The sequence below is a fragment of the Pseudopodoces humilis genome, chromosome 3 (genome assembly GCF_049639895.1).
Source record: "Pseudopodoces humilis isolate 2021_Gansu_Grassland_sample_001 chromosome 3, ASM4963989v1, whole genome shotgun sequence".
Classification (NCBI taxonomy): Eukaryota; Metazoa; Chordata; class Aves; order Passeriformes; family Paridae; genus Pseudopodoces; species Pseudopodoces humilis.
Window position 1 is genome coordinate 110,659,725 of NC_142202.1, and position 116,543 is coordinate 110,776,267.

Below are 116,543 nucleotides of genomic sequence, written 5' to 3' on the forward strand. Positions count from 1 at the left end.
GAAATCTCTCAGTGCTACTGCAGCACAAACCCATTCTCTGTGTCTGTTGTCATTCTGAAATACCATGAAAAAGCTTTTTTTTTAAATAAAATATGATTTTTATTCAGCAGATAAGTTATTGAATAAATACAGATTAATTTTATCATTTTTTTTATACTCTGAGTACACACAGAGCGATAAATACAGCCATAAATAGAAGACATAAATAGAAATACAGATATCTGTTGGTTCTTTAACATTTAGCGCTCAACAAGTGGAATCAATTACCTCTCAAAATGTTTTGCAATAAATCAACTGCAGCAGTGACATAAACTCAGACTGTGGTGACAACCAGGCCTGGTGGCACCAATGTCTGACTGACACCAGTAATATCCCAGTGAGCAGGGATGGCCAGAGAAGGGAAATGGGATAGGGATGAGGAAGGGAGGGAGAAGGTGCAGGATGAGGAATTTTTTGTGGCAGTGCTGGTGGGCATGTATTCAATTAGAGCAATTTGCTGCCAAGGAGAGCTTTGGAAAATATAATTCATTTGATTCACCAAACTGATATAAACCACAATGAAAAATAAATTTTTAAAAAGCACTGCTTCCCCCTCTGACTGCTTGGGGGAGTCTTCCTCCCCTCCATCACCAGCTACTTATAATTCCCATCCTCAAATCCATAAATGAACAACAGCAAGAACCATGACCTTCAGGAGACAGTTTGCTCCGATTTGGAAGGGGAACAATGTGGAACCCCTGGGACGCGAGGCAGGCGGCTGTGGGATTTCACCAGAGGGATTTTTATGGGAATTAATTCCTCTCCCCAGTGCTGCCTGCCCTGATGGCTGCTGCTAGGACTGGTGCTGGATGACGGGAGTGACACAGGTGCAGCCCACGGTGATCACCCTCTTCTCCAGGCGGTAGGAGGGGACGCAGCCGCGCTGCTCCCGCCGCAGCACCAGGATCTCCTGCTTGATGGGCACCGAGTTGAGGCTGTGGTCCTCCTGCCCCAGGGGGCTCACACAGCCCGACAGGCGGCACTGGGCGTCGGCAATCACCCGTGGGAAGCGGTTGGGATCCTCATCCAGCCTGGGGATGGGGACACAAAACTGATTTATGCACTCGGACATCGTGGTTTGGCAGGATCTTCTTGTTTATATCTCCATCATCCGGTTCACCTGTGCATTCTCACTGTGAGATGCAAAGGATCTCCTTACCCTCAACGTTTTCACAGTGATTTCCTAGAAATGGAATCAGCATTGGGAGGGTAATATTGCTGCATCACTCTTTAGGAGCTGATGAATGGAGTGGAGCTGGGTTAAATAACACAGAACTCACAACTGGCCTATATTAATTTTTGTTTGGTTTTAATTTCAGCATTTGGATGTTTTTTCCTGTTAGGAAAATGTGAAATGTCAACGTGCTCATTCTTTTCCTAGAGGAATAATTAATTTCATCATTATTTCAACCCCATGCAGCACTACAGGCTTGTGGCAGAGGGGTCGGAAAGCTGCTCAGAGGAGCTGGGGAAGGGGCTGGAGCCCCAGGAGAGGCTGAGGGAGCTGGGAAAGGGGCTCAGCCTGGAGAAAAGGAGGCTCAGGGGGCCCTTCTGGCTCTGCACAACTCCCTGACAGGAGGGGACAGCCAGGTGGGATCAGGCTCTGCTCCCAGGGAACAGGGACAGGAGGAAATCACCTCCAATTGCTCCAGGGAAGGTTTAGATTGGATATTAAGAAAAATTTCTTCCCTGAAAGGGTTGTTAAGGCATGACACAGCTTCCCAGGGTAGCGGTGGAGTCCCCATCCCTGCAGGGATTTAAAAGCCATGTGCATGTGGCAACTGGGGACACGGGTCAGTGGTGGCCTTGGCAGTGCTGGGGGAATGGCTGGACTCAGTGATCTCAGAGGGCTTTTCCAGCCTAAATGGTTCTGTGACTGATAAAGACTGACAAGATGATTAGAAACCATTCCAGTGATACCCCCTTGCACTGCAAAGCTCCTCTCGAAGAAATCTCACCCAGCATCAAAACGTCAGGGTGTGTCAAGAAGCGTTTGCAATATTCATGGGACTCTGGACATATGCTGAGAATGATCCACAGTCACCACAAAAACCCATCTGTGACACAGCCCTCCCAGTTTAGAGAACAACTGAACGGTTACCTGTAATCCCAAGGAGCCAGAGAGCGGTTCCTGACATCGTGGACCATCCCAAAGGCGTGATCTGAGTTGCTGATCCGAATGTCAACTTTCACTGTTGTAGGGAATTTGGGATCCTTTTGGTTCAGGCAACCTTCCCTCAGCCTCGCAGAGGCTCCAGCCTTTCTGGGGGGTGAGCTCCTCACGGTGAGGGCTAAAACCAGCACCAAAACCAGTGATCTGAACTGGGAGAGAGAAAAGTGTCATTAATTCTGCCCTGTCAGGAAAGAGAGAGCACAAAGACCCAAGTCTTGGTTAGACTGGACCACCACTGGGCCATCTTCAACATTTGTGTGAAACGGGCCAAGATGAGCAAGCAGCAAAATAATGTTAATAAAACTCATCATAACTCATGCTAAACTCTGATTTAAATTCTGGTTCATGGCTGATTCTGCACCAAGAAGAGCATCTGTCCAACAAGCTATGGAGATCCTACTCTGCAGTCACACAGCACCATCTTTTCATCTATAAATTGGGGTAAGGACTCAGCTGACTCCTTGCCCTTAAAACCTTGCCCAGCCATGGCTTTCTCAGGACAGTAAAAGCTGGCCACAGCCATAAACCCAGAACAAAAAGCCACAGCCATCTGCTAGAAATACTCCTCTTCCCAAGAAAATCTGAGATTCTTGGGCCATTTCCAGTAGGGAGAGTTTTAGTAAATAATAGAATCACAGAATATCCTAAACTGAAAGGGAAACCACAAGGATCATGAAGTCCAGTTCCTAAAAAGAAGACAAAATAAATGCAAGGCTTTTAAGAAAATCAAAGGAGCTGACAGTGCTGCAAATTCCACCCAGACTGAAATTTAAATGCCTAGGTATCCACAGTGAAAATTTTGATAACTTTGCAAAAAGGACCCTGCCAATCCCACATGGGCAGTGCTGAGGGAGAGATAAATAAATAATGGCTAGAAAACCACACCCTTGTCACTCAATCACCAAGCAGCTGCATCAGACACACCAGCATCCCATTCAGCTCCCAGCAGGGCTAGAAGGGTTTTCTGCATAAATCAGGGGACCTGCACTCTGCTTTCTCTCTTGCAGCAAATATATCTTATCCTTTATTTTAAAATATGAGTACTTACCCCAGCAGAGCTGGTGAAAGCCATGGTAACTTTCCTGCTGTTTTGGGTGGATGTTAGGGCGACAGGACAAGAGAATTCTCCTTCTCTGAGACCCTTTCAACCCTGCTTGTGTCTCAAGGCGGGTTGTGCTCTCCATTTTATAGCAAAGCTGGGGCACTGCCACCCTTTCCATTGCAGCACAGCTGACTTACCTGACCCGAGGTTAGGAGCTGATATTGCAATTTTTAGCCCACTTCCTCCCATCTACCTCCAAAAAAGGGACAAGCAGATGCTACTACCAGCATCCCAAATCAGCCAGTATCATTTATTCAGGCAGATCAAGAGATAAGGAAAGAAAAAAAACAAAAACCAAAAAGCCCCAAACTGTTCAGGCAAGTGTTGTTTTTTTGGGGCTTTTTTTCACTCTTTCCCACCCCCCCCTTTCTAATAATAGCGTTCTTTCACCACAAACACGTGGGGATGCACTTCCACGTGCCTCAAACAAGCCCAGCAGCAGAGATCAGCAAGCCACAAAGTCAGGCACCCACCAGGGGTTTCAAAATGAGGGCAGGACATGGAACTTCACCATTTAATCTCCCTCCAAGTGCACAACCCACACCCACCTCGCCTGAGGGATCCCTGTGTCCTGCAGGGACTGGGCAGGGGAAGGAAGAGTGAGTGCCATGGGGAATTCCTGCTGGGGGATATCGGGGCAGCAGGAGCTGGGATACCATCCCCACTGTGGTGACACATTGTGAATTCTGAGAACTCATACATGCCCTGTTAGGGCCCTGACCACCTTCACTGGCCTTCACCACCACCACCAGGAGCCCCATCCTGGCTCAGCTTTGCCCCCAGTCCCTGCCTGAGCTGTGCTGTTGGAATACTGCTCTCCTTCTCTGGCCCTGTAACCTGGGTGGACCTTGGAGCAGCACATCTCCTGGAGGGGCTCCTTGGACAGACACGGTGGCAGATGGAGCTGGGGAAGGGGCTGGAGCACCAGGAGGAGCCCAGACTTACGGAATAATCCGGAGCTAATCCATCCTGTTATCTTTAGCACTCACACACAAACACCTTTATCCTTTTCTTTGCACAGTTTGCTCCTGCTCCTGTACATCCCATAAGTCTTGCACAATCCCAAAACACTCTAAATTTGTCTCGTGGCCCTGTAGCCAGCAAGGTGGTGTGAGGAAAGCCTCTCCTGACTTGTCTGGTGGGACTCACACGGGATGTGGTGGGACTTGGGTTGATCATTGTCCTTGAACAGCCCAGAAAGGGCTGGGTCAGAAGCTTGAATTCCTCCACCTGGTCCTGTTCCTTTGTGCTCATGGAAGATTTAATCCCTCTCCATCACACAATCTTCACTTAATAATTAATAGGAGAGGGAGGCATGAAAATAGAAGTGGAAACAGGATTCTGCATCCTGTGATCCAGAAAGGAGCAGTCACCAACTGGAAATCAGAAAGTGGGACTTCCCTGGAGCACCAGGGGGCCTCTTTGGGAGTAAAAGCTATTTTTATGGCAGAAGAAACCTTTACATAACAACTTTATGGAGTTTATTTGTGCAGAAAAGCCCTGAGAGAAACCTTTCCCAAAGCTGTGTAGCCAAGCTGGAAGGAAAGGACTTCACACAAATTCATCTTCAGTCATCCAGGAAATCAACAGATTCGTGGTATTTTCAGTCCTACAAAAAAAAAAAAAATCAGAAACTTCTTACAAATTCATTGAACTTTCCAACGAGAAGGGACTAATGGTCCCTGCTCTGTCACCTCTCTTGAATCACAGCAGCAGAAATCTCCATCGACTGATGCTTTACATCACTGCAGGATGTTGTCATGACTTTGTGGTCTGGTTCAACCGGCAGCTCTGAGCCCAGTGACTCTCCTCATGTACATCTGTCACATTTCAGGTTACCAAGTCCACCTGAGGCAACACCAGTGCTGTGACACACGTTCCCATTCTGACTGTCCCATATATTCACCAGCGCATCTACTGAGCTGCGACACAGAGTGAGGAAGAGCAGGAGAGGGTGGAATTACCAGAAATCCACTTTTTTAGCCCAGAAGCTGACCTCCTTTTTTTCCCCCTGAGGGCCTGCCGTGAAAGGAAAGGGCACTGCCATGAAAATGGGCTGGATTGTGCAGGCACAGGGTTGAGTGGAAATGGTTACGTGCGATGAAGCAATGACGCTATCACGCCAAGTACCGGGTTATGAACCCCCACCACCACTTTCCACTCACTTCTTGTGTCTTCAGCAGCTTGTTACTTCAGCAGGGATTCCCTCTTTGACCCAGAATTTCCTACAACTTCCTACAACTAAACTTGGCTTGAGCTGAAGTTCACTAAAAAAATTTAATCAAAAAGAGGCCACCAACCATGAATCATCTCAAGGGAGGAAAAATACTTTTATTCATAGAATCACAGAATGGCTCTGGTGGGAAGGGACTGTAAAGATCATACAGTTCCAATTGCCTGCCATGGTTAAGGACACCTTCCACTATCCCAGGTTGCTCCAAGCCCTGGCCTTGGATACTTCCAGGGATCCAGGGGCAGCCACAGCTTCCCTGGGCACCCTGTGCCAGGACCTTACCACCCTCACAGGGAAGATTTTTTCCCTTATATATAGGAATATAAAGTTATCTCAAAAAGATTTTCCCTCACACACATCAAGGGCTTCGAGCATGGATGAGGACTCAGAGATAAAAGACTATTTTAATTCCACTCACAAGAACTCTTTGACTCCCGAGTTCCTGTAAGGAAACAGCACTGTTTGCACTGCAGGGTATGTTACACACCTGGGTTCAGGTTTTCATGGATCACAGAATCACAAGGACCTCAAAGACCATCCAGTCCCACCCCTGCCATGGGAAGAGACACCTTCCACTAGACCAGGTGCTCAGAGCACCTTCCACAGCCTGCAGCAGCCAAAGGCTGAAACTGCAGCCTCCAAAATCTCCAGATGACAGGGTCAAATAAAAATTTCAGCGGCAGCACAGGACACGGCTTGTACTTCCAGCAGCTTGCTCCTGCCTCTCCAGACACCTTTGGCAGTTTTTCCCTTGTTGACAAAGGCAGTTTGTCTCCCAGTTGCCCAGGATGTACCGAGGTGGCCTCCAGCACACCCCAGAGTCACCCACAGCCTACAGCCCCGGGCTGTGACCCGATTTCTCTGCCCTGGAGCTCCTCCTGGTGTCCTCGCAAGGAAAATTCAGAATTGGCGGTTCTCCAGCTGTAAGGGCAGGGGAAGCTCAAAATCACGGAATTATGGAATTGGCAGGATCACCTTCCACGATCCCAGGCTGCTCTAAGCCCCGTCCAACCTGGCTTTGGACACTTCCAGGGATTCAGGGGCCTCCCCGCCCTCACAGCCAAGAATTCCTTCCCAATATCCCATCTATCCCTGCCCTCTGGCAGTGGGAAGCCATTCCCCGGGTCCTGTTCCTCCATCCCTTGTTCCAAGCCCGTCTCCAGCTCTCTTGGAGTTCCTTTAGACACTGTAAGAGGCTCTTAAGTCTCTCCAGAGCTTTCTCCAGGCTGAACAATCCCAGCTCTCCCATCCCATCTCCAGAGAAGAGGATCTGTGTTTAACTTTCTCCAGTCTTTGCAGGTTTGAGCCAGACCCCACCTGAAGGTCCAAGGTTGCTCTATACCAGCTCAATTCACCCACACCCAGAGATCTCTAGGAGGCTGCAAACATGCAAAATCCCCTCCAACCCTGCTGTCATGGCTGCGTTGGATGAGAGGAGCTCCAAAATCTGGCTCTTAGAGCCCACCAGGCAGCTGAAGTCCTTCCACAGCAGCACAAGTCCCATCCGGGTAACTGCAGCTGTATCCCCACAAGTGGGAATTCTACATCCCCCCCCAAACAGCTACTCATGGGACAGTACAGACATTTTTATATCCCAAATAAAGATTTATGGCACCCAGAAAGAAGGGAGCAGGAGCTGTGCACAGTGACAACAACAAACCTCTTCAGGAGTTTCTCCAAAGCTCAAACTCACCAGAACAAAAGAAAAAAGAAATTAAAGAAAAAAACAAACCTTCAGCAGCTCTGGACAAGCAGCCAGAACTGGTCTGATTGTGTGTTCAGCTTTTCTTGAAAGTTTGCCATCACCAGATGATCCCAGGTTAAAGGCAGGAGCAGGAGGAGATGGAATCCATTTGTGCCAGGAACACACTCCCTGGGCAGCTCTGAGACCTCCCAAGGCCCTTCCCTGGGGACAAAACCCCCATCAGGGGTGTGAAATCTGGAAATTCAAGCTTTTCATGGGCAGTGGATTAGGTCAGCCTACATCTGCCCCCCCCCCCATTGCCAAGAATCATCCTCCACAAGATGGGTGGGAAGTTCAGAGCCAAGAGGAGAGGCTTTAGGCACCTTTCCCTGTGAGACAAGCAGATCTAGGCTATGTCATAGGGGCAAAATGGGAAAAAAAAAGGGGGAAATAAAAGTTTCACTCACAGTGGAGCTCTCATATTGCTTCTCTTCACCAGCTCTGAATGTTGGATTTTTTTATTTAAAAGCTAGAACGCTTAACACCACCACTCTTAACACCAAAGCTAAAAACAATACATTAAAAACACTGACAATTTGCTCCTAGGTTTTTTCCTTTCATCTCCTTGCAGAAACCTCTTCCCAAATCCCGCACTTTGAAGACAGCAAGAACATGCAGAGCTCCAGGCTCTTTTTTTGGTGCCAGCAATGCACAGCAAGGAAGTGCAGAGATGAGCTCCCCAGAATCCAGCTCAGTCACATAAAGCACTCAAACACCAAGTCTCCAGGCTGAGAGTCCATGTAAAACTTGGGCTCCTCCGCCCAGAGGCTCAGATTAAGAAGATAATGTCATCAGACACCATGATCTGGTTGTCATCCTGCATGTGGGCCAGGGCCACCTTCACCTCGGCCGCCGAGAAGGGCTCGGGGTTGTCACGGTTGATGGATTCCATCACGTTCTTCAGGCCCACGGACTGGGCATGAGTAGCTTTGAACACCTCCAGGAGAGCAGCCTTGAATGCCTTCAACCTAATCAGGGGAAAGGGAATCACCCATGGAGAACACACACCAATCCTTCCCCTTATTCCCCCAGCCCAGGATGCCTCAGACCTTCTCCATTCCAGCAGCCTTGAATGCCTCCAACCTAATCAGGGGAAAGGGAATCACCCATGGAGAACACACACCAATCCTTCCCCTTATTCCCCCAGCCCAGGATGCCTCAGACCTTCTCCATTCCAGCAGCAGCATTCTGTAGGAAAGGCCAAAACCGGAGCTGGGAGCATCAGAGATGCATCTCCAGCATGGGACAACAGCCTTGAGCCACTGGAAGAGGTGGACACACAGGGACAGCCCCCACTCACCTTGGCTCAGCCAACTCCAGCTTCTTCCCTTCACCAGCTCCTGAGGCTTCGGGCGTTTTCGGAGGGTGTGCCTGAACTGGAGCAGAAGGAAGAGTTACCTTCACCCTGTGCCTGGTGACCAAGTACCCAGAGAGCAAAAATACTGGGTGGGGGGTGATGTCAAACTGCCTCCCAATACTGTTATTTATGCTGCAGTTTGGAGGTGGATGGAAAAAAAATTCATCAGCAATAGAGTCCCAGAATGGTTTGGGAAGGGACCTTAAAGATCCTCCAACCCTTGGCATGGGCAGGGACACGTTCCTCTATCCCAGATTGGTCCAAGGCCCATCCAACCTGGCCTTGGACACTTCCAAGGATCCAGGGGCAGCCACAGAGCCTTTGGGAACCTGTGCCAGGGCCTCACCACCCTCACACAGACAAGAATTCCTTCCCAATATCCCATCTAACCTTGTCCCATATGGATTTGTGGCTCTGGTACTGCACCATGCCAGGGACCACAGGTAACAGCAGCATTGCTGCTCCCCAGGCTCTGCAGACCCAGCAGCCCCCTCAAGGAGCCAGGTGTCACCAAACCCAGGAACTCACCCTGTGGCATCTCCTCCTCGGCGTCGCTGAAGTCGTACGGGTCGTAGGAGCCCTCCTCGCCTTCTGTGCGCGCCTTCTTCCGTCTGGAGGGGGAGGAGAGGTCACCCAAGGGTTTGGGTGGGAAAGGACCTTAAAGTCCATCCTGTTCCACCCCCTGCCATGGGCAGGAACACCTCCCACTATCCCAGGTTACTCCAAGCCCTGTCCAACCTGGCCTTGGACACTTCCAGGGGTCCAGGGGCAGCCACAGCTTCCCTGGGCACCCTGTGCCAGCGCTATCCAGCCAATTCCTTATCCAGGAAATTATGATGTCCCTCTACTACAAATGGGGTGGGACAAACCACCTGGCTGAGCAAAAGGTGGGGTATTTCCCCAAGGCCTGCAGCAATCTCAGAAGAGGCTGGGGCCCTTTGCACCAAGTCCCTCCCAGTCCCTTGCTGTGGCTCCTACCTCCTTGTCCTGCGCTCCTCCTTGTCCTTCGTCTCCTGATCATCCTCTTTCTCAGTCTCTGAGTCATCCTCTGCTGGCTTCCTGCGCTTTTTCTCCTTCTCCAGCACCTGGGTGGCAAAGGCAGGATGGGCTCAGACCTCATTTTCACTCAAGCTGCTTTTAGGGACCAACCCCAAGCACCCAAAATCCCAAAGTGGTGGCCTGATCCCACACTGTGTCCAGGAAAAGTTTGCACCAGCAACCCAGGGTGCTCAGCTTGCACCAAGTCCAATCCTTCCAATGACAATTCCAGGATCCCCTGGGGACAGAGGGACACCTTCTCCCCACCTTTTTGAAGTAGGCGAACTGCACCAGCTCCAGAGCTGCCTCAGCATCTTGCATATCTACTGTCTTGTTCATCCTGGCCTTGGCATGGGCTGTGGAGAGGCGGATCAGGGTCTCCAGGGTCCGGGCTGTGATGGGGGAGGTCTGGGGGGACAGAGAGGTGTCTGTGTGACCCTCACCGAGAGGTGTCACATCCAAGGTGGAAAACACCTGTAAGAAGAGAGGCCTGTGCCTCAGTTTCCCTCCTCCTGGCCCAAGAAGGAGCTGCCCCCAGGGCTCACCCTGGCCATGTCCGAGTCCATCTCGTTCTGGCTGCGCAGGCGGGAATACTCCTCGGCGATGTAGCTCGCCGACTCCTCGGTCAGCACGGGCTTGATCATCTTTGCCACGTGGATGTACTTCCTCATGAACTCCATGCTGACAACCTTCTCCCTGTGGGAACACACGTACACCCACATTAACCACAGTGGGGATGGGCTTCCCATCCATTTATACCCCTTGAGAGGCATCCAATTCAGCTCCAGATGTTCCCCACCTGCTTGGCACAAGAGATCAAGCAAGGCTCCCTTAGCATCCTACCCATGGATCAGCTGGAGCATCGCTGGCACTGTCTGGATGCTCAGGCCAAACCCATGAACCCCCAGTGCTGGACACCCTGAGGGAGCTCTAGGGGATGAAGGACTCACTTGCGGCGGTTGGGCCCGTGCAGGAGGTCATCGTGTTTCTCATAGACCTGCAGCTCCTGCTCCTCCTCCTGCACAAAGTCAGGGTCATCCGTAGCCAACATCTCCACAGCACTGCCCAGGGGCATGGCTGGAAAGGGGAACGTACAGAGAATAGGATTTTACCCTCTGGAGCAACTTCTAATAGTCCCCAGAAACAGTCCCCAAGAGCTGCCACCAAGGGGTGACACCTGGCTGAGGAGGGATGGGACTCACCATCCCCATCCTGCTCGTTGGGGTTGCGGTAGCGGTGCATCCGCAGGACGTGGTCCGAGATCTCCCTGTCCTGCTCGGGGTCCATCTGGTCCAGCACGATGAAGAGCAGATCAAAACGGGAGAGCAGGGAGTCCTGCAGGCCGATGTTCTCCATGGGCGTCTTGTACTGGTCATACTGGGGAAGGACAGCGTGAGGGTTACAGGAGACCCTCACAGGCCAGTCCTGGCTGCCAGGGAGGTTGGGGGGACCTTCTTGGGCCAGGCTGGATGGATGGATGGATGGATGGATGGATGGATGGATGTGCTGGCAGCTAGACACCACACCAAACCCAGCCTGCTGCAGCAGTACAGCCACTTTTCCTCATCCTGCAAGGCTCTTATTTCCAAGGAAAACAGGTATTTTTTGCAATCCCTGATCAGACACCAAGACTGAGGATTGCCATCAGCATGAGGGTCCACTGGGCTGCCTCAACATCCAAGAAGAACCAAAACAGGGTGAGAAACCCCAGGAGGTCCTCTCTCCTCCAGCAAAGCCATGACCACAACAGACACCAAACCAACAACAAGGTCTTTGCTGTGCCATGCATCCAAGTCACGGGTTTGGGGGATCTTTGGGAATTCACCAGCTGCCTCCCCCCAGCACCCTCCCTTCTCCAGGGCAGGGTAACACCAGCGCTCACCCGGCCGTAGACGGGGTTGGCGGCGGCCAGGACGCTGCAGCGGGAGTTGAGGCGGGCCTGGATGCCGGCCTTGGCGATGGTGACCCGTCCCTGCTCCATCACCTCGTGGATGGCCGTGCGGTCAATATCGGACATCTTGTCGAACTCGTCGATGCACACCACGCCCCGGTCGGCCAACACCATGGCTCCCGCTTCCAGGCGCCGGTCCCCTGGCACGGGACGGGGGAAAACAGGGTCACCCACCGGCCCTACACGTCTGCCCTGCCATTCCCATCACCCCTGGGATGAGGGTGAACCTCAAGGAGCAGCAGCATCCTTCTGGGTTGCTCTCTGACCCAACCCTACAGCAGAGAGAATGCTTAGGGAACACGATGCCTTAGGTTTCAGCTTTCATATTTTCCAGATTCTGTACTGCACGAGAATATAACTCTGAACTTCACACGAAGTGTTGGCAAGCTCCCCTCACAGTTTAGTTAAGACAAAACAATCCTTTTCCAGCTGGAGAACCAAGGACACCATTGCAGCTTTGGGCCCAAAAAGTATAAATAACAGCAAGTTGAGGAGAGCAGTCTGGGAGAATGGGATTTCATTAACTGAAGCTGTAATTGGACAATTAACCCCAGTATGTGAATGGACCAAAACTTATAAAACTGTGAAAACGTGTGATCCATCATCCATCTTGGGTGGAGCCTCGGCCAGGCTCTTGTACTGCCCAAGGTGCATCCTTTGAAGGCCTTTTTAATAAATACCTACTTTATTCCTTTAACACTGTCTAGCCTCTGCTCTAGGCAGCCTCTCAAGGCATCATAAGGACCAGGGTTAGGAATGTCTTCCCATGAGGAAGCCTGCTACTAGCCCTCAAATGTGGCACCAAGCGGAAGAAGAGTAAAGAAAACCAGCACCCAAGAGAAATGGAGAAAACACCCCAAAACACGGGATTCCATGATCCCAAATGATCACTACCATAAAGCTTCTGGTGGAGCAAGTCCTGCAAGTGTCACTGCAGAACAAAAATCATAAAAGCACTAAGGCTGGAAAAGACCTCCCAGATCATCGAGATCAGCAGCCTAGGATGTCACAGAGTCCCCCCCAGGAGTTAACAGTCCTCACCCCAATGCTCCTCACCTGTCTCTGGGTCCGTGGTGACAGCAGCGGTGAGGCCGACGCCGGAGGAGCCCCTGCCGGTGGTGGGGATGGCCCGGGGTGCCGTGCACAGCACGTACCTCAGCAGCTGGGATTTGGCCACAGAAGGGTCTCCTGGGATGGGGAATGGCACATTTAGGAATAACTCATCCCCCGGGTACCAACTGCACCATCAACCTGGGTCTGGTTTGGGGGTGTTCAGAGCAGGGGTGGGTGGAGGGGAAAGGGGACAGAAGGGTTTTGTTCAGGCTTCATAAAATAAGGTAAGCAGATGATCTTCCCAGTATCATCTATAATCCCATGGGAGGAAACTGATGGAGATAAGAGACTTGAGGCTATGGGGATGGGACAAGAGGCAATTCAGGGGACAGTTCAGAATACAGGAAAACCCAATGGGACAGCAGAAACAAAAAAAAGTCTCCTTGACCATGGGCAAACACCAGGATAACAGCTCACAGAGGTCATGGGATCCCCTAGAACCATGGAATGGTTTGGGTTGGAAAGGACATTGAAAGTCACCTTGTTCCAACCCCTGCCGTGGGCCAGGACACCTTCCACTATCCCAGGTTGCACCAAGCCCTGTCCAGCCTGGCCTTGGATGCTTCCAGGGGCAGCCACAGCTTCTCTGGGCACCCTGTGAGAGGGCCTCCCCATCCTCACAGGGAACAATTTCTTCCTAATATCCCCTCTAACCCTGCCCTGTGGTCATGGGAAGCCATTTCCTGTGTCCTGTCCCTCCAGGCCCTTGTCCCAAGTCTCTCTCCAGCTCTCCTGGAGCCCCTTTAGGCACTGGAAGGGTCTCCAAGGTGTCCCTGGAGACTTTTCCAGGCTGAACACCCCCAGCTCTCCCAGCCTGACTCCAGAGTAGGGCGGGTCCAGTGCACTCCAGTCCAAGATATCCTGTGCACTCACTCACAGCTTTCTTGTGCTGATGACTCCATATCTGGACACATCTCCATCCCTGGATATGTTCAAAACCAACTGGACAAGTTCCAAAGCAACCTGACCTACCAGTGACACCAGCTCAGCCCTGCACACATCCCTGGGCCAGGAACCTCCAGAACTGCCCTGTCTAACCTCAGCTACTGCACAAAACTCCAGAATCCTTCACCTCACCCTCAACAACACCACCCAAGGCTACCTCTCCCCAGCCCTCCCAGACCTATCAGCAAGATGTTGATGTCTCCTCGGATGCGGCTCCCGTTCTCCAGGATCTTCTCCACCCCTCCCAGCAGCATGCAGAGAATGGCCTTCTTGATGTACTCGTGGCCATGGATGCTGGGAGCCAGGGATCTGGCCAGCTGGTCAAAGATATCCTAAGGCAGAAGAGGCAGAGCACGGCCCGTCATGTGGGCTGGAGCAAGCAAGAACAAGCAATACTTTAAAACGCCCTTTCAGCCCAAATTTCAGCTTATTCCTATCAAAGAGCCACATGGATGAAAATTACCTGGAAAGGAGAAAACTATTGGCCAGAGTTTTCTTTCACAGTGGGATTTATCTGACAGGACCATCTTGTCACTGTCACCCAAACAAGCACTGGAAGCAGTGAGAGCAAGGCTTGCTCCTCGCTGTGCTACAAAGGAAAGCTCTGAGCATGAGAGGCTGGGGCAGAACCCCATTATCTCAGTCTGGGGTGAGAAAATTGGTGCTTCTCCTGCAGAGGAAACTCCCTGGAAACCTGCTGGTAGGGTCAAGACACAGCAGAGCTGCCAGCAGGAAGGATGCAAGCAGTACAGAAGCAGCAAGAAAAAACACAGGGCCTGATCACAGTCTAAGCAGAAAATTCCAAGAAAATTAATTAGAAAATCCAACAACCTGCTAAGAGGGTTGAAGTTACTTGCAACCCAACAAGAACCTCCTTAGCCACATGCCAAGCTGAAACTTCATGCCTGGACACAAGACTTAGATACCTTGGAGCGGCTCTTGCTGAATCTCTTGATCTTGGCCACATCTGAAGCAGAGTAGAGAGGCCGGACGTCTTTGCTCATCTGCTTCACATGGCAGGCAATGAGGATAGTCCTGGAGAATGGACACAGCTGTGGTCAGCTCGGAAAACCCCACAGAGACAGAGCAGAAGCTTCCACAGGGCCATCACTTACTCTAGGAAGCCCTGGAAGGGGTTGGGAAGCTTTGACAGCTGTAGCACTCTTAATCCAACTGTGCTGGACCATCAGTGGAGCATCCTTTAAAAGCATCCAAACCCTTCTGGGCACAGCTGGAAGTCACAGCTGCACAATGTGAGGGGAGACCTCACCACAGTCTACAGCTTCCTCACGAGGGGAAGCAGAGAAGTGGCACCAATCTCTCTCTGGTGACCAGTGACAGGACCCAAGGGAACAGCTGGAGGTTTGGGTTGGATACCAGGGAAGGTTCTTCCACCAGAGAGTGGTCGGGCATAGCCCAGGCTCCCCAAGGAATGGGCACAGTCCCAAGGCTGCCAGAGCTCCAGGAGAGTTTGGACAATGCTCTCAGGGCTGCATAGGGTGGGATTGTTGGGGTGACTGTGCAGTGCCAGGAATTGGACTCGATGGTCCTTGTGAGTCCTTTCCAACTCAGCATATCTGCTAAATAGGATGAAGGTGCAAACCACTTCCAAGTGATTTAAGCCACTGTTTGACCCAACTCTCTGATGGCCACCTGCTAGATCTCACCTTCCAGAGACTCAGCCAAGCAGGGTGAGAGGGCTGAAGCCCAAGGAAGACCCACCTGAAAGTGCCTGAAGTGTAGCCTCCCTTCTTCCCTGGCAGGCAGCGGTACGTCCCCACCACCTGGATGCGGTCCCCAGGCTTCACCCTGTCCACCAGGTCATCGTCCAGAACCACATCCACCGAGCGTGGCAGCTGCCCCGCCGGGGCCTTCTCAGGCATCTCCTGGATGGTGATGGTCTGGTGGTCCTTGTAGACCGAGAGGCCAAACTCTGTCTCCAGCGGGTTGTTCTCTTCATCCTAAAGCAGGAACCCAAATTAGACAATGAGCACCATTTCTCAGGAGAGCAGGGAGGAGAGCTGGGGTCAGCTGAGAGGGGGGAACACAGGCTGCATCACCCAACCTGCACAAGGCCGCTGGAAAGGGTTGTTTAGCAGGACTGGAGGCTGGGGCTTACCAGCTCCATACTGAAGCTGGCACATTCTCCCTAGAGGAACCTGCTGCTGCTTCACCTCACCTTGGTAGGGTAGACGGAGCTGGATGGGAAAGCATCCAGGGAGGTCATGTCTGTGTATCGGCGTTCTATTGTTTTCTTGGTGGCTGGGCAATAATGGACACTCCGGACGACTTTCGGACGCACCAGAGAGCCTGGGGTTGGAAAAGAGAGGACTTAGGGGTGGAATGTCCCACCCCTCTGTCAGCAGACAGCCCCCAAAAGGATCTCCAACACTAAAATGCACTTGGATCACAACTCCCTGTCAAATGTGGATAGGATTTGCTGATTTTAAAGACCACCCCAACACTCAAGACCTTCAGCTGAGCTCCCTATTCTGGCCCAGGCAAGCAGGGACACCTTCCACGATCCCAGGTTTCTCCAGGCCCTGTCCAACCTGACCCTGGACACTTCCAGGGATGGGAGCTTCTCTGGGCAACCTGTGCCAGGGCCCCCCCACTCTCATAGGGAACAATTCCTTCCCAATATCCCATCTATCCCTGCCCTCCGGCAGCAGGAAGCCATTCCCCCTGTCCCTCCAGGCCCTTGTCCCAGGTCCCTCTCCATGCCAGAGCTTCTGGAGGGCTCCAGCTCCTCCACAGCAAACCCCTGGCCCCTCCACAGCCGCAGCCCCTGGCAGTCCCTCAGTCTCACACTTTGTCACGATGCCCTCCACGCAGACGATGCAGCTGAGGAAACAGGCTGTCAGTGTCCGTGGGGACACGTGCTTGGAGCCAAAGCTACCCTCCAGCCCGATGTAGAAGTCCTCGTACTGCTTGGCATAGGTGGCGTCGACGGAGGCGACGAAATCCTTCAGGGCGCGCTGGAAGGCGATCAGCTCCTCAAAGGCATTGCTCAGGAGCCTGCAGCACAGGGAGGTGACAAAGCACACGGGTCAAACCCTTCCTCCTCAACACTCTTCCCACAGCCCAGCTTGCTCCACAAGTTTACCAGGAGCAGGAGGTGAAGAAAAGCAAAGTCCATCACAGCTCTGTGTGAGGTGTGCTGGCACCAACAGCCAGGAGCAGAACAATTCCAAGCATATCGAGGGAGCCTCACATGACCCTGGCCAGACTGGCAAGGCTGGCCCAGAATATCCCTGAGCATCCTCAAAAAGGCTGAGAGACGTGGGGTTGTCCAGCCTGGAGAAGATTCAGAGAAGACCTCACAGCCCCCTCCAGTGCCTAAAGGGGCTTTGAGACAGCTGGACAGGGACTTGGAACAAGGGGGAATGGCTTCCTGCTGCCAGAGGGAAGGGTTAGGCAGGATATTGGGAAGGAACTGTTCTCTGAGGTTGGGGAGGCCCTGGCTTTCACCAGAGGACAAGGTTTGGGGCTTTCTTGTGACAAATGATCTGCAGAACCAGGGCTGAACCTCTGAAACCCCTCTCAGGCCCAGTGCCCCAGGTGCTCCAGTGCCCCACACCCACCTGCTGGCTCTCTTCTCGTTCTTGCGCCGCAGGTCGTTGATGTTGACGATGAGCCGGTACTGGTTGTCACTGATCATGTCCCGGACCTTGCTCTGGTAAATCCCTTGGTCTTCCTGCAAGTGGGAGTGGGGGAAAGACACCCAAAAATCAACTCACTTTGCATGTCCGCCTGTGTGAAAAAGGAGCCCATTCCTGCAGAGCTGGATCCTCTTTATCCCACCGGCTAAGCAGGAAGGGGCAACACAGGGACCAGGTGCTCCCTAACTCCTGGTAGGAATGGGGGGGGACACAGGGACCAGGATATCCCAGCTCCCTGGGCTACACAGTGGGAAAGATCAGGTGGTTCCCAACTCCCGGGGGAATGGATATGGAGGGGGCGGATGGGCACAGGGCCCAGCTGTTCCCAAACTTCGGGAGCAGACATGGGGATGAGATGCTCCCGAATCCCTAAGGATACAGAGGGGAGGGGACATGGATTAGGTGTTTCCCAACCCCGAGGGACATGGAGGGGACGCAGCACCCGCACCTCCCGGCCCGTCTCACCTCATCGTCCAGGAAATCGAGGTAATCGCGCTGCGCCTCCCGCAGCTCCGCATCCTCCAGCCCGCCCGCCGGCGTCGCCATTCTACCGGGACGGCCTGGGAAGGATCCCTCCGCCGCTGCTGCCGCTCCCGCTGCTGCCGGGGAAGGCGGTGGGAGCCGAGGGGAGCCGGGCTGGTCCCGCGATCCGCTCAGGCCCCGCGATCCCCACAGGCCCCGGAATCCGCTCAGGCCCCGCGATCCGCCCCCGCCGCGCGCCCGTTTCGCGCCAAACGCAGCTCCTTTCCCGCCACCGGGCGGGAAATCCGCCCTCGGCCCGCCCCTCTACGCTGCTGATTGGTCAACACCGCCCAGCCACAGCCAATGGAGCGGGGACAGGTTGATTGACAAGAACGTCAGCCTATCAAAGTGCGGGGGCGGCGCAAGGGGCGGGGATAGGGGTACCGGGGATCGGCTCTGATGCCGGTTCCGGCTCTTGGAAGTCACCGAAGGGCCGAAAATGCCGCTTTGGGAAAAAATAATAATTTAAAAAGCAAACACGAAAGCAACAAGAACACCCAGAGACAATCCCAAACCAAGAAAAGCCCAACAAAAACTAATTAAAAACTAACTGAGGGTTATGTTTTTATACTGTATTTTGGGGAGCCCCGTTTCCGGGTGTTTTCACCCCGTACAGGATTTTTTCCCCAATATTCCACCTAACCCTGCCCTCCAGCAAGTTAAAAACCAGTCCCCCTTGTCCTATCGCTATTTGCTTGTGTAAAAACTCCCTTTCCCTCTTTTTTCCAAGCTTCCTTTAAGTCTCCTAAGAGGCTGCTGTAGGCAGGAATCAAAAGGCGCCGCTGCCTACAGGAAATCTGCTGCTCGCCCTTACAAAAAAAACCATCGTGGTATCCCTTAAAAATCTTTATCTAAACTGTGTTTAAAAATAGAATAAAAAGCATGAAAAAATAAATTTTGATCAGCAAGGCATACCTGGCACACAAACTTGGCCGTGTCCGCTGGATATTGTAGCTCACAGCAGTTTTTCCAGGGTAATCCTGGGAATAAATATTCACCCCGGGGTGTGCTGGGCTGTGCAAATGTTGAGGCACAGAATTCCCACTGCCTGATCTCTCCAGAGGGAGCAGCTGCGATTCTTTTTTCGGAAGAGGAGCAGGAAACAGCCTTTGCCCCGTTTCCCATTTTCTGTTTGTGTGCCTGGATCAAATCACTCACTGGAAATGCCTGATAACTCTGTGGCCAGTTTGGGATACGTGCAGCCCAAGGCCTGGGTATTTGTCCTGCTCCAGAGAGATTTTTTTCACACTGCTCCGTGTCAAAGTGAAAGTTCGAAGTTTCCTTTTGAGGTCTTTTAGCCCTCCTCTGGAATAATTTGATGGAGTATTCAGTTTGGCAGGTTGGCAGAAATAAAGGATTTTATGCTCTATTGCTGTTCTCTTCCTTTTTCTCTTTTTCTCTTTTTCCTTTTCCTTTTCTTTTTTTTTTTTCTTTTCATTTTTCTTCTTTTTTTTTTTTTTTAATTTTATTTTTATTTTTCCCTTTACTCTTCCAGGTTGCTCTGCTAGCTCCAGAGATGTTCCCTGAGCTGGAATACCCTCCCGTGGCTTCTGCACACTCAGCAGGACCCATTTCCCTCCATCTGCTCCTCAAATCCACCCCTTCCCTCTGATTTGATGGACATTTCTTGTTTTCATGAGTGGAGAAAGCACAAAGAATGAACAGAGAAAACCTTTGGCACTGGCACTTCTGTTTCTGGCAACTTTTTGTTTCCTGGCATTTCTGTTTCTATTTCTATTTCTATTTCTATTTCTATTTCTATTTCTATTTCTATTTCTATTTCTATTTCTATTTCTATTTCTATTTCTATTTCTATTTCTATTTCTATTTCTATTTCTATTTCTATTTTATATTTCTATTTCTATTTCTATTTTATATTTATATTTATATTTATATTTATATTTATATTTATATTTATATTTATATTTTATTTATATTTTATTTATATTTATTTTTTTATTTTAAATTTTTTTTTCAAGTGGTCACATTGAGGATCTAAACTGGCTGGAGGAATCTGTGCAAGTCCCCAAAAGAAATATGATTTATCCCATATAAATTGCCAGAACTTGATATGAGATTTCACCTCTGAGATGCTTTTTCTCCCTCTGCAGGAGGCAGAATATTAAATCCAGCAATTGACAGTCTGTGTGCTGCACTGCAGACAAAATATGGGTGGAAAAAGGTAAAATATGGGTCTAAAGCACCCCGTGAGTACAAGACAGAGCGGGTACCAGGGTGGGATTCAGGTACATCTATGCGGATTTCACAAGATGTCACCCACATTTGGGTGGTCAGGACGAATCCCAGCCCACGGAGATGTTGTGGATGGCTGTGGTTTTCATCCTGCCAGGACCTGGCAGGGCCCCACCGCTCCTGGCCGCAAGGTAACAGGAGTTCGGGATAAAAATAGCCGCTGTTGTTATTCATGACAGCTCCCTATAGCAACTGCTGCGTGCCTGAATAATTCATCGGAGCAGGGCAGGCCGAGGAGGACGGAGGGATGGAGGGCGGTGCAGAAGGATGAGAAGAAGGCAGAAGCCTTCCCTGCCTTTTGGGACTCCCCAGGATTGTGCCCAAGGTCTCCCTGAGTTCACCTCCCTGCCGCATTCCGGGTGGAAAGGCAGGACAAGCTCACAGGGACATTTAGTGCTTCCTATCCACTGGAAAAACCAGGAATTCAGCCCTTAGCACACAGAGCAGGTCTGCAGGGCTTGCAGAGAAACAGAAGGATCAAGGGTGGACGCAGGAGCAATTTCCATGGGTGAATTGCACACGAGGGGCTCTGGCCAGAGCACTTCAATAGCGCTCAGCCTGGATTTTCTCATCCCTTCCTCACACCTCTGTGTGTCAGCATCCACCCGTACTTGGTTTCTGAGGTTTAAGGGTACCCTGTGATCCTTCTAAGGTTCTGGGATGTTGTGGGGTTTTGTTGTTGTTGCTGTAGTTTTTGGTTTTTTGGGTTTTTTTTCTCTCTTAGTTCAACTAAATGTCAATTTTCAAGCCACAGTTCAATTATCTAGTTTCCATCTGTTTGCTTTCCTGGCTGCTGAGTAGCCTTGCCTCACCCATGAAGGGCAGGAGAGAGGCTTGTGGCTCATTCACAGCTCCAAAAATGGGGGGAGAGTATCCCAAATTCGATGGAGTGTCACCTGATCATCTAGCAACACACTGGAGTGGAGGTTTGGAATCTATTTGTAATAAAACAGAAGGATAATAACATGAAATATAATGTTTGGAATGAAAAAAAGTCACTTTTTAGAACTGAAAGTATGTGGAGAAGTGACACCACCTATGAGATGTTTTTATCAGGGCAAATTTTACATTTTCCAAGGGATTAAAGGGATTTATATTTACTGGGCTCTCCTGAAGCTGTATTTGCAGGAGCTGAACCATAACTAGGGGGTGAATTCACTCTCACAAGCAGACTGTTGTCCTGACTCTCATCACAAATAATTTAATGCTGATAATCCTCTCTCCTGACCTTTTCCCTAACACAGGCTGGAGAATTTCACCCCATCACATCTTCACCCAGTTCAGGCATTTCTGACATCATTTTCTTGAAGTATTTGCTATTCCCACGCACTCTGGTAAATCTTTAAACGGTTCTAGCTCCTGGTGTTTTTCCTGTTGTGGAGAAGAACAACATGGAAAACTACTATCAGGGTGTATAAATGGAATTTCTTTACTGAAAGGCATGGGGGAATGCTGGCATCTCACCAGGAGAGCACAGGAAAATGGGTAAGGAGTTAAAGCTCTGATCTTCAGTGTGTTTGGATGGGCTGTAAACACCTTCTCTCTTCCCAGAGTAGGAGCCCAGAGCATACAGATTTGTTTTTCCTCCAGCATGGCCCTAGCACAAGTGATGGGAACACAAAATCTTGTTGTGGTCCTGCTCCTGATGCACAACTACTCCAGATCCCGTGGGGATTCGTCCTGTTCTCCTGCTGTGCAGGAGGAAAATACAGCAATTAATAGAGAACCAAAACAAACCCACACAGGCTGTGCCTGCGGGCATAAGGAAAACTGAATTCCAAATGAAACCAGAGGAGTGGCTGAATCAACAATAAAGATCTGGAATGGGGCAACCAAACCACATTTGCAGGGAAGTCCGAAGGGCCTGGACACAGAGCTGAGGTTTAGTGTTGCTATTTTGGTCTCCTCATCTGCTCTCATGACTTCTGGCTGTTACTAAAGACAGTTACAGCTGGTTCCCCTTTTTCTTTTCCTATTCTCTCATTTTCTCCACCCTCAAGCCTGGAAATCACCCATCTGTATGCAGAACATCTTTGCCTATTCCTCAGAATCTCTGGGAGCTGCTTTTGGCCCTGGGGCAGGATCCACTGGTCACTTCAGCAAGTGATAGCCAGCTTTAGAATCACAGAACTGTTTGGGCTGGAAGGGACCTAAAAGAACATCCAGTTCCACCCTCTGCCACGGGCAGGAACATCTTCCATTGTCCCAGTTTGCTCCAAGTCCTGTCCAGCCTGGCCCTGGACACTTCCAGGGAAGTGTACATCACCTTATTATAATGAATTTATTCCAAGTATTTAATCTAACCCTGCCCTTTTCATCCATTCCCCCTTGTCCTTTCACTCCAGGCCCTTGTCTCAAAAAAACCCCTCTGCCCTCTATCACCCATTCCCCCTTGTCCTGTCCCTCCATCCCTTGTCCCCAGTCCCTCTCCAGCTCTCCTCGAGCTGCTTTAGACACTGGAACAGGCTCTGAGGATCCTGGATCCTTCTCCAGGTGAGCATTCCCAGTTCTCCCAGCCTGGCTCCAGAGCAGAGGGGCTTCAGCCCTTGGAACATCTCCATGGTCTCCTCTGGACTCTCTCCAGCAGCTCCAAATCCTTCTGCTGCTGGCCCCAGGGCTGGAGGCAGCTCTGCAGGTGGGGTCTCACCCGAACTGGGCAGAGGAGGAGAATCCCCCCTCCCCTGCTGCCCACACTGAAGAATCAAACCAGGACTTGGGGGGGGTTTCAGGGATGGGTCCAACTCTCCACCACCAGCACCCCCAAATCCTTCTCCCCAGGGCTGCTCTGGATCCATTCCCTGCCCTGATGGAAGCTGGGGTGCTGCAGCACTCCGTGTAAGGCACAGTAGTAACCCCATCAGACTGTCCCAATGGGCTGTCACTGCTGCGGGTGAGCCACGGAGAGACAGGAAAGTCCTGACCCCAAACTGCTACACAACCCTTGTGCAACACGTGGGGAACAGCTGATGGTGCCAAAATTAACTGTATCAAGTGCTTCTTTCTGATTGCAGAGGCTGAACTTGGTAACCCAAGGCTTTTATGGATTTTTTTTGTTTTTCTGAATTATTAGTTAAAGAAAGACCTAGTGTTCTTAGTGTTCTAATTCTGCATCTGCAGAATTTTTATTTAAAACTTGCCAAACAGATGATGAGCATCAATCCTTGCCCAGCGGGAAGGAGTTCCATACAGGCACAGACAGGGAAAAAAAAATTCTCTTTTAGCCAACAACAATAGCAATGAGTCAATATTCTTTATTACAGGCAAATACAGGGAAAAGGTAACTCATCCTACTTTCTGGATTACATTTGGTGCTTGGAATACCTCAGCTGTCTTTGGTGCAAAGCTGCTACGTTGCTCCTCAGCAGCACAGTGTGGACATGGTGTGTGTGGATGCTTCTTGCTGGATGGAGACCCTGATCCACAAAAGAAGATCCTTGTTTTGAGTAATAACTCTAAGCACCTGAAAAAACAGGACCTTTTGCAGGTCACTTCCAAGGTCTCTTCCAACCCAAGCCATTCTATGATGCATATTTGGGTGGGGAATCAAGGCATTCAGGACATGTTTGAGAGCACAAAGCATGTTTGAATCCTATCAGATGACTGTAGAGGGTAGGGAGAGCCCAGCCTGGTACAGCCCAGTCTTTACTCTGGGACTAATCTCCTGGGCAAACACAACCACACCTGGGTTTTGACTTGGAGAGAGCTGGGTGATTCATTTCAGGGTTTAAAATGCCATTGCTGGAGAGTAACAGGGACTGCAGCATAGCAGGGTAAGTTTGAGATGGACTACAGAGCATGGCTTGGTACCACTCACCTGAGAGCCAGCGATCAAAGAGATCTCACTGTGCAGCATCCACCAGGCTTGGGTTGCAAACAGGTTGTCAGTACCCACCCAGGAGAGCAGTTATCCCACACAGAGCTGCCCTTTGCCCTTCCCGTGGCTGCCCTAGGGCATGGCTTGAAGTTAAATGAGACAAAAACCTGAGGTAAAAATGGCCCAGCACCATTGCAATATTCCTGTTGCAGCAGGGATCTCAACCCCACCATCCCCATCTCCCTGGGTTGTGTTTTATGTCTCACCTCCTATGCCCTCTATCACCCATTCTCCCGTGTCCTGTCCCTCCATCCTTTGTCCCCAGTCCCTCTCCAGCTCTCCTGGAGCCCCTTTAGGCTCTGGAAGGGGCTCTGAGGTCTCCCTGGATCCTTCTCTTCCCCAGCTCTCCCAGCCTGGCTCCAGAGCAGAGGGGCTCCAGCCCTTGGAACATCTCCATGGCCTCCTCTGGACTCTCTCCAGCAGCTCCACATCCCTCTGATGTTGGGGGTCCGAGATCTGGAGGTAACTCTGAAGGTGGGGTCTCACCCGAATGAAGCAGAGGGGCAGAATCCCCTCCCAGTTTAAGGAATGGAGGAGAATGATGGTGCAGTACTATGGGTCTTACAGGAGATGTCTTAGAGGGACAGAAGATGAGTGCAAGAGGTCACTGAGGGAGTTGGGAGTTGCCAGTTGTATCCCATCCACATCCCTGAGTGCCATGACAGGGAAAAATTGAGGTTCCTTCCTGGCTTCTTCACCGTGGATGTTTTCCCTCCTCACTTTGGGGGCACTGGCTCTCCCACGTGCTGTGAGATTTGTGCTGGGACTTGCCGAACCTTCACCCACACTGCAGAGATCTTATCAGAGCTGAAAAGTCTCATTCCTGGGCTGCCTCTCTGTGGACCTTCTCCCTGCAGAGCAAGCAGTCCTTCTGTTTCCCTCATAAACCCATCAAAACCCAGCAGCTCTGACAGGCTGGAGCAGCAAAGCCCGCATGAACCAGCTGAGGCAGAGCCTGGAGAGGGCAAACTCTGTACTCATAAATTAACCTGTGCCTGGGGTCACGGTGACTCCACAGCTGAACCCACCACTGTGGCTTTGGCACAGCTCCATCCAGGATGCATCAGCCTCTCCCAGACATTTCCCAGGCACAGCTCAGGAGCCTATTTTCTGGAGCCCAAAGATTTTGGTGCTGGCAGTTGGCTTGAGGCCATACTGCCTTTAGCCTGGAAATCTTGTGGAAAATCATCATCTGTTCCTTCAGACTTGCACGTCCACAGCATCAAAATCAGGGGGCTCCCCCCCCACTCCATGGAAGTCATCTGGTCCAGCCCCCTTGCTTAGGGCCACACACAGAAGATTGCCCAGGTCCATGTCCAGATGGATTTTAAATATCTCCAAGGATGGAGGTATCTCTTGCTGAGGAACCTGTGCCAGTTCTTGGCCACCTTCACAATAAAGAAGTATTTCCTGGTGTTCAGAGGAATCTCCTTTGCTTCAGTGGGTGCCCATAGCTCCTGGTCCTGTGATTTTTACTTTAAATGTAGAATTTCCATCTTTGAGAGTAATCTCCGGGGCTGAACTAGGTGACATTGGGAGGTCCCTTCCCATCCCAAACCACCTTGCAGTGACTTGTAAATCCTATGAAGGGCACCTGAGGGAGCTGGATTGCTCAGCCTGGAGAAAAGGAGGCTCAGGGGGGCCCTTCTGGCTCTGCACAACTCCCTGACAGGAGGGGACAGCCAGGGGAGGCTCTGCTCCCAGGGAACAGGGACGGGACAAGGGGACAGAACCTTCAGCTGTGGCCAGAGGACACATGTTGGACATGAGGCAGAACTTCTTCATGGAAAGGATGGTCAGGCACTGGAAGGGGCTGCCCAGGAGGTGCTGGAGTCCCCATCCCTGGAGGTGTCCAAGGAACAACAGGACGTGGCACTCAGCGCTCTGGGCTGGGGACCGCTCACAGGTTGGACCCCGGAGATCTCTCCGAGGCGGAACGATCCTGTGATTCTGTGACTTTACGCCCCTGTCCCGGATGTCTCACTGCGCTCCCCTCTGCCCCCAGGGCCGGAGTGACGGGCTCTGGGGGGTGCGGCGGGTTTGAGCCGCGCTTTGTCCGGGCCGGGCCGGGCTGGGCTGGGCTGGGCTGGGCTGGGCTCGGCCCAGCGGGGCGGCCCCGGGGCGGGGCTGGGTGCGCATGCGCGCGGCGGCCGCGGGAGCTCCCGGAGGCGGCGGCCCCGGGACTCGGCAGCGGGACAGAGGAGCGGAGAGCGAGGGGACAGCGAGGGGACACCGGGGGGACAGCGAGGGGACAGCGAGAGCGGAGAGTGCGGGACGGGAGCGCGGACACTGAGAGCGGGAGGTGAGTGCACACATGGGGTGCGGGAGATGGAGAGCAGGCGCTGAGTGCGGGCGCTGAGAGCGGGCACTGCGGGCTGTGAGTGCGGGCGATCCCCTCCCCGCTGTCCCCTCTTCTCCCCCCGGGACATCCCGCCGAGGGTCCCCAGCGAGCTCCCGGTGCGCTCCGGCGGGTACCGCCGCTCCTGCATCCCCGCCGCGCCGGGAGCATCCTTCCCTGCGGGGGGAGCGGGATCCCGGGATGGGAGCCGGGGGTGGTCGGTGTGCGGTGCCTGGTGCTTGCGGACACCCATGGAATCCGGCGGGATGCGGGATCTTTCCCTCTGTGTCACGCACAATTTTGGTTCATCAAGCCGGGGTTAGTCCAGTGGTCAGGTGGGTGCTGGGGGAGAGCTTAAAGAAGGAAGGGGTGAGCAGGGAGACACGGATTTTGCCTTAAATTCCCCCCTTACCGGTATCTCAAGGGCTTCCTGAAGGAGAGAGGTGGGCAGTGTTTTTCCTCCGTGTTTGTTTGAAATGGCTGTGGGCGGATTTTCCTTGAACGACTTTGACACCCGGGGAGCTCTGGAGGCCACGGGAAGGAGATGCATAGTTCAGCCGTGAGCTGCGAGAAGAACAGCTCCCGGTGTTTGCCTTGGAGCTGCCGCCTGCTCCTTGCGCAGACACGAGCTGGGGCGCGTCTCCAAAGGGTCACCCAAGGGTTGTTCCCTGCTGATCTTCTCCAGGATGCTTCGGGGTCATGTCCCCCCTATATCCCGTCTGGATTTTTTCCTGGCTAAAAGCTGCACAAGCATCCAAGGATCTCACTTTTTTTTTTTTTTTGGGGGGGTGGGGGGAGAGGGAGGGGAGGGAAATACTGTGGACAGTCTTAAATCACAAATATATAGATATATAAGATACATAAGATATATAGATATATAGATATATAGGTATATAATATATATATTAGAGATATATAAGTTTAGGTAAACACTGTAACAGTCAAATGTCAAACCAGTTCCTCTCTGGCATGAGCAGGGTTGGGTGTGGAGCATCCCAGTAGCTGTGCCTAGGTGGCTTTGGCTGGGGCACACAGATTTTTACTGGCATGGAGAGGTGCACTTATTGTGGGATGCTGTGGGATTGTGGCTTCAGAGCTGGGAAATTGTTAACATATCGCTAGTTGGAGGATTTTTGGGTGGGATGAGGCTTGGAGCAACCTGGTCTAGTGGAAAGTGTCCCTGCCCATGGCAGGGGCGTTGGAACAAGATGATCTTTAAGGTCCTTTCCAACCCAAAACATTTTAGGATTCTAGGATGGCTTGCTGCGGATTAGGATGAGGAGTGTAATGCTGCTCTGGCAGCAGCTGTTCAAAAAGAGCAAAGTTATGGAAAGGTCATGAAAAAGGATGAGTCCAGCTGGTCTGAAGTCTGTTTTTGCCCTCTGCCGGAGCAGGGAGGGGGCAGGCAGCTATCAGTTCTGAATTCTCGCAGCAGATTGTGCTTCTGCCTTGGGGTGCTGTGCTGATACGTGCTGCAAACAATTCTTAGAAACTCATTCAGGGCTCAACAGACTAAACCACACAGTTGCACATTTCCTGCCACCGGGGAAGGTGTGGGTTAACAGCCCTGCACCCTGCAGGATTTTCTGTTTCCTGGGCATTAATTGCTTTTATTTGTTTATGCCGAAGCTGCAGCCGAAGCCTGTGGCTGAGCAGAGGGCTGTGTCCCTGTGGATGCAAGGAGGGATGGCAGGGAGGGGTGGCCGTGCCAGTGAGGCTGGGGACAAGGGAGGTGCCACCACCGTGTCACGTGTGAGAGCTTGCAGCTACTTGCAGGTCTTGAATCAGGCACCAGCTTAATTTTTTATCTGCCAGTTTATGGGGTAACCCTTGCTCATGGGGTCAGACCAGTGGCCCTTTAACTGCATAAACCATTAATGATTAGTAAATTCTAGAAGAATAAATACCCAGGGAAGCTGCTGGAGGCTGCAGCTGTATAGTTGCCATACTTTAGAAGCTCCACAGAATCATGGAATGGTTTGGGTTGGAAGGGACATTAAAGATGATCCCGTTCCAACTCCCTGCCATGGAGTTGCTCCATGTCCCATCTTTGTTGCTCCAAGTCCTGTCCAACGTGGCCTTGGACACTTCCAGGTAGTAAGGGGAAGCTTGCTGCCACTTCCTTCCCACTCTCCAAGCCCCACCAAATCCTTGGGATTGAGTGGGACTCCAAATAAGTGAATGCAGCACAGCTTGCATCCCTTTTGTGGAGGAAATCTCCCATCTGGCCCTTCCTTGGAGCTTTGTAGCCTCCAGGAAGGACATCAGTTCTGTCACTGCAGACCTAGAACCTGGCTGGGAGAGGCCATGGGGTTAAATGGGACAAGGTCCTGGATGGGGACAAAGACTTCTAGTGCAGGGGAGAGGAAAGCTCGCAGCTCCACGGGGTTGGCACAGAGCTGCAGTCTCTCCCTGGCAGTACCTCCTCTCTGCCCGCAGCAGCCGCTGGGCTCTGCATGATTTATATACATTTTTTTCGAGTGACCAAAGCTCTAAAATCCACAGCCTTTAAAAAAAATTATGTTTTTGTACAAGAGGCTTTTGTGGATGACAGCAAAGCTGAGCAGCCTCAGCCCAGAGGTTCTTTTGGGGATTATTTGAACCAACAAACAGCACACGGCCAGTTTGGTTTGGTCGTTCTGCCCGCAGGCAGATGGTTCTGGGGTTGTCCCATCAGCAGATGGATCTGAGCAGGGAGGGATTGGTTGGCTTGTCAAGGAGTTCCCAGTTCTAGATCTGCACTGAAGGAGGATTAGTGCTGAAGGAAATTTAGGAGGTGAAAGTGGGATGCCACTGTAACAGATTCAGGCTCCTTTTTTAGTCAGTACAGTGGGAAGACCCCCAGGCACTTTGCTGGCACAATTCCAGTTTCTGGAAAAAGTCCCAGTCCATCAGTGATCCCTGCAGGGCTAAATACAGCAGGCAGGGACTGCTGGGGGTGGCAGGACCAAAACCGTGCCCAGAAGTGTGCTGACACTTCAGCAACCTGATGGTTACAGTTTGGGACTGTGGCCTGGTGTGGTTTGATTCCTGATGTACTCATCCAGGGATTTCACACCCACCTGAAATCCAGCCCCAAAGCATCGGGTGCTGCGTTGGTTGTGTGTGGGAAAAGAAAGTGGTGAGGGGATCAGGAAAGCACAAACTGCAAAGGATTAGTGAGACCAGGAAGAAGAGCTGCAGAATATTACCTCGCCCTTGAGCAAATTTCGATACAGGGGGAGTGGATTTGCCAGAGGAGGGCATTCTCAGTCAGGGTCTGTGAGCAGAATTAGTGAATATTAACTAGTGCTGATACTAGTGTTAGCAGCAGCATCACCAAGCTCCAGCCCGGGTTAGGCATGAGGAAACTGCAGCTGTGCTGTCACAGCAAACCAGAACTGTGCCATTCCCTGACGTGGTTTGGGAGATAGCACAGTCCAGGAGTTGTTCCTCGCTGACAGTTTGTGTGTGGCCACCCATTGGAGGGGTGCAGCAGCTCAGGAATGGCCAAGCCAGCCCAGCTGAACGCTCAGAACCTGATGTTGTGAAAATCAACCCCTCCTTGCACTTGCACATGATGCTTGGACTCTCACAATAAAGCCACCAGCCTCATCCAACCTTTGGTTTCCTAACTTTGGGGTTCCATTCCCCTGCTTTGCTCCCCCAAGCACCACAGGGCCTCGGGGGTCCCCCCTAATTGGGATGCTTTGCTGCAGGGACGTGGCCTTTGCCAGCAGCTCTGTTTTGCTCTGTGCCTTGTGAGCACAGCGTTCCCTGCGCTGGCTCCACTGCTCTCATCCCCTGGCCCCATCCCAAAGCTCGGGCAACGCTGAGCCCATGTCAAGAGGCACTTGCTGCTCAGCACGGCTGAGCTGGCTGCTGGCCCAGCTCGCTCCCAGGCCAGGAATTGCAGCAGAGCTGACACTGCCGTGGCTTCCGTGGGGGATCCTGCCACCTCCCACTGGCTTTCATGGCTCGTCTCCCAGCATCACGGGACGTTCGTTTCCTGAGGGATACAAGCTTGGACAAACCCTGCTCGGGCTGCACGCTCTGTGTGTGTGTGTGTGTATATAGAGAAGGGGAGAATTTGTGGCATTTTCTTTTATTTTAAATTTTCCACTAGGTTATTTTGACATTTTTTCTTAACAGATCAGGTTGTTTTAAGTTGTGCCCTTCAGTAAATCACATGGAATCACCTTTTACCTTCCAGAGCATCACAACCTGCAGGTCCCTGTTGGAGGAGTAACGGGAACTGGGCTGATGTAAATCTAACAGGGTACCTAAGTGCCTTGAGGGAAATAAAATCTGTGCAATGCACTGTTAAGTAGTCCCAGCACTGCTCAGTACATTAGGAGCACAGTATCTCGTTTCCATTAGGCAGATGAGGACTGATATCCCCATTTCATAGATGGGGAAGTGTAAGCCCAGTTTACAGAAGCCCCAGGCACCTGGCCCTTCTCTTCTTCTTCCCAGTCATCCCTTCTGGTTGCGGGGATTTCCACTTCTTCGGTGCTGGAGTGTAGATAAGTCCTTCACACCCTGCTGCTTACCCTGGCAGGGTTGTCCCTGGCACAAACCATCAAATCATGGAATCACAGAGTGGTTTGGGTTGGGAGCAACATTAAAGCTCACCCAGTTCAACTCCCCTGCCATGGGCAGGGACAGCTTCCCCTTGGTTGCTCCAAGCCCCATCCAACCTGGCCTTGGACACTTCGAGGGATCCAGGGGCAGCCACAGCTTCTCTGGGCACCCTCTGCCGGTTGTAAATCCTGTGTAAATCCCAGTAACTCCCTGAAGAAAGGATCTGAGCTCCGGGTGTTCCTGCTGCAGTCTGGAGGAATTTTGGCACCTAAATCTGTGGCAGGAGAAGGAAGCAGGTCATACCAAGACTGCACAGGAACTGCTGCTTAAGCCAGTCCGTGGTCTCGTATTTTCTCAGCTCTGGAGGTGACTTTACAAAACACAGGGCAGAATGGGATGGAGGAGCTGGCACTGTGCTCCCAGGATGGTCTTTCAAAGTTTTCTCCAGCCCTACAGAATGGTTTAATTACAGGATGAGATGTTTGTGCTCAGGGAGGACCAGCCTTGAGACAGCAGGGTTTGGGACGGGGCTTATGCAGTGCATCTGAGCTGGGTGCAGCCCCGGTGCAGCCTCTCCCAGAGCTGAACTGCTCCCTGCCATCCTGGTGCAGTAGGAGCTGTGACACCAAAGTTAACCCCATGTAGGAAGGGGTCACAATAAAACCCCAAGCTTCAAAATTACCTGGAGTCCCCCTAGGGACTTTTGCTCAAATGCCAGAGGAGAGGAATTCAGGCATTAATCACCTGCAGCTCTCCAAACCAGTCTGTTGGCCACTGCTGTTATTTTCACGCTGTTCACAATCACATCTTTTTTTTTCCCCCTTGTTTTAAATGCCATGCATTTATTAAGGACTTCCCCAAAGCTGAGTACCCCCGGTTCTCCCTGCTTTGTTTACCAAGAATTACTGCCTTTTTGGAAGCCTGTGTAAACCTCTGATGCCTGAATACCAGTCTGCGAGCAAATCTATCACACTGGTCCAGCCTCAATCTCAGACAGTGAACTCGGGGGCCAGACCGGTGGGAAAATCGACCGTACTCTGTAGGAAATTTTCTCATTCAAACCCTTCCATCAGACTGTGACCAAAAAGCAAAAGAGCTGGGAAAAAGCTCGGGTTTCCAATTACCCTCTTCAAAAGGGAGAGAAAAAATTGGAACAGGATCGTTCTCCTCCTGTGCCGGGAGTTTTTATTGTGGATGTAATGATCCAGCCTGGCCATCATCCACGCCCTCCTCGCCTTGCAGCTCCCTCGCTGAACAAACGATACTTGGTTGCTGTTAATTGGGAGCAGCCAAAATAACTGAATTCCCCGGAGATGGGGGTGAGGACGGAATCTCAACGAGACACCCCGCCAATGAATGTGGCTTTCAGCTGCTCCTACACCCCCGTGAAGGGAAAAGAATAGGGGCTCTGTGAAAGTGAAACAGCCAGTGCTGACCTTGGGTTTCTGGGTTGGTGGGGTTTTTTTGTTGTTGTTGTTGGATTTTTTTCTCTTTCTCTCTCTTTTCTAACATTAATTGCCCGTCACTTTGTCTGATCACATGATCGCTGGAAACTGCCAGCTTGTTCTCACTCGCTCATATCACAAGGTTTGAAATAAGCAGGCTATCAGGTTCCTGATTCAGCGCTATTCAGCCCCGTATCAGATGTGTTTCTTGTGATTTCGGACTATTATTTTGAAAATCTCTGCCCCTCACAGCCTGTTTAAAACTGGCATTTTCCAGCTCTGAAAGCCTGCCTGGAATAATCTGTGCTGTCAGGGAGATGTGCAGTGCCCAGGCTCTCTGGGGCGATGCTCGCTGCATGCACTGAGCTCTGGGGATGAGAGACCGTGGCAAAGTCCTGGCATGAGCACGAGCGGTGCAAGCCGGAGCCAGGCTGTGCCTGGGACAGAAGCTGCCTGTCTCTCCCACATCCTTGTCAGCATGCAAAGCAGGCAGGCCATGGACTGCACTCCCATGCATTCCTATTCCCAGGCTCAATTGCCACCCTCCCATGTGTTGATTTTGCTCTTTATGTGCAGTTTTCAGCAGGTTTGTCTGCAGGAGATGAGCACTGACTCTGCTCTCTCAGAGCTGGTCTCTTGGGCAGGTTGGTGCCCCCTCAGAGCTGGTTTTCATTTCCCGTTGTGCTGGGGTTCACTCTGGCATTACTCTGTGTTCTCTAAGATGTAAGGAACTTCAGCATGTCCTTTCTTCTTCCGCCCCACCATCATGATCATTGAATCATAGAACCCCAGAATGGTCTGGGTTGGAAAGGTCAATTTGTTCCAACTCTGCCATGGACAGGAAGTTCTTCCCTGTGAGGGTGGTGAGGCTATGGCAGAGGTTGCCCAGAGAAGCTGTGGTTGCTCCATCCCTGGAAGTGTCCAAGGTTGGACGGGGCTTGGAGCAGTCTGGGATAGTGGAAGGTGTCCCTGCCCATGGCAGGAGGTTGGAATGAGATGATCTTCAAACCACTCCCCAATTCCATAATTTGTGAATGAACTCCATTAGCTACAAGAAGACAGAATGGACTGGCTGTACATTGGAACAGGGAAGGGTGAGTGTTCCCTCCTGTTCACACTGTGCCCTCCTAGGAGTGCCCCAAACTCAAAATTTGCCTTGCCTCCCTAAATTTTGGCATGTAACTCCACAGGCATACACAACCTGCTGAACTGCATGTCCCATGATAGGTGAGGGCCCTGCAGACCCTTAGGAGAGAAACAAAGTCTTTATGAGTGTGCACTACATTAACTCCCCAGCAAGTGTGCTCTCTTCAGCATTACACATCTGTGAAACTGAAACAGCATTTCCAGGGACCATTTTGCCTTCTGTGGCTAAAGCAGCTCCATCAAACACAGCAGACAAAGTCCCCTGTCGCAATCAGGGTAAAAAAACAACTCCAGCCTTGAGAGATGCTAAGGGAGAAAGCCTAGGCAGCATAGGGCGGAAAGAATTTTCTAGAAAATGAAACCTAATTATGACAGCTCCTCTCTGCTAGAATACAGAAGCAACATGAAAATATTTTGTCTCTTATCAGATACTTTGGGTTTCTACAGGAGGTGAGATTTGCTACCTGGTTGAGAGTCTGATCTGACTTTGCTCTTTGTGCTGTCTCACCCTTGGACTGCAAGGTCCCACCTCCCTGCTTTCAGAAACTCTCATGGTGTTTCACACTGTCCTGTCCTCTGAATCACAGCCTAGCAGGGGTCTCCAATCACAGAATCACAGACTGGTTTGGATTGAAAGGGATCTTAAAGCTCCTCTAGTTCTGCCACGGGCAGGGACGCCTTCACCAGACCAGATGCCCACACAAACTATTGGTGTCTCACCTCTGGACACAGCTGGTATCTCATGTAACAGGAGAAAAATTGGCTGTTTTCCACACTCAGGCAAAATACTTACCTGCATTTCCTTTTTTTTTTTGCTCCTCCATCCCCTGCAGCTCCACTCATTTGCATATAAGCTTAGGAGACAGATTCTGCTCCTGCAAACCTGTGTGTGTTGGTTTCACAGGAGTAACCACAGCCCTGCACAGTCTGGTGGGGCCCCATCAGCACCAATTTCAGTTTAACATGGGCATTTGTGATGAATTTTCCTCTATTTTGTATGACACAAACACCAGCAGGGAAGAGCGGTATCTAGGTTATTGGGAAACAGGGGGTATTGGGAATTAATTTAATGCCAGCAGTTGTTCTCCACACATTAGGATCCTGCTGTGGCCTGAATCTGAATCTTGCCAGCCAAAGCTTAGCAAGTCTGGAGGTTACCAAGGAGCAGAGAAGGCAGAGGAGTGCCCAGCGCTGGATTTGGCTGCTCTAAGCATCCAGGGATGTCTCTGGCAGTCCCTCAGCTTTGGCTCCATGGATGCTCCCAAAGGTCTGATGCTGTACCCAAACTGCAGCCAGCTCTCATTTCTTCAGTCCCTCTCAATCCTGATGCTTCTTACTTGTGGAGGGATGAGGGCTGCAGGTTTGGGACTGTGGATTTCTCTACTTCTCCCTCTGCCATACTCACTACAGTAAGCCATGGGCAAACTGTGACAGGGAAATTTGAGTTTCTCTGCAAGCTCCGTGATTTGGTTGGGACCCTCTTAACTCATGTGCAGACAGGCTGGTTATCCCTTAGATGAGTAATTTACATCCCAGTTTTGTTCCTGAGCATTTTTTTCTGGGGTGAGGGTTGAAAAATCACCTTCATAAATCATCAGATGCCTTCTTGTCAACGAACTGCTTCCTGCAGTTGGCAGCTCGTGGCTTCTGAACACGCTCCAAGCTGAGTGCCTGAGGAAGTGGCGAGGAAGGGCAGGTTTGTGGCATTGCTGTGCCCATCTGATGCAGGCTGATCTGCAGGGATAGTGCTCTGCATCCTCCTCTGTGCTGAATTTAGGTCAGAGAACAGATAACCCTGGGAATTTGGTACTCTCTCAGATGCTTCTTGAACTCCTGAGGAGATCTGGTACCTCTAAACTTGACAATATTCATAGAATCATGGAATAGTTTGGATTAGAAGGGACCTGAAAGACCATCTTGACCCAACACCCTGCCATGGACAAGGACATCTTCCACTATCCCTGGTTGCTCCAAGCCCACCCAGTCTAGCCTGGAACACTTTCAGGGATTCAGGGGCAGCCACAGCTTCTCTGGGCACCCTTTGCTAGGGACTTGCCACACTCACAGGAAACAATTCCTTCCCAATATCCCATCTATCCCTGCCCTCTGGCAGTGGGAAGCCATTGCCCTTGTCCTTGGCCTGTCCTTCCAGGCCCTTGTCCCAAGTCCCTCTCCAGCTCTCTTGGAGCCCCTTTAGGCCCTGGAAGGTGCTCTACGGGCCAGCATCTCGATGGTGCCATGGTTAATCCCACTGGGAATGGCAGCATGCTCTTCGCCCCGGTGCGCCACCATTAACATTTCCTCTTTCTCCGATCCCCGCAGGGCAGGAAGACGACGTTCCCTGGTGTGGGGCTGAAGGCAGCGGGATGACAGCCATCCTGGAGCGGCTCAGCACGCTGTCCCTCAGCGGGCAGCACCTCAGCCGGCTGCCCCGGCTGCTGGAGGATGGCTTCCCCAAGATGCCCTGCACGGTGAAGGAGTGCGAGGTGCCGCAGCTCTTCCGTGAGCCCTACATCCACAGCGGGTACCGCCCCACCGGCCAGGACTGGCGCTACTACTTCCTCAGCCTCTTCCAGAAGCACAACGAGGTGGTCAACGTGTGGACTCATCTCCTGGCTGCGCTGGCCGTGCTGCTGAGGTTCAAGACGTTTGTGGAGGCCGAGCAGTTGCCTGTGGATGTGTGGTCCTTGCCGTTGCTCATCTTTGTCCTCTCCTCTGTCACCTACCTGACCTGCAGCCTCTTGGCGCACCTGCTGCAGTCCAAGTCGGAGCTGTACCACTACACCTTCTACTTCATGGACTATGTTGGAGTCAGCATCTACCAGTATGGCAGTGCCCTGGCTCATTTCTACTACAGCTCTGACCAAGCCTGGTACGACAAGTTCTGGCTTTTCTTCCTGCCAGCAGCAGCTTTCTGTGGCTGGTTGTCCTGTGCCGGCTGCTGCTATGCCAAATACCGGTACCGACGGCCTTACCCCATCATGAGGAAGATGTGCCAGGTGATCCCAGCAGGGCTGGCTTTCATCCTGGATATCAGTCCCGTGGCTCACCGGGTGGTCGTGTGTCACCTGGGGGGCTGTCAGGAAGATGCTGCTTGGTACCACACGTACCAGATACTGTTTTTCCTTGTCAGTGCTTATTTCTTTTCCTGCCCTGTCCCTGAGAAATACTTCCCTGGCTCCTGTGATATTGTTGGCCATGCCCACCAGATCTTCCACACCTTCCTGGCCATCTGCACCCTGTCGCAGCTGGAGGCCATTCTTTTGGATTACAAGAACAGGCAGGAGATTTTCCTGAAGAGACATGGGCCTTTCACGGTTTATCTGTCCTGCATCTCTTTTTTCGGCTTGGTGGCCTGTAGTGCCATCACAGCTTACATCCTGCAACGCAGGATCAAGGCCAGCCTGGCTAAAAAGGACTCCTGAGAGTCATGGACGTGACAGGCATGACATCACCAGAGAAAATCAAGAAAAGGGGGCATAACATACTAGAGACATGACTGTCTTACTTGCCTAACATGCCATGACTAACCAGGACCTCGGACTCAGATGGAAGGCTGGACACTTCATGCTGGATGCATTTTCACAGCAGGAATTGCCTTTTGCCATCCGGGTGGGGGGGGGGGGGACATGGAGTGTTTTAAGCCAGAACAAGTCACTGAACCAAGGATGCTGGAATAGGCAGAGGTTCCTTGTTCATTCTGGTAGAGCTGCGGGTGAGACCTTACTGAAGGTCAGGGAGGGCAGCCTGGAGGCTGGGGGGCTATAGAAGGGTGTGCCAGGGCTCACAACACCATGAGGACCACAGCTGGATGTGATGACCTCTCTGGGTTTTGCTATATCTACATGAGAACTGTTCCTATCAAAGGCACTAGGAAGGTTTTGGGAAGTCTGTGTTTCTAGGGTTTGGATGTGAGGGCATGTGTGGCACAGTGGCTGCTAGAATCCTTTTCCTGTTCCAGCCAGGTTCTGTCTGCACTCCCCTTGTCAAGTGTGTCAATGCCAGGTCACTTAGATGGCTTTGGGAAAACATCTTTGGAGATCCAGGCTTGACCTGGGGTCCTCTGGGACAAACTGGGTCTGTGTCACCTGTCTAGGGAGTCTGACCAACCTCTAGCAACATCCATGAAATATGGAATTACTTGGATGTGACCTGTTTGATACAGGAAAGGCTCTGCTCCTCCAACACCACCACTGTGATCACAGCCAAAAGGGTGTGAAGGTGAAGGAGTCTTTATTCCCCTCTTGATGAGCATCCTTGGTGAGCATTGTGGGAAAGCTGACCTTGAAGCTGCAGGGTTGCTGTTCTGTGACCAGTGAGGTTGTGACTGGCATGTTTTTATCAGTACTAGATGAAGGTGGAACAGCAAAAGGCCAGGAGCAGGGTGACAGCATCAGGGTCCTGCACCTCAGCATGGGTTTGTCCTTGGTGATTCCTGTGTGGAGTAGAAAGGATAGTGATCAGGGTCACTTAGTGTCCACTGGTCACTCCTATCCAAGGTAACAAAGGCTGGATTACTGTGTCCCTCACTAGAAGAATCTATTCTGTGCTTGCCTTGGGGGAATATTGAACATGGAACCACCAAGGAGGTTTAAATCTTTGCTGAAACCAAGGAATCCATGGGATCTATCTCAGCCACAGATTTGTCTCACTGAACCCAAGGGCAGGCAAATGAATTGTGATTGTTGGTTCTGAGCAGGCAGAATGTAGGGTTGGGGGGATATGGTTGGTGAGGACAAGCACTGATTTCTACACTTCATCTGTGTTCTAGCTCTTGAGGTGTGCATGTTCCATGTGTGTGCATGGGATTTGTTATCCGGAAAGGCTTTGCCTTGGGATTTTATATCTGCAGAGCCTCCTGGTTGGGTTAAGATTAACCTGAAGGAAACAGTGCTGTCCTGCTGGAGGAGCAAGGTGGGCCAGATTTGTTAATGGGTGATGGAAAACCTGTAAATAGGTACTTCGCTGGTCCTGTGTTTAGTAGGTAAATTTGGAACTCATGGCCCTATAGAAAATTAAATACAAAGGGAGAGGAAAGTAAGTTTGGAGTATAGGAGAAGAAATCATAGGAAAGCCTTCAGGAGGTCATCAAGTCCACCCTTTCTCATCAGTCCTGGCCTCAGAGCTTAGAAATTAATTACTTAATTTCATAGGGTGTTTTTGATGGTACAGGTGGTACAGCCATGCTGACTTAGCAGAAAATCTGACTTAGGGGAGATGCCAAGCAGGGGTTGTCCCACTTGCACCTCACTGAACCTCTTCCCATGCACAGAAGCTCATCTGGCCACGGAGCAAGCCAGCACTGGGAGAGGCAGCATTGGGAAACCAATCCCACTGAAAAAATGTCAGTAATTTTCAGCTGGTTTTAACTCTGAGCCAGCTCACTTGGACAATGCAGCTGCTGGCAGGGAAGGGCTGGAGTGGAGGCCAGCAGCAGTTCTTCCTTGCATGGCAGCTGGCTGCTCAACTCACTCAGCTGCACCGGTGGACTACTCCCTCCATGGGCTCTGGCTTTGCTTGTGGGTCTCCTCCCAGTCTGAGGAAAGGCTTCCAGTGGGAGCAGCTTTTTCTCACAGCCTAATTTGCCTTGGTTTTGTGGTAGATAGGGAAGAACAAGGCACTGGGTGTGGAACTGACTGGATGGTATTAGTGAGTTCCTGTGCAGAAACAGAGGTAAATCAGGCTGGTCCAGAGCTCATTTCTGGTATAAAATGGAGAAGGATTAGGCATGGCTCATAACAGCAAACCTGCTCTGCTGCTACCTGGAGTTATACTGGTTATACCAAAGGAAGGGATCGCCCAGGGGTCCCCTCCTCTGAGGGTTTGAAAACAGATGGCATGCCCTGCCCTTGTTGAAAGAGGGTGAGTACGGTAATGCCATCTCGTTCAGGGACAGGCAGAGGAGCCCACATGGCTCTTCCAAGCTACTTTTGGTCGTATCTTCTCCTCCCTGGCTGAACAGAAGTGACAACAGAAGTGACACTTCTCTGGAGCAGTGGTGTGACAGTGGAGGTGTTTTTGCACACTCCCATGTTTCCCCTCAGGTGAAGCTGCTCCCATCTCGGCATGGCCCTGCACTCCCACCTGGAGCTGACCTCCTGGTTACGATGATGGGTGGAGTGAGCGGGGATGTACAACACAGATCTGTGCTGCTGTGAGGATGTGCCCTTGTGTCACAAGAGGCTCACCAACACTGGAGCTTCCTTCATCCCTGTCTCCATCCTCCTCCTCTTCCTCCAACCAGCTTCTTTCCTTCCTTCATCCCCAGACTTTATCCTTGTGCCTTATGGACCTGGCTGCCTTCCTGGGCAGACTCCACATGCCGCAGTCTGCTGGATCTCAGCTGGAAAGTGGCAGTGGAAGCTTTGCCAGTGATCCAGAGGAGATCAGGGCTGTATCTGGAAAGAGCCAAAGTGCTGCTGTGATAAATGCTCAGTTTGTCTGAGCCCCCCAGGACCTTCTCCTTGGGCTCACTGCTTGGAGCAGGTCTCCTCCATCCCGGTGTTCCTAAGGAGGCATGGCTGGGAAGGATGTACCAGTGGCCAGAGCCGGTGGAGAGCTGACCACCAAAGGATGAGCGCACCTGAGATCCCAAAGGGACCGAGGTCACAGTCCTCTCCCTCAGGAATCTCTAGTCCTGAGGTAGTATTCCTGCAGATCTTGCAAACCAGGACAGATCCTGAGAATTCATCACAATGTGCCTTGTGCTATTCCTTTTGGGGATTAATCTTGAAGGAACCTGAGGGTCAAGGGCAGCCTCTTCGCTGTCTGCTGGTCCATGGTTGCTCTTAACTGCCAATTCCCACTGACAGGATTTGCTCAGTGTACAGAGCAGGAGGAGAGGATGGAGACAGGTGCTTTAAATTTGTATTTATGTCTAATTTGTGTAACGAGGCAAGGACGGGTTCCTCATGTGCCTTGCAATTTACATCTTTTACTGACAAGATTATTTTTAAGCACTGTTTGTTACTAAACAGAAATACAAAAGAGTTTGTATTTTTTTTTCCTTTGGGAAACAGGGAAGGATATGAGTGTTCCTTATTAACTATCCCCTTCCCAACTCCCATCTGCTGACTTTGTATTGTTGAAAACATTGACAATATTTTAAGCTTTGTACTGTACTGATCTTTATTTAAAAACTTTAGTGGAAAAAAAAAAATCTGTGAAAGCAAAATAATTGGTGTGGTGTGAAATTCCCAAATGCACAACTACAGAAGGTTCTGAGTTATTAGAAAGAAAAGGGGACAATAATTACACAGAGGATATATTAGAGTGATAATAATTACAATAATGAACAATAAGGTGTGGTTTTATCTGTGCATCTCAAAGCACTGTCACGGTTTCACAATACCTGTTGGATTTCCTTCCCTTTCCACAAGGGAAGTGCAGAACAGCTTCCCTGACACTGATTAGGAAACTTTTAATTCATCATCCACAGTCACAGAAGGGTTGAGTTTGGAAAAGATCTCTGGGGGCCATTTGCTCCAACCCTCAGCTCAAGCAGGGCTACCCAGAGCTGGTTGTCCAGATGGATTTTGAATATCTCCAAGGATGAAGACTCTGTCACCTCTCTGGGAAACCTGTGCCAGTGCCTAGCCGCCCTCACAGTAAAAAAGCGTTTCCTGATGCTCAGAGGAACCTCCTGTGTGTGCCCATGGCCTCTGGTCCTGGCCCTGGGGCCTGGCACAGAACCTCATCCTGTCCTCTTTGCACCCTCCCTTCAGGGATTTATATACACCTACAAAATCCTTTAAACATTCCCTGATCCGTTTCTCTTACACCAAGGTACATATTCCTTGCTTCAGCCCTTCCTCCTGGTCTCAGGGACCAAGAATTTATGAAGGCTCATCTTGCTGGTAAAGACTGAGGTACAGAAGGCTTTTCCACGTTCTCTGTAGCCAGCTGCCACATATTATTGAGCAATAGGCCCACTACATTTTCCCTTCTATCCCTTTTGTTACCCTCTAGAAATCCTTCCTGAACAGATTCCAGTTGGACTTTGCCTTTCTTCATCCCCACACACTCAGATCATGTCTCTGTATTCCCTTCTATCTGTGTCCTTGCTTTCACCTTCTCTCTGCTTCTTCTGTGTTTTTTTCAGGAGCTCCCTGTTTATCCATGCAGGCCTGCTGGCATTTTTGCCCAGCTTCCTGCTCATCAGAATGGACTGTTCTTGAGCTTGGAGGTGACTCCTCCCAGGCTTCCTTATCCCAGGGCACTCTACCGAGGGGATAGAGGCCTTCAAAGAGGCCAGAGTCTGAAGTCTAGTGTTTGAAGTTTGCACTCCTCTCTTCCTTCAGGATCCTGAACTCCACCAGCCAACTCTGCCTTTGACCACCAATTCCCAGCAAACCATGGCTGGTGAGTCTGATGTCCAGCAATGCAGCTCTCCTTGTTGGTTCCTCCATCACTTGGAGGAGGGATTTACCAGTACTGCATTCCAGAAACCTCCTGGACCGTGAATCACAGAATTATAGAAGGGTTTGGGTTGGAATGGACCTTAAAGATCATCTTGTTTCAATCCCCTGCCATGGCCAGGGACACCTTCCACTAGACCAGGGTTCTCAGGGCTCCGTCCAACTTGACCCTGAATGTTTCCACGGATAGGGCATTCACAGCTTTTCTGGACAACCAGTTCCAGGGCCTCACCAACCCCACACCAAAGAATTTCTTCCTAATATCCAGTCTAAATCTGCTCTCTGGCTTCACTTTGAAGCTGTTCCCCTTTGTCCTGTCTCTACATGTTTTTGTAAATAGTCCCTCTCCATCTTTCCTGTAGGCTCCCTTCAGGTACTGGAAGACTGCAATTAAGTTACCCTGAAGCCTTCTCTTCTCCAGGATGAACAATCAAAATTCTCTTGGCATTTTCTCTTAGGAGAGGTGCTCCATCCCTCTTTAGTTGTCCTTCCAGCAGCTGTCAGCGTGGATGAAGTTCCCCATGAGGAGTAAGGCCTGCAAACAGGCAACTGCCCAGTACAGTGTCACCCACACTGGTTATCCCTTGAACCCTTGCCCTGTAAGCTCTCTGTTGGCTTATCATCCACACAGAATTCCAGGCACTCCAGCTATTCTCTCACTAAAGGGCAGCTCCCTCTCCTCACCTTTTTGGCATGTCTGTATCCCTCCATTACACTGGGGTCGTGGGAGCCATCCCACACCTTCCTGATCCCAACAAGATCATGGCCCTGCAGATGCACCTGGATCTCTGACTCGTCATGCCCAGTCCCCACACTGCTGGTGTTCTTTACACACATTCCTGAGAGACACCCCAGCACACTGACTTCCCAGATTTAGGGATTCCAGTTTGGGGAGTTTCTCCATCATGGTGTTTTATTGATTTTCTGATCCCTTTCTGTCATATCGCTCCAGGTCCTCAAGTAATCAACCTTACATGTGAGCATTGTGTGAAATCACATACATAATTCACCAATTTTTCCTGAATTTCAGAACTTAAAACCTCTAGAATATCTTCTAATTTCCCTTCCAATAACCAGTAATTTTAATTATTATTTCTTAATATAGCACACAGACCAAGGCTTCTGCAGGTTGTGTTTTTACCCACCAGAGGGCGAGTTGTCTCCATCTGTGTCCTCCAGTGCCACGAAAGCAGAGGCCGATAAGGAATTATTTTTCCCTTTCACGACTACATAGCAGGTATGTAGGAAGCTAAAAAGGCTCATCTTAACCTTGGCAAGTCAGACTTGTCTGTCCAGAAGTTGTCAAGGATGAAGCTTAATCCAGATCTTCACTTTAATTCCTTATTCCTCATTTCTCCTCTCTCCTGCTTTACAGTCACTTACAAAGTTTCTGCTATGGCTTTTCTTCTGCTTCCTTCTGTGGAACCCCAGAATGGTTTGAGTTGGAAGGGACATTAAAGACCATGTCATTCCAAACCCCTGCCATGAGCAGGGATACCTTTCGTTAAACCAGATTGCTCAACCTGGCCTTGAACACTCCAGGGATGGCACAGCCACCGCTTCTCTGGGCAACCTGTGCCAGGGCCTCCCCACAGTCACAGGGATTAATTCCTTCCCAATATCCTATCTAACCCTGCCCTCTAGCAGTTTAAAACCACTGCCCCTTGTCCTGCCACTGCATACCCTTGTAAATCATCCCTTTTGGGCTCTCTCGCAACCCCTTTAGGCACTGGAAAGGACTCGAAGGACTTCCCAGAGCCTTCTTTTCTCCAGGCTGAACATGCCTAGCTTGTCATCTTTATAGACTGTGCACTAGGCATTCTGCCACACAGCTTTGTCACAAATTTGCAGTCACTCTCCTTGGGGATGATCCTTGGTACACAGAGGTGAGTTTCCTTCTCTGAGACAGGCCCCGTTCCCTGTTAAATGCTGCCTGGATATTGCAGCTTGAAAAACCAGAGGGCTTGATCAGAGTCCTGCACCTGGGTCTAAGTCAGCCCTCACACCAGGAGCTTTGCTGTCTTCCAGGTTCAGCTCTTCCAGCCCTGCTTGGCCTTCAGTCCATTATTTTCCTTTGTAAGCTCATCAGCCTCGTTCTTTATCTCCCACTGTCTGGCTTTCTTCTCTCTCCCAGACTCTGCTCAGACAGACGGTCTGGCTGTCATTCTCCCTGCTTCTGCTTACAAAACCTTCGGATCTGCTGCCTGCCCTTGAATCACAGCCTGGCTTGGCTGGTGTACTGGTGATAAAAAGAACAAAGCAAAGATGCACAAAAAAACTTTTTTCATGGAATCCTAGAAGGTTTGCGTTGGAAGGGACGTTCAGGATCATCTCGTTCCAACCCCCTTGCTATGGGCAGGGACACCTTCCACTAGACTAGGTTTCTCCTAAATCCTGTCCAGCTTGGCCCTGAACGCTTCCAGGGATGAGGAATCCACTTCTTTTGGGGAATCCACAACTTCTGTAGGCAACAAACAATTTCTGTTTTCCATGGTAATGGATTTAGCTCCGTTCTCTCTCTTACATTTGGGAGTAGCGTTTGTATAGCCACTTTCCCTTGATGGTATCCCTGATGCTTCTCTTTGCCCCTTCCTCTAGACATAAAAATCATGTTTGAGAGGAATTTTATCAGTGCTAAATATGAAAAATACACTATTTTACAACTATATACATTTTTATACATGTGTATATACACCATAAACCAGTACAACCACTTTGGTTAAAATATTTCAATCACTCCAGGTATGGACTTGTCCCTTCACAGCTGCTCCTCACCCTGGGCACTGCATAGGGCAGGGAAAATTCCTCAAAAAGAAGCAGTCCAGATGCGACCACCCGTTTGGGAGGCCAAGATGTTTTAACATGAGGGGGTTATAAGGCGCTACGAGAGAGATCTGAGGGGGCTCTGAGGGGGCTGTGAGTAGGATACGAGCGCACTGTGAAAGGGAAATCCCTAATAAAACAGGATTAACGCTTTCCACGTCGTTTTTTCCCCCGCTGCGGGGGCCGGACTCCCCTCCCAGGGGTGGGGGGGCGGTTCGGCCCCTCAGAGCCCCCCCCCCCCCCCCGCCCGTCACGGCGGCCGCGCGCCCCGCGGCGCTCACTGCGCAGGCGCAGAGGCGCGAAGGGCCCCCCGCGCATGCGCGCTGAGCGCGCGGCCGGTTGCCGTGGAGACGCGTCGGCCGGGACGGGCCCGGGGCGCCGCCGCCGCTGCCGCCATGAGTTCGGGGCCGGGGCCGGAGCCGGGGCCAGGGCCAGGGATACGGCCGGGGACAGGGACAGAACCCCCGATCGATCTGCCCTTCCTCCCCGGCTGCGGCATCAAGGACCCCACGGTGAGCGCGCCCGCCCACTGTACCCCCGCTGTACTCCCTTCCCACGGGAGGCCCCCAGGATCAAGGTGGGCTGGTGTGGCGGGTGCCCCCCGAAAGGCGGCCTCAGGACGGGCCTCTGCACCTCCCCGCACCCCCTTCAGGTGGTACCTGGTATCCCCTGAAAACACTCTGTGAATCTGGTGCTCCCTCAGACCTTCCTCTAAATCCACGGGAGACTTGAGACCCCTAAACTCGACAATATTCATAGAATCATGGAATGGTTTGGTTTAGAAGACCTTAAAGACCATCCAATTCCACCCCTTGCTATGGGCAGGGCCACCTTCCACTATCCCAGGTTGCTCCAAGCCCTGTCCAGCCTGGCCTTGGACAATTCCAGGGATCCAGGGGCAGCCACAGCTTCTCTGGGCACCCTGTGCCAGGGCCTCTTCACAGCCACAGGGAAGGATTCCTTCCCAGTATCCATCCATCCCTGCCCTCTGGCAGTGGGAAGCCATTGCCCCTTGTCGTGTCCCTCCTTCCCTTGTCCCAAGTCCCTCTCCAGTTTTCCTGGAGTTCCTTTAGGCACCAAAAGGTGTCCCTGGAGCCTTCCCTTCTCCAGGTGAGTACCCCCAGCTCTCCCAGCCTGGCTCCAGAGCAGAGGGGCTCCAGCCCCCAGAGCATCTCCATGGTTTTCGCTCCAACAGGTCCATGCATTTCTTGCATTTTGGGCTCCCAGCCTGGGTGCTGCACTGCAGGTGGGGTTTCACAAGAGCAGAATAGAGACAGTTTCTTCAGGGAGCATGTTACCCCCTGAACCCACACCAAGGGAACCTGCTGTTCCCTCAGATCACCTTGTAATTCCCCCAAGAGGCCTGGTACCTCCTGCATTCACCAAATACCCCTGAGACAACTTGGTGTCCTCTGATCCCATGTCCTGGGAACCTCAAACTCACCAGACTCTGGACATGACCCCTGAAGAACCTGGTGCTCTGTAAGCTCAATTGATGCTCCCCAGCAGATTTAATATCCACTTAACTCTCCTCCAGGGAGTTGGTGTTCCCCAAAGCCACCAAATACCTGCTCGACTCACTGCTGGGGGATCTGAATGCTCTGTACCCACCTGATCCCACCCACAGCAGACTGGTACTTCCATAATTCTTCCAATGTTACTCACAATTGCAGTCTGTTCCCAAGGGACCAAGTATCCCTGAAATAACCTTCAAGGGGACTTGGTACTTTTAATCATCTCCCCAAGGAATCCATTGCATCATGTACCCATTTTATAACCCTGAATTTGTCCCGATAGTTTTGGAGAGAGACATACACACCCCTTCTCCCCCTCATTTGTGAGCCTCATTTGAAATTCCAAAAGCTTTTTCCATAACTGCAGATCTTCTGTCTGCAAACTCACTCCTTTGGGTATTCACTTCCCCTGAATCCATCCAATAATTTCCCTACAGTTCAAAAGATACCCCAAGGGAAATCCCCAGACTCGCTTTATGATCCTGAAACCTGATTCCCTCAGAAAAACTGAAACCATCTGAGTTTTCCCAAAGCAAAGTCTTCTCAACTGATACTGATATTGTCCTGAACTAAGTTCCTTAAATGAAGATAGATATACCCAGGAGAACCAATATTGATCAGACCTTGAATATTCCTCCCCTAGGAATTAAGAATCTTACCAATGTACTTATTTTCTGGACATAATTTATCTATTACATAGATACACCTTGAAGTCACCAGTCTCATTGGCAATCAACACCTTCATGATACCACTTCCTCCAAAGCTCTGATACTTCCGAAACTGTTCTCCTGGTGATGCCTGGAGAACTGAATCCTTGCCAGTCCAGGTCTGGAATTTGATAACCTGATGAGAGCACTGGTATCCCACCACAGAACTGGTGCCATCACAGCTTCCAGGTTCATCCCCAGGAAATGACACACTCTCAGCTGCTCCCAGGTTCCCTGGAAGAAGCAGTCTCATCCTCATCCTCCTCATCCTCTGCAACTGATACCTGAATGAGGAAGCAACCTCTCCTTTTCCTTTCCATCCAGTGGTCCAGGCCCTAAGGACTTGATAACCCAAAATCCTTCCAATGTCCTGTTGAAGAAGTGATGTCACAGAGAACTGATGTTTCCATTTATTTCTCTGATATACTAAAAAAATCCCCAAAAAAGCCAAAAAGGGGGTTGTTGCATGCCTGGTTTGGTATGTAAATTCCTCACCAGGAATTTACAGCCTCCCTGGAGAGCATCTTTAACAGAAAACATTCCTGGCTGCATTCAGCTTTGTATATGAAAATTATTTGTCACAGAATCATGGAATGGTTTGGGTTGGAAGGGACTATTAAAGATAATCTTGTTCCAGCCCTCTGCTATGGGCAGGGACACCTTCCACAGACCAGGTCACTCCAAGCCCATCCAACCTGGACTAAAATCAGTGACAACTGAGTTCTCCAGTAGTAAATAGAGTAAATTACTCATAACAAATAATTATCCAGTAATAAAGGTTATCTCAGAGTTATTATCTGATAATAATATTTCCTTCAAATAATTTATAACATCTTGGAAATCTGCAATTTTCCAGTCTATAAAACTGGCATCACAATAGTTGGTTTCCAAGTGAATGCTGAGAAGTTCTGGAGGAAACCTCTGTGTTCAAGTAAAGTGCTGTTACTGCTTAGTGCTCACGGGACAGGGAAGCAGACACTGGGAGAGGGAATGGTGTTTGTATGAAGTGTTACAGATTTGGCAAAAAGAAGGACTTAATTCAGTGGAATTTCTTTACATAAACACTGGCAGCAACTGAGATTAGGAGTTTACATTCTGGGCTTTCCCTTTTAAATTTGCGTTAGTCACCTGATCCTGGGAGATGTTTTCTGGCATCCAGGCTCACTTTGGGAGAGCTTATCCACTCAGGAGCCTTATGAACCAATGAGGTGCTTTCTTTAGGTGAATTTAGGCTCTTAAAAGCCTGTATACCTCTTAACAAACACTGATATTGCTCAAATTGAAGACAAACTTCCTGGTTTTCCTTGAATGTTTTTTCCCAAAGTTTTCCCTTGGTGTTTATTTGACAGAAGGAAGTAGCAGTTCTGTGGCAGTTTATAAGATGTTCTGCTAAAATGTCTTCAGACAAATCTTGTTTTCACCTGTTTTCCTCACTGCTCTCTCCATTGCAAGATCTATAGTAGCAGTTTAAAGAAAAAACAGGGAATTATGTGGAATTCAAGTGGGGCCTTGAAGGTATAAATAAGATTAAAGGCTTAACCATGAGGGGTGAGGGAGGGGGTGGAGAAGAAGCAGTTTGCATGCCTGAGGTTGGACTGACTGCAAGCCTGGGGCTGGAAAAGGAGCTGGAGCTTGTTCTCTCAGCACTAGAAATGCTTACAACCCTGTTTTATTTGGCAAAAGTCAAGAGGTTTTATTATCATAATTTCCCCTGCTTCCTCTGGAGCTTTGAGTGTTGAGAGCCCAGTGGGACCAGGCAGTCTCTTGGGGTGCAGGTGAGGTACCACGTGGGGTAGAGTGCAGCAAGTGCAGTGGTTTGATGTCACTCCGGTCTGACCCTGCTCTTCAGTGGTGAGGAACAAGACTGGCTGACAGAGATGCACAGCTCTGACTGAATGCAGCCCTGGGAGAAGGACTGGGGCTGCTGATGGATGAGTGGCTGGGACCCAGGAACCCCCATCATGTGCTGGGCTGATCTTCCCGTGTGGGCAGCAGGGGAGGGGGCGATTCTGCCCCTCTGCCCTGCTCAGGTTGGATCCCCATCTGCAGAGCTGCCTCCAGCCCTGGGGTCCTCAGCATAAATAGGACATGGAGCTGCTGGAGCAACTCCAGAGGAGGCCATGGAGATGTTCCAAGGGCTGGAGCCCCTCTGCTCTGGAGCCAGGCTGGGAGAGCTGGGGGTGCTCACCTGAAGAAGAGAGGGATCCAGGGAGACCTCAGAGCCCCTTCCAGTGCCTAAAGGGGCTTCATGAAAGATGGGATAAACTTCTTAGCAGGGCCTGTAGCAGCAGGACAAGGAATGATGGTTTTAAACTCAAAGAGGCTTAATTGAGATTACATACAAGGAAGAAGTTTTTTACAAAGAGGATGGTGAGGCCTGGCACAGGATGCCCAGAGATGCTGTGGCTGTCCCTGGATCCTTGGTAGTGTCCAAGTCCAGGTTGGACAGGGCTTGGAGCAACCTGGGATAGTGGAAGGGTTGGACAGGGCTGGGAGCAACCAGGGCAGGGGGTGGAACTGGATAATCTTTAATGTCCTTTCCAACCCAAACTGTTCTATGAGTCTATGACTATATAGAGATTAAAACAACTAATGTGCTTTTGTACACTTCATAATTGCAGTTCTGTGGGCATGACATGCCTTATTTAACCCAGCAAAGAAAATCCTGTGTCATGTCCAGGGGAGGGTTAAAAAAGTAAATAACCATGGAATACACAAAGGGTGCACAACAGTGAAGGGAGCACCACAAGGCAGTAACTGAGGTCCCATGGTGCTCTGTACTGCTGACAAATAGGGTAGGGAACAAAGAGTTGGTGAGATAAACACCAGGGCAGATAAAGTGCTGACACACTGTTCTAGGCACTGTATATCGTGGCAGTCAGGAAATTCAGTGATTTAAGTTCTTCCGGAGTCTGTGGCGGGTGCAAGGATCTGAGCTCACTCTTGTGCTTTGTGCATCCATCACTCTCTGTTTTTTCCACTTTCCTGATCTAAGTACAAAATCTGACTAAATAACTGCTGCAGTAGTTTATAATAAAATGCTGTGGATGTGTGTGGGGGGAGACATTCTTGATATTGTACTCTCTTACTGAGTTTTTTTGTGCTTCCAGTAGCTGTGTCTGCTAAATTCATGCAGTATTTTGATAGCTGGATTTCCTTCCAACAGAGAACATCTTTTCATCGGCCCCAGACACTGGACTTCAAAAATGGATATGCCTTTTCCCGGCTGCCAAGAGAGGGGGTTGGTGGGGAGACACTCTTTGCAAATCAGCTCTCTCAAGATGAATTAGATGATTTATGCACCAAGGGATCCACACTGACCTATGGGCAAGTCAAGAGGCCTGCACCTTCCCGGTTCACTCCAGCATTCGTGGCTTATGACAAAAAGGTATAAAGAAGCTGATTCCAGGAATATCACTGGCCAAATTCGGAGACATAAACAGTCAGCTCCAGGGTTCACGGGACTGCGTACAGCAGTTTTCAGATGCCAGAGCCCTTAGTCAGAGACAGCTGAATCCCAGACTGAAAGAGGCTTTCTTTGCTCGGGAGGAGGATTATAATACGTAAACGATGTAAGACATTCCCTGCAAGTTACACTCGAGCATTTCCAGCAGATGTTGGAAAAGAGGTTTGATTAGCTCTGGAAAGTTCCAGTTTATAAGCATTGCTCTGTAAGCCACAACCTGGAGTTTTGTGTTTCCAAAACTATATTGAGGTTGTAATTGAGCTTTAACTGGAAAAGTCAGTCTGCAGTGGGAACCCTGTTTGACCCTGGTCTATCTATTCATGCTTGTGTTGGTCACCACAGCATGTCACAACCTGAGCTGCTCCATTAGCACCTCCCACATTACATCTTGGTGATCATATCAGACTGGGTGGTGGCTCTGTGTCTGCTCAGAGCAGTCCTGAGCTGACCCTTGGTTTTCAGTGTGCCAGTGGCCCAAGCTGCAGCCCGGAGCCGTGGATGGAGCAGCAGCTGCAGTGGGAGCTGCAGGGCTCTGGAGCTCAGCACGTGCAGGCTGCACACGCTGCCAGCGCTGCCAAAGCAGTGTGCAGCCAGCCAGCCCTCAGCCCGGCTCTGACACAGGCTGGGGAACAGATGTGCTCTGTTAATTGCTGAGGCTGTTCCTTCAGAGTAATGTAGATGTTGCTGTTTAATCTGTCAGATCCTTCTCTGCCCCTTCCTTCAAGCTACTGGAGCAGCAGGAGCCCCAGTGCTGCTGGGGATGTCACAATCCCTTTTGGGGCACTTTGCTGACTGATAGGAATTTACTGCTTTATAATCTCTTAATTATCCAGGCCTCTGGGCTGGTGTAGGCTGGGTATGCAAGGCCTGATTGGCCACCTGCACCTTCTTAGGAGCTTTGAATGATCTGAATATTTCTGCCAAGCAGAGGGACTGGCTGATTAGTTTCCTTGTTTCCCCAGCACAAATCAGTTTTTGCTGTCAGTGCTGAATAGATGTGACTTCAGATCATGGAAAGGGACCTTAAAGATTATCTTGTTCCAGCCTCCCTGCCATGGGTAGGGACACCTTCCACTAGACCAGGTTACTCAGTCCCCCCTCCAGCCTGGCCTTAAAATGATGACCCCTTCCAGATTTTAAAATCCTCAGATGTGGTTGAACTCTACTAAAATCTGTGGATAACTTCCCTAAATCAGGGCTGTAAAGCTGACAAGTAAAGAGCCATGTGTGTCAGTAAAGTAGATTACTGTCAGCAGCCAAGCACCTGGCAGTAGGTGAAGCAGCAGGTGATCAACAAGTAGGGAAAAGGCTGGATTTATACACTTGTCTCAGGCACACCAAATTTGCAAAAGGCACATATTGATAAAAGCCTTCCTGGTGCCTTTGCTGTCACCCACAGATTAGGCCACAGCTGTCTTTAAAGATTTTTAGAATCTGATCTAGTAATTTTACACCACCAAAGCAAATTGCAAATAAATTATTGGCCTCAATCGACTAACCACGGTGTTCAAATGGTTTGTTTCTCTCTCCCTTTGCTATATTGTCCCTTTGGGCAGGTTTTGAAGTTCGATGCCTACTTCATGGAGGAAGTGCCTATCTCTGCAGATGAACACTACCGGATCCGCCAAGTGGGGCTCTACTACTACCTGGAAGATGACAGCATGTGTATCATTGAGCCTAAGGTGAAGAACTCAGGTCTGCTTCAGGGCAAACTCATGAGACGCCACCGGGTGCCCAAGAATGAGCACGGGGATTATTACCACTGGAAGGATCTGAACCTGGGCATCGACCTCCCCATGTACGGCCGGACCTACCGCCTCGTCAACTGCGACTCCTTCACCAAGGTGTGTTGTAGGGAGGACATTGACAGAAAGACTCCTGGGAATTGCAGGGTTTTAATTACCTGTTAGAGTCCAGCAGTTTGCAACTGTAGTTTTTGTGATATGGGTGCTCACAGTGTTTCATTTTGCTTTTTGTGTAGATTTCTTTTTTTCAGGGGTGTTCAGGGTATGACGTCTGCTGAGAGCAAGTTAACTGCTCAGTATTTTTGCCCCAGGACTGCTGGTAGTCCATCCTTTGTCCTCAGGACTTCTCTTTACAGGACAAATTCTAAGTTTATGTCTGGGCAGTTTAACTGTTTGGAGCCCAGATGAAACACTGTGCATACATGCGAGGGAAATTAATGATTCTGACTCTTTTCTGATTTAATATTCCTCTGTTAGGAACAGTGGAAGGCAATACAAGCAGTAACTCTGCACACATCCACAGCCAAGCCATGATCCATGGTTGAGAATCATGGTATGAACTGACCTTTCTTAGAAAGCTTATTCATTGTCTGCTTTTCTATTTCTGGCTATTTCTGTGCCAGTAAATGAGATAATAATGATCCAATAGCAAGAATTAAGAATTACCAGAATTACCAGTGTGCTGCTATCCTGCTAGATTGTCCCCAGTCAAATCTCAGCCCTGGTCAGCTACTGTTCTTCCAGGCCAGGAGTTAGACTGCTCCAGAGACCATTCCCAATAGGTGAGTTACATGCAGTCAACCTGTCCTGGAGGCTGGGAGTTTAGGCTTTTCCTTGTCAGTTGGCCTCAGTGCCCAGGAATGTTCCCAAGCATGTGTAATATATTGGTATAAATGTGGCTGTGGAGCCAGCTCTGCTGGAGCTGTTCAAGTCAGTCCACATCAAATGAAGAGCTGGTCCTCATGTTAATATTGATGGAAAACATGGAATGAGCTAGGTGGGTCTACATCTCCAGGCCAATAGTGTATTTATCATTTACTGGCATCTTCCAAACCAGAAAATAGTGAGTCTGAAAGTATCAACCTGCCTTGTGAGTCTCCAGGGGGATCTCATATTCCTGTGGGAGATGTTTGCATAGGTGCTTCCTGGGCTGAATATTTTCATGGAGCAAAAAGGGAACAAGTCTCTTGACTTCAGAGGTTGTTTTGGGTGACTGATGCAAGTCCACAGGTAACACCCTGGATTTTGTTCATGGTCCAAGGTAAGCAAAACATCCCTTTATAAACAAGCAGATTGCACTCTTTCTGTGGGAAAAGTACTCCTGAAAGATGGAATAAAGCTGCCACTGACACATATCCTCATGTCTGAAGGGTCTTGACGTGCCTAGTGTGGGTGACACTAGCTTCTGTTTGACACAACCCTAGGTACTTCCAAATTCAGGCTGACTACATCTGTGTTTATACAGCAATTTAATCTTTTTCATTTACATAGAAGAGACCAACTGACAGTTATCTTCCATTTAGAGCCCTAAGGGCAGAGAAAACTGTGCTCAAGTGAAATCTGAGTTAGGATGTTCAGGACAGGACTGCTCTGATTAATTAAAGGGTAAGCAAAGATAAGAAGCAGCTTAAATAAATGTATTTGTCATCTGTTGTATTTTGCTGTTGCTGTAGAATTCTCTGTGAGGAGTGAACTTGTAGAATTCTGACCTCACTCATCCCAGTCCACCTGTAACCTCTAGTCACCTCTTACCTTCAGAACTCCTGGCAGCACTAACACCTCAGATGACCTTCCTAGGTGTTCCTGGAGAGCCAAGGAATTTTAGTGAACCCTCCAGAGGAGCTGGTTTCAGATCCTTACATAGAACAGCGTCGGACGCCTGTGCAAAAGCCCATCGTGCCCACAGGTCCTGACCCCTTCAGGCAGTTTCTGACCTATGACACAAAGGTAAGAGGGCTAGGGATTACCCAAATTATTGTATAATTACCCACATCACACCAGTGAGGCACCTCCAGTCCTGTGTCCTGGTCTGGGCCCTTCACTCAGGAAAGATATTGAGGGTATGGAGTGTGTCTAGGGGAGGGGCTGGAGCACCAGGAGAGGCTGAGGGAGCTGGGAAAGGGGCTCAGCCTGGAGAAAAGGAGGCTCAGGGGGGCCCTTCTGGCTCTGCACAACTCCCTGACAGGAGGGGACAACCAGGTAGGGATCAGTATCTTCTTCCAGGCGACCAGAGACATAACAAGAAATGGCCTCAAGTAGAAGAAGGGGAGGTTTAGGTTAAATTAAGAATTTCTTCACATAAAGGGTGATTAAATATTGAAGCAGGCTGCCCAGGGAGGTGGTAAAGTCTCCATCCCTGGAGGTGTCCAAGGAATGCCTGGATGTGGCACTCAGTGCCCTGGGCTAACAAGGTGGGGTCAGTCAGAGCTTGGACTCAACGATCTTCCATCCTAAAAGATTCTGTGATTACAGTGAATATGTGCTATTGAAACCCAGGTCTTGTGAGTTTTTGCAACCTCACTCATTCTAAATTGTCTCAGTCTGCTGAACAGACTCCAGATTTGCTCCTTTCTTGGCTCTAGTGAGATACAAAACTTTTTATGTTTTTTTCTGGGCTTTGTGCCTTGTAAACAATTCCTCTTTGGATTGCAGAGCCTGTGCTCAATATCATCCATTACTCTCTTGCTTTCTGTTGGGATGAGATAAGCCACCTGCCTCTGGAATTTAGCAGCCAGATGCAGTTCTATTAGGAATGGTCTTGCTGCATCCACTCCCCTCCTCCCCCAAAATACTGATGCCAGGTGCCAGAGCAGACAATTTCAGATAAACACAAATGCCCCTTGCTCTGACTAAATTTCCCCTGTGTCTCTCCTGTCTCTTCAGGAGCTGAACCTTAGGGAACTCTTGAGCATCTCAGTGTGATGAGTTTGATTTCTGTGGCACCAAAAGATGATTCTGATCCATGTTTGTCTGGTTTTTTTCTTCCACACAGGTGCTTCGCTTCTATGCCATATGGGATGACACCAACTGTGCCTTTGGTGATCACCATCCCTGCATCATCCATTACTTCTTGGCAGATGACACAGTGGAGGTTCGGGAAGTCCACAAGAAAAATGATGGGAGAGATCCATTCCCGGTACTCATGAGACGCCAACGCTTGCCCAAAATCTTTGGGGACAAGAACAGTAAGTTTCGATTGGTACATCCATCTGTGCTAAGGTGTTATTATTTCATGGTCAAAAAAATGTTCTTCAAATGGTCACTAAATTCTTTATCTTTTGGGAAACCATGGCAGGACAGCAGTGCCAACGTCTCCCTGTCGTTATTTATACACCTTGCTTTTATATCCCTTTTCACTAGGAAATGTTAGCATCTCCTTGATTAATGTATTTTTCCTTCTGCTCTCTTGTCCTTAGAGAACTTCCCAAGCTGTGTGCTGGAGATCACTGACCACGAGGTACAAGAGTGGTACTCACCCAAAGATTTTGCTATTGGCAAAACTGTCACCCTCCTTGGACGCACCTTCTTAATCTACGATTGTGACAAGTTCACCCGGGACTTCTATCGTGAAAAATACGGCATCACAGACTTCCAGCCAGTGGATGTAAATAAGAAACCACTTGAAAAAGCTCCCCAGGTACTGCAAACAATTTCTCAAAAGAAGGGAGGAAAGGAAGTAGTTGGTGTGAGCTCTTATAGTAAAGTGGAAGTTCAGCTTAGTAAGAACCTGTAGAAAACAAGTTTAAAGAAAAAAATCAAGTAACTTGAAAAAGACAAGGCAAGGATTGTCATAACTGATATAAAAATGAAAGCCTGGCTGCTGAACTCTCCCTCACTCTCCAAAACAGTGTTGCCAAGTCCAAACTGCCTACTGGGAATGGTCACAGCCTTTGTTACCTCCCAGATTGAGCCCAGAAATGGTTTGGGGTTGTGGTTTAGATCACAGACATGATGGGGATTAGGTTGTCAGTGTAACCATTTGATGGCTGGGTTCCTGTGCATTGGAAGGTTTAGCTGGAACTAGATGATTTTAAGGTCCTTTTCAACCCCCAAACCATTCTATGGTTCCTTAATATAGCCACAACCCCTTAATTCAGAGAAATTACCCAGCTTTCTGAGTTTCAGACTTCTTTAATCCTCTTTTATTTTCATTAAATACAACACACAGCCAGGCTGGTATCATCCATCTCTACTGGACAGGATATCACAGCTCTTGCTACTTGGTGGCAGAATATTTCCTTCCAAATCTGATGGGCTCTGCTAAGTCCTGTAAACTTTGTCTTGTTCTTAGCTGCAGCTATTTATGGTTGATATCTCCTCTGGATACAGGTAATTCCTCCCTACAATGGTTTTGGCATCCCTGAAGACTCTCTCCAGAACTGCCTTAGTCTGTTTCCAAAGCCTCCACGGAAAGATATCATTAAGATGCTGGAGAATAATCTCAAGGTCCTGCGGTACCAGGTGGCCCTGGTAAGTGTTTTCCTTGGTGGAATAGTGCCAGGAGGATGGGAGGAGCAGACAAGGCTGTTGGCAAACTCTCCTTTGTGCCAGTGGGAAAAGGGAGCTCCCCCAGCCAACACGGGTGTCCCTGGGGGGATGCCACGGGACTATTGTGTGCTTGCTGTGACAATTGGCAGCTCGCAAAACTAAAAAAAAAAAATAAAACTAAAAAAAAAATACTAGAAAGTAGAAACCAGACCTGCTACAAACCCACAGCCATTTATGGAAAAACTCCCCCTGCCACTGCTACGTGACAGATGGCCCTGGCTGAAACAGCCTCCACTGGGCAATGTGCCTGTGCCTGCCTGCCACCACCGCCACCAGCCAGTGCTTGATGCCTCTGCTGCTGGCTCCAGCCCCTGTCCTTCTCCAGGCCAGTCCTGGATGCAGCAAGGAGCTGTCCTAGCAGAGCAGCCAAGTGCCTGGAAATTCCATGAGAATGGTGTTTTCCACCCAGAACAGCACCCAGGCCCTGGCCTTTGTGCCAGTTTTACAGCTGGTTTATGCAAGGAGCCTCTGGCACATCCAGCAGCAGCAATGGCATTTCCTGGGCTGCCTTGTGCCTGCCCTCTCCAAATACTCGGGGTGGATAAGGGCTGGTTTCTTTTCTCTGTAGTGCAGGAGTTCCCTAAAGGTCACAGCTGAGGAGTTAAGATCCACTTAGCTTTAAACTAAGCACGTAAATCCACTGGTGTGTCAGGGCAGTGACTTCCTGTGACTAAGGGCTGAAGCAGCACCAGCCTCTCTCAGGCACTCAGCATAATGAAAAGTGTCATTTAAATCTTAATTTTACAGTCTCTCTGGGATGAATCATTCCATATAGGATATTCCTTTCTCTTGGATTACTCAAGCTGTGGAAACACTGAATATACATGGTAATTTCAGCCCAGATTCTACTTCAGTCTCTTCAGTAAAGCAAGTAACCTTTGAAATTCAGCTCCTAAATGCTGTCTAGTGCTTTGTTATGCTTATGTCAGCACATCAAGTGCTTTGTTTAGTCAGCTATAAAAAAAGCTCTGGACTTATGAGTGGGTTACTAGGTACTCCTAAGCACCCTAGGCAAGGAAAACCTGTTTCAAATGCTGTGTTCCAAACCTGCTACCTTTGCTCTAGGAATCACCAGTGCCTGAGGACAAAAATCGTCGATTCATCCTCTCTTATTTCCTCTCCGATGACACAATCAGCATCTATGAACCCCCAGTCAAAAACTCTGGCATCCCTGGAGGCAAATACTTAAAAAGGACCAAAGTTACCAAGCCAGGGTCTACTCCAGAGAATCCCATATACTATGAGGCTTCTGATTTCACCATCGGTTCTACAATTGAAGGTAAAATGCAGCCTGGATTTATAATACCCTGCTCTGATATGTCATTTATTGCATGGACAGTGCATATCCCTTCCTTCACCTGAAAGATCTGCTGATTCTGGGTCTCCTCACATTTGAGTTTCCAGATCAGCAACTGGTGTACATTGATACAATTTTGTTAGTGTCAATGTTTGAACCTTGCGATCAGTGAAATTATTCTGACTTCAAGAAGTGAAACAAGTAGCAGAGCTGGCTCAAAGCTGAGTCCAGCCACAGGAGAGGAATCCTGCTCCCTCCTGGACAAAGAAACGACTTTAACCTATGCTAAAACATAGGTAACACTACCTCTTTAATGCTTCTTCCCCAGTGTTTGGCCACAGGTTTATTATCACAGATGCTGATGAATATGTGCTTAATTATTTGGAGAGAAATGCAGAGAGTTTCCCTGCAGCAACAGTGCAATCCATAAGGGATCATTTCCTCCCACGGAAGGTGGTAGTGGAGACTGCCAGCAGGTAGGCTACAGAGAATGGGGTGCTGTGGCTAAATAAGACTAAGATTGACAGCTAAGAGCATTTTCAGCTGCCTCCCTGGGCTCCAGCCTCCTGCTCTGCTGGTGGTTCAGCTCCAAAAGGCTGTGTTTGAGCAGATTCAGAGGGTATGAAGTCCTTACATTAAAATGTTGTGGCTGCTGCTGGCCCCAAAACCTCCTGGGACAGCTCTGGCTCAGCAGCAGAGACAGAGAAGTGGTCACAGCACCAAGCCTGAGTTCAAAAAGTGTTTGGACTTCCAGCCAAAATCACAGAATCACAAAATGGCTTGGGTTGGAAGGACCTTAAAGATCAGCTCAGTCCAACCCCTGCCATGGGCAGGGACACCTTCCACTATCCCAGCTTGCTCCAAGCACTGTCCAACCTGATCTTAAACACTTCCAGGGATGGGGGACACATCTTTTCCCAAAAGGCATCAGTTCACTTCAACAGATGCTGCAGACTTGAGCTGTTTGATGGCTGTAGGCTCAGCAGGTGGTGGAGGGGGAAGTCTTTTTTAGGGCACTTATTCCTTCTTTGCTTATCAGCCAGCCCATCAGAGCTTAGACCTCATCCTCCCTCTAGTTGTCTGGATGCAGTTTGTGTGACCCAGTAACAACCCTGTTACCTCAGAACATGGTTTGGAGGCAGTTATGTTGTGGTTCTGGTGGAAACTTGAGTTTCCCACAGTTTCTGACACTGTGGAGCACACAAGGAAATGCTCCTTTTTCACTCATGTGTCACAGCAAGGCTGCCAAAATGAGTTTTTGAATGAAATCTTTTTATTCTTTTCTTTTGTAGTGGCATCTCCAAGAAGGACCTGGATGATTTAATTGTGGAGGTTCAGAAAGAACTGAAGCTCCAAGCACCCTTCAACACCAAGCAGTTTCATGAGGCATTTCATCATTTTGACAGAGAGGGCTCTGGCTTCCTGGATAAAGCAAGATTTTTAAACATTTGTGACAGGTTCAACGTGCCAACCAGCACCATTCTTCTTAAAAAGGTTAGATGGAAGGGGTGATGAGGATGTGGAATTCCCCTCCTATGGCTCTTCCAAAAGATCCCTTCTAAAAACCAACCCTAACCTTCTGCTTTAGCCTTCAAAGGAGAACAAATACAAAAAAAGGGCAGGAGAGTCCCAGTTTAGAAAAACTTCTGAGCTGTTGGACTGATCCTGTGTCTTAGAGGAGATAATAATTGCTGTCCTCTAAGGAAAGGGGAAAATAAGTTACCCAGGTTGCCCCCCATGTTTGGCTGCACTGTAATGTGTGAAAATTTCTGCTGGTTCAGGTCTTGGATGAGTAGAAGAGGTTGTGTATCGTGATAGAGATCAGGAATCATGATCATGATAGAGATCAGGGACAGGCTCCTGCAGAGCTTGGAGTGTCTGTGATGGCTCAAGCACAGCTGGGAGTGAGTAGAGGTGACACTGAGGTGTCAAGGAATGTGCCTTAGGAAGGCTTAGAGACATTCTGGATTTAACAGCAACTGAACTGAAGGTCTAAGAACTAAGTATTTTCCAAAATTATTATTATTATTATTATTATTATTATTATTATTATTATTATTATTATTATATTTAAGAATCATAATGCCCTGGTTAATACTTGCTGGGCAGTATGAGCAACAAACAGCACAGGGAGATCACAGTCTGCAAAGCTGTGAGCTTTAGAAAATGTGAAAAAAGGAAATGTGAGGCAAACTGAGGGAAAAATTCCTGCAGTGAGGATGGAGGAGGATCCCTTCAGGAATGTGACTAGCAAGGACGTTTCCTCAGCATCATGTGATTGACATGTTGATTAGTGGCCAATAGAGGGGGACTCTGACTTTAGAGAAATCTAGAAAGCAGCGGGAGTTATTTCCTCTGCTAAAATAAATACTTTTCCAGAGCAGGCAGCTGTGAGCCTCACAGCCATGGTTAGAAAGGTGCATGGGCAGGGGATTTGTCTCTGGATGTGGGATGAATAAAGGCCCTGACAAGCACCCAGGGCTTTGCTGTACCAGAGCTCATCAGAGCTCACCCTGCCCAGAGGAATTTACAGGGTGGTGATAATCCCTGCTCCACTCTGAGAGTAGCAGAGAAGTGCCATTCCTAAAATTATGTGGGGAACCTGTGACAATTGAAGCTAAACTCCCACATCTGAGACCCAGTCTAGGACTGTGCACTAAAAACATCCATCTCCTCTCTTGAAATCTTAATCCCAGTGTTCCCAGAGCCCTGGGAAGCATGGCAGGGGTATAAATTAAATATATGGCAGGGAGTTCACTGCCTGGAGAGGGGCACAGCTGTCAGTCACAGAAATGAAGCCCAGAGAATCTGTCTCCAGGCGACAAGGGGAAGAAGAATCCTTTCAAGGAATTGTGATATTAGACCTTTTCCATCTCACTGGGTGTCAGAAGGAGATTAGTTATGCAATTAAAGAAACAAAAGCCTTCTTTCTTCCCCTGAAGCACACAAAGGCTGTGGCTCTGTAACACAATGCAGGGTCAGGCACGGACACCAGAACTGGCTCATTAGTGGGGCTGTCACTGAGCTCAATTATCTGTGTCTCCCCTTTATGCCATGTGCACATACCAAAGTGACACCAGAGAACAGTGACTGTTCACATACACTGCCTCCACCCCACTTTTGGCAGGGATTTCTGCAAGATTTCCTGTGGCCCATCCATGCTTTGTATTTTTGTGGCTCTGTTGTCACTCTGGTGAGGCCCAGAAGGAAATCAGGATTAAACTCAAACACTTTAACTCTCCTCCTTGCATAGATTAGTGTCACCTATAGGCATTCAAGGTTGGACTTGAACCTTTAGATCATCAAGTCCAGCCTTTAGATCATTGAGTTCAATCCTTAAATGGTTGGACTCAATGATCTTGTAGGTCTTCTCAATCCTTAATGGTTCTATGATTCCAAATTTACCTGTGACTCAGGACTACCAGGATGGGGAAATCCACATGGGGGAATAACATCTGCTCTGTCACACAAGGAGAACTCTGGGCACGTTTCCATAAAAACAACACCAATTTTGCAGCTTTTTCCAATTCTTTACGGTGTTTGCTGTGTTTTTGTCCCCACAGCTGATTGACTGCTGTTCCTGTGATGAAGACAAGGTAAACTACCGTGAATTCCTTCTAGCCTTCCCTAGTGATCTCTTCCCAGAAGCTGAAGGACAGGACCAGCAATTGAATTCTCAGCTAACTTGAAGATATTTTACTTCAAAAGGATGTTCTGTTTTTCACCCTTGCTTCATTCTCTCCCTTCCCTTTCACAGACACAGCTGATTGCACCCTCATGTTAACTTTTTTTCCTTCCTAACCTCTCCCTGCCCTTTTAGCCACCCCCAAACTCAACCTCACAACTGCTGGATGTTGAAATGAAACTTATAGGAGGAAAAAAAAAAAAATCTGAGAACCAAAATCAGGTTCTTCTGTTGTTTTCTCAACCTTTTAGTGCAGCACTTTAAAGCTCTCTGGAGACTGGAGTGAAAACCACTTCAGGTTTCTCTCAGAATAGCCTTTCACCTTCAAGTAGTGAAGACTGCCACTTTGTTATTAAAATTGCAATAAAACTGTAGTTGCTATGAAAGTGTTAAAAACTCTTTATTTATATAGAATGTCTGGAATACCTAAGGATTAAAATAAGGGTGGGGGAAAACCCACAAATTGTGATTCTGGGTCTACTCAAAATGGGGTGATGGTGGTGAGTTCAGTTGTCTGGAGGTAACAGGGGTCTGGACACAAATCTGCTGACAGCACCTCTGCATTTTTTAACAAGAAATTGGGAAAATGTTTTTAGGATTGATCCCATCTAAACCCACCTTATCCACCTGTCATCTCAGCAGACAGGTCTCCAAGGAAAAGGGAACACGGGCAGTTGGCATAGCAATAGAGCTGTGACACTCGTGCTCCTCTTAAGAGTCACATTACTCATCTCCTGTGAAGGTAACGTGGCAGGAGCCTTCTCAGCCCAAGTGACACCTGCCAGGTGTTGCCATGGAGCACAGAGGAAAGGCAGCTGTCATGCACAGAGAACAAAGCTCTTTGGAACAAAATGCTGCTTTATATCAGCTTTTGTGTCGTGGATTCCCACTTCTCCTCTGACAGCTGAGAGTCTCCACGTGACAGCTCCCTCCTGTCTCTCCTTGTTTGGAAAGGTCACTGCTCTTCTCTTCTGGGCCATTCTGTGCTGCTGCTCACCCTGACCAAGGATCATTCCAGGGATCTCTGGTCCACCTCAGATTTCAAGAGACCAAAAATTTACAGATGAAAATACTTGAGCTGTAGAAAGTCAGAAAATATTTTCTGCACAGGCTACGAAACCGTAACCTAACCCTCAGCCAAGTGACGTCGTGTGCCTGGGGCCAGCTGCACAGAATATACAATATAGCTCACCAAAAATATGTGCTTAAACCACATCAGATAAATCATCTCCTACAAATACCCTTATCCTCCACTCCCTCTGATGAGAGCAGCCACGAGTAATGAACTCTGGAGCAGCTGCCCGTGCTGTGGACATGGGAAATGTGGGAAGATGAATCCCAGCTGCAAGGGCTTGGGGTGACAGGATGAGGGGGAATGGTTTTAAACTGAAAGAGTAGATTTAGATTGAATATTGGGGAAAAATTCTTCCCTGTGAGGGTGGGGAGGCCCTGGCACAGGCTGACCAGAGAAGCTGTGACTGTCCCATCCCTGGAAGCGTCCAAGGCCAGGCTGGATGGGGCTTGGAGCAGCCTGGGATAGTGGGAGGTGTCCCTGCCACATGCACAGCTTAGCAATAATAAAGCATCAGCAGAAACAGCACTGGAAGAATCTATGCCTTTTATTTATTTATTTCAGAAAAATACTTCTGCCAAGTTTATCACAAAAGTCATTGAACAATGAACATCAACAAACAAAATCCATACAAAAAACTGAAGTGAGAGGAAGAATGAAACAAACGGGATAAAATAGCAGAGACTGTTAATTCCCCCCACCCCCTCCAAAATCAGGAAATTTGCACTAAAGCATAAATATGGAAGAACAAGAATTTTCCTCAAGTTCCTTTACTGAAGTTTGATAAGTTGAGTTCAACATTTTTGAGGAAAAACCACACACCTCTGCCTGGCTTTTCCAACAGCCATTCTTCCTAGAAAAACCTCACACACAGCTCCAAGGAGGAGGAACATACTTCACTGCTGGGCATAAAACCTACTAAACCAACCTTTCATCCCCCATGAAGTTTCCTGGAAGGCTGTAAATCAAACCCCATCATCTCCATCCACTGTTGGCACAATCTGGGGTCCATCTACCAAAGGCAAGAGCCTGAGGCTGCTGTAAACCCCCAGGCACTGCTGCAAAGGCAGGGTGGCTCCAAGCTCCCAGAGTCACTTGGAGGCAAGGAAAAGACATCCCAGAGTGGCCACTCTTCCTGCCAACCAGGAAGGCTACCAAAAAAACCTTTTAAAACACTGAATTGAAGGTAAGGGGACCTACAGGGGAACTGGAACTTGGCTACTACTAATCCAAACATGACAAGTAAGAAGAATCATAAACAACAACAACAAGACAAAATGTGACTGTAATGCCCCATAATGTTAGAGTCACTCAAAAACTGTGTGTGAAATGCTACATGTGTTCTTCCTCTACCCCTTTCTCTTCCCAAGCCCATTCTCCAACTACCTAAGACAAGAAGAGAGAACTAGTGCTGGTATTTCACAGCTCTTCTAGGCTAGGACAGGAAAACACTACACTTCACCCCAAAAACCACAGGCTACTCAATTCCTGACCTCCTCAGGTTGGATAATGGACACAGACTACTAAAGCAGCCTCAAACCCACAGGAGAGGTGCAAGGAATCATGTCCCACTGGAAGTTTTGGATAATCTCCATCACCTTCAGCATTGTGGTGGACAATAGCTCCTGTTCAGGGCTGGATCTTGGTGTTAGATTAAAAGGTTTTTGATTTTGATGAGTTTGGAGGCATTTTCCAACCTCACCCAACAATTCCATGGTGTTTTCTGCAGATGACACAAGGCTTGACAAGATGGGGCATAAGAAGAGCACCCACTAAAGGGAAGCGAGCTTGTGGCATTTCATAGACAGAGCAGCCAAGGACAGACTGACCACTAAGGGCTTGCAATGAAAATGCTCCAAGAAAAAGTTCTTTGGGCTGAAAGGAAGGCTGGATCTGCTGAGAAATGACACGGACACAGGAGCAGTTACTGCGGGCTTGCAGCCCAGGGATTGTGCTTGCACAACAACACAGAATTAGGAGCAGCCCATGGCAGCCCCTCTGATGGAGAGGAGATTGCAAACCTCCATGATGACAGTGGATATCACCTCACAACAAAGGTTCAGCTCAAAAATAACCAACCTGACAGGTTTGGGTATAACACAAAGATGGAGATTTCTGAGGACTAAATATAGGGGAGGGCAAAAAAGGAAAAAAAAAATGAACAGCCTCATCATCTTACAGGTTTAATAAACCAAAATCATAAAAAGAAATGCTTCAAAAACAAATGTCCCTTTTCCTGATAGCTCTATCAAAAAGAAAACAAAAAACACATAAATGTAGCGTATGTTGTACAGAAGTAGTAACAGAGGAGGGTGTTCAGCTACTGCCACAGTTCGCAGAGACGCTACAACATAAGGCACTTGGGATACAAAGCATCACCAGCTACTGTGTGAAGAGACAGGATTGTGCAAGTGGAAAAGCTGCCTGAAGCCAAGCAGGCAGGAGGAGGAATCATTCAGCAGCTGTGTTTTTGGGAGGCTCTATGTGTCACCTGCTAACAGAGTCAGCAGCTCGGCTGCTGCGAGGCACCGGCGCTGCGGAAAGGCCCAAGGCTCTGGGGAGGTGTCAGCCAGCAGTCTCTCCTGGAGGGCACTGGCAGCAGATGGCAGGGGATGGGAAGAGACAGGAGAAAGGAAAAACCTTTCACACTACACCTTTTCCACCTCCTCCCCAACATAAAGCTCTTCTCCCCCTGATCACACTGCACTGTGGGTCCTGTCGCTGCCTCTGAGCTAAAAGGTGTCTTGTTCTCTCAGCACAGGCTACAAGGAGCGATGGCAAGGTACCACCAAGGGCTCTGCTCCAGCCTCCTTCCCCAGCTCCCCTGAAAACAGGGAAAGCCCTCTTCTGCCAGTATCTCTCAAATGTTGTGGGGATTGAGGAACAAGAGGAATTTGACTAACTGTCCTCATGGCCCTGCATGTTTTCTCCCTCCAGTGCCTCCTCAACAAGGAGAGGGGAGGAAAGGACAAAAGACACCCAAATAAAAGGGAAAAAACCCAACTCAACTCAAAGAGGGGCAGAAAATCAACCGTCACCTGTTCCTCAAAACACGACTGGTGCGAAGGACAACAGCACAGCCTCAAGCTGGAATTGCACTTGGAGAGAGCTGGAGTTCAGCTGCCCCCATGGGCTGAGCCAGGGGCAGGACAAGGATCAGTCCTGGACTGCACAAGGAGAGCACCCCAGCTCTGTGTCCTTCTCCTCACCCAGCCAAGGGGACACACCACGAGTCCCCTGCTCCTGCCGTGGCAAAGCAGAACTAAAGCTACGGCCGACTTCGCTGCACAAGAGGCACCAACAGCAAAGCTCAGCTCAGGAACTGCCCCAGAGGACAGTGTGGGGACAGAGGTGCTACTACTGCTCACCTGCCCAACCCAGCCTGGCACAGCACCCCAAAAAGAAGCCCAGTGAGATGGCACTGACCCAAGAAACCCCACGCAGGTGCTGCTCCCCAGCAGAGTCAGCGAGAGATCAATCCGGTGGGATGTGGCTTTCCTGCCAGCACGTGGAGGTGGCAGCGGGCAGGAGCAAGAGGGGGAAGTGGTCTGCAGCAACAGATGGCCTCTGAGGTAGATTTGAGACAATTCCATCTGCCAACAGCTACATGTCACAAGCCAGGCTTTTCCTAAAATTCAAGCTGCTCCTTGCAGCCCCGGCCTCCTTCCCCTTCCCTCCCTGTCATCTCATTCACAGCTCAGAAAGGGATGGAGGGGCTAGGATTTTTGGAAGAAACCCTGGATTTGATAGCACCTTGGGTGGATACAAGCGCTGTATCCTTTGGAAACAAAGAGTGAAGCTGATGGCTGCCGATGGCACGGCTGGACTGGTGTGGTAGGGATGAGGAAGGCTGAGGTGACAGCATGAGGGGCACAGTCCCACTGATGCAAAAACCCTTTGCAGCAATCAGTTTGTCACCTGGATGTGGTCACAAGCAACAAGAACACCAGATCCATGAGGCACAGACAAGCTGGCAAAGGGCCTGGGCTGACAGGAGCCAGGCCAGCGCTCAGAGCGGGGCAGGCCTCAAGGATTCACGTGGAACTGAGGATGCTGCTGCCCCATAACAAAACACTGAGAGCTGCAGAGCCCTGGGCCCAGCTCTTGGGGCTGGGAGGCCCAGAATAACTATGGACAACCAAGAGAAACCCAGCTGGGGCGAGCAAAGGCTGGGAGGTGGACCTTCCATATGAAGAGGAAAGTTCTCTCCATTCTCTGCTGCCCAGCTCTCCAAAATTCTCAAAAGCAGGGTTCAGAAAACCCCAGTTAACTGGAGGTCCACCAGGAGACAAGACAGGGTTGAGCTTCCTCCATCAGACCCTGGTCTCTTTGCAGCACCACCATCCTGCTGAGCGCTGGCCAGATGTGCCCCATCTCACCTGAGAGCACCCCTGAGCCTCAGATCTCACAGCCCCAGCACATTCCCCCAGGAATCTGATCCCATAACACACATTTGGTGCCTTCAAGCTGTCGTGGCCCTGTCCCAGGGGCTCAGGGAAGCACCATGAAGAGAGGGGAGGAACATGCTGTAGGAGAAAAAAGGATTGTTTGGAACCATCTATGATACATTTGTAACCATTAATGAAAATAACCAAACACTAAAATAGAAAAAAAAAAAAAAAAAAAAAAAAATTGCACACTGGTTTACGATCAAACAGAGGAAAGGCAAAACCAGGAGGGATGGAAAGGGTTCCTGTGAGGGGGGATGGGAGAAGGGGAAAGGGGCCTTTTTGGTTTTATTGCAAACAGTTCATGAGAGCAAGAAAGGAAGGGAGGAGAGCGAGAGACACCTTGGGAAGATGATTCCGAGCCTTTCAAGATGCCACTCGTGAGGAGCAGGAGGAGGGGCTGCTCAATCCTGGTATCTCGCCCTCCTCCCCAGGAGACAACCCTTGGCTTCTATGGAGACTTGAGCTTCTTGGTGCGAGGTGAGGTTCCGTTCTCTGCTTTCACCACTCCGTTCTCATGGTAACCTGGGGATGGCAACAAAGGGACATGGAGCTGGTGAGGGGTCCAAAGGGTAATCTGAGGGAGCTGGGGGGTGTTTAACTTGGAGAAAAGGAGGCTCAGGAGGGACCTTCTTGCTCGCCTCACCTCCCTGACAGGAGGGTGCAGCCAGGTGGGGCTCTGCTCCCAGGGAACAAGGTAGAGGACAAGATGAAATGGCCTTAAGCCGCCACAAGGGAGGTTCAGCTTGGGCATTAGAAGGAATTTCCTCACAGAAAGGGTGGTTAAACATTGGAATGGGCTGCTCTGGGAGGTTTGGAGTCACCACCCCTGGAGATGTCCAAGGAACGACTGGACATGGCACTCAGCACTCTGGTCTGGTTGACACTGTGGTGATTGGTCAAAGGTTGAAATCCATGATCTCAGACGTCTTTTCCAACCTAAACCATTCTGTGATTCTATGGAGAAAGAAACTTTGTCCCTTGCACAAGCTAAACCCTTTATCCTCTCAGGACAGGCCCACAGATGTGGGGAAACCCCCACGACATCAGGACACTGCTGGGGACGCCCTGCACGGGCAGCAGCCTGCTGGGGGATGCTGACCCCCAGCACTGACACCTCCACAGTGCCACCCACCCTTCCAGCACTCACCTGAGTCCCTCTTGAGCAGCTTGGTTTGCTGCTTGGTGCCAGCAGGGGCGGCGGCTCGCTTCCGACTGCTCTGCTCGTTCCAGTACTCCCTCCAGCGCCGCAGCTGGAAGTGGATGAAGCGCCACATCACCGAGGCCTGGAAGAGGCACACCAACAGCAGCACACTCATTCTGCCAGGGGCGGAGAAGAGGCAGGCTGAGAACACAGCAGCGAGGCCACTCCCAGCCCGGCCTTCCCCCCGCACCGGGGCTGGTGGCCGAGGTCCCCCTGCATGGCAGACACCGTCCCTTCAGCCACCATCTCTCCTTTCTGCCACCCCTGAGCCCAGAGCAGCCACCTTCCTTTCCCTCCACACCATAAAGCCCTCAGGTTTTGGTGCATTGATTCTTTCAACTTTAGGGCAAGAATGGATGAACAGGATCACCTCAACCAGCACTGCCCAAAACACAGCATGGCACAGTCAAGGTACGATGTCCCCGGACGATCTAAAAGCTGGAAGGGAGGTAAGAAACACCCTCAAATTGTCAAGTGTGCCAGCAGTCCTTGGCTTCAAAAAGCTTGGGAATGACCATGCCTAGCAAATTCTGGACTGAACCCACAGCTGCTGCAAGGGTGAGAAAGGCTCCCAGACTGCAAGGCATGATTAGCCCAATTCACCCTCTGCTTCCCACATCAATGGGCAGCAAAACATGGCCAAGCAGAAGGGAAAATGCCTTCTCCTTGACCACATCCATGTAAATGCACTTACAGGTAGAACAAGAAAAGCCTGCAAGCATTTCTCCAAGATAGGCTTGCACTTTATAACTTCACTTGATTAACACTTTATTTCCTGACTTTTCCCCTCCATTTTGGCTCTGCGTAGCCTTTAAACCCCTCCTCACTTCCTTTTGCTCACTAAGACCTTCCCTAAATGCAATCAGGATCAGATCCCCATTGTTTGGATCCCATTTGGATGGAGCTTAGAGCAACCTGATCTGGTGATGGTATCCATATCCATGGCAGGGGTTGGAACGAGATAATCTTTAAGGTCACTTCCATCCCAATCCCAAACCATTCTAGGATTCCATGATTTCCAAACTCAGTAAAACCCATGCTGGGATAACACAGCCAAGAAAGACACAGGAGACATTCCTACCTGAAGAGAATGTTGTTGAAGAGGAAGCTGAAGAAGTTTCCTCTCTCAGGGTCCAGGGCCTGGCTCTCCACACGTGGCAGCCCGAAGCCGATGACCAGGATGTACAAGGTGAGGGTGAAGAGCCTGGTGACCACAAACACGACGGCCCAGACGTTAAACCTGCAGAAGGGCAAGCAGAGGTGTGGGCAGGAGCAGCCCCAGTGCTGACACAGGAGGTGAGAGCGAGATCCAGGCTCTCCTGGGCTCCAAAGGAGGATGGGAGCCACAAGCAGCTCCCCTGCTTACAGCTTCTCGTTGTTCTCGTCCGTGAAGTAAACCAGCCGCGCCATGTGGAAGAAGAACTCGGCCAAGTACTGCAACAGCAAGAGGATCAGCCCCAAGCGGGTTAAGCTGGCAGGGAAGAGGAAGAAAAAAGCATCACTGGGCTGCTCAGCCTTCATCTTTCAACCTTCAAACTCAGCTACAGCCTTGGCCCTGCTGTCCATGAGCTGCAGTGCCAGCCCAAAGCCAGACCTCTGTGCAGCAGTGGGAGTAGGACAGCAATAGGGGAAATCTTTGTCTACAAACCATCAACACAATCCAAAACATGAGCAGAGCGGGGCTGTATCCAACACAAAACCCTGTGGCTGGCAAAGCTGCTCTGCTTTGTATCAGAGAATGGCTTGGGTGGGAAGGATCATCTCGTTCCAACCCCCTGCTCTAGACATCTTCCACTGTCCCAGGTTGCTCCAATGCCCATCCAACCTGACCTCGAATAATTCCAGGGATGGGAAACGCTCTGGACAACCTGTGCAAAGTGCCACACCACCCTCACAGGCAAGAATTTCTTCCTGGTATCCAAATCTCTCCTCATTTAGTTTAAAACCATCCCCCTTGTTTTATATACCTGCCTAGGCAGAAAGTCTCTCTCCACAAAACAATCCCATTTATTCCTTCTAAGCTCCTCACCCCACTGAGGATTCCCAGGTGACTCCCAGGGCCAAAGAAGCTGCCCAGCCCCATCCCTGGTGTGTGAGGGATGCTGAGGCAGGTGAGTGACTCACTTGAGCAGGTAGGCACCGGCGATGTGCAGCAGGTAGAGTGAGATGCAGCGCAGCTGCCGGGGGATCTCCTCCTACCAGGGGCAGAAAAGCCAAATCAACCTCTCAGCCCTTTCCACCCATCCTCTCCCAGAGCTCCCTCTCCCAAAACCTCCACCTGGCTCTCACCTTGCGGACTTTTTGGAAGTAGAGCTCAGGCAGGGCGTGCAGCCAGTATGCCAACTGGCACAGGTAGAAAAACTTCACCTGGTACCTGAAATACAGGGACGAGCCACGTGAGCCAGCCCAGGCCATGGCAGGACCCCAAGAACCCAAGTTCTTGCCAGGGCAGCATTGGGCAATCCCTCCACTGTTTTGGAGCCATAGGATTTAGGAGAAATCCTTTCAGGGCTGAAATTATCATTGAGCCGAGAGAGCTGCACATGGAGTTTATCCAGATGCTTGTGCTATGATCTCTGTGCTCTCAGCAAACCTCACTTTTGTAAAACCAGGAAGGAAGGGTCATCCCCCACTACATTTCTGCTGTGTAAAATGAACAGCAAAGAGACTTTCCCAAGGTGATGCAGGAAACAGGCAGGATGAGTAACCAAGCCCACAGGGCCTTCCTCATGAAACCCTCTGGAACACCCTCCCCAGGCTCACAAATGAGATATCCCCATTCCCCATGGTCTCACTGCAGCACCCTTGCTGCAGGGTGCAAGCAGAGTGTGCTGTGCTCTCAGCACCCTACTACCAGCAGGCAAAACTATGGAGAGGAAGGAAGTGACCAGCCCCAGAACAAAATGCCCCAACAAGTGCTTACGGCAGATAAACATGCGGGTAGTTTTCCCACAGACTCCGGGGGTTTGAAATGTATCCTTCCTGAAAAAGAGAAGAGAGGCAAGGCTTCAGCAAAACAAAACAGGTCATGAGAGGGTGGGCTGATGGTACAGTGAAACGAGGAACTGGGGATGACACCCAAGTCTCGTCACAGCCTGCAGGAAAAACCACGATCCCTGTGAGGGCCCAGGCTGAGCTCTGCATCTCTGCCTCTCTAGCACCCCTCTAAAATTTCACCAGGCCCCTTGTTTGGGGGCTGAAGGCTGCTTGCTCAGTTGCACAGAGGGTCCCAAATTCAGGAGAGGATATTTTGGGGTCTGTAATGCTCTGGAGGTGTGGGGTGAGATTCCTGTAGCATGGCTCAGGCAGCCGTGTGCATGGTCCACAGGCTTCTTCCCCACTGGCATTTCCAAACCCAGCAGCCCTTAAGCAACAGGAAGTACTTCTGAAGAGAAAAAGGAACAGAAAACACCAACAAAAATAACTGGATGAATTGCATAGTTTCACTTTTCCGCCTCTTGACTTACAGGATGGGACTCCCTTCTCATTCCTGCCACATGGATGCTGCCCTGGGCTTTGTGAGGAGATGCTGGCATGGGAAATTTGTCCTGCCCAGTCACCATCACCCATGCCCTGTCTCTCACAAGATCCCTTTTTTTTTCAGATGGGGAAGGCCAAGGAAGCACAAGGGTGACCTGCTCTGCACATGTTGGCTGTTTGGGGAGCACATCGTAGCAATGTGGGTTGTACAGGAGGCTCCAGCCCCACAGCTGCTGAGGGATGGGTCTGGCACTGGGCAAGGGGAGACCAAAACCAGCAGCATCAACTGTTTTGCCAAAATTTCCTTCCTCAGAGCCCTGTGGGGCAGAGGCAGTGCCAGCAGATCTCTAAAAATGCTGGCCTTGAATAGAAAAGTAGTTCTCTGAGAAGGGCTGGCAGGACCCTCTGAGCAGTGGGGAGGGGATCTGTCCCAAGGATCCACTCCCAGAGCCACTGGACCACAGCTGGACCCCAATGGCTGCAGGTAGCAAAGCATCATCACACTGCCAAAATAGTCAGAGCTCTCTCACACCACCTGTTCTTCCCTCCCCTTCCTTCCCAAAATGAGAGTTTTTCCTCTGAATTCCTTGGGTTGCCACATCCCCAAGGAACAGCATGGTTCCCCTCAAAGATTCCCTCACCATCAGCTTGCCAAGGAAGGAAGCACAGATCCCAAGGAGGGATCCCAAAATTCTGCCCATTAGCCCCATGACCCCACAAAAGGCACCCAAAAACCTCAAGGCACTGAATGTACATATGGAGGACAACAAGAGGCTGAGACAGGCATCAGCTCCTGGAGCAGAGGATGGAGATGATGGGGCCAAGCAGGATTTCTGGAGCCCAGCTCCAAAAATATTTTACATCCCGTTTACCTGTGCCTTGTACAATACAGGAAAAGGCTCTCCCAGAACTGCCCTCACAGAGTGGCTGGAAAGATCCACCACAGCTGAAAACTAAACTGACTGAAATGTGCCCGTTTTGGCCCAGAAGCTGGCTGGGGACTATGCTGCCAGTGGGGTTTTGTGCTCCACAACCCACAGTTCCCCCTGGAAACCCAAATGCCAGCCAGCCCTGTGCCTTACCGTCACCACGACGTACAAGCACCAGATGACAGAGGTTAGGTGGAAGGCAACCAGCTGCCCTGACTCATTGAACTTGCTGTGTTTGACCTTGGAGAGATGCAGACGCCTGTTGATTTTCTGGGAAGGAGCAGAGGGAGAGATAAACAACAAGAGAACATGAACCACCATCAACTCTCTCTCTCCTCCTCCTCATCCCTCCAGATGAGGATGCATCCCTCATCCCTCCAGATGAGCAGCCTCCAGAGATGAAGGCTCACTCATCACCATCTCAGCCCCCAGACCACCCCCAGAACAGCATTTAACTGCAGCAGGACCGCAGCTCCCCATGGGATTTGAGGTATTTTGAGGACACAAGACAGGGAATGGCACTCACATCCAGGGCGTATTCCTGCACCACTGCATGCAGGATGATGGCGATGAAGATGTAGAAGAGGATGGTGACCAGATCCTTCAGCCCATAGTGATACTGGACCAGCTCCCCATCTGCAAGGAGACCAAAGCGTGGGTCAGACCCCCATGGCCCAAAGGATTTCCAGGCAGCAGGGAACAGCCTGGATGGGGACAGCAGGGAGAGGTCATGACTATGCCAGTGGTAGGGAAAAAGGGCTCTCTCCAGGGTTAGCTCAGGGCAGAGGTGGGTGGTTTCCCCTCTAATAGGTACGCATCTCAAGGGAGGGGACACTGGGGACACTAAAGGCTTCCTCCTGCCACAGGGGACAGCTTGGCTGTGGAGATGGGAATTTATCACCTGGAGGGATGAAGACATGGCAGGCTGAAGCAGGTGATGGGATCAGGGATGCTAGGAACATCAGGGCTTGGGATAGGATTTCCACCCTCTCAGTTATGATTTAACACTTCCTTATGATCTCCCACTCCTCCCTGAAAACTGCTGGAGCAGGATTCAGCTGCCTAAACGCAGAAGCCTTCTGCTATTTAGGGATCTCAGGCAGCAGCACAGGGCTGGTGAGAAACAGGACCCATAAGAGTCTGTGCCCTTCTGGAGCAACAGGAGACCAAATAGCATCCAAAATACCTCAGACATCTGCATTTAAGTGACTATTTGCAGCTCTTAAGCTTATGGGGAGAAGCAGAATTAGGAAGGCTGCAGGAAGTATCATCACACAAAGCTCAGCCCACTCCTGGCTGCTGCTCTCCCTTACCCTGATCTAGTCTGTCCTCTCCTGATACCAATGCTGGGAAAAGACTGCTCTGTCACCAGCCCTGCCTACCCTAAACAAAGCTTCATTCCAGATTTCTAAGATCTGAATGGGGTTTATGAACACACCTGGCACAAGGACATGAAAACACCCTGTCCTTAGGAGCCCCGGGTGCTGTGCAGACCCAGAGGTAAAAATGGTGCCTGTATCCCAGAGCAAGGTAAAAGACAGAACTGCAAGGCCAAAGAAAATAATATCATGTACATGTGCTCTGCCTCCTCTCTACAGGGCACCTCAGAAGCTCTAGCAGGAGCTGTGGGAAAGCCTTGGAAAAATTTAGATTCCTCCCAAGAAGCTGTTGCACCAAGACCTCTCTCCCCACTAGCTCTTGCCCTATACTGATACCCCAATAACTGGTCCTGGGGAGGTGTTTCTGTGCCCCCCGGGACTTCTTGTATCAGGAAAGAATAAATCCCTTAAAAACCAGCAGCGGAAGTTGTCTGGACTGTGCCACAGGGGAGAAGGGACCACAATTTAATCTGGAAGCTGGATGATTCCTTCAACCATAACCAAAGCCTTTAAGGGCAGAGCTTTTATCTTCCGCATGTCTGCCTCATTGTAGCTCCACTAATCCCAACACCCTGCTCTTTCTTTAGATGATTACTCAAACACTCCCAATTAACTGCAGTTTTCTGCCACCAGGCCAGGCTTTGTGCCCCGGGCATTTGGCTCATCCCGAGCCCAGGCCTTTACCCAAACCACCTCCTGCTGTCTCCATGCCAGTGCTCAGATCCCTGCCAGATCCAGAGGGGCTCTGAGCCAGGAAGGCAGCAGCCAAAATAGGAACAGGGGCTGAGCCTCCTGGCTGGGAGCTGGGACGCCTCCTCTGGTCCGTTTGGTTCCGAGCTGCACCGGCTCAGAGCCTCCTGGAATTTACTCCTGGGAATCGGAACCTGCCTGGAGCAGGGATGCTGAACACCAAGTGCATCTCCATATCCTCCTCTCCAGATGCCATCCCCAAAAATCAGCAGGACAGGGATGACATGTACAGCCCCTGCTGCTTGGCAAAGAGGTAAATCCCTCCTGCTCCTCAGGAGGAGAAGAAGCTGCTCCAGGCAGGCGATGACACAGTTGGATCCTGCCCGACCAGGCTTGGAGCAGCATCCTCACCCTGCAGGCAGCACAGAGTGGCCTGGTCATGGCAGAAAGGGAGAGGAAGCCCCCAAACTCCCTGGAAAGCATTCCTTCCCAGCCCTGACAGCGTGAGGACTGGCAGACAGGACCAGAGTGCTCTGAGCCACTCAAACTTTGCTTCTTCGCAAATATTTTTTTTTTTTTTTTTAATTTTTAATCTCTGCCAGACTGCATTTACTGCCAGACAAGACCCTGAGCAGCTGAACAGCAGAGGGTGAGCCCAAACCAGCTAGGAGGGAGGATTTGGGGCAGACCAGGCTCAATGTTCCTTGGGATTTGCAGAGCAGAGGCATCTCTCACCTGCTGTAGGCACACTAACATTATACTGAGGTAAGATGAACAGGAAGGCAGTCTTGGCTGTGACCTGTCAAAGACACAAAGGTGAGAAGAAGCAAATCAGTTGTTAAATCCATTCCTCTGGACCAGTTTTTTTCTGTCACAATGGGAAAGGCAAATCACCCGGGGAGATGCACTGGCACCAGCTTCACTTGCAGAAACACTGAACCTTGCAGTGGTCACCCACAAGGTCCCAGATGCATGTCCAAAAAGGGGGAAAAAAAGCCTGGGATGAGACATCAGGACATCCAGAACCCAGGGCTGTGCTGCTCTTCATTTATTGAATGATAGAATTGAATCATGGAATATCCTGAATTGCAAGGGACCAAAAAAATGATTGAAATCCCACTCCTATTCCTGCACAGGACACCCCAAGAATCCCATCCTGTGCCTGAGAGCATTGTCAAAACCCTTCTTGAACTCTGTCAGGCTGTGGCCATTCCCTGGGGAGCCTGTTCAGTGCCCAACCACCCTCTGGGGAAACAATCTTTTCCTGATATTCAACCTAAACCCTCCCTGACACAGCTCCAGCCATGCCCTCTGGTCCTGTTATTGATCACCACAGAGGGAACCATTGACCAGCTTGCTTTTAATTCAAAGGAATGACCCTCCCCAGCAGCAAAGCAGGAGGTTTTGTGGGGATGGGGCAGAGTACCTACCCCACAGGGCACCCCAAAACTGCACCTCTGAAACGAAAGCACCCTCTAGCTGAGGCCACAGCAAAATCCAGTGCACTGACATCCAACATCAAACATGTCTTCATCCCATCCAACCCCACACTGGCATCAGGTCACCAGATTTTTCCCTTTCCAATAGCTCCCAGCCAACCCTCCAATGCTTCACAAGCACCCACCCTCAAACACAACCATTCCCAAAAAATCCTGTGCCCGTCAAACACCGACGGAGATGAGCTGCATTTTACACAGACAGGCTGCCACTGCTTCAGAGCTGCAGGCTATTAAAATCCCAGCTGGAAATTGCTCCACAGCTTGTGGGGGAGACAGGGGGACTTTGCCAAGCGTTCCCATCCTGCCACCACCAGCATTGAGCAACCAGTGCAGGCAGCCCCAGCTCGGTAACAGCAAACTCCATGGCGTGTTTTTGTGATGTTTGGGGGATTTTTGTTTTTTCCACTTAAAAAAAACAAAAAAGGAAATCCCACATGTTGGCCTCTGTTTGTGGAGGAGTAGATGCAGGAGACAGAGACCATGGGCAGAGTTTGGGTGGGAATGGAAAAAGTGCATCGCCTGGCTTCAGGCTGGCTGAGGGAGACACTTCTGGCTCCTACAGACCTTGCTGGCTGGGAAAGCCAAGTTGCTTCATCCCAGAGCTGTACAGCACATCCAGGACCTGGAGTTTACATCCAAACCTTGCCACAGGCTGGCACAGGGCACGAAACAAAGGCACGGAGCCAGTTGTGGCTGTGATGCTGCAGGGATGGGTGGCTGTGTCATGGACATGCTAACAGCAGCAGGCACTGATGGATTTACAGCTCCTGAGTACCTGGCTGACATCCATTGCTGTAAACAGCTGGGAACAAGACATCATCTCCAGGTGAAGCCTCCTAACCTGCTGGGGAGGACACAGGACAGAGCTGTGAGTCCAGGAAAATGACCCCAGAGTATCTCTGGGGTGGGAAGCAATGCCTGGACAGAGCTCAGCCCCAGCACAGTTTCTGAGGATTCTCCTTATCTTCCTTCCCAAAGCACCTGGTAGGAAGGTTCCTCCATCCACTCCAGCATCAAGCTGTTGTCCCATCTCCACAGCTGCCTTTGCTCTCCTGTGGGCTGGAGAACCACCAGCAGCTTTGGATCCACCCCAGCACGTCTCCACCTTTCCTTACAGAAGGGTAGCAGGTTGTTTCCTGAAGTCTCAGTGAAATATTTTAACAAGTGAAGACAAATGTAACCTCCTAGATGCAGGCATCTGCAAGGCAAAAACCAGGCTTCCTTGGCTTGGGAAATAGGGATGAGTACCAGGGATGGCAAAACTCTTCAGAGCCTGCCTTGAGCATTTCACAGGCAGCCAGGGAAAGCAGAAGTTTGGAGTGGGAAGAGAAATGTGAGGATTATTCAGAGGCACAAGACTTGCTGTCTGTTTGCTCTGAAACAAGATGCTGGTATGGGAAAGGAAGTGCTGGACACACTTCTGCCCCGCAGGGCAGCAAACAGAGCCAGAGCTGCCACTGAACTGCTACTGGCAGGGGCAGAATTAATGGAATCCTAGAATAGTTTAGGCTGGAAAAGCCCTCTAGGATCATGGAATCCAACTGTTCCCCCAGTACTGCCAAGCCCACCACAAAACCATGTCCACAGGTGCCACATCTACACAATTTTTAAACAATTTCAGGGATGGTGACTCCACAACTTCCACAGCCTGTTCCAATCCCTGTCATTTCAGCAAAGAAATTTTTCCTGATATTCAACCTAATCCTTCCTGGCACAACATTTAGAGGGTAGGAGAGGGATTTGTGGCTTTTAAAAAAGTGTCTAAGCACACACATCCAGGCAGTTTAGCACCTCTTCCAGAAAGTACCCAGTGCAACTCTCAAACACTGGTATTTTCAGGAACGAGGGATAATTTTTGAGCATCCTTCCCCAGGACACTCTCTGAACTCCTGGAACAGCTTGCCCAGATTGGTTGTGGACTCCCCATCCTGAAAGTGTTCAAGGCCAGGCTGAACAGGGCTCTTGAGTAATCTGGTCTAGTGGAAGTTGTCCCTGCCCATGGCAGAGGGTTGGAATGAGATGAGTTTTAAGGTCTCTTCCAACTTGAACAATTCCAGGTGTCTACGAAACACGTTTCCCTTCTCCAAAGTCTCATCCCAGTGGGATTTGTCTTTCCCCCAGCCAGGAGCCCCCAGGCATGCCAGCATCTCCACGGTCTTGTTTGAATTAAGACACTGAAGGAAGGAAGCAGCTCCAAACCTCTGGCGGGGGAGGCTGGGGGAGTTTTCTGCAGTCAGAGCTGGGAAAATACTTCCAGGGCTTGAAAAACAACTCAAACTAATAACAGACAAAATGCTGTCCAAAGGCTTTTCTCACAGCTTTGCGTTTCTTTTCCTCCCCCTAGCCAGAGTTTATTGAAAGACAAACTTGCTGATCCACAATATGGATTGACACATGCCCTATATGTAAACTAAAGCCCAAACTTTGGACCAAAGCCTTTCAAAGTAAACATCTGGCTTTGACAAAAAAGCTCTTCCCAAGGGCGGTGCAGCCCCTCTGCCCCCACAGACAAACTCATCCCCCAGCACAACACGATTTCCAGTGCCTCACCCTCCCTCCTGTTTATTCCCTTTTTAAAAGTAAACCTAAATACTAGGGGTTTTTTTACCTTTTTCCCACTCCTCCCCAGCTATTTAACCCTTATGCCGCCCACGTGCCTCACTTCCACATCTGGCAAAGAGCAGGGGAGGCAGGAACGCATTTTGTTTTCCCTCATTAACAATGGGAAGGCCTTAATTTTTAGAGTACTACGGAGGGGACCAGGAAGAGGAAAGTATATTTAGCAGGAAGCCTGGAAATAGCAGCTCATTTGTCAGCTGCCTTCTTCTGACTGTGTCACAACTCAGAGTTTGGGAGCCCGTGACTCACATCCCACAATCTGCACATGGGGAAAGCCCAGCAAGGGCATGGAACCACTTCTAAAACAATGGTTTATAACTTTATTTCATCACCCCATGAATAAGACTGAGCCTCAGTTTCCCCATTTTAGAGATTACAACAGCAGAGATTACAACAACCCCATCTAATACAGAAACTTCTCCAAAATCAGTGAAGTTTCCCCCAGACTCGACCTGACACCACTCACAGGAGCCACCCCTGGTGGGACACAGGTTAAACATTCATAAACAGATTTCATTCTTCTGCAAAGCAGGATGGAAAAAGATATGCAAAGTAATTTCTGCATGAGGATGGGAAGCACCTGTTTCGCATTTCTATACAGAGTAACTCAAAATAGTTTTTCACCAGAAAAAGGGGGAGGTTTCCTTCTGGACTTCAGCAGCCACGAACACGTGGCAAAATCTCTCTATGGCACCAGGCAGATGCACAACCAGGTGTGTTTTCACACCCTGAAGGCTTAGGGCTGGCAAGAAAGGAAAAACCCTTTGCAGTGCCCAGCTCAGGACAGCTCTTTTTTGGGGAACTCTCTCCAAGCCTGGGGCTTCCCTCCCTGAGCAACACTACGGTCCTCAAAAACACACACAACACTGGAATAATCAAATCCAGCACACCCGTAACACAAGGAGCAGCCTCATGCCATCAAATCCCATCACAACTGGTACCTGCCCCCTTCCACAGAGGAATTACCAGATTGGTGAATCCATGTGGATGGGGAAAGATGAAAGACGCAAAAAGATGCTCAAGGTGTAGCTTATGCTGTGCTTGGGCAGTGGAAGACCCATGGCAGCCCCCCAGCATCACCCTGAGCAGGCTGCTGGAGCAAGGAAGCAGTCAGCTCCTGAGTGATGCCTGGGAAAAGGTTAAAAGTCTTATTTGTGTCTTCCCAAAAAAACCTTCCCTGCAGGAAACAGCCTATTGTGAGCAGGATTCGGCCTCTTCCGCTGAGCCTGAGCTTGGCTGTGGCCACTGGCATTGGGGAAGATGGAAGCCCAGCTGCAGGGTGGGAAGCAGGGATGAGAGGAGACGGAGGGAAAGGGACAGTGCCAGGTCCTCCTCACCATGGCAAGGGATCAGAGCTGCCACCAAAACTCACCACAGAGGTGGCACAAATGGGCAGGGATGGTTTGGAGGGCTGGACAAGAGCAGAGGCTGATTGCTCCTTCAGGGAAAAAGAAAGCAGAAGGAATAAATGTAATAATGAAATAAAAATAAGCTAAAATACCCAGAAGGACCAAACCCCATGCCAAGGTAAAGGCAGGGATGATGCTGCCAGGCACAGGGAGCACTGGAAGCCACCCTGGCATGGCAAGCACTGTCACCCTGAGGTCTGCTGGGAGAGCAGCAAAGTGCTGCCTTCAGCATCTGAGGGAGACTGAATTAAAAGACATTTAAAAAACCCCATGAACACCACAAACCCCTCCCTGCTGCCATCTCCACAGGGGGGGTTCATCATTTTTCAAAACTGGCCTCATAGCACCACATCAACCAAAAGCACCAGAGCAGCAAGCCCAGGTACCACCTCTTCAGGATGGGGCTCCCAAACTGCAACAAAACTATCTGCAGGGAAAAACCCTGAGACAGAGATGCAACCTCAGTGGCATTTTCTTTTTAGAATACGAGTACGAAACTTGCAGCCCAAGTTTGCAGCATTTGCATGTGGCTTTGGAATACAGCTGGCGCTCCTGGGTCGGTTTTGAAACCCTTAAATAAATACATATATACATGCACAAGAACATTGCAAGGGGTTCGAGTGCTGTAAGAGACTCGTTCATTCAATGAGTTCTCAGTGAAAAAAAAAGGGGGATAGAAAAGCAGGGGGTTCCAGCGGGGAGGAATTAAGGAAATGGATTTCCTCCTCCTGCGATTTGCTACAGAAGGAGACTTTCCTCCCTCGCCAGGCCCCCCGGCCACCCCTTTCCCATCCGGATTTGCTTTGAAACGTGGCACTGCCGAAGGGGAGGGTTCAGCGGGGGAGAAGGGGGGGGTCCCGGCCGGCGGTGCCGCTGACCATGGCCCGGAGCCTCGGCGTGGGATGCCCAGAGCCGAGCGGAGCCGCACGGAACAGGGGAAAGCAGGCGGAGAGGGAAGGAGCCGGAGCGGAGAGCGGCGTTCCCGACACGGCGGGACAAGGACGGCCTTGCGGGGGTCTGCGGCCACCCCGGCAGGGTGAAGGGATCCCGTGGATGCCTTGCCATGGCCCGCAGCCCTGCGGGACGGCCGGGAGCGGGGAAGGCCGGGGAGCCCCTGGCGTTTGCCCGAGGCCCAGGAGCCCCCGGCGCTGGTCCCACGGCGCGGGGTCAGCGGGCTGAGGGGAAAACACCTGCAAAGGGGCTATTGTTAAAGAAAACAAGGCGAAAAAAAAGAAAAAAAAAATCTTCCCATCTCCGAAAGCTGGGAATATCAGACAAGGCTTGGCTTCTCGCTGTGCGGGGCTGATGTGCCCCTCAGTGCTTGGGACGTCCCGGCAGCTGCGGCGGGTTTGGGGCAGGGGATCTGACACCCCCTGAGATCCCCCTCCCCAGCCAGGGACCCCCGGCAGAGCTGGAGCGGGGGCAGAAGGATGTGCCAGCCCTAAAGCCAGCAGCAGGCTGGGTGCCCGTGGGAACGGGGGAACCTCTCCGCTGCTGGGTGAGAGACGGGGAATGAATGGGGCGGCATTCTGACCCCCAGGCCGAAGGGTCCCGCACCCCACAGCCCCCTCCCCGTGCGGGATGGGGACACCTGGCTCGGGTGGGGACAGCCCCAAGCTGGGACAGCCCCAGGGGGGACACCTCATGCAGAGCAAGGGGGGTCACCTCGTCCACGGGGTAGGGACACACGGAAAGCCGGTCCCGGCGGGGGGCGATGGCGGGGGGGGGGTCTCACCTCGAACATGAGGGCGATGAGGACGCTGAGCACCAGGCAGAAGCCGATGTCGGCGTGATTGTGGATGAGGAACTCCTGGCTAAAGAGCGGGTGGCTCTTGGCCCGCCGGCGGAAGGCCATGGCCGGGGCCGAGCCGAGCCCAAACTTCCCCGGGCCCCGCGGAACTTCGCGGAGCGCCGCGATGGCCCCGCGCAGGCGCCGCCGCCTGGGCCCTCCCCGCGCCCGCCCGGCTCCGCTCGGCCCCGGCACCGACCCCGCCCCGGCCCGGCCCGGGACCGGACCCGGCACCGCCCCGGCCCGGGACCGGACCCGGCACCGCCCCGGCCCGGCCCGGGACCGGCACCGCCCCCGCCCCGCCCGGGGCCGGGCCCGGCACCGCCCCGACCCGGCTCCGGACCTGGCGTTGCCCTAACCCGCACCGGGACCCTGCCGCGGAGCCGGACCCGCACCCAGCCACGGACCTGCGCCCAAAGTGGAACCCAGCACCCGACCCCACCCTGGAGCTGGACCAGACCTGGGCACAGACATGGACCCAGCCCCAGTACTGGCACTGGACCTCACCCCAGCCCTGGACACCGACCCGGCACCGGCACAGCCCCGGCAGTGGTCCAAGAGCTGGCACCTGGACCCAGCACATGACAGAAAGCTCGGATGTGGACCCAGACCGAGAGACGAGATGTGGCACCAGACACGGACACAGACCCGGCCTGGCCTGAGCCCCAGCCCCAGACCTGGATCCAGCCCCTGCTCCATCTCAGCACAGTCCTGGACCCAGCACCGAATGGAGCCCAGCACCAGAGAGAGAGCCCAACCCTGGTCATGGCTCCCGCTTGCCCCACACACACCCTAGCACTCCACAGCGGGTGAAGGCACCCACTGATTTTGGCACCCACCTCACATCTGCTCCCTGGTACTGTGCACATCTGGACACCCACCTATGCTTCAACCCACCTATTGTGTATGTGGGGATCTGCCTGCATTTGCACCCACCAACCGTGTGCAGACAACCTCTCACCTCTGCATCCACCTACCACGCACATCTGGGCTCCCATCTGCCTCTGCACCCACCCACCATGCACATCTGGGCTCCCATCCGCCTCTGCACCCACCTACCATGTACCCAGCACCCACCTGTGTTCCAGCACCTACCCCTGTGCACACCCTGCAACCCTCTGGCGCCTTGCTCTGCACCCCAAAGTCCCCGTGCTGAACCCCAAATCTCCCTCATTAGCAGGAAAAGGCCTGAGCTGCCTTCCCTATCCCACCCCCTTCCTAAAAACACACTTCAGCTTGATCTGGGGTGTAGCAGTGGGGACAGAGACAATCCTAACAGGTCTCCAGGGTAAAACAGTAGAACATTTGCTGTTATTTATTGTAGTCAATCCCTAAAATCCCCACAAAGCTCCTCAGGGAGCTCCAAGGACATGAGGGGAGCAGGCAGGGCCCTTTGCTGGCTTTGCTTAGGAAAATCAAGGTACAAACAGTGTTTTTTGATTTGAAAGATCTCTCTTCAAGCAAAACATGTATCTCTTTGCTTCCAGGGTCTTGTTCAGCTCCTCCAGCATCCCCATGGATCCCTCACAGATCTGTCTTGTGTCCAGTGAGGATGGATTCACAGAAGGGAGAAAACACTGCTCCAGCACATTTGAGAGAACTGAGCCGTCTCAAACCTGGTGTTGAGAGCACAAAGCATTTTCCTCCAGCCAAATCCAGCCAGGGAAGCACAGTCCCTGGGTCCTCATTAAGCACTCGGTCCTATTAGGCAAGTCCTGATTAGCTGGGCTAAGCCTCTGCTCCCCCCCTCTGTGGTATTGTTTAGCCTTGGAGCCATGGGCACAGAGCTGCAGCCTGGGCCCTGCCTTTTGCAGGAACACTGAAGGCACCAGAAAGGGATTTGCAGCAAACCAAATTCAATTAAAGGGGGGGAAGAAAATATCCAAAGTTTCAGCTTGGAAAAAAACAGACAAATAACAACAGCCCCAGGGCAAATAATTCCATTTTCTGTAATGTCCAAGCATTGTGTTTCAACGTGGTTGAAAGTGAAAAGATGTTTTTTTCTGGGGAAATCTTTCTTGGGCTAGTTTGGGGGGGGTGTGAGTTACATAATTCTGGAGCTGGAGGGAATATTTTTCACCCAGCCCAAAACCTGGCATCCACGGACAGTGCTTAGAAATTGGGCTGCTGGAAGGTGAGATCCCAGCAGGGCTGGGGCAGGGCTGCTGCCCCACACTCAAGCCCTGTTGGTACAACTCCATCCTGCTTTATTTTGTTTCACCTTGAAAGAGGGACAAGTGTGACCCATTAAAAATAACAAGCCAAGGGGACAGTGGCAGCAGTCAGGACAGCCACGCTCCCAAGTCCAGGCACTCACCTGGGTATTGTTTAATTTCTTAGGGACGTAGCCTCTGTTCCAGCCTTGTTTGCTCCTTTTTCCAGATCACCAGAGTGGCACAGCCAGTTCTCCTGGGGAGCCCTTGGGTCACTCCCTGCATTGTCAAAATTCATGCTTGGTTCCTGCTCCCATGTTACCCTTGAGAGCTCCTCTCACCTGTGGCACTGAGCTCTCCTGGGCTGGGGAATGACCCTCCACCTCTCTAAAGTGGTGAAGAGGGTTTCCTTAAGAAACAAAATGGAAAAGAAAAGGTTCACAGGAGGCAAATGAGCAGAAATTTTCTATTCCAGAGCAGGCATAAGCTGGACAATCTGTCCGAGTGCATTGGGATGGAGATATCCCCTCGCTCCAGCCCTTCTGTGAGTGGCTTTAGCCCAAATGCTGGTGACAAGCACCCCAAAAGCTGGGCAGATCCTGGTCTAGCTCATGATCATTCCTCATCTGAAAACAGCTTCATGGGAGATGCTGCAGAAGGAGCAGAGGGTCTGGCCAGGTCTCCTCAAGCGCTTGGAACATTTGGAAGATAACATCAGCAGGTTGTCTGGAGCACTTGGTCCATTGCCCCTCTGCCAGCTGCAGTCACCTGGCATTTGTGGGATTTCTGCACCCCATGGGTTGCTGTGCAGACAGACCAGAGTGTGGAGTGACCAGGTCACAGCTACCTGGGCACAGCTCCGAGGATACAGCACCAAAATCAGGACTCAGCACCATGGTGGTGACAGCTGGAGCTGGTTCTACCAAACCCCCAGGGTCCCATCGTGCATCCAGTGGGATCTGGGGCATCTCCCCTCACACACACACACCTTTGGACATGAAGGCACCATGGGATATTTACATGGGACTCTTCTCCTGAAGAGGGCAAGACTCTGACAGTGATTTTCAAACATTCCCCATGGCCCAGTGATGCCTGGGAAGTGAAAGGAGATGCCTGCAGCATTCCTGCAGGCGCTTGCTGTGCACTCCAGCTCCAGTATCCCAGAGCTCCCCATTTCATTCCCACTGGCTCCCAGAGCAATTCCACAGCAGCATCAGTCCTGCACCTCCCTCTCCAGTCATCATCCCTGGAGGAATTCAAAAGTCGTGTGGATGTGGCAGGTGGGGACATGGGTTAGTGGTGGCCTTGGCAGCGCTGGGGAATGGTTGGACTGGATGAGCTCAGAGCTTTTCCCACCTTAATGATTCCCTAACACAGGCACTGGAGGTGCACACAGTATCTGGACCTTGAGCAGCATCTCCCTCTGGTGGCAAAGCAACAAGTTCTGGGGAGAAACTCCTCCCCAGCGTGATTTCCCCGGTCTGGCGGCATTGGGAAACATCTGGAGCTGCACCAGGTCATTGGGCCATCTTCAGCTCCGCCCCCCAGAAGATGGGAAGGGTGGGGAAGGGTGTCCCAAGCTGTGATTTGCTGCTGGAGTCCTCCTAATTCAAACGTGGCTTTAGAATTCACTAGAGAATAGATTCAGATGGGATATAGGGAAGAAATCCTTCCCTGGGAGGGTGGGGAGGCCCTGGCACAGGCTGCCCAGAGAAGCTGTGGTTGTCCCATCCCTGAAAGTGTCCCAAGCCAGGTTGGATGGGGCTTGGAGCAACCTAGAATGGTGGAAGCTCTCCCTGCCCATGGCAGGGGATTAGAATGAGATGATCTTTAATGTCCTTTCCAACCCAACTTATTCTGGGATCCTCTGATTAAATACATGTTATTCCTACAGGCAGAGACCCGTGGCTCAGTGCTGGGACTGTACAAGCACACAGGACTTGGACCCTGGGTGCAACAGGGCTCTCACACAGGCTGGAAGCCTTTAAGGACAGACAATCCATATTATCCCACCTGATTTCACATTGCTCCCAAGGAGAAGGGGAGTGGGAGTATTGCTCACCAGTGACCAGCTCTCATCATCAGAGAGCAAAGCCATGGGAACACAATCCTCACACGAACACCCTCATCCCTACCCCAGTCCTCATGCACCAGATTCCTCCCTTCTCTTTTGCCATTCCTTGATCTACCCAGGATTTCCACCTCATCTGAGGTCAGAGCTATGAGCTCACAGTGCACCTCTGCACTGTGGATGTGCTCTGAGAAATCAAAGTCTACGTTTACACCTGATTCCTGCACACAAAAGTATTCTTTACTTTCTCAAAATTATGTTTCTCTCCTGATTGGCCTATGGGACAGTTTCATGCTGGCTGAATCTTTTTCTAACATCCAGCCTTAGCCTTCCCTGACACATTTTCACGCCATTCCTTCAGGTCCTGCTGCCCAGGTTCCTTCTTCACCCTCCCACTGGAAATCCTGACAACTCATCCTAGGCCTGCAAGAGACAAGAGTGGGAAGAAAGACCCCCCCTCCACACTTATTTTCACCCCCAATATGAGACACAGACATAGCAAAGGCTGGTTTGGGGTATTTTCAAGAATAATTATATATTATCAAAAGTAGAAAACCAAGCTAGATAAAAATTTCTTTAACGGCCTGGCAGCACCGCTGCCTTGTGTGATCCACAGAGTGAGAAGGGCTCTGGAAAAGCCACTGGAACTGCTCCTGCCTGCAGAGCACAGCCACAGATCGGGGGGCTGGGGTCCAGATGGAGACAGGGAGCCTTCACCCCCTTGGAATGTGGCTTCACTCCATACTCAGCACCAACTGGGTTTTCCTTGCCCTGAGGAAACGTCTGGCTGGGTCAGCCCTGAGCAGTGAAAGCATCATGGAGGCTTTTTTTAAATAATTCATCACATGTCTGTGCCCTTCCTGCTGCCTTTCCTGCCCTGTGGCAGCACCAGATTCCTGCCCACAGCAGGACAAGAGCTGGAGAGCACAGCCAGAAGTGCTGCAGCTGGCACTCAGGAGCTTGGTGGTGAATCCAGCTGATCACATCTCAATGAACACATCAAGCCGTGTCCTGGGCACAAACCTGTGCCCTGGGCACAAATCCATGCCCAGCCAGCCTGGTGGGAAGCACTGGCTATTTCTGAGACTGTGATATTGACAGTTTTCGTTCCTGACACAAATAAACCCTGCCTGCACCGGGGGTTTTATGGCAGCAGTAGAACTGGTTTGAGATTTGGCCTGAGGCTAAGTTGAGGAGGGAGGGAGCATCCAGGCAGATGTGGATTATAACCTGGTAACCTGGTCTAGTGGAAGGTGTCCCTGCATGTGACAGGGTTTGGAACTGGATGAGCTTTCAGGTCCTTTCCAACCCAGATAATTCTGGGGTCCTGTGATCCACAGCTGGAAGGGGACAAGGAGGAGGCTGGAGAGAAAAGACCACTTGAGGAAGCTGGACAGTGGGCAAGCTGCAGGACATGGCTTTTGGCTGTAATTCCAGGTTCTGAGGTTCTGGTCTGCAGCATGAAGAGGATCTGCAATCCTGTGACCCCCAAAAAATGGAGCTGGTAAAGGCTTCAAGATAAACCTGGTGGGGAAAAACAAATCAAGCAATGCTGAGCCTTACTTGAGGCCTTACTCTGCCTGGAAGGTCATCCAAGAGTAAAACCCATAATTTTTCTAGTTTAGGCACTTATTTGTCCTGAGAAAACTGCTTTGGCCAGCACTGCAACTCCTGGAGACAGCAACCAGATCTCCACACTGGGACAGGCCAGCAGCTTGTGCAGGCACTGGTTAAAGGACAGACTTGAAATCATTGTCACAAATACACCAAAGGCAGAAGGATCTGGCTGCCTGGCAGGTCTGTGACATAAATAAGCTCAACAAATAACCAGCCCTGGACTTCTAGGGCTTTTTAAGGCTTTTGAAGTTCTTCAAGACTGCCTGTAGAAGATGTACTGGGAGGGAAGATGATGATCAGTGATGGAGGAGCACATCTGCCCCATGGCAGGGGAACCGTGGAGACAGTCTTTGTCCCACCACCTCCTGCCATAGCCTCTTGATGAGACAGCCACCCCAAGGCTGACCCAAGGTGACAGTGCAGCCATTCACAGGGTCACTTTGGTACCCCAGACAGGTCTGTCCCCTCTCCCAGCTCCCCCAGTCCTCGCTGGGGGCATTTAGAGCTGGCCTTGGGGGTGGAGGTGAAGCACGGTGACCTCAGCTTGCTCCTCACCACAGTCCCCTGCGGGCCACAAGGGTGGGTGTCCCAAAGGTGATGGCACCCCACAAGGGCACCCTCTGTCCCTGTGGGCTCTGAGCCCTCTTTGGGGGGACCTGCCACCCCACAGCTGCCTGTGTTGCCAAAGGAAGAGCTTCTCTGCAAACACCTGTGGGCACAAGCACCCATGATTGGGCTGATGCTGGCCATCCCAAGGGATAAATCCCTTCCTCTTCCTCTTCCTCCTTCTCCCAGGCAGCCTGGGGGAGGCTGAGCTTTGCTGTCCCTTTGCACCAGGGCTGTGCTCATGGCTGTGGCTGTCCCTGTCCCAGGAGAGGCAATGCCTCCTGCACTTGCACTGAAATACACAGAGGAGCTCTCGGTTGAATCCGGGGAGAAGCCACTGGCATGGGATGTGGATGGGGGAAAATCAGGCTCCTGCCCTGCTCCATCCTCCTGTGCCATTCCCAGAGTGCCAGCGCTGGGTTTGATGCCTCCTCCATTCCCCACTGCCAGCCCAGAGGGATGGATGTCCCTCATGGGGAGGGAAAGGTTTGCCCCAGGCTCAACACCAGGCGGTTTCTCCATCACCCATCCTCCAGGAAAAGCCTCTCCCACGCCACCATCTCCAAAAGCTGCGTTGATCACGGACAGATCTCCTGTCTTCAAGGCCAGCTTCACCAGCAGCCAGTGGTGATGGTCTGTCCAGCTGTCCTCCAAACACCCTTTGGACTGCAGCAGCGATGAGCTGGTCTCGTTTTTGGGCTCTGTCTTGGTCCCTTCCCCTGGCAAGGACCCTTCATCTCCCAAAGTCCCTGAACTCTGCCCAGCCTGGGAGCTCTCTCCAGACACCTCCTCATCCCCAAGTGCTGCAGCACTGCAGATTGTCTCCTGGAATCCCTGCCAGATCTCTGTGGACTTGGGATGGAGTAGGCTGTAGTAAATCACCAGAGCTGTGGCACCTGGAAAGGAGCAGAAAAGTGTCACTGAGGAGTCCCAGCAGCATTTTGGTCAGGTGTGGAGAAGAGGCCAGGCCTTGCTGCACCTCCAGATCAACAAGACCTTTGCAAAGACACTGCTGGGAATCAGGTGTATGAGCAGCACATCTTTCAACCATTTATGAAGATGCAAGAATCCCATTTGAGCAGATTTTGGCAAAGGAAGTGCACACTCAACCCCAAATTTAATCTGGATTAATTTGCAGACCGAAAGTTGCCCAGCAGGGAGATGTGTGATGTAGGAAACCTTCCATGTCACAGCACCCCATCCTCTGACCTTTAAATGAGACATCAGCAGGTTTTTAAGACATCTTCCCACTTATACCCTAAACTCATCCAAGACCACGGGAATTGCTCCTTTTCCATCTCATTTCTTTAATACAGTTGATCTGAGGGTCTGGGGAGTTGCACCATCTCCCTCTGCCCCCATCCCTCTGGGAAAATATGACCCTGCTTGGCACAAAGATGCTCCAAGGGCTGGATCACCTCTGGTCTGGAGCCAGGCTGGGAGAGTTGGAGGTGCTCACCTGGAGAAGAGAAGGCTCCATGGAGGTCTTACAGCCCCTTTGAGTGCCCAAAGGGGCTCCAGGAGAGCTGGAGAGGGCCTTGGGATGGGAGTCTGGACACTTATTTCCTCAAACTACTCTCAAAATTTGTAATCCAGGCTCTAAAATCAATGTTCTTACCTATTACAGACCCTGACATGACAGCTCCAGTCACAGTCAGGCTGTTCCTCAGCTCCACCTGCAGAAACCGGGTGCCCAAGAGCAGCAGGAGCGTGTTCTCCATCAGCATTATCTGCAGGGCAGAGGGAAGAGAGTCATCGCTTATATCCTTCTGATGGCTTTATATGTGCCTCTCACAACAGAAAACATCAATTTTCTAGATTTTCATAGATTCTTAGAATCACAGAATGGTTTGGGTTGGAAGGGAACTTAAAGCTCATCTCATTCCAGCCCCTGCCATGGGCAGGGACACCTTCCAATATCCCAGGCTGCTCCAAGCTCCATCCAACCTGGCCTTGAGCACTTCCCCTGTTATATTTTGTACCTAATTTATCATTTAAAACACAGAAGTTGTCAAACTGAACTTTCTGCAAGGTCTTCACATATTTTTTTACCACTGACATTGTAAGGCTGCCTCTAAGGAGTCACAGACAGTGCAGAAGGCACATCCGCCTTGGTGACCACTTGGCTTTGTCAGGACACAGTAAAACGCTGGATTTTGAGCAAGTGGTGATGTGAGAGATGAAAGTGGAGAGTCTGAAGCTGTTGCTTGTCCCCAGCAGCTGCATCCATGTGGAATACAAAACATTCCAGGTACTCACTGCATAAAATATGGCCACCCTGGACTTGGAGGGGCCGGGCCTGACGTTGATGTAGCAGAAGATGTACACAGCTCCCAGCAAGCAGTTGAAGAGCCTCCAGCGGCACGGCTGAGCCACGATATCGGTCTGCTGGGCCCCCAGCCAAAAGGACATGAGCAGCCAGTGGACCCCTGCAGGGAGAAGAGACTGAATTTGCAAAGCTGTTCCTGGGGGAGGCTGCAAACAGTCCCAGCAGCAGGAGCATCACGGGGCTGACACCGGGGTGGGATGTGGGGAACAGGAGCTCAGACCTCACCTGCCACAGCGAAAACCCAGAAGGAATAGAGCCTGGCAAAGAGCACCAGGGCCAGGACCCGGGTGCCCAGCATCCCTGTCCTCCAGAGCAGCAGGCACAGGATGACGGCAGCCGGCGGGCTCAGGTGCCCAGGCTTCAGCAGGCAGGTGCAGTAGCTGTAGGAGACCAAAGCCCAGGCCAGGGACAGCAGGGACAGCCCTGCACTGACACCTGTGTGGGGACAGGGGCAGTCAGGGCTCTGAGGGAGGCCCAAATGCACAGCAGGGCCAATTCTCTGTGTTAGGGAGGTGCTGGTAGCACGGCACCCCCATTCAAGCCAGACACCCCTTGAGCCTGTCAAGTGAATCATGGAATCAAGGAATCACAGAATGGACCTTAAAGGCCGTCTAGTCCAGTCCCTTGCAATGAGCAGGGACACCTTCCACCAGACCAGGTTGTCCAGAGCCCTGTCCAACCTGACTTGAATATTACCAGGGGTGAAACTGGAGTATTTCAACTGAATCTGGTCACTTGGAATTTCCCTGTGGATGCCCTCTGAATGCTGTCTCCATGGACAGAGCTCTGCAGCCCCAGGGCAGCTCCAACCCAGTCACGGCCATCAGACCAGAGATGTACAATGAGCGAGTGTGACCTTTACATGCCATGACTCTACACCACAGCATCCCTCTTTGCACACCTGGAAGTTCACCTTTGGGGCAAAGCAGCCACCTTTGCATTCAGCCACAGCAAATCTTTCAGCCACATTTGTCCCTGCTGCTTCCCAGTCCCTCTGCAGCACATTCCTCCATCCAAAGGACACGCACACCCCTCACCCAAGCGCATCCCCCCTCTACAACCTGAACCATCCTCCTGGGAACTCACCAGGGATGAAGCCTGCTGGGTCCACGGCCATCACGACATAGGCCTGGAGCAGAAGGTGAGGCAGGGTCTGCAGCAGGGCCTCCAGGAGCCGCAGCACACAAACATCCCCGAGCTGAGCCAGCACCTCGCCGGCACCGCCGCCCGTCTCCGCCGCCGCCGCCGCCCGCAGAACATCCCAGTACCTGCAAGAGTCACCGTGACGGGATGCCTGCCCTGGTTTGAGGAAGTTTGGGGCTGCACCCGGGTTGTGGGGGTCGGGAGGATCGCGGGGAGCGTCCCTCACCGCTTCCAGAGGCCCAGCTGCAGGAGGTGGAGCGCCAGGAGCCAGCAGCCGGGTGCGTGTCCGTCTGCCCGGAACCAGAGGATGCTGAGGAGCTGGGCGGCGTAGCCGGGCACCAGGCAGGCGATGGTCAGCCCAAACCAGCCCAGCTGCCCACGGACAAGGTAGTGGATGATGGCACAGAGCCCTGGAGAAGGGCAGAGAGGTGATGATGAAGGATAACACAGCCACACCCACCCCCAGCAACTGAGCAGTGCCGTTCATAACCACAGAATCCCAGAATGGTTTGGGTGAGAAGGGACCTTAAAGCTCATCTCATTCCACCCCTGCCATGGGCAGGGACACCTTCCACTATCCCAGGTTGTTCCAAGCCCTGTCCAACCCGACCTTGGACACTTCCAGGGATCCAGGGGCAACTACAGCTTCTCCGGCCAGCGCCTCCCCACCCTCACAAGGAAGAATTTCCTCCTAATATCCGATGTAAACCTCCTCTCTGTCAGTTGAAAGCCATTCCCGCCAGAACCCCATCTCCCAGCCCGCCCAGGGGGTTCGCAGCCCTTGTCCTGGGCTTATCTGCAGCTGCCGGCTCCCGGTGGCTTTGTCAGCTGAGGCACAGCCACCGCCACCGAGGGGCCCGGCCCTAGGAAGGCTCTGATAAATAGCTCGGGCTCCAAAATAAACAAATAATAAATAAATAAGTGGGGTGGGGGGGGAAAAAAAGTAAATCGATTTTTCAAATATGAAAAGAATCCAAGAGGACGGCTGGACCCGCGGGGATGGCGGGAGCAGAACCGCGCATCTCCCCAAGAGATGACAGGGATGACACCTCCCCCACCTCCCCCGGTACATGGAGGTGATTCGGGACCCCCGGGGTGGCTGCAAAGGCATCACTGCCAGCATCCCATCCGCCTTTCCCCTCCCCTCCGCCGGAGCGCAGCCCCCCAGGCCCCCGCGCATCCTGCGCGCATCCTGCGCGCTCACTCACGGGCGCCGCTCTCCGCCGCCAGCAGCGTCAGGCTGAGCCTGGGGACGGCCCCGCGCATCGTGGGAGCACGGCCGGGAGGAGGAGGAGGGAGGAAAGGGAGGAGGAGGAGGAGGAGGAGGAGGAGGAGGAGGAGGAGGAGGAAGATGAGGATGAAGAAGAGGAGGAGGAAGAGGAGGAGGAGGAGAAGGAGGAACCGCCTGGGCCGGTCCCGCTCCGCCCCTCCCCGGCCTCACCGGGCACCTCCCCCCGTGTCCCCTCCCTGGCAGTGTGACATCACGGTGCTTCCGTCACCCCTGGGGGTTTGGAGACAAGATACCGACCGGGGCTTCACCAGCCCGAGACCCCTGGAGCTGCTGTGCGCTGCCACAAGCCCATCCCGCATCCCCCAAATCGTTGTGCACCGGCACAAGCCCACCCCGATGTCCCCCGGGTTCTTCTGCAGTGGCACAAACCCATCCTGATGTCCCCTGGGTTCTTCAGAACTGGCTCGAGCCCATCCCATTGTCCCCTGTCTTACCGTGCACCGGCACAAGCCCACCCCGATGTCCCCAAATTGTTGAGCACCGGCACAAGCCCACCCCGATGTCCCCCGTGTCGCGGGGATGAGCACTAGCACTAGGTGGCAGCTGGGACATGGTGTGCACAGAGCCATCAATTAATCCCGTTGTTTTCCCACCCTACCACAGAGACGCTGTGAAATCCATCCCAGGCATCGGAGGTTGCAGGGGCCCTCTTGTGTGCGTTTGCTTTTTATCCCAATTTCCAGCCCTGAAGCCTCCAGCCCTGATGCTTTTTAGAAAATAAATTCCCAGCAGGTCTCTACAGGAAAAGCCACAAAGGGGGGATTAATTAAGCCAAAATATCACCTCTGGTTTTGGTGGTTTCTGCAATATGCTGCAGGAAGCTCCCAAAACCTTGTACATCATCTGGGCTGTTGGATGTAACTGTGTTCCGGGACTTTCATACATTTACTGTTGTTTTTTTAAATTTTATTGAGGTTTTTTTGCAACTCTGGCAATAAAGCCCAGGCTCTGCTGTGCAACATGAACCACCAATCTGCTCAGAAATGGCCTTGCCTGGTTTTCCCCACTCGTGGGAGCATCCCCAGGCTCTCTGTGGGTCTCCAGCACTGCTTTTTACCAGGAACTTGGCATCTTTGCAGCCTCAACTCCACCTGATTGGGTTTGGGGGCCCTCTGGGTGTTAAGGACAACCCACTTTTCCTCCTGTCCTACTGCCCTGCCCGAATTTGTGTTGCATTAATTAATGATGTTGGGCTGTTGGGCCCAGCTCCGGTGAAGCAGTTTAATAAAGGGGTGTAATTAGGGCTCAAGTGAAGCTCAGCCTTGGCTGTCTCTGTCCTCCACAGCAGCAAATACCACGTGGCCCATTCCTAGAAAACCCAATTTTTAGCATACAAAGCACAATTCAGCCTCTAATGGGCACCAAAGCCTCTTCCAGACCTGAGAGTGGGATGTGGAAGAACCATTTTTTGCAAATTCAGCAGTGTGGGTGCTGCCAGGGTCCATGCGGGCACAATGTGACCCTTCTTGTCACCCACTGAAGACATTTGAACCTCATCATCTCATCCCCCCTGCCCTCCATCATCACCATTCCCACCCTGAGGTGTCTCAGCTGTCTTTCCTCAGTCTCTCCTCCTGTGTTCCAAGCCAGGAATAAATCCTGCACCATCATCACCCCGGAACTTTGCCAGGCAGAGAAGGAGGAAGCCAGAAAGGCCTTCCAGAAGATATTCCCAGAGCTAGCCACCCTCCCCAGATTCTCTGCCAGCTCCCAGTTGCTCTGGCTGCCTCCCAGCCACCGGTTTGGCTGCACTTTTCTCTGCTGAATTTCAGCACCCAGGAGCCTCTCTTGCTAAAAAACTCCTCATGTCTCCAAGACAGCTACATCCTGGAGAAGAGAAGGCTCTGGGGAGGCCTCAGAGCCCCTTCCAGAGCCCAAAGGTGCTCCAGGAGAGCTGGAGAAGGACTTGGGACAAGGGATGGAGGGACAGGACACAGGGAACAGCTTCTTACTGCCAGAGGGCAGGGATGGATGGGATATTGAGAAGGAATTCCTGGATGTGAGGGTGGTGAGGCCATGGCACAGGGTGCCCAGAGAAGCTGTGGCTGCCCCTGGATCTCTGGAAGTGTCCAAGGCCAGGATGGACAGGGCTTGGAGGAATCTGCTCTGGTGGAAGCTGTCCCTGGCCATGGCCCCAGCCCTTGGAGTATCTCCATGGCCTCCTCTGGACACTCTCCAGCAGCTCCAGGTCTTTCTTGCGTTGGGGACCCCCAGATCTGGACTCGGTGCTCCAGCTGAGCTGCCCACAGGTGACATCACACAGACCCAGCTGTTCCTCACGTGCTGAGACACTTTTCAGCCCAGATGTTTGGCTGCACATCTGTTTGCAAACACCTCACAACACCTCAGGGAAGGCTTTCAGCTACAGCCCTGCCCTAAAGGACTCAGGGACCAGGGCACATTTCCTGCAGGTCCTTCCCTTGCCTGAGGTGATGCAGCAGAGCAGATCTGACCGGTGGTTGTGGATGATGCCAGGAGATGCAGACATTAGATTTTTCCTCTGTAAAATGTATATATTTCTTGCTGCACAATGATGATTCTTAGAACAGCTGGTCCTGGCATCCACAAGAACATTTACCTTCTTGGATTAGGTGCAAAGGACACAATTCCAAAGCTGTTTGTGGGAGTTGCTCTGTAGAAGTGACCACAGCACAATTATGTGTAAACACAATGTAGGACCAAACAAAAACAAAAACAAAAACAAAAACAAAAACAAAAACAAAAACAAAAACAAAAACAAAAACAAAAACAAAAACAAAAACAAAAACAAAAAAAAACAAGGAAAGAAAACACCCAAAGCAGCAGCCCAGAGAAACAAGAAGCCTTCGGGCAGCCTGAAAGCTGCTGAAAAGGCTGTGCTGGAAACCTCAGTGAAATAGTTGCTTTGATTGGGAAAGAAAACAAAGAGATCTAAGAAAAATCCCTGCAGGGCATGAAGGGCGAGCCCAGGGAGGCTCTGGCAGGGATGAGCTCAGCCGTGCTCCAGCAGCTGCTGGAGGAGAAAGGCAACTCGCATGGAATGGGGCCGGCAGGATTCAAGTAGGAAAGAGGGATAAAAGAGAAGATCCCTTTGCAACAGGCACCTGAATTTATAGAAATGTCTGTAAATGCATGAAAAGCAGGGAGCCATTGGAGGAATCCTTGGTGAGAAAGGAGGATGCTTAGGAGTGATGTGCTCAGAACTCTTCTCTCCATGGCAAGAGAGTAAAAATAACAATAAGACTAAAATTGCTGGGCATGGGCTGCAATAATTTCCATAAATGGATATGGCATAAAATATCTTACGTGCCATGCAGGTAACCTAGTAATGAAAATGATTTGATGCAAAAATTTGAAAAACAACCAAACCACTTTTTCCTTTTTTATTCTTAACTCTTAGATTCCTGTTTCCCTCTCTCACTTTTTTCCTTGCCATTCCCTAGTGCAGATTTTTCCATGTTCTAATTGTCCAGATTTTCCCTTCCAACAGCAGTAATGATGTAGAATTAATGACAGCCCATTAACCCTCTTGCTGAATTTCCAAAGAAAAACTAACTGTCCATTTAACGTGGGTTTTATTTTAACATCATTCCAGATGATGATTATTTTACTTCTATGGTGATGTATTGTTCATGTTTGTAAGGAAATGTAAAACCTCTGAAAACAGATGGAAACAGAGACCTTGAGGGAGCTGCTGTGGCCAAAGGGTTGCTCAAAGGGAGGAGGCCCAGGGTGGTTTTTCTCATCTCAACACATTTCCCGAGGTGGTGCTGCAATGGTTTGAAAGCCAGATCTTGGTTCCTCTTAGGACAGCAGCAAAGAGGATTCATTGGGTGCCCCCAGAGCTCTCCAGAGCCTCATTGGCCACCAAAAGGCTGTGGAGATCAAACATCCCTCACCACCCTCCAGGAACGGCACAAACCCACGCCCTGCTCCTTCATCCAGGTGGCTGACACTGATCCTGGGACTGTTCCAGCCTAAAGCTCCTCCTGCCTGGTAACAACCAAAATATTCTCATTATTCAGCCTCTCCCAAAAGGTTTTGTCCTTCTTAAACGGGCTGGAGACTTCATATCTTTCTGGTTTATCTGCATTTTGTTTTATTGTTTTATACTCAGCTGCGCAGTGACTCCAGGCTGTCATGAGCCAGCTCTAGAGGTGTCGAATGTTGATAAGGGAGAGGAGTTTTTCTTGGCTGCAAGAAATGCAAATACTCAAAAATTTATCCTGGAAATAATGTAATTCTTGAGAGGAAGATTAAACAACAGCCTCCAAGACAGAATAAAGAAAAGCTGGCTTTTGAGTTAATTTAGAAGAAAATTGCTTTTTCTCCTCTTTTTTTTTAGTAGAAAAGCTTGAGAAAACCCATGGGGTTGTTTTAGGTCAATCTAGCAAAAATTGTCTTATTTTCTGAATTAACAGCTTTACCTTCCATAAAGCAAATAAAATTTATTGCAATGCATTGCAAGTTATCAAGAAATCCAGGATAAATTGCTGGTCACTTGATGCCTTAATTAAAAGGGGATTTGAAATTGAATTTTTTTGCATGGAACTTTTTTCCTATGGCATGATCCTATGTGTGCTCCAGGAAAATCTTAGGACAATAGACATGATCATGACAAAAATGTGCAATAACCTCTTTTAGGTAGCTTCCAGGTCCTGAAGAACATTTCTCTGTATCACTTCTGGGACTGTGGAGGGATAGGGCTCTAACCAATGTCCTGGTCTCCCTTCTCTGCAGTGACCCGAGATCCCAGCCACCCTCTGCCATGAAAATCCTTCCTTTCCTCCTTGTTTTCCTCTTGGTGGCATTTCAGGGAGCTGCAGGTAAGGTGAAGGACTAAAGAGAAGATGATGGTGTCTTGCAAAGGTCTCCTGTCCCCTTTGGGATGTGACCATGCTGCCTCTTGCAAAGAAGCCTCACATAAATCATCAAAACTCTTTGGAGTTTACAGATGAGAAATTAAATTAGCAGGCAAATACTCCAAGCATCACTTTGAAAGGGGCAACCCCAAAATTACCATTTAGCACCAGTGTTCTCCCCGTTGAACCTAGCAGGCTTGCACTTAAATCACGTTGCCTCTGAGTCACCCAACAAACAAATTAAACCATAATCAAATATTCTTAAACCACACAGAAGATAAAAAAAAAAAGAAAAAGGGATCTGGCCCCATGTTCTTCAAATATCCTTATCTCCTTGGTGGAGAAACCTGTTCAGCCCTAAGTGCTGGTGTAGGCTGTGCCTGTTGTGGGGTGCAAAGGAGTCTGGAACCCCAAACCAACTCTATTGTCCAGAAAAAGGGATTGTATTTTATTATCAGCCCTGAAAATGGCACAGCTACATTTGCAGAGTGCTCTGTGCCCCTGAGCAAGGGCTGGTGGAGTTTTGATCCCTGTGGGAACAGGGTGGAAAGTGTCCTCTGGGGAAGTGAGGAGGGGAAAAGACTGTGATGAACTGCAGCAGACCAGAAATGTGGGACAAGTGTCAGATATATCCCTGGAGGGATTTAAAAGCCATCTGGATGTGGCACTTGGGGACATGGATTAGTGGTGGGCTTGGCAGTGCTGGGCTAACAGTTGGACTTGATGATCTTAAAGGTCTTTTTCAACCTAAATGAGTCTGTGATTCTATGATTTTATGTGGTTGTCTGATATTATTCTTATCTGGGTCTCTGCCTGTGCCAGTTCTCAGAGGCAGGACACTGGGCAAAGAGTTCCTTTGGTGGGTTCCATGTCCTTATTTAACACACAGTAGATGTTTGGCCTGTTTTCAGTAGGATCTTCTGGGTATATTAAAGCCAGAGATTTATCTCTATCTGGGAAGAAAAGTTTCTGAGAGCTCAGACTGCTCACAGCCACCTCTGCAGTGCCCCACAGACTGCTAGTTTGAGACCAGGAGTGTTTTATTCCCCCTCTAAAACACTCCTTTCCTTCTTCCTGGGATTTTCTGGGTGTGCATATATCGCTCTACTCACATGCTGGGAATGCAGCTCACCAGGGATGTGCTGGATGCACTGTGCATATGAACATCCATTATCTGTTTGCTGGAACAAGCTCCCCTCTCTCTGAACGCTCTGGAGTTTGTGTTGTTCCATGGATGAGCTGGAAACTGGAATTAACTGGCTCACGTGCACTCAGTCAGGTGCATCCAGAACACCCTCAGCTGCCAGGCTACATCTTTATTAATCGAATCACGGTCAGGCAACCTCCTGCCTAATTGCTAGTCTGCTCCCTGGGGTTGTTTGGATCCCTGACAATTAGCACCTTTGTGGATAAAACCTGTTCTGGGAATAGCACAGGCTGGTGGCCTTTCCCAAAAGGCAATTTGAATGTGGGTATCCTATTTCAGCAGGGAATTCCATTTAGACATGTAGGGAAGAGCAATTCCAGACTGTTCAGCTCCAGACACAGAGGGCAACGCCTGGTGTGGTGGGTTTGGTGGTTTGGAAATGTTGTTCTGCATGGATTGATGAATTTATGCATGTATGGAAGCCATCCCTATGGACTGCTGGACATCGGGACCTCTTTGAGACATGGGTGAAATGTCCAGGGAGAGAAACAGCCAAATCTGCAGAACCATGGAATTGTGGAATTGATTTGAGTTGGAAGGGACCTTAAGGATGATCCCATTCCACCCCCTTCCCTGGACAGGGACACTTTCCACTATCCCAGGTTGATCCAAGCCCCATCCAACCTGGCCTGGAACACTTCCAGGGATCCAGGGGCAGCCACAGCTTCTCTGGGCACCCTGTGCCAGGGCCTCCCCAACCTCCCAGGGAAGAATTTCTTCCTAATACCTGATTTAAATCTCCCCTCTTTTAGTTTAAAACCATTCCCCTCTGTCCTAGCACTGTCTGCTCACATTAAAAGCCTCTTCCCCTCTTTTTTATACAAGTGGGACTCTCTCCCAGATGAGCTGGTGCATATCTCCTGAATTGTGAAATACAGGGTTTTAAGAGCTGCTGAGTGCCTGCCTACCGTTTTCTATCAGCTCTCTGATGCCCATCCCTAAAATCTGACTTCCTAAGGAAGTCCTGAGCTTGGAGACACATCAGAATAAGAAATGAGAGTGCTTGGTTGTTGTGACCACAGGCCTTCTCCTCTGAGGGCTGAAGTGTCTCAACATTGTCTGTTCACAGAGATTAAGCAAAATGCAAATCCCTGCCAGAAATAAAATTTCTCCCATCTTTGTTTACTCGTTGGTTTATTTATTCCTTTTAAAGGTAGAGGCTTGGCAAGACCCAGGAGGCCTTACATGGAGTGTGGATATCGTGGGACCTTCTGCCACAGGGGGAAATGCCCTCGCGGCAACGATTACCTGGGGTCATGTCGTTCTGGGTATAATTGCTGTAGGTGGTAAGTTTAGGATTTATTTGGGGCAAAGATGACTTCCCAAATTATCCTTTGAATCCCAAGCAGCAGGATTTTCCTCATAATCATAATTCTGAAAACCCTGAAATATCCTTTCCTTTGTGTAGGTTGTAGTGTGGCTAATTGTGGAGAATCTCCAGGAGTCATCGCTTTTGACGTCGTGGGATTCAAGGAATTGTTGTAGCAATTTGTCATTCTCATTTCAATAAAAGCAAGATCTGGGTAGGTTGCATGGCTGCACTGTGTGGTGTTGTCATTAATTTCCAAAAGTAATTAATATCCCATTCATTTCCCAAGTCTTATTTCCATTAAGAATTTTAAACAAGAATTCCGAAATCAATCCAAACCTGCCAGAAATGTGTGGTTCATCTAAATATTTACCCCTCTTGGGCTGTTGACTGAGTGAGTGCTGGCAAGTTCTCCACACACACCTGCTAGGGAATCCTCTGTCATGACTGAGATCAGTCACCATTGCCCCTGGGAGCACAAAAGTCTTTAAAGTGTGACGCTTTCACAGCACCTCTGCTCTGAAAGCTATGGGTTCCCATCTCCTGACCCAGAGCTTTCAGACCTGGGACCAGCATCTTGTTTTATTATGAGAATTAAAGTCACACTGAGCAGGACAAATTGGTAATCTGAAGTCTGATTTTACCCTTGGCATTTCTGTCTGATATAAGTTTGGAGCAAATCTGCAAAATTGATATTGGCTGCAGTTGCAAATCAGGAGATCAGAGTTAGACCTGTGACACTGAGGCAATTATAGAAACAGGTGTGAGAGGCAAACCCCACTGTGCCTCTGATCTCTTCAAGGAAATTCAGCCTGTCCTGCCCTGGACCACAACAGAAAAGGTGGAAGGTGCAGGTTGCTCAGAGAGCTCCTGTCTCTGCAGCTGCTCCTGCACGGGCAGGAGCATCCTTGTGCTGACAAGGAATCCTTGGTGCCCAGAGAAGCTGTGGCTGCCCCTGGCAGGGAGTTGAAATGAGATGGTCTTTAAGGCCTCTTCCAATCCAAACCATTCTGTGATTCTGTGAAGGGAGGAGCAGTAATGCCTGACTTTTTAAGGGAAGCAACCAACCCAAGTGCAAAGTGACTCGAAGCCCTGAGCTGCCCATTTGTTGCAAAGCATTTTCCCACCCTCCACAGAACCACAGAATCACAGAATTTCTAGGGTTGGAAGGCACCTCTGGAGATCATCCAGTCCAACACTGCAGCCAGGGCAGGGTCACCTGGAGCAGGTGACACAGGGACACATCCAGGTGGGTTTGGCATGTCTCCAAAAAGGAAACTCCACACCCTCCTTGCGCAGCTGTTCCAGTGCTCTGCCACCCTCAACATAAAGAATTTCTTCCTCAAGTAGAAGTGGAATTTATTGTGTTTCAGTTTATGGCCACTGCTCCTCATCCTATGGCTGGGTACCACTGAAAAGAGTCAGTCACCATTCTCTGACACCCCTTGGAGATATTTATATGGATTGTTGAGGTCTCCTCTCGGTATTCTCCAGACTGAACAGGCCCAGCTCCCTCGCTCTCTGGGCCTGTTCAAAGCAGATGCTCCTGCAAATGACTCTACCAGCATTGAGACCACAGCCTTGTGCAGGGCAGGAAGCTGGGCCAACAGCTGCCTCCCAGGAATCTCCCTGGATGGAAACCTGAGGAAGTTGCCAAGTGGACCCAAACCAGCAATTTACAGTTGGTGTCCTAAGAGGTTTTTGCACAATCCACAGTAGGTGAATGTTTCACAAACTGGAATGGCACAAGATTCTTGCTCAAGGACTGAGGACTTTGCAGGGAGGGTTCAGACCTTGTAATTTTAGATTTCATCTGTCTGTAGCCAGCATCATGCAGAATCCAGTCTCATGATGCTTTTAGCTCACCACCACAAAGAGCTGTCCTTGCCTTTAAGGCTGGGGAATGGCTTTGAGAGCCAGTTTAGAGTGAAACAGGCTGAAACCCCCTAGGATCCATGCTGCACATCTCCTCCCTGCTTTTTACCCCAATCCCGTCTCCCCAGCACTCTACACATTCAAGTTCATAGAATCAGAGACTCATAAAACAGTTTGGGTTGGAAGGGACCTTAAAATCACATAGATCCAACTCCCCTGACACAGGCAGGGACACCTTCCACTACCCCAGATTGCTCCAAGCCCCATCCAGCCTGGCCTTGGACACTTCCAGGGATTAAGCTGATGTGTGTGCTAAAGAGCAACAGCACAGAGATGCAGCTAATTGCCACCTTAATGAAGCCCTGTAAGGAACCTGACTACTGGACATAGCTGCTCCCAGTCCCTTGCCTCCTGGGGCTATGATGCCAAGACAGCTCAGCAGATATCAAAAAAAATTGGGGCATGGCCTTTTCCCTTTTTCTGGCTGTAGCTGTAGGATCAGGATTTCCTTCAGTAGTGAAGGAAATAAGAAGCTGTTCTGAGTGCTCTGACTACCGTGGCAGAGTAGTAGTGATCCCCCTGGGTACAGATCTGCAAATTGTACAGTGTCCCTCACTGGGGAGTGATAAAACAGTGAAATATGGTGAGTTGCTTCGATCAAAGGCATTTTCATGTATTGCCCAGAGGAGCTGTGGCTGCCCCATCCCTGGCAGGGTTCAAAGACAGATTGGATGGGGCTTGGAGCACCTACTGGAAGGTGTCCCTGCCCATGGCAACTGGTTGAACCTCCTGGTCCCTTCCAAACCAAATCATTGTGTGACTCTGTGATTCCTGTGACCTCTCAGTGAACACACACCAGACACGAGTGTGTTTTTCACATCCATCCCCACACATGCGCCCGTAACGCTTGATGAGACTGCAGCAACTGGAAACGTTTATGAAGATGCCCCATCAAACAGCAAAGGGTTACACACAGCAAACTCCACCAAACAAAGCCACAATTAAACCCTGTCCTTCCTGGGATTGCTGGTTGGACGGGGATGTCATCCCAAGTGGCGTCTTCCCAGTTATTTTCAAGCGAAGCATAGAGAGCGCGCTTCCCGTGGGGGGAGGAGGACAGAGCTCCTTTGTGTGGTGAAAGCTGATTGTTTGCCAAGGCCCAACGAACAGGGATGCTGTTTGTGTGTCCCCAGAGGTGTCCAGCAAACCACAGCTCCGAGCAGCCCTTACGCAAGGCAGGATGACACAAGACCCTGGGCTGGAGGCCTGGGAATCCTTCTCAGGTGTCAGATGAGGAAAGCTCTGCTTGTTTTTCTCTGTCGGGGGAAGAAACAGGAAAAAAGGAGCTTTGGGGCTGGACATTTTGAGGACTTGCCATCCCAAGGGACATTGTGCCACGAGGAGAGACCAAAGCACTGCTGCTGGTGCCAGGAAGCTCCGACTCCCGGGCTGCCGAGTGCATCCTCCCACCAGTGACTGGTCACATCCCCTCTCCTCAGCTCTGTCCCTTCGCAGGTGCTACACGACCTGCAGGAAGGAACCCTCCCACTCACCCCTGCCTCCTTTCTCTTCTCCCCAGAGCCGCGACTCTGCTGGAGACTCCCAGGCATGCGGATCCTGCCTGTCCTTTGTGCTCTGCTCCTCCTGATGCTCCGGGGAGTGACAGGTAAGAAATGAGGAGGATTTGTCCTTTGTCTGTGTTTTTTAGGGAGGATTTGTCACCTGAGCTGATGAGACACCTCTGAGTTCTCCTGGTGTCTGTGCCATCCCCGCCAGGGTCCCTCTCACCCCACACCTTTAAAGAAAGACTCCAGATGCAGATTCTGATGTTGGGAGCAGATCTGGGGCATTGTATTAAAGCTCTCATCCTTCCCAAACAGGGATTTGACCCCTCTCCATGACTCCTGACCCTTGTATTTCTGAGTCAGCAGCACTGGGCACAGCAGCCCTGCTGGAGAGGAGGAGGAGGAGCGGGGAGGAAGGGAAATCGTGCTTCCACCCTTGGATTTCTCCCTTCTTCCAGGGAGGAGGCAGCAGACACGATGGAGACCTCTCCCAGAGCCTGCTTAGGGGTGTAGTGACTGTCTCCCACCCATAAAGTGCCATAAACTCACCCGGATTTCTGCTGCAGGCTCCTGCTCAGCAGTTGTGGCAGGGGACAAGCAGGGCTGGCAGGGACAGGGGCTGTGCTCAGCATCCCGGCTGAAAGTCTCCTGTTTCCGTGCCCTGCAGGGCTGTCCCCGGTCCGAGCATCAGCCCAGGACTGCGAGCGCCGCGGGGGATTCTGCTCCCACCGCTCCTGCCCGCCGGGGATCGGCCGCATCGGCCTCTGCTCCGAGCAGGAATTCTGCTGTCGGATGTGAGTTCTGGGCTGCCCGGAGGGCTCAGCTTGGGGGATAAAACGGGGAACGCGCAGTCCAAGGGTGCAGGGACATTCCTGCACTGCCAGAGCTTTCCTCCCACAGGCGGTGGTATCCCTGAGGGGCTCCCGGATCCCCGAGAAGCACACCGGCCCCCTGGTCGGGACGATGCTGCCTGGAGGCACCAAGCACTGCCAGGGGCAGCAGCAGCCCTGCACAGCCAGACCTGGATCCCAAGGGAATCCCATCCCCCAGTGTCCCCAATACAAGGTGGTGGTCATTGCCATCACACACTGAGAAGTGTGTCCTGGGTGTGCATCTCTTTCTCTGCGTGCAGGGAAGGGCAGAGAGGATGGGGTGAATTCCTGGCAGACACGGACACACAAACACTGTCCTTCTCTCCATGCTGGCCTCAGCCACACCAGCATCTCCACCCATGGTGGGAGGGGGGACACGTGTGACGCTCGCAGGGACCCCAATGCCAGCCTTCTGTCTCAGCAAGGGGACCCCAGCACTTCTCAGATAGGGATGGAGGGATTGCTATAACCACCCTCATTTCAGTGGGGACCTGCTGGTTGTCCCCTGGCTCCCAGGATGGGTCAGGAGTCCTTGTGGGGCTGTTCCACAGGACACACGCTGCCTTGGGTCCATCCCCAGCTGTGGGGCCTGGGTGTGGGGCAGCAGGGGGTGTTGTGGGGCCCACGGCTATCTGGGGGGTGGGAGAAGTCATTCTGCTCCAGAGGGAACAGGGACTGATGGCTGAGCCATGGGGGTTCTCAGGAGTTTAGGGTTGAGTTGGGGGTCAGTGCTGGGAGGGTGTCAAGGCTGGGGCTCAGTTAGGAGCCCAGCTGGGTCATTATGGATGATTTGGGTGGCAGATCCAGGATGCTCAGCTCAGGGGTGCCACGGGGGTGGCCCCTGCACTGCTGTGGGGCAGTGACCACAGGGATGCTGGGACAGGGGACACTCACTGCTCCCCTCCATGGAGCAGGGCAGCCAGGGTTGGGAACAGCCTCTCCTGGGGTATTGGGCATTGCTGTGGGTACAGGGAAGGTCAGATTAGGGTGCCAGATGTGGGTCCAAGTCCAGGTCTGGATCATCAAGGCCAAGCTGCAGCTCAGATGGGGTCGAGCACAAGATGCCCAGGTCAGAGCAGCTTCCCAGGGCAGGGCTGACCCCAGCCATGGCCTCCCTGTAGTGGGGATTACAGAACTCTTTTCCACACCATAAGCAGCAATCCCTGGCTGTGCTTGCCCTGGACTGGTCCTGAGTCTGGTTCCAAACCTCCAGAAGCGAGGATATTCCAAGGACCCATCAATGGACACCCAATCCTACCTCTACAGATTCATGCTCAAGGGATGTCCCCACCATGCATCAAGGCCAGGCTGGACAGGGCTTGGAGAATCCTGGGATAGTGGAAAGCGTCCCTGCCCATGGCACAGGGTGGAATGAGATGAATTCCAAAGTTCCTTCCAACCCAAACCATTCCATGATCCCATGCATCTCTCTGAGAGAGGACACCAGACCCTGTGTCCCTGATGTATCCAATCTCAAGTCCATTCTCCTCTTCAGGATCCAGCTCCAAGAGCTTTGGTCTCTCCAAGCAATGGACCAGCACCCTGGAGACACACCACAGACAGACTGTTTGTACAAAAAAAGGGGTTACAAATAAAGTTTAGGAGGAATATAGGACACGTAATAAGATGGATCTAGGGCCAGAAAGCAGCCATGGAAACATTGCTTCTTTCTCTCTCATGATCTTTCCTCCATGAGCCACCTTGATCTTCAGCCTTCTGAAACACCACAGAATTCCTATAAATCCAAAAACTTTCCTGATCAAGTCCACACCTCTAAGGCCTGATAAGGCCCTATTCACCTTCCTTCACTAATCTCCCATAGATTGCACATTTTTATACAGCATTTTGCCGCTGTTGAGCAAAATCCACATTTGTGGATTTTGTACCAACTAGGGCAGTTTCAGAAGCAGTGGGTTCAGACAGAATGAGGCGAGGTGTGGTCTCCCCTGACTGCATTTCCTCTTTGCACTGCTTGACTATTTGAGTAGACATTAGAAAGGCATCCTTAGGTTTATCACTTCCTGGCAGGTGGAAGGCAAGCCAGCTTGGCAAGGATGAAGCTGTTCTTGTGAAGGTAAAAGAGAAGGAAACCAAAATTTTTGGAATGTTTCTGTGTGTCACACAGCACCAGCTCCCTAAGCAAACTGACAGAGACAGATATTTTATCATAGAAAATATTTTACCACAGAATCTCAGAATGGTTTGGGGAAGAAGGGACTTTTAAGGTCATCCAGTTCCACCCCCACCATGATCAGGGACACCTTCCACTATCCCAGGCTGCTCCAAGCCCCATCCAACCTGGCCTTGGACACTTCCAGGGATGAGGCAGCAACCTCTGGGCAGCCTGTGCCAGGGCCTCACCACCTTCACGGGAGAGATTGGTTGGGACTGGTTCCTACGTCTGCCTGCACCCACCAGCCTGTTTTGTGCACCCCAGGCAGTTCATGCCATGCCACCACAGCCTGGGTGCCTCTGTGCCATGGGTGTCACAGAGTTGCAGAAGAAGTGTTGCATGGTGACAATGGTGACATCAATTGCAACAGCCCCAGGAGGCACCTCAGCCTCTGTCCTTGCATCAGAGAGGGCTAAGGAGAAGCCCCAGCATCCCCACATGGATGGGTGGACTTCTGATTGGCCAGGGGGAGATGTGTCAGCAGAAATGAGTGAATGTCCCCACAGCTTGCAACAATATAAAATCAGAGTGTTTTGGCCAAAAAGTGCTCCTTGAACCCAAGGGTTGCTGGACACAGCGATTCTTGTTGGGTTTGTAGCTGCCTGAACACCCAGACCTTCATCAGGTAGGTGACTGTGGGGTCTTCTGGAAAAGGATTGGATGAGGTAATGGATTTTCCAGAGACTGAAGCATCATGAAATGCTCCTGAGGTTGACAGGGTGGTACAAACCACGGAATTCTTTTTAAGAAGGAAGTAGAGGAAATATCATCTGTGTTTGGAAACAGTCCATCTGCAGTTTGGTGAAGAGCCCTGGCTCCTGCCCTGCCTGGGCTCCTGCATGTCCCCATTGCCTTGGTGTCCCCTCCACAGCCCTGTGAAGACCCAGGAGAGGCAGCAGCCATGAAGATCCTGTTCCTGCTCTTCCCCCTGATCCTCCTGTTGGTCCAGGGTGCTTCAGGTGAGAGGGAAGAGGGGAAATGGGGGAATTACTCCAGCAGTGGGAATTCAAAGTCCCTGGAAGTGACGGTGTTTTTAGGGGTGATGAGAAGGTAACAGGGGATTGAGGTCAAAGGGATTTCTCCAGTGATAGTTCTTTAGGACACAGACATGGGGTGGAAAGATCCCATGGAAATAGAATACTAACTTCTTTGGTGAGTCAGGAAGGGGTTTGGTTTCAGGCTTCCACCCTGCAGCCAGCTGTTCCTCTTTGTGTGTCTCTGAAAGTTCTTTTGCCCTGTGATCTTTGCTGTGGGGAGGTTGGAGCTGAATCCATCCACTGGCCAGAAACGAACAAATACCATCAGCCTTTTGCAACCATGCACTGCTCTCACAGATGATTGCTTTAATTGTTCTGTATGTTTCTTTCCCCATGGAAACCCAAAATGCAGCTGGATGCAGGCAAAGAGGAGGATACTGCACTTACGGGAGATGCAACTTCCCTGCGAGACCCATTGGAAGATGCACACTGTACAGTGTGTGCTGCAAGAGATAAGGTCTGGAATCCTGCCTGAGGACAGAGTTCCCTCTTTTGTCCACAATGAGATATGCAGCAAATTTATTTCCTGTGAATGTCTGCTACATAATCTCCTTATCTATTCTTTGTAGGAGAGATGCCCAAGGAGGGAGGAAATAGTTCTTGTGGGTATTGGAGCTGCCTTGAGTGGGGCAGCAGCAGCCCCAGGAGAGCCAGGGCCTCCCCAATCTCCTCCAGTCCCCAGGGCCTCACTCAGGCTCTGCAGAGGACTTACCCAAGCCATGAAAGAAACATTCCTTGGGCAGCACTGAGGACATGATCCAGGTCCTGCTGCACCTGCACAGACCTGGAGCCAGGGCTGCCAGCACTGAGATAGCCCAGGTCCAACCTGTCTGCACCAAGGACTGCACCTCACCTGCCCTGAGCCTGAGGCTGCTGCACCACACCCTGGGCATTGCAGGGCAGGGGGAGAGAGGGACAGGGAAAGTTACACCACATGATGTGTTTGTTTCTTTTCTTCCTGCAGAATCTGGGGTTGAAACTCTGAAATTCCCAAGCAGGATTTACCCCTTCCTTCTGGCTGCTGGACCCATCTCCTGATGTCCCCTCCCGTCCCTGCCTGTGCCGTGCCCAGCTGGGGTGACAGCAGCAGTGGCAGCTGCTCCTGCTGGGTGCTGCTGGGCTGGAGCCCTGTGGTGCCAGCCCCGCTGTCTTTGGGGCAGGGGCTGCTTTTCCCGGCTTGAATAAAGACGAGCACTTTGGCATTGCAGGCCTGGGCCGTGTGTGTGTGTGTCCAGCTGCTGGAGGGCTGCTGGGTGGCACTGGCCTGGGGGTGGTGCTGGGGCTGAGCAGTGGCTGTGTCCCTGGGGATGCTCCTGCCTGGCCCTGGTTTGGGGACGCTGAGCCTGGCAGTGCCTGCTGGACCAGGCTGGCTGGGGTGCCTGTGGTGGAGCTGTCCTGCAAATGCTCCCTCTGGGGAATTGGGATCCCTCTGCTGCTCCTGCCAGTCCCAGATGTCCCTTGTCCCTGACAGCCACGGCCTCATGTGCTGAGCTGTACTGGGGGCAGTGTCCCTTAGTGGGCATGGCCATGGTGACCCACAGGAGCCGTCCCTGCTCCTTGTCCTGTTCCAGCCCCACAGCCCTCCCTGCTGTGGCTGTGCTGCTCCACACCCCATCCCACCAGCTATGAGCAGGAGGAGGAGGTCATGCAGCTCCTGCTTCAGATAACCTGTGAAATGGCTCCAAACTGAGCATCACTAGGAAATGTCCAAAATTTTACACACAGGTAATAAATGTGTTGTCTTTTCTCTGCCCATCTCAGGCAGTCTGGGGTGACAACACTGCTCCATCAAAAGCAGTGACTTGTCCATGTCTGCAAAACAAACCTCAGGCACTAGGATTTGAATGGTTCATTACCTGTGTGTCTCTATGTCCACATGCCCGTGGGATCAACTGGTTACTGCCTGTTGCAGTGAAGACTTTCCCTCCCATGACTCATGGACTCAGAGAATTACTGATGTCTGGAAAGCCCTCTGAGATCATTGGGTCCTGCTGTTCCCCCAGCACTGACAAGTCCACCAATAAACCAAGTCCCCAAGCGCCACAGCTACATGGCTGTTAAATCCTACCAGGAATGGTTACTCCTTCACTGTTCTGGGCAGCCTGATCCAATGTCTGACCACCTTTCCTTCCAAGAAATTGTTCCTAATATCCAGTCTAAACCTTCCCAGTGCTACTTGAGGCCATTTCCTCTGCTGGTCTCAACCGTGATCTTAGAGATCCAAAAGGCTTCCACTGCCATTGCTTCCCACAAGTGGGAATTTTGGTGAGAGATGTTCAGATCATCCCTGCCTGCCATGGCCTTTGCTCAATGGGTTCTCACCTGTCCTGGCACTGACCCTGCAGCTGTCACTAGAAGCTTCCTTCACCTCTGCAGCACAGATCTGTTCCCCCATTCCTTCCCTCTCCTGCCCAGCTCGTTGCCGCTGTGCCATGGGTGTCACAAGAGGTGTTGCATGGGGACAACGGTGACATTGATTGTGACAATGGTGACATGACAACAGCCCCAGGAGGCACCTCAGCCCCTGCCCCTGCAGCAGGGAGGGAGCAGGGCCAGCCCCAGCACCCCCACACACACGGGGCACTCCTGGGTTGGCCCAGGCCACTTGTGCCAGCAGCACTTGGGGCCTGTCCCACCCACCAGCACTGCTATAAATCCAGCCTGTCTGGGGCAAAGCAGCATTCCCTGGCCCCAAGGGCATCTGGACACAGCCATTCCTGGTGGGTTTGCTGCTGCCTCAACACCCAGACCTTCTCCAGGCAGGTGAGTGTGGGGTCTCTTTCCAGAATCCTGTGCACTCAGTGTCTCAGCTCAAAGCCCAGCACCACAAAATCTCTGAAGAGACAAAGTGTTGGAAGTATCCAGGTGGAAAGTTTGGCCATCAGAGATGGCTGAGTGTGCTGGGTCTAATGCTGGCCAAATGCCCTTGCACCCACTAGAATTATTTACTCATTTTCTGCTGTGAGATGAGGATTAGGAGGAAGGCAAACTAGGCTAAAACTTTAAAGGACATAAAGAAAACTTTATTAACAGAATTAAAAGAAATAATACTAAGAAATCAGAATAAACCTTCATAACACTTCTCCTCCCCCCACACCCTCTTTTCTTTCCCACTGACAATGTAGAGACAAAACCTGGGACTTTCAGTCAATCTACCATGTCTAAAATAGTCTGTCTTCAGTTCTCTTAGAAGAGGAGTCTCTCTTGCCATGCTATGGACACCTCTCCACAAGAAACAGTTCTCTTGTGGCTTCAGCTGCCCAGAAAAGGAAAATCTGTTCATAGCGTGAAAGTCTCTCCCAATGCCTTGTAGCTTTCCCACAGCTGCTTTCACAGGCCATGTCAACTTATTGGGGTGCTATTTTAAAGATGAGCTGTTCTAGCATAAAATCAAAAGTTCTCTTCATCCATCTCTGGGAAAACAGAGGTTTTCTTCTTTTATTCCCAGGGCAAAAGTCTCATCTCTCTCATGTCTCCCTGTTCAAGCTTCTCACTGGATCACAGCTACTGCAACATCTGCTTATTTCAACATTGGTGCTTCTGGTCACGGCTGTAGTTAGAATGCTACATCCCCCCAATGCATTCCATGAATTACAGGAAAAACAAAGTCTGATGTTTCAAATTTATCTTCACCATACCCTACAAGAGGATTTCAGCCCAAGACTAAGGCATCTCCTCAGTCTCTTCCCAAGTAGAATTCAGCTCCTTCCTCACTGACCTCAGTGTCCCATATTGTTTTCCCTGTGTGTCTTTACTCTTTCCTTTTCCTGATTCAGGAGAGAACAGTGTTCGTAGGCATTTGTTCTCAAGCTTTATCAATTGAAGCAGCTTTTATTGGAGTTCTGCAGCGCTGAAAGGTTGATCTCATCCAGGCTATACATCAGGGAGATCGTTTGCTGTACCTCTCGCTGCTGCTCACGGGGTCTCTGCCGACACTCAGCACCACTCAGTGCTTTTCTTCACGTGGAGTGCCGAAAACAAGAAAAGCTGCTGCTGCCGTTTTTGTCCTGTCTGCAGCAGGGCTGGCTAAAAGCGGCTAAACACAGAGTTCATTGCGAGCCACGCTGAGGCAGCCACAGCCGCGTGCCATTGTCCTGGTCATGCTGATTTCGGCCATGCAGTTCCAGGCACGTGGTCCCTCCTGGCTCTGGCTGCTCCTGGCCTCAGGGAGGCCCTCAGGACTGACCATAGGGCCACTCCCAGCACTGGTCCCCACTGCCTGGTTGCCGGTATGGCCCCTGGCCAGCATGGCCCAGTGGTGCCACCGGAAAAAAGAACCGGGGGACTCCGCTAGGAAAGGGGCCTGGCTCCGCCAGGATGAGGCCTGGAGGGCTCCCTGATGAGGGGCTCCTCAGCCTGCCCACCACCCCTCAGAGGGCAGAAATTTCAGCCAAGCCACGCCCAGCCACAGGCCGTGCCCATCTGGCCACACAGGACCAGTGACCTGATCAAAGGCTAGAAGCCAGAGAGGGTTTTCCTGGCCTTCATTAATTTTTAAAGTGCTTTTCCATGGAGGCGTGTTCAAATCTTTTAAGTGGGTGAACCAGGTGTCAATCTTCAAAACTAGCCACCTGATTGGCTCTTCAAAATTAGCCACCTGATTGGCTCTTCAAAATTAGCCACCTGATTGGCTCTTCAAAACTAGCCACCTGATTGGTTCTTCAAAACTAGACACCTGATTGGCTCTTCAAAATTAGCCACCTGATTGGCTCTTCAAAATTAGCCACCTGATTGGCTCTTCAAAACTAGCCACCTGATTGGCTCTTCAAAATTAGCCACCTGATTGGCTCTTCAAAATTAGCCACCTGATTGGTTCTTCAAAACTAGCCACCTGATTGGCTCCGCCCTGTCCCCACAGGACCACCCCTGCAGGCCTTGGACTGTCCCATCCCAACTGACCGCCAGGCTCCGTTAAACCACGGCTCTGGGAAAGAAAATAAAAGCCTTCATGTGAGTCTAAGCCAGAATATGTGGAAATTGGACCTGAAGTTTCCTAAGTACAGGAGAGACTAGAATGGTGCCTTGATGCTCCAGGAGGGAGACGAGATCTTCTTTGCTAGGGGAATGGGGACTTCCCCTAGGATAGGATGGAGATTCTGTTCCCACAGCAGTACAGAGATTTCCCATCATTTCAGGCTTTCAGTAATACCAATTTCAAAAGCAATTTTATCTGCCTCTTCCAAATTTCACTGGATATTTATTTGGTTTGAATTCACAACTGTTGGCCTCAGGTCTGTGGTCTGTGCTCTGGGGAAAGGTCTTTGGAAGAGCTGTGAGGGTCATGGGAATGAGTCCTCTTAGGTCATTGGTTTCCTATACACCAGGACATAGTGAAACACCCCAGGTATTGAAGGGTGGCACAGATTTAAGAATTGTTTTCAAGAGAAAGGTAGAGGAAACGTTATCTCCTGTGTTTGGAAGCAGCCCCTCTGCAATTTCAGGAACACAGAGCCCAGGTTTCTGCACCATCTGAGGTCCTGCATGTCCCCATTGCCTTGGTGTCCCCTCTGCAGCTCTGTGAAGACCCAGGAGAGGCAGCAGCCATGAAGATCCTGTTCCTGCTCTTCCCCCTGATCCTCCTGTTGGTCCAGGGTGCGTCAGGTGAGAGGGAAGAGGGGAAATGGAGCACCCAGCAGTGGGAATTCAAAGTCCCAGGAAATGACCCTGCTTGTGGGGGTGATAAGAAGGTAATGGGGGTATTGAGGTCAAAGTTGTTTTTTGAAGTGAATTTCCAACTCAACACTGATTTGGGGTGGAGAGACCCCATGGGAAAACAGCCTGGCCTGTTCTGTAGGTCAGGAAGGGTTTGGTTTCAGACTCCAAGCCTACACCCAGCTATTCCTGTTTAGGAGTCTCTTGCCCTGCACAGGGATGGCAGAGAGCCCCAGGGGTGTTTGGATGATGCTGCTTCATGGGACACAAAGGTGTCCCTTTCTCATCCAGTGATTCATACAGTGAGTGTCCCAAAACCATCATCAAGGGACGATCCTTGCAAGGGCTAGAAAAGGACTTTCCATCAGAGGTCACACAAATCATGGCACAGCCAAGACAAGGATGTGGGTTGTGAAGAGTCCCCTGCCTGCCAGCAGGAATGCAAGCACACACTCTGCCAGATTATCTGCTGTGATTATTCTGTGTGTCTTTCCCCGTGGAAACAGGAAGTATAATTCAATGCAGAGAGAGAAGAGGAATCTGTTCTTTTGTAAGATGTCGCCCCCCTCTAAGAAGTATTGGAAAATGTACAGCACTAGCTGTGTGCTGCAGAAGGTAAGATCTAGATTTCCTGACTGAGGAAAGAGTTTCCTCCTTTTTCCTCACAAGGATCTGTTACAAATTCCTTTCTTGACAACTCTTGATAAATAATCTCCTGCATTTATGCTTTAAGAGAAATGCCAAAAAAGGAAGGGAAAAATCCTCAGGGGTTTGGAGCTACCCTGAGGGAGGCTGAAGGAGACACAGGACATCCAAGGCCTTCCCACTCACCCAAGCAACTAAAGAGAAAAACCTTCATGGTCCTTGGGCAGCACTGAGGACATGATCCAGGTCCTGCTGCACCTGCACAGACCTGGAGCCAGGGCTGCCAGCACTGAGATAGCCCAGGTCCAACCTGTCTGCACCAAGGACTGCACCTCACCTGCCCTGAGCCTGAGGCTGCTGCACCACACCCTGGGCATTGCAGGGCAGGGGGAGAGAGGGATGGGGAAAGTTACACCACATGATGTGCTTGTTTCTTTTCTTCCTACAAATTTTAGGGTGAAAACCCTGAAATTTCTGATAAGAACATCCCATTTGCTTCTGACTGCTGGACCCATCTCCTGGTGTTCCCTCCCATCCCTGCCTGTGCCGTGCCCAGCTGGGGTGACAGCAGCAGTGGCAGCTGCTCCTGCTGGGTGCTGCTGGGCTGGAGCCCTGTGGTGCCAGCCCCGCTGTCTTTGGGGCAGGGGCTGCTTTTCCCAGCTTGAATAAAGACGAGCACTTTGGCATTGCAGGCCTGGGCTGTGTGTGTGTGTGTGTCCTGCTGCTGGAGGGCTGCTGTGCCTGCTGACTCTGGGGATGTGTGATAGTTTGGCATTTAGAGAAAGAAGTGGGAAACACCCATGGAAGTGATTTCTCTGAGAGAGGCCACTGGGAATTTCTTATCTGCTTGAGATCAGGCCAGCAGCTGGCCAGTTCTGAGAACTGACAGCATTTTGCGCCACTGAAGAGTAAGTTCACCTTTGTGAATACCACCTTTTAAAAACCCAAGCCAGGGAACTTCTCTCTCTTTCTTTCCAGCCTTGAGAGGTTGCAGAACTCTGGTGGACTGGCCCCACTCCCCCATGGCCTGTGTGGCATGAGGGATGGAGACTGTGAGGTGGCAGAAGCCTCTTCCCAGGGTTGCTGAGCCCTCCTGGGGAGCCTGCCAAGCCCTTTCCAGTGGCGCTGCCAGGCCAGGCTGGTCCCCAGCTCGGCTAAAATTCTGCTGCAGCTAAGTTTTACCAGAAGCTGCCAGGCAGGGGTGGGGAAACCATCAGCCCCTGGCCATCTCCACCTGTCTGCTGAGATGCTGGCTGCCCTCCCTCAGCACAGCCACTGAAAATCATCTGTCCTAAACAGCCCCGGCCCGTACAGACGGCTCCAGGCCAAGAACTGTCCGGGCTGAGAGAGGCACAAACACGGCTTGAAATCCAACACTGTGACTGCCTGCGTGGCTTGGGCAAGATTTAACCTTTTTCACTACACAGATGAGACCTGCAGACTTTAATCCCCTCACCAGAGAGAGAAAAGTCAGAGTGATTGACATGTAGAGAGACAACATGAAACACCAAGGTCAGTAAAAGGAGTCAAGCCACAGATGGAAGGAGAATGAGGAGATGCTCTAATAGGCTGAAATATTATTTTGGTAGGGCCATGGAGATGGACAATAATGTTCTGAAAAACTCCTTTAATTCATGAAAGAGTATTGGGGGGCATGACGTACTCAAGCTATAGATCTGAGCAAAGGTATCCACTGATGAAGCTAAGCAGATGTTGGAGTAGCTGTGATCCCATGAGATGCTTGAACAGAGAAATGAGAGCTGATGAAGACCCTTTGCCCCCAGGGAGAGAAGAAGAAAACCTCTGTTCCCAGAGATGATCACAGAGACAGATGGAGAGAACCTTTGCCTTTGAATAACTCATCCTTGAAAAAATACCCCTTGAGTTCGTGGCCCATGAACACACCTCTAAGTGGTGTGAAAATGGGGGGAGAGCATG

General features: G+C 50.8%; 9 protein-coding genes across 13 annotated transcripts; 5 read left to right on the forward strand and 4 right to left on the reverse strand.

Moving 5' to 3' along the window:
• Window positions 1-251: 251 nt before the first annotated feature.
• LOC102107069 (interleukin-17F) lies at window positions 252-3,344 on the reverse strand. The gene is made up of 3 exons (XM_005528813.2): window positions 3,261-3,344; window positions 2,141-2,361; window positions 252-1,070 (listed from the first exon to the last, which is right to left on the reverse strand). Exons 1-3 carry the CDS (start codon window positions 3,282-3,284, stop codon window positions 833-835), a joined length of 483 nt encoding a protein of 160 aa, XP_005528870.1. The 5' UTR covers window positions 3,285-3,344; the 3' UTR covers window positions 252-832.
• Window positions 3,345-7,733: 4,389 nt separating this feature from the next.
• MCM3 (minichromosome maintenance complex component 3) lies at window positions 7,734-18,101 on the reverse strand. Its single transcript, XM_005528780.3, has 17 exons — window positions 17,823-18,101; window positions 17,280-17,392; window positions 16,505-16,713; window positions 15,875-16,005; window positions 15,418-15,656; window positions 14,622-14,730; window positions 13,874-14,027; window positions 12,694-12,825; window positions 11,569-11,777; window positions 10,889-11,063; window positions 10,637-10,763; window positions 10,232-10,382; window positions 9,954-10,094; window positions 9,627-9,733; window positions 9,177-9,259; window positions 8,592-8,667; window positions 7,734-8,259 (listed from the first exon to the last, which is right to left on the reverse strand). Exons 1-17 carry the CDS (start codon window positions 17,901-17,903, stop codon window positions 8,061-8,063), a joined length of 2,436 nt encoding a protein of 811 aa, XP_005528837.1. The 5' UTR covers window positions 17,904-18,101; the 3' UTR covers window positions 7,734-8,060.
• An 8,115-nt stretch (window positions 18,102-26,216) lies between these two features.
• Window positions 26,217-40,641, forward strand: PAQR8 (progestin and adipoQ receptor family member 8). 2 transcript variants are annotated; one of them, XM_014257667.2, is made up of 2 exons: window positions 26,217-26,308; window positions 35,821-40,641. In XM_014257667.2, the coding sequence occupies exon 2, from the start codon at window positions 35,865-35,867 to the stop codon at window positions 36,921-36,923; it is 1,059 nt and encodes a 352-aa protein (XP_014113142.1). In that variant the 5' UTR covers window positions 26,217-26,308; window positions 35,821-35,864; the 3' UTR covers window positions 36,924-40,641. The 2 variants fall into 2 exon arrangements, with proteins under 2 accessions (XP_014113142.1, XP_087909830.1); XM_088053704.1 differs by lacking the exon at window positions 26,217-26,308 and adding an exon at window positions 34,664-34,765.
• Window positions 40,642-45,119: 4,478 nt separating this feature from the next.
• Window positions 45,120-61,885, forward strand: EFHC1 (EF-hand domain containing 1). Its single transcript, XM_005528782.2, has 11 exons — window positions 45,120-45,250; window positions 50,127-50,348; window positions 51,983-52,270; window positions 53,969-54,118; window positions 55,164-55,356; window positions 55,588-55,808; window positions 56,501-56,641; window positions 57,785-57,998; window positions 58,345-58,492; window positions 59,309-59,510; window positions 61,580-61,885. Exons 1-11 carry the CDS (start codon window positions 45,134-45,136, stop codon window positions 61,703-61,705), a joined length of 2,022 nt encoding a protein of 673 aa, XP_005528839.1. The 5' UTR covers window positions 45,120-45,133; the 3' UTR covers window positions 61,706-61,885.
• Window positions 61,886-63,302: 1,417 nt separating this feature from the next.
• On the reverse strand, window positions 63,303-82,374 carry TRAM2 (translocation associated membrane protein 2). Its single transcript, XM_005528783.3, has 11 exons — window positions 82,166-82,374; window positions 75,639-75,702; window positions 73,361-73,470; window positions 72,988-73,104; window positions 71,349-71,407; window positions 70,715-70,799; window positions 70,550-70,620; window positions 69,792-69,896; window positions 69,507-69,665; window positions 68,372-68,541; window positions 63,303-67,746 (listed from the first exon to the last, which is right to left on the reverse strand). Exons 1-11 carry the CDS (start codon window positions 82,283-82,285, stop codon window positions 67,673-67,675), a joined length of 1,134 nt encoding a protein of 377 aa, XP_005528840.1. The 5' UTR covers window positions 82,286-82,374; the 3' UTR covers window positions 63,303-67,672.
• A 4,641-nt stretch (window positions 82,375-87,015) lies between these two features.
• On the reverse strand, window positions 87,016-93,429 carry XKR5 (XK related 5). Its single transcript, XM_005528814.3, has 7 exons — window positions 93,347-93,429; window positions 92,365-92,548; window positions 92,082-92,263; window positions 91,221-91,430; window positions 90,926-91,095; window positions 90,285-90,396; window positions 87,016-89,562 (listed from the first exon to the last, which is right to left on the reverse strand). Exons 1-7 carry the CDS (start codon window positions 93,402-93,404, stop codon window positions 88,496-88,498), a joined length of 1,983 nt encoding a protein of 660 aa, XP_005528871.2. The 5' UTR covers window positions 93,405-93,429; the 3' UTR covers window positions 87,016-88,495.
• A 3,785-nt stretch (window positions 93,430-97,214) lies between these two features.
• Window positions 97,215-100,767, forward strand: LOC148184724 (gallinacin-4-like). Its single transcript, XM_088053416.1, has 3 exons — window positions 97,215-97,404; window positions 98,149-98,234; window positions 100,631-100,767. The coding sequence occupies exons 2-3, from the start codon at window positions 98,177-98,179 to the stop codon at window positions 100,765-100,767; spliced, it is 195 nt and encodes a 64-aa protein (XP_087909542.1). The 5' UTR covers window positions 97,215-97,404; window positions 98,149-98,176.
• A 3,089-nt stretch (window positions 100,768-103,856) lies between these two features.
• Window positions 103,857-105,321, forward strand: LOC106628463 (gallinacin-5-like). Of its 4 annotated transcripts, none has more exons than XM_088053286.1 (4): window positions 103,866-103,944; window positions 104,241-104,327; window positions 104,894-105,020; window positions 105,127-105,321. In XM_088053286.1, the coding sequence occupies exons 1-4, from the start codon at window positions 103,902-103,904 to the stop codon at window positions 105,140-105,142; spliced, it is 273 nt and encodes a 90-aa protein (XP_087909412.1). In that variant the 5' UTR covers window positions 103,866-103,901; the 3' UTR covers window positions 105,143-105,321. The 4 variants fall into 4 exon arrangements, with proteins under 4 accessions (XP_087909413.1, XP_087909412.1, XP_087909414.1 ...); XM_088053288.1 differs by lacking the exon at window positions 103,866-103,944 and adding an exon at window positions 103,956-104,140; XM_088053290.1 differs by lacking the exon at window positions 103,866-103,944 and adding an exon at window positions 103,956-104,133.
• A 2,469-nt stretch (window positions 105,322-107,790) lies between these two features.
• On the forward strand, window positions 107,791-109,515 carry LOC106628469 (spheniscin-1-like). The gene is made up of 4 exons (XM_088053663.1): window positions 107,791-107,896; window positions 108,143-108,230; window positions 108,661-108,765; window positions 109,273-109,515. The coding sequence occupies exons 2-3, from the start codon at window positions 108,173-108,175 to the stop codon at window positions 108,762-108,764; spliced, it is 162 nt and encodes a 53-aa protein (XP_087909789.1). The 5' UTR covers window positions 107,791-107,896; window positions 108,143-108,172; the 3' UTR covers window position 108,765; window positions 109,273-109,515.
• The last annotated feature ends 7,028 nt before the right edge of the window (window positions 109,516-116,543 follow it).

Excerpts from the sequence above, each read along its gene's own strand:
- LOC106628463 (XM_088053286.1), top strand. The coding sequence starts at position 103,902 with ATGACACAAGACCCTGGGCTGGAGGCCTGGGAATCCTTCTCAG. Across the intron at positions 103,945-104,240 it reads GGCCTGGGAATCCTTCTCAG|AGCCGCGACTCTGCTGGAGA; the intron begins GTGTCAGATGAG and ends TCTTCTCCCCAG. Across the intron at positions 104,328-104,893 it reads GATGCTCCGGGGAGTGACAG|GGCTGTCCCCGGTCCGAGCA; the intron begins GTAAGAAATGAG and ends CGTGCCCTGCAG.
- EFHC1 (XM_005528782.2), top strand. The coding sequence starts at position 45,134 with ATGAGTTCGGGGCCGGGGCCGGAGCCGGGGCCAGGGCCAGGGATACGG. Across the intron at positions 55,809-56,500 it reads CACTTGAAAAAGCTCCCCAG|GTAATTCCTCCCTACAATGG; the intron begins GTACTGCAAACA and ends CTCTGGATACAG. Across the intron at positions 57,999-58,344 it reads CATCGGTTCTACAATTGAAG|TGTTTGGCCACAGGTTTATT; the intron begins GTAAAATGCAGC and ends CTTCTTCCCCAG.
- MCM3 (XM_005528780.3), bottom strand. The coding sequence starts at position 17,903 with ATGGCGACGCCGGCGGGCGGGCTGGAGGATGCGGAGCTGCGGGAGGCG. Across the intron at positions 11,778-12,693 it reads CACCACGGACCCAGAGACAG|GGGACCGGCGCCTGGAAGCG; the intron begins GTGAGGAGCATT and ends GTCCCGTGCCAG. Across the intron at positions 8,260-8,591 it reads CTGGAGTTGGCTGAGCCAAG|GTTGAAGGCATTCAAGGCTG; the intron begins GTGAGTGGGGGC and ends TCCCCTGATTAG.
- XKR5 (XM_005528814.3), bottom strand. The coding sequence starts at position 93,404 with ATGCGCGGGGCCGTCCCCAGGCTCAGCCTGACGCTGCTGGCGGCGGAG. Across the intron at positions 92,549-93,346 it reads GGCGGCGGAGAGCGGCGCCC|GGCTCTGTGCCATCATCCAC; the intron begins GTGAGTGAGCGC and ends GCCCTTCTCCAG. Across the intron at positions 91,096-91,220 it reads CTGGGTTTTCGCTGTGGCAG|GGGTCCACTGGCTGCTCATG; the intron begins GTGAGGTCTGAG and ends TTCTCCCTGCAG.
- LOC106628469 (XM_088053663.1), top strand. The coding sequence starts at position 108,173 with ATGAAGATCCTGTTCCTGCTCTTCCCCCTGATCCTCCTGTTGGTCCAG. Across the intron at positions 108,231-108,660 it reads GTTGGTCCAGGGTGCTTCAG|CTGGATGCAGGCAAAGAGGA; the intron begins GTGAGAGGGAAG and ends CCCAAAATGCAG.
- TRAM2 (XM_005528783.3), bottom strand. The coding sequence starts at position 82,285 with ATGGCCTTCCGCCGGCGGGCCAAGAGCCACCCGCTCTTTAGCCAGGAG. Across the intron at positions 73,105-73,360 it reads TGCAGGAATACGCCCTGGAT|AAAATCAACAGGCGTCTGCA; the intron begins GTGAGTGCCATT and ends GCTCCTTCCCAG. Across the intron at positions 71,408-72,987 it reads GCTTGTACGTCGTGGTGACG|GAAGGATACATTTCAAACCC; the intron begins GTAAGGCACAGG and ends TCTCTTTTTCAG.
- LOC102107069 (XM_005528813.2), bottom strand. The coding sequence starts at position 3,284 with ATGGCTTTCACCAGCTCTGCTGGG. Across the intron at positions 2,362-3,260 it reads CTTTCACCAGCTCTGCTGGG|TTCAGATCACTGGTTTTGGT; the intron begins GTAAGTACTCAT and ends TCTCTCTCCCAG. Across the intron at positions 1,071-2,140 it reads CTGGCTCCTTGGGATTACAG|GCTGGATGAGGATCCCAACC; the intron begins GTAACCGTTCAG and ends CCCCATCCCCAG.
- LOC148184724 (XM_088053416.1), top strand. The coding sequence starts at position 98,177 with ATGAAAATCCTTCCTTTCCTCCTTGTTTTCCTCTTGGTGGCATTTCAG. Across the intron at positions 98,235-100,630 it reads GGCATTTCAGGGAGCTGCAG|GTAGAGGCTTGGCAAGACCC; the intron begins GTAAGGTGAAGG and ends TTCCTTTTAAAG.